The 115568-nt window shown below is 50.1% G+C and overlaps 2 protein-coding genes across 5 annotated transcripts in view; one reads left to right on the top strand and one right to left on the bottom strand.

Moving 5' to 3' along the window:
- AATF (apoptosis antagonizing transcription factor) overlaps window positions 1-10895 on the top strand; it is a 36142-nt gene extending 25247 nt beyond the window's left edge. Inside the window, exons 11-12 of the mRNA XM_041482854.1 lie at window positions 340-411; window positions 9958-10895. Coding sequence (XP_041338788.1) covers window positions 340-411; window positions 9958-10021 — 136 coding nt within the window. The 3' untranslated portion in view covers window positions 10022-10895. The remainder of the gene's footprint in view (window positions 1-339; window positions 412-9957) is intronic.
- Window positions 10896-13267: 2372 nt separating this feature from the next.
- On the bottom strand, window positions 13268-111208 carry ACACA (acetyl-CoA carboxylase alpha). 4 transcript variants are annotated; one of them, XM_041482853.1, is made up of 55 exons: window positions 111154-111208; window positions 110233-110485; window positions 99990-100122; window positions 99319-99457; window positions 98987-99096; window positions 98564-98645; window positions 98106-98204; window positions 97050-97156; window positions 96266-96376; window positions 95934-96143; window positions 95070-95240; window positions 94289-94450; window positions 93875-94038; window positions 92968-93118; window positions 92398-92501; window positions 91807-91888; window positions 90425-90570; window positions 89639-89789; window positions 88277-88411; window positions 87761-87907; window positions 87391-87579; window positions 86775-86875; window positions 86579-86667; window positions 85435-85559; window positions 82270-82383; window positions 80737-80850; window positions 80064-80153; window positions 79529-79647; window positions 72250-72273; window positions 70230-70373; window positions 69634-69730; window positions 68316-68423; window positions 65942-65998; window positions 65588-65632; window positions 62911-62952; window positions 62357-62572; window positions 61737-61892; window positions 59510-59713; window positions 56957-57112; window positions 55890-56036; window positions 47421-47690; window positions 46851-46948; window positions 46278-46398; window positions 45711-45821; window positions 35758-35901; window positions 35533-35653; window positions 33850-33946; window positions 32364-32460; window positions 31590-31725; window positions 26463-26640; window positions 26120-26232; window positions 19469-19623; window positions 18727-18897; window positions 15612-15748; window positions 13268-15404 (listed from the first exon to the last, which is right to left on the bottom strand). In XM_041482853.1, the coding sequence occupies exons 2-55, from the start codon at window positions 110457-110459 to the stop codon at window positions 15278-15280; spliced, it is 7044 nt and encodes a 2347-aa protein (XP_041338787.1). In that variant the 5' UTR covers window positions 110460-110485; window positions 111154-111208; the 3' UTR covers window positions 13268-15277. The 4 variants fall into 4 exon arrangements, with proteins under 4 accessions (XP_041338787.1, XP_041338784.1, XP_041338786.1 ...); XM_041482850.1 differs by lacking the exon at window positions 72250-72273 and having other exon boundaries at window positions 111154-111196; XM_041482852.1 differs by lacking the exons at window positions 110233-110485; window positions 111154-111208 and adding an exon at window positions 106168-106263.
- Window positions 111209-115568: the final 4360 nt, after the last annotated feature.

The raw sequence follows: 115568 nt of genomic DNA, 5'->3' as shown, positions 1-115568 counted from the left end.
CTCAGACCAGCAGCATCTCTGAGCAGTTCCTTGGGAAGTGCTGCTCCTGCTCAGACCAGCAGCATTTCCTCCTGAGCAGTCCTGAAGTGCTGCTCCTGCTCAGACAAACAGCATTTCCTGCTCTGAGCAGTTCCTGGGAGCTGCTCCTGCTCATGCAAGCAGCATTTCCTGCTCTGAGCATTTCCTGGGTGCTGCTCCTTCTCAGACCAGCAGCATTTCCTCCTGAGCAGTTTTTGGGAGCTGCTCCTGCTCAGACCAGCAGCATTTCCTGCTCTGAGCAGTTCTTGGGAGCATTTCCTGCTCTGAGCAGTCCTGAAGTGCTGCTCCTGCTCTCCCCAGGTACCACGTCCACAGCAAGCTGGTGAGCTTCATGGCACCTATTGACCTCTGCACAATGAATGATGATGCCAGGTGAGTAAGAGATTAATTATGTTTCTCAAATGGCTCCATGACAGCGTGGTATTGACCTGTTCTTCAGCCTGTCACCCTCTCCATTCCTTCTTATCAGCTCCCCATTTGTCACTGGCATCACAGCCTGGGTGTCTTGGTCACATCTGTCCTGGCAGCCTGGCTGAGCTTTCACTCTGTAATTACTGTGGTACCAAACCAGAAATTGTCAAAAATCTCAGCACCTAGGGGTTGAGTCCTGCTTTAGAGCTCCTAGTTTGAAATTAGGAGTTCTAATTTCAAAAGTCCTAAATTTTGAAATTTCCCCGTTTTATGGAATTAGTTTGGAAATGCACAGCCAAGCCTTCAGGTGTCTTCAGGTGGAATCAGAGCTTAAAAAGAGCTTCCCTTCTAACAGAAATGGCAACTTCTATATTCTGGTTAATGTGCATTTTCTTAGCTCAGTTAATAACTGGAATAATTCTCTCAAGATTCACTCAGGATTTTTATGTCGCTTGTGTTTATCTCTATTTAAAGAGTAAAGAATTTTATTGGGAGACTGTAATGTTTTAATGTGGTCATTAGTAAAGAAAACACTACAGTGAAATTTTGTGCATAGTTTCCAGACAGCTCCCTCACATATTTCTTAAACCCAGATCTCCAAAAGCTGAGCTGTTTGTGGGAAGGAGGTGGAATAATTTTTCCAGTGAATGGATGGAGAAAGCTTGAGAAACATCTTTCCCCTGGGTTGTGGAACATGTTTGTGCTTTGTGAGGGAGAGATGTCATTTGTCTGTTTGTGAAATGGAAACCAAATACCTGCTGCCTTTTGGGGGATTGCAGGGACTTATGGATGAGAAGTTTTGTGTCCATAGCACCTGTGCTGTTCCATCACTGCATCTCTCTCTGAGCTGCTTTACTCTGGGTTTTTTCTCTCCTTTTTTTTTTTTCTTTTCAAGTGAGAGCAAAGCCCAGCTGCTCTGATTTTTCAGCATTGTTTGGATCCTCTCACCACAAAAAGAAATGTGGGAGGCTCCAAGCTGTTCCTCCATGTAGTCCTAATGTTTAGCTTGAATTTCCCTCTGCTGTGATTTAGGACCAAAATTTCTTATCCTGTTCCAGGTGGGAAGAGATTCTTGCTTCCTCTTTGCAGCAGCCCTTGCATTTCTGAGTGGGAATTCTTGTGAAAAGCTGGGTGTTATTTTTTGTCTTCCCCCCCAGCATCCACACACTGAACACATCCAAAACACTGCAGTGGGATCTGAAAATCAGGCTTTTTGTGGGTGTTTGTTCAGCTCTCCCCAAATGAAGAGACCTGCTGCTCTCAGTCATGTGTTTGAAAATCAGAGCCACTCTCTGGGGGTCAGCTCATTTGTTCAGAATGCCCCTGCCCTTGGCACGAGCCACAAGATCTCTGTCCAGCACACAGCTGGCAAGAAGAATTCAACATCTGCAGGTGAATTAAACAGAGCAGGCCAGGCCTGTGTGCTGCAGAGGGAGGCAGCAGTGATAACAGCTTCCCTTTGTGGCAGAAGCAGGTAATTTTATTGTTGGCAAGTGTGAATTGCTGGATTGAAAATGCACCTGTACACTTCACAGAGGTGTGACTGTGCTCTGAGCCAGTTTCTGGTCAGGCACTTAAAATGCATGACCCCAAAATTAATACACCTCTGCTCAACAGGGCACTGTGTGGTGGGAGAGGTGTGCCAGTGCCAGTATGAAATGGATGCAGGAAGAGCTGGCAGAGCTTTCCCTCTCAGTTCTGCCAGGGCCCACAGGAAAATGGCAGTAAATAAAGAAGTGTCTGCAGGTGTGGGTGGGCTTGGGGCTGGTGCAGAGTGCAGGGGGGGAGTGGTGCTGTGGTTCTGGTTCTTTCTGTGCAAGCAGAAAGAAAAGAAATCCCTGTGAGGGGAAGCAGCTGAGCACTGCCAGGAGAAGGGGATCACTCCAGATTTCACAGCCTGCATGTGAGGAGAGAAACACACAAGTCAGATAACTGCCTTTGTCAACATCCCTGCCACTTCGTGCTCACTCCTGCTGCTGGCTGGGAGAAGAGCACTGCTGGAGGCAATTTATCTTCCCCCTGCCCCTTCTCCAGGCACCCCAAGCTTGGGCAGGGCTCTTTAACCTCCTGCTCACATATTTTATGTTGTAATGTGTGGGGCACTGGTGGCCTCCAGCCCTCCTCCTTTTTAACCCCTCTCTGGTAGTATTTTAAAACATACACTGGGAAGTGATTTTTATGGTTGCCTTGGGTCTGTGTTTATAGACTTTAACACATTTATTGTCCTCTTGGGCCAGGGTTTTTCTGATGGGTCCAAGGTCACTGCTGGGTAAAGGACAAGGGACAAGGGCCCCAAAGGCAGAGCAGGGGCTGGGCTCTGGGGGTTGTCCAGAGGAGACAGGAGCTGTGTGGGGCAGGACAAGGCTGGTTGTGGTTTCTCCTGGGTTTCAGGGTGGCCTCGTGTTGTTCCCCCTTCTTGGACTTCCCTGGAAATAGGATTTTCCCATCACCAGGACGTGGCATCCTTCAGCAGCACCTTGTGCAGCAGAGCTGGGAGCAGGGCAGCCTTTGCTTTGGGAAGTGGGGCACAGGGAGGTGATGGTCCCTGTCTCACAGGGTCTGAGAGCCTCGGGGCAGGGAACTCCTGAAGATGTCACACATCTTGGAGCTGAGGGTGAAGCCAGACCTCGAGAGCAGCATTGCCCTGGAAGCCTCCTCTCCCAGGAGGTGAGACCTGTGCTGTGCAGAGAGCTCCTGTGCCAGGCTCCTGTGTTTATTTATGTGTTATTTATTATTATTCACGGGCAGGCTGGGGCTCAGGGCTGCCCCTGGACACCTGCAGGGCACTGAGCTGTTCCCAGTGCTGGGGTGGCTCCAGTGCCCAGCCCAGGTGAAGTCTGTGCTCCTGGAGGAGCTGTGTGTGCATTTGGGGTTTATCCTGTGTGTGTGTGTGTGTGTGTCAGCTGTGAGACACAAACCCTCAGCTCTGTCCCTGTGTGAGGGAGCAGGGACTGAGCACAGACTGAGCCCAGACTGAGCACAGGCTCTCTAAAGCAAGGGCTGGTGTCAGATTCCTGCAAAGTCTCATCCTTATTCCTCCTCTGGAGGACAGTAACTTGCAGGAACAGACATCCTCTAAGGACACAGATGTTTGGTCCAAACACCTTTATCTCCCCAGACAACTCAGGTTATTCTGACAGGTAAAACAAGATTGTGCAAATATGCAACAGTGATCTAATCAGCTGGAACAACAGCAGTATTTTAACTGGCACTACCTTTTAACAGCATCATTAAGGGCTCTCATTACTCTTTTATTAGAGGCTCACTCTATTTCTTATCAGATTACAGAATGAACATAACTCATGGCACTGATTTGATCTCTTGTTAAAGGGGATTACAGCTCTGCATTAGCTGGGATTGACATGGTTTATAATTTGCTGTGGGTAGCCAGGCTGGCAGTGTCACCCTGTGACCCCTCCCCACCCCAGGGGAGGGCACCCATACATCATCATTAAAGCTGGCACCCAGGGCTCTGCAGGAGCCCCCAGGAGCCTTTCCTGCAGGAGGGGCAGGCAGGACAGAGGGACACACTGCAGTTCCAGCTGGGGGAAGGTGGGGATGGATCCTGTTTGCTGCAGGCTGGGTTCTGCCTCAGCACTTGGGTCTCCTTGGGGAGGAGGGATCTGCATCCCTTATGAGCCACATCACAGGAAGGTGGCTCTGCTGGGACTGTGTCACACCAGGCAGTGTCCCCACAACCTGAGGTGGGAATCCCTTCCTTGAATCCCACGTCCAAGGGCAGGGAATGACCCCCCTGCCCCCAGGGTCCTGCGTGGCACAGGAGCCCCCAGCCCAGTGCTGCTCCTGCAGGAGCAGAGTGGAGCCTGCTGGGAGGCTGAATTAACAGCCAGATGATCCAGCTGCCAGTGAGGTTTGGATTAGAGCCTTTCCCTTGGATCCAGGCAGGCCCTGTGCATTTTCCCAATCAGCATTCTCCCTTTAGTGCAGTTGCTTTGTCACAGAGAGCCTTGCTGCAAGCAGAGGGGGGTACGTAGCAGGAAATCCTGGTATTAAAAGATTAATTTACTTATGTGACATAGGAGTTTAATAAAAAAAAAATTAAAAAAAAAAAGGTTGGTGAGATACCAGCCTTTAACTTGGCTCACTTTGTACTTGGGGTATTAAAACACCATGAGAGCAGATTAATGGAGGAATTTGGGCTCTGCAGTTGTCAATCCAGGGTGTTCAGCACCACAGAATTCCTGGGAGGAAGCAAAGCCCTTCCTGCTGGGAGAACTGAGGCAGCAGCTCAGTGCTGCATGGCACACAGCCCCTGACCCTGGTGGTGTGAGGAAAATGCCTCCAGGTCTGTCCAGAGAGGATCTGCTCTGGGAAGGCAGGGGAGCAGCAGGGCAGGCTGGGACCCCAGGAAAAACCTTATCCTGTGGAACTGAACCTGCTTGGGTGGATCCTGAGGCACCACAGCTTTGGAATCCCAGAATCCCAGACTGCTTTGGTTGGGAGAGAACTTGAAACCCACCCAGTGCCACCCCTGCCAGGACAGGGACACCTTCCTCTGTCCAGGCTGCTCCGAGCCCCAGTGCCCAACCTGACCTTGGAATTTCTTCTCTCTGTGCCTGATTTTATTTCAAATCCCCCCAGGCTGTGCTTGGTGAGCCCCTGGGGTGCAGTGGGGCACCCATGTCCCTGCCCCAGGGCTTTTGGGAGGGCTGGTGCTGCAGCAGGGGCTCTGAGGGCTCAGTGCCAGGCTGAATGTCACCCAGCTGCTGGCACTGGGCTGGGCTCCTCGTCCCCACAGCTGATGTTTGACATCCCTGGTATGGAAATTTCCCTCTTAAAGGGGGAAAAAAAAATAACCTGTTAAGGGCTGTGAGATGATTTGTCGTTTTTCCTTTGTGAGACAATTTGTCTTCTCCTGCCTCAAATCTGTTATAAAACAGGCAAGCTGTGAAAGAGGAAATCGTCCTCGGAATATGAGGAGCACAAGGAATGGTTCCCTCTGCACAGGGCACCTCCCAGAGCCTGCCCTGCTCACATTCCCATCCCAAGGCAGCATTTGATGGATTTCCTGGGGAAATGGGAGCTGCTGGAGCCCAGGCCAGTGGAGCAGCCTGCAGGTCCCTGTGTTATCCTGGTTCTTTGCACCTTCTGTGCTGTGTGCTGCAAAAGCTCCTGTGGAGATGGGACTGGGACCAAAATCAGGGTGGGAGAGGCTCCCCCTGTGCCCCACGAGTGTGTCCTGAGCCCGGGCTGGAGGGGGATGTTGGGGTTCAGGGAGAGCAGGGGTGCAGCAGGGCTGGCTCTGCCTGGGGCAGTGCCCTGAACTCCAGCTCTGCTCAGCCATGCCCACCTCCAGCCCCTGCAGGGGTGCTCTGTGCCTTGCCTGGGGCCAGAACCAGCTCTGAAATGCTGATACAGCCTGGGCCTGCTCTCAGGGGACAGGCCAGGGGTCAGTGTCACCCCCTGGGTTTAAACCCTGGGCTGAAAGCATCTGCAGAGCACAAAGAGCTCCATCCTGCCCTGCCTGGAGGGAGCGAGCCCTGTGGGGGCTGCTCCAAGGCTGGGAGAGCCCTGGGGGCTGCCCAGGGTTTGGGAAGGGGCTCAGTGCCACCTCCTGGGGCTGCAGCAGCCCCACGAGCCCTTGAGCCCATCCCAGTGCTCCCACAGGGAATGCTGGAGCAGGGAATGTGGGCTGGGAGCTGTGGGAGTGCACAGCAGAGCCCTCTTGGCTTTAGGGCTTGACTGGGGCTGGGGCTGGGGCAGCAGGGAATAAATGGAACAAATGCAATAAATGGAATAAATGCAATAAATTAATAAACTGGGAATAAGTGGTTTCAGCCTGTCCTGCCTTCCTGGTGGGAGCAGCAAGAGCTGGGATTTGGAGTGGGGTGAAACCCTCTGGGCACACCAAGCTCACTTGGAATTCCTGCTCCTTTCATTTCATTTTTTTAAGAGAAATACTCATTTTTATTGAGACATTTAAGGCTTCAGATTAGTTTTGTCTTCCTGGTACCTGCTCTGCTTGCTGGGCACTTTAATCTGAATTTCACACCACTGGACAGAACATTTCACAGAAGGGACCACATGGATCATCAAGTGCAGTTCTTCAGTGAATGATCCATGCATGGATTGAACCCCCAAATTTGGTTTTGGCAGCCCCTGCTCTGAGCCAGCCTGGTCAGACAGAAAGTTTCCTTTTCCTTTTCCTTTTCCTTTTCCTTTTCCTTTTCCTTTTCCTTCAGGACACCATCAGCCAACTTCAGTTTCCATCAGGAGTTCTGTTTCTGTTCCATCTTCTTTTCCAGTTTTTGTGAATTAAGAATTCATAGATCCCAGTGGAGGATGGCAGCAGGAATGGGGGATATACTCATTTCAGTGCTGCTTGTGGCATGTTCTAAATTATCTTTTTATTTTTGGGGTTGAAAAAGAGAAGAAGTAAAAGGTGCTTGGGAGGAGGCAGAGGAATTGGTTGGAGGGTGTTCGTACTGAAGAGCACAGCAGTGACTAGAGCACTATTGCTATTTTAATAAAAAAAACACCCCCTAGAAACTGAATTTCCCCCCTTGTTATTGTTCTTCTACTGCTTCACAGAACTATATTTTAAAAAAGACAACAAATGACTTAAATTACTTAAATAAATGACTTTAAAAAGGCAGCAAATCACTTGCAGAGAGCAGCCCAGCCCTGGCTGCTGCCCTGCCCTGTGGGGTGTCCCCTGGGGGCCCAGGACACCCCTGGGGCTCTGCTGGGAGCTTCTGCCATTTCTATTTTGATGCCTCGTGGAGATTTCTGAGATGTGCTGCAGCTGTTAATATCCATGCAGGGCACTCCTTCCTCCCTGTGTAAAATGTCTGTGCTCCTGCACCTGGGGTTTGGAGGGGCAAGAACCCCCCTCAGCCCCTGGACTGCCTGGAGCTGCCAGTTATTTATTTCATTCATCTTGATTTATTTCTTTTAAAACCTCATTTTATTAATGATTTAATTTTTTAAATGGTGTTGTTGACCTGGCAGCAGCAGTGTCCAGGTGGGGAGGTGCCATCCCCTCCTCTGGCAGAGATGCATCAATAATTAAGCCCAGGTACTCACACACACACATGTTTTATGGCAAATGCCTCTGTGGTTCCTGATCATTTTTTATTATTTTTTTTCCAGAAACAGGTTTTATGATAATACAGTAAAAATATTAAATTAGAAAATGCCTCACTAAGGGTGATAAAACCTTACTACAGTGGAAATAGGTAATTATCCCCTGTGCAGCCTAAATGACAGTTTAAAAGAAATAAAAATGTTAGTGCTCATTACTTGCTTTTGTGGGTTGCAATAAAGGGGAAGTTAAATTTGAATTCAGACCCTGGTGGAGCTGCTCTGCTGGGATTGTGTTCAGGTTTCCCAGCTCCAGGTGTCTCAAGGCACTGCCTCCACTCTGGGCTTTCATTCCTGTGGGTGGAGGAGAGAAATTTTCTGGTTTTTTAACCAAAATCCCAAGTTCATTATGCATAGCCTTAAGGGGGCTGAAAGTATTAAAATCTGCACTTAGCCTGGTGAATTGAAACACAGACAAGGTTAAACCTGGAGGATTGATGAGTTTTACTCTCTGCATGGTTCAATCCTGCTCAGGGGAGAGGCTGCAGGAGGAAGGGAGCCTGGCTGATGAGGAGGGGGGAAAGGCTTGGGGTGTTCTGTATTTGATATGCTCTATTCTTTTATATTCTATATTGTATATTTGGTATTTTACTTTATATTTTTATTTTACATTTTATTTTATATTTATATTTTATATTTTATATTTTATTTTCAGGGTGAAATGTTTGCCCTGTTTTGGGGGTGCTGGGTTACCTGACTCTCTCCTCCTGCTGTCACCCTGCCGGGGTGTCTGTCCCTGCTGTGTCCCTGTCCTGAAGGACCCCTGGGATTTTGCTCCATCCCATTCCTTGTGCCATTCCTGGGACCCCCTGCCCCAGCCCTGGAGTTTCCACGTCACAGCCTGTCGGTGCCAGCAAAGACAAATTCTCCCTTGAAACCTCCCCAGGCCCTGCGTGCTGAAAAAAGGCTGTTTATGGAAAATCTGTGGGGTTGGAGCAAATTCTGCATGGAGCCCCAAACTGCTGCTCCCCCAGGGCAGCACCAGACCCACAAAAACCAGGACAAACCCCAGGAATTCCCCCTGGGAGAGGCTCGGAGCAGCACTGGGCTTTGGGTGCTCCTGAGGCAGGCACAGGAGCTTTGCTCTCCTGGGGTCACTCCCTGGGCTTCCCCAAAATGTGCACCTGGGTTTGGAGCTGCCTCCATCCTGGGGCTGGGAAAAGGACGGAATGTGGGAGGGAGAAGGGTCCAGAGAGCCCGGGGAGGGGAGCAGGGGGTCTCTGCAGCACACAAAAACCACGAGGTGAACGTGCTGCTTTCTCAGGGCAGAAAGGGGGAGTGGATTTTTTAATTCCAACATTTATGGATTTCTAAAGGTGGCAGTGGATTGGAGGTGACAGTGCCACCTCTCCAGTGACTCTGGACAAACCAACAGTCCATCAAATTTCTCCTCCTCCATAAAAGAGTGCAGAACAAGAAGTTATTTACAGAAAGCATGTGAGAAAGTTTGCTGCGAGAATGTAAACATCAGAAGGTTTAGGAAATCTTAAAAAATCAGAGCGGCACAAGGATTTCCCCAGGTTCCCTTGGGATGGTTTTTGGGGCAGGTTTGAGGCTGTTCCCTGCAGGACCAAACTCTGTCTGTCCATGCTGCACTGAGGTTTCATCCCTGCACTTGCTCCTGGGGAGGTTTTTCTGCCATGGCTGCTGAACGTGGAATTCCTGTGGAGGCTGCCAGGGAACCCTCCCCTGGAGGTGTCTGCCAGCCCCAAACCCAAAAATTGCTGTGCTTGGAAGGGAAAATCCCCCTGTGCAGCCAGCACTCCCCTCCAAGAGGCTTGAGGAGCTGCAGTTAGAGAAAACCCAGCTCTTCCCAGAAATTCCTGCTTGATGAGAATCCCTCCTTTCTCCCAGCTCACGTTCTCTGCTTCTAAAATTAAAGATAAATAACACCAGCCCGCTTTTCTTTTTTTTTTTAATTTTTTTTTAAGGGAAATTTGCTCCTGTTATCAGAATTGCTGCACATGGGATATTAATTGGAATCTTGTTGCTGGGTCATTTTCATTGTTTTTCAAGTACTGTCCAGGAAAATGTATGAAAACTAAATTACAGCCCCACGTTGGCTGTGTGATTGAATCCTCCTCACGGCCCCTCCATCCTATTAAAATATTCAATCTTGTTTTCTTACTTGAAGAGCCTGTCTGTAAAGGGCAAACCTATAGAAACCCTCATCCTCTGGAGATCCAATATCCAGCCCCACTGGAATATTTCCATATTTCTGCCCTGCCTGGCATTGGGCTCACACCAGTTCCCCCCTCTGCCTGTATTTATTAATAAAGATTCTCAAATGCATTTTTAATTCCACCAGGCCTTTGCTGTTGAAGGAGTGGAGACTTTGTGGCAGCCTTTGGATTCCATTTTGACCTTGGAAATAACTTTTCCCTCTCCCCTTTTTTTCCCCAGGACGGAGCTGTACCGGTCACTGTTTGGAAAAGCCACGAAGGGAGAAGAACCAGAGCAGGATTAGGAGCTGGGATTGAGCTCCTGGGCTTCTCCCAGCTGCTTCTGCCCTCAGGCTGCCCAGGAGCAGAGCCAGCTCTCTCCAGCCTCGGTTTGTCCCTAAAATCCTCCCTGAAGGAGCCCCACACCCTGCTGCATCAGAGGGAAGAGTGAGCCTGAAATGCTTCCTCCCAAAGACAATCCATTTTTAACTATTCCCTTTAAATTCCTGACCTTGATTTTGCAGCCTGGGCACAGTGTGGGGCAGGGACACAATCCAGCTGTGTGAAAACCTTGGAGATTTTGGGGCTGGGGGGGGGTTCAGTGCCCTGTTCTGGTGCTTGGCTGCATATTGACTTCATTTTTCACCAGTCAAGAGGATTAAAATGTCATTTCCATAATTAACATGGCCTTAAAACAGAGGAAAGGTGCTGCTGTGCAGGCAGCAGAGCTGCCAGGTCACATCCTGCCTCTGGAACAGGCACAGGGACGTTGGCTGGCCCTGGCACGGGGTGTGCCAGGAAATGCTGCTGTGGGAGGGTCCTGGGGGCTTCTCCAGCAGGGACACAGGTGGCTCCTCTGGGAGTGTGATGGCACTGTCCCCATCAGCCCCAGGTCCCCAGGCACAGGCAGGGTCCCGTGGGACCCCCGGCCTGCAGGGAGCTGAGCTGCTGCCACCCACAGCACCAAACTGCAGGAGTGGGCACTGGATGGGCCCCTGGGGCTGTGCCAGCCTGGTCCTGCCCTCAGCTGTGCCACCCTCCCTGTGACACCCGTGTGCTCTGTGCCACCCCTCTGTGTGACACCTGTGTCCTCTGTGCCACCCTCCCTGTGACACCCGTGTCCTCTGTGCCACCCTCCCTGTGCCACCTCTGTGCTCTGTGCCACCCCTCCCTGTGACACCCGTGTGCTCTCCCCTCCCTGTGTCCCCTGTGTCTGTGCCACCCCTCTGTGTCCCCGTGTCCTCTGTGCCACCCCTCTGTGTCCCCCGTGTCCTCTGCAGCCGCAGCTCCGGGGCTCTCTGGTGTCCCGGTCCTGCTGTGCTGTTGAAGGGTTAAAGGGGAACACGAGCCTCTCGCAGTGTGAGAACTTCTCTCGGGCATTGTCTGAGCAGATAAGAGCCCGAGCAGCGCTTCTGCATTCCCTTATCAGCGTTCCAGCAGCACCATCCCCGTCCCTGCCACCACCTGGGCTGGGAACAGGGACAGGGACAGGGACAGGGACAGGGACAGGGACAGGGGAAGGAGAAGGGCCCTGCCTGGTGTGGGGGTGCTGCAGGCAAAGGGAACCCCCCAGGAGCAGCCCTGAGAGCCCCGAGGGGCTGTGGCACGGTGGGACAGCAGCAGCAGGGGGGGACAGTGTCCCCGCACCTGTGTCCTCTGTGCCACCCCCTGTGTGTGACTCCTGTGTCTGTGCCACCCCTCCCTGTGTCCCCTGTGTCTGTGCCACCCCTCTGTGTCCCCGTGTCCTCTGTGCCACCCCTCTGTGTCCCCGTGTCCTCTGTGCCACCCCTCTGTGTCCCCCGTGTCCTCTGCAGCCGCAGCTCCGGGGCTCTCTGGTGTCCCGGTCCTGCTGTGCTGTTGAAGGGTTAAAGGGGAACACGAGCCTCTCGCAGTGTGAGAACTTCTCTCGGGCATTGTCTGAGCAGATAAGAGCCCGAGCAGCGCTTCTGCATTCCCTTATCAGCGTTCCAGCAGCACCATCCCCGTCCCTGCCACCACCTGGGCTGGGGACGGGGACAGGGACAGGGACAGGGGAAGGAGAAGGGCCCTGCCTGGTGTGGGGGTGCTGCAGGCAAAGGGAACCCCCCAGGAGCAGCCCTGAGAGCCCCGAGGGGCTGTGGCACGGTGGGACAGCAGCAGCAGGGGGACAGAGTGTCCCCGGTGTCCCCAGGGTCCCCAGGGTCCCCAGGGTGAGGTGCCCAGCTCCCTGAGCCTTCCTGGGCACACAGAAAGAACCAGGCTGATTGCCACCAAGTTTTCCTAACACCAAGTGAGATCTTCCCTTTCCCTTTCCTCCCCCCCCAATGGAATATTAATTCTTTATTAATTCATGATACAGCTGCTAATTAGTACCTGCACAAATGGGCATTACACCTCAGCAAACACTCGGAGGTGTTTTGGGGACGGGGCTGTGCAGAGGGAGGGACAGGGTTGTGTTAATCCTCTCCCCCCAACCCCACCACAGCAAAGAATTTCAACTTTCAGACAAACAACTTCATTTACAAGTGTGTCTCTAATTAGCTGCAGAATTAGTAAAGCAGAGTTTTCCCCCCATAGATCGGCCAGAGCCCCGGGGGAGGCTCCGGGATGGAGAGAATCGCATTTCCAATTATTTTGTTGAATTGCTAATTTAGTTATTGTGCCTGGCGTAATTGTGATGGGTATTGGGTGTGCAATTCAATTTGTTTTAAATATTTGTGGGAAGGCTGATCAGTAATGGAGCTGACCTATTTCATGGCCCAAATTGAGAGAAGAGACTAAAACAAAAAACAGCTACAAAGCCCCAGTTTGTCTCAGTTTTTATTTTGATGTCTCTCATCCCTCTTAAGACTGTTGATGCAACAAAAGGTTTACATTAAAAGATGATGGCACTTTGATCTTGGGCTTTGGAGAGCTTACAGCTTTGCTATGTCTTTTCTTGGCATTTTAATATGGAGATATTTTAGGCTAAAGAGTTTTAAACGTGATGCTGGAGTTCAGTGGGGTCTGTCCCCTCACCACCCCCCAGATTTTAACTATCATAATTCTGGTTTGAAAAATGCAAAAAATCAACTGCTGGAGTTGTGCTGGCTCATGTGGGCAAATTTAAATCTCACCTTTCACGGGGACACCTCCAGAGGGTGTTTGTGGATCAGCTCCCAGGGACATCTTTAGCCAAAGTCCTGCTGGGCCTTTCCCTGCAGGCTCCTGAGGCTGGAAAAGGTCTCCAAGATCGTCCAGTCCAGCCATCCCTGCCCACAAAACAGCCCTGGAAGAGGGTCCTGAAGTTCTCCCACCTCAGCAGCAATCTCTGGGATTTGGGTTTTTTTCCCTGCTTGTCCCATTCCCTGTGATGTTGAAGATGGGAATGGAGGATGGGAATGGGGAGTGGCCACCACCAGGCTTGGGGACACCTGGGGGCAGGGGGGACCTGGGATGGTCAGAGCTGTGGGATGAGCTGGGGAGGGCTGAGCTGACCTGGAGGGTCCCACAGAACCCCCTCTGTGCTGGCCTCCAGCAAAGCTCAGCTCCCCCAGGACAGGGGGGACAGATTCCACTCGCAGCACCAGAGCTGTATTTCATTCTTTTTATTAAAAGAAATTGAGGTAAGTGAAATACTTCAGCACCAGCGAGAACCGTTCGTACCCAGGGGGTTTCCCCCCCTCCCCGGTGACCCCCACCCCTGGGGACATCACAGGTGCTGCTGCCACGGGGCCCCAGCAGGCCCAGAGCCCCCAGGGCCAGTGCCAGACCCCGATGTCACCCAACAGATTTTTTTGGAGCTGCTTTCCCCCCAGATGAAGCGAGGCCTGGTGCTGTAACACTGAAATGGGGGGGCTGCTCTGGCTGAGTGGGCACAGGGACACCTCCCACTGCAGCTGCAGATGTCCTGGAAAGGGGACTCTGGTGACACCACCACGGGGGGATCCTGGTGACAGGGGAGGAGCCCCACCAGTCCCGGTCCTGCCTGGCTGACACATTCTCTGTCTGTGTGTCCCGCTGCAGCCCACCCTGGCGAAAGCAAAAGCATCTCTGGGGCTTGTTCAGGGGGCTCTAGTGGAAAAAAAAAATCTCTTAAATCAAATTAGGGTTCTTAACTATTAAGAAAAAGCAAGTCCTGCGGGTGGCCGAGCTCTGCTGGCCACGGGCAGGGGAGCAGCGACCCCGGGCTGGCACCTCCAGTCACTGGCAGCACAGGAGAAGGGCTGCATTGCACTTCAGGAGGAAACAGGGACAGGTGAGAGGCACTGGCAGCATCATTGATTAATTCTCTCATAAAACAGCCCTTCTGATGTACCGTACTTCTGACCTACAGCCCTTCCTGCTGGAATAAAGGAGGGGCTGTAAAATCTGAAATTCTTCCAGGACCATCACTGGTGAGCCCGGGAGTGCTCACTGTACCCAGAGCTGTGTGTGAGGGGTGGGCTGTGCTTCCCTCCAGCACTGCAGCTTCTCTGAGCTTTTGTTACATAAAAAAACTGTAGAAAGAAGTTGGGGATCTGGGATAGCCTGGGGGGGACCTGGGCAGCTGCCACCCCTTCCTGCACTCACCTGCCACCCAATTCTTGCTGACCATTGCCACCAGATACCAAACCCAACACTTTTTCACGTTCCCAGGTAAGAGTGGCCCCTCTCCAGCCAGGCCCAGGCAGCTCTGGGCAGGGCAGGATGATGGAGAAAAGCTCTCCTCAGATCCTCAAACTGAGATTTCCTTTTGCAGTTCCAGCCCAGTTTTGGCTCTGTCCTTTCTCCTCCCTCACCTCAGCTGCCTGGACCTGCCCACAGGGAAGGGATGAGCACTGCCCACACCTCAGCCCTGAAAAGATCAGGGAAGGGAGAGCAGAAATGCTGAGCAGCTGCACTTTGGTCTCTTGTGCTTCCTCCCAGAAGGGCCTTTCACAAAATTCACAGCCTGCTCTAAAGGAAATGGGCACAAAGGCAAAGCAACAGAGGTTCAGCCCCCAAAATCCTGCCCCCAAAAAACCTTCACAGCCCTGGGGAGCCTGGGAGCCTCCTGGGGGCACGGGGACAGCCCTGGCCACAGCAGCTAAAGGCTGGTTTTCCTCTACCTAGGAGACAAGACAGACGTGGGACACACAAATCAAATCACCACTGACAGAGGGTGACACACAAATCACCACTGGCAGAGCCAGGGGCTGCGGGGTCCCCGGAGAGGGGACAGGGGGACATTGGCACTTGTCAGCACGGAGCTGCCGCTGCCGGCACGGGGAGGAGAGGAGAGGAGAGGAGGGCAGGGTGTCCCTGCAGGGGCAGGGTGTCCCTGGAGGGACAGGGGTGTCCCTGCAGGCCCTGCCACGCCAAGGCCTCGCGGTGCCGGAGCGCCCAGCCCCGCTCTGTTCAATAAATAAGGTACAGGAGGACAGCGGGGACTCAGTTCCGCAGGCGCTCGTGTTTATACATTTTCCTCGTGTCCCTGGCCAAAGGACACGCTTCCTCTGGCCAGCCTGATTTGAAAAAATAAAAACTGTCCCTGCAGCAGCGCTCCCGGAGCCTCCCCCGGGCGGGGCCGAGCGGACAAAGGGCAGCTCCCGGCTCCGGGCTCCGCCGGGCAGCCCAGGCTCTTACGTGGAAGAAGGCGAGTCCATTGTGGAGAGGATCCGCACGACCTCGGCTCGCTGCGTGGGGGAGATGTGCTGGGTCATGTGCACGATGGAATCCATGGCAACCTCGGGATTGGCCTGGACCAGGCTGCGAAGAGCACAGAGGGGAGTGAGTGAGTGAGTGAGGCAGCTCCCAGCAGGGATCCCAGGGGGCTGGAACGTGGGGCTGCGAGCGGGCACGGCCCTGGGTGGGCTGGGAGCAGCTGAGAGCTTCCTCAGGACACTGCTGGGCTGAGGAATCCTGAGTGTGTGCACCCGGGAGCTCTGGAGCCAGCCAGGTCCCCTCCCTGCTCACCTCCGGATCTGCTTGAGCACGTAATCCCTGGAGATGTATTTGATGTTCTCCTCCACCACCGAGCGAACGCCCTCCTCCTCCGTCAGCTGCTTCTCCAGCCACTCCACCAGGTCCTTGTTGCTGTCCCACAGGTAGGCCTGCCAAAATCCACAGCTCAGCCTGTGCCCCAGCCCTGCCCACTGCCAGAGTTGCCCCACAGCTCTGCACTGGCACCTGGGGGTGCCACATCTGGCTGGGCATCCCCACAAACACACCTAACAATCAGCACAAGGTCAAGGATTGTTCATTCCTTTTGCATCCTGCCATAAATGTGATGGAAGGGGACCGAGGAGGTGCTTGGTCAGTGCTGCAGAGAACAAGCTGCAGCTGTCCCAGATAAATCCCTGTTTCCCTGGTTATCAGCTCCCCAAATTCTGGTGGAATACAGCTGACCTGACATGCAGCTGCTCCAGGGACTGTCCCAGTGCTAAATCAGGGGACCTGTGAGTCCCCATCACCTCCAGCCTGGCCCTGCAGTGCTGGTCCCAGCAGTGCTGGGACCCCTGACCCAGCAAGGCAGAGCAGGTCAGAGTGTCTGGACCCTCAGCCACAACCCCCTTTTTGCCTTTCACAAGATCATTTCACCTGATATTTGCCAGGTAGTTGGCTGTGTAATAACTCAGGAGTGTGTGAGCCCCTAACAGCCTTCTCTCCTCTGCTCTCATTTTCTTTACAAATCATTTAAGAATCGTTTTGTTAATGGTTTCCGGAAAAGCAAGTGCTGCCATTAGCACTCATTCATATTTATGTCATTTTATTTGGGTAATTAAACACAAAGCTCCTCATTTAAAGGTGCACTATCCTTCTCTGTTATCACTAACCAAGTCAAAGGCAGAATGACAATGAGCTGGGGGCGGTGACACCGTGGTGGCACCTCCCGAGCACCCCGTGCTGCAGCCAGACCCTGCCACACCTCGGGGACACAACCAGGGAGCCACAGAGGCATCGGGGCTGGAAAAACACCGAGGCCAACATTCCCCAGCACTGCCGAGGCCACCAGTGACCACGTCCCCAAGTGCCACAGCCTTTAAATCCCTCCAGGGATGGGGACTCAGCACTGCCCTGGGCAGCTGGGCCAGGGCTGGGCAGCCCTTCCCAGGAGGAATTTCCTTCCCAGGGAGGATTTTCCTTTCCATGGAGGAATTTCCTTTTCCATGGAGGTATTTCCTTATCCATGGAGGAATTTCCTTTTCCATGGAGGAATTTCCTTTTCCATGGAGGATTTTCCTTCCCATGGAAGAATTTCCTTTCCATGGAGGATTTTCCTTTTCTGTGGAGGAATTTCCCTCCCATGGAGGAATTTCCTTTTCCATGGAGGATTTCCCCTCCCAAGGAGGAGTTTTCCCAGTATCCAGCCCAGACCTCCCCTGGCCCAGCCCGAGGCTGTTCCCTCTCCTGCTGCCCCTGTTCCCTGGCTGTCCCCTCCTGTCAGGAGCTGTGCAGAGGGGACACTTCCCCTGTCCCAGGCTGTTCCCAGCCCTGCCCAGCCTGGCCCTGGACACTCCCTGGAGCTCCAGGAGCTGTGGCTGCCCCTGGGAACCTCTGCCAGGGAGGAATTTTGGTTCCAGAGCCCATCCCAGCCCTGACACACTTCAGAAATCCCAGGATTATTTCATTTCCTTTCACACGATGCCTCCGATTGTCTCAGCCCGGTGATGTCACTTCAAGATTTTGCTTATTTCATTGTTTTTCTCCTTATTATGATTTGAAACTCGGAGTTTTGCTCCCTGCCTGTGCCCCTGGCAGGCAGCAGCAGTCCCTGCATACAAAGGCAGGTTCCAGGGAAGGGGGGAAAGCCCAGCCCCAGACCTGTGCAAAGCTCCATTTACCCAAGAATCCCAAAGCTTTTCGTTTAGGAGAATATTTAATACTCTTATTAATCATTTTTAATCCGTTTGCTTTTAATTAAGAAACAGCATGATGCTTCCCTATCAACATATGCCAGGGAGCAGATTAATTGTGGCTTAAGATAACTCTCCTTGATTGGTGTAATGTATTAGCTAACGAGCTGCCTGCTTTTGGAGAGCTCAGGCTCTACCTTGGAAAGGCTGCTGCCCTCCAGAGAACATTCCCCCCTTCCCTGGAACCCCTGGGTGTTGGGGACTTCAAAATCAGAATGAAAAAAAAAATAGAATTAAAAAATAAATCACCGAAATAAAATAAAATTTTAAAATATAAAGTAAAATAAATAAAATAAAATACAATGAATGAAGTAAAATAAATAAAGTAACAAAGTAAAATAAATAAAATTAAAGAAATAAAAATTTAAAAAATTAAAGTAATATAGTAACAAAGTAAAATGAAATAAATAAATACATAAAATTAAGTAATGTAAATAAAATTTGATTAAATAAAACAGAATAGATAAAATAGAAAAATAGAAAAATAAAATAGAATAAAATGGAAAAAATAGAAAAATGGACTAGAATAAAATAGAAAAAAATATAAAAATAAAATAGAATAAAATAAAATAGAATAAAATAAATAGAATAAAAATTAAAATAAAAATAAAAAAATAAAATAAAATAAAATAAAATAAAATAAAATAAAATAAAATAAAATACAGAGATTGAAGGCTTGTGACAAAACCAACCCAAGAGCAGCTCCAGAGCTTGCCCTTCCTGCAGGCTGAGCACTCTCCCTGCAGGAACACCCCAGTCCCTGCTGTCCATGCCCACCCTGGGCTGGCAGCCCTGGCAGGGGCTCAGGGTGGCAGTGCCCCGAGGCTGGGCAGGACAGGGCTGGCTGCCACCCACACTGCCCTCCACCCTGGACTGACCTTCACCTTGGACTGACCTCCACCCTGGACTGACCTTCACCTTGGACTGACCTTCACCATGCCCTTCACAGGGTGGAGGGTGCCCACCACCCTGCACTGCCCTTCACCCTGGACTGACCTTCACCTTGGACTGCCCTTCCCTGTGAGCTGAACCCACACTGACCTTCAGCGTGCCCACCACTCTGCACTGCCCTTCCCCGTGCCCACCACCCTGCACTGCCCTTCCCCGTGCCCACCCTGCACTGCCCTTCCCCGTGCCCACCCGCACTGACCTTCCCGGTGCCCACCCGCACTGACCTTCACGGTGCCCTCCACCTCGATGAACCAGCGGCGCAGCATGGCCTGGATCTGCCCGTCTGTCAGCTCGGGGTTGGCCTCGTGGATCTTGCTCTTCACGGCCTCCTCCAGCAGCAGCCGCCGCAGCCGCCAGTAGAAAAACGTCCGGGAGGTTTTCCAGTCCAGGACATCCTGCCCGAGGCAGGGGACAGGAGTGAGGGATGGAGAAATGGAGTGAGGGACAGGGGAAGGAGTGAGGGACAGGGGGAAGGAGTGAGGGACAGAAAAAGGAGTGAGGGATGGAGAAAAGGAGTGAGGGACAGGGGGAAAGGAGTGAGGGACAGAAAAAGGAGGGACAGGGGGAAAGGAGTGAGGGATAGGGAAAGGAATGAGGGATGGGACAGGAGTGAGGGATGGAGAAGAGGAGTGAGGGACAGAAAAAGGAGTGAGGGACAGAAAAAGGAGTGAGGGATGGAGAAAAGGAGTGAGGGACAGAAAAAGGGGTGAGGGACAGAAAAAGGAGTGAGGGATGGAGAAAAGGAGTGAAGGACAGAAAAAGGAGTGAGGGACAGGGGGAAGGGAGTGAGGGGCAGGGGAAAGGAGTGAGGGACAGCAGGAACAGACACACCTCGTTCCCATAGGGAAACCCAGGCTGGGATTTGATGGAGACTCCCTGGGGATCCCAGCCGGTCCCCAGGAGCTCCACAGGCTCACGGAGGGTCTGGCTGCAGCCCCGTCCCCAGGGAAGCTGAGGCACACTCACGGTTATGGCGCCTTTCTCCTGCATCCTGCCGGGGGTGTCGTGCAGGTCAGCGAACTGCATGGCCACCTGCTGGTACATGGGCGCCAGGAACTCCTCCCGCTCCTTCAGCTTGGCCTCCAGCTCCTTCCTGTCAGCCGGGCTCAGCTCGGGGGTGCCTGCAACCACACACAGCTCAGACCCGGGGGAAACTTGGGGTACTTGCAACCACACACAGCTCAGACCCGGGGGAAACTTGGGGTACCTGCAACCACACACAGCTCAGATCCTGGGGATGCTCAAACCACACACAGCTCAGATCCTGGGGTACCTGCAACCACACACAGCTCAGACCCTGGGGTACCTGAAAACACACAGCTCAGATCCTGGGGTACCTGCAACCACACACAGCTCAGACCCTGGGGATGCTCAAACCACACACAGCTCAGATCCTGGGGAAACTTGGGGTGCCTGCAACCACACACAGCTCAGACCCTGGGGTGCTCAAACCACACACAGCTCAGACCCTGGGGTACCTGCAACCACACACAGCTCAGACCCTGAGGATGCTCAAACCACACACAGCTCAGACACTGGGGTGCCTGCAACCACACACAGCTCAGAAGCTCAGATCCTGGGGAAACTTGGGGTGCCTGCAACCACACACAGCTCAGACCCTGGGGTGCTCAAACCACACACAGCTCAGACCCTGGGGTGCTCAAACCACACACAGCTCAGACCCTGGGGTGCTCAAACCACACACAGCTCAGATCCTGGGGATGCTCAAACCACACACAGCTCAGATCCCAAGGGAAGCTCAGGGGTGCTGGGAAAGCCAAAGGACAAACCCCAGAGGATCAGCTCCCAGCAGGGCCCAGAAAGTCTCTGGTCCAGCCCAGATTCTGTGCCACAGAGACTCAGGCAAGGGCTCTGTGGGTGTTTTCACCACAGAAACTCTGTTCCATTTAAATGCCAACGATCTGAGCCATCAATTAAGTGACATCTACAGGACTTACTCCTAAAAGAGAATAATGTCCCAGCACTGCTGTTCATTTAGCAGGAAACACAGACCATGGCACAGCACCTTCACCACTGCAAGTTCTCCTTTAGCCCACTCCAGGGGCTCTGCCATGACAGCACGAAGCCAGAGCAGGAACCCCAAGCCAACAAACCCAGATTAAACACTGGGCAGAAGCTTTAGAGAAACCCCAGGAAGGACCAGTGCAGAATCCAAGGCTGGAATTCACTGTCACTGGGCCCAAACAGGCTCACAGAGGGTGATCAGACAAATTCATGCAAGGAGATTCCAGCACAGGCTCCTGAGCATGAAGATCAGCTATTAATCTGTGCTCAGGAAGCCTCTAAACCACAGCTGGAAGCTGAGACAGCATCCTGGGGGCTCCATCCCAGGATGCTGCTGCTCCTTCCACGCCTCATTCCCACAGACACCATAATCCAAGGCTGCGGGTCCGAAGGGAGGAGCTCCCCAGTGGCCTGAGCACCCCAGTTCCTGCTCACACACCCCATATCTGTATTTTTCCAAGGCACAAGCCCTCCAGACAAAGATTCTTCCCAGGGAAGGAATGTTTTTCCTGTGCCTACCAATATAAATGCTACCTAACCCTTCAGATGCGAGTAAGAAGGTTTTAATTAAGAGAAGCTCCCCTTCTAACCTTCAGAATAAAAAATTATCTATATTTATCCACGCTGAACTCCCAGGCTCCCTGGTTTCAACACAAGCACTCGAGGCAGCCCCGCTGGTGAATTCCGGCCCCTGCCAGCGAGTCCACCCAGCCAGGCCCAGTAATGATTTAGGTGAGATTAACAAATATGTCAATGTCTATTTTCTGCTTAATTTAAAAGCAGCGTCTATAAAGATTTTTGACTTCTGAACCCTGTTCTCCTGGAAGAAAGAAGGTAACAATGAGGAGGGGGGATAAAGAGTGATTATCCCATCATCGATCGTTTGTCAGGAGCATTTCTTATTCACTGGACTATTGTAAAAAGCTAAGCTCTCGATCAATCCCGTAAGCCCCCTGTACAATTAAATATCTTGGAATGGTTTTCTTTCTTTCCTAGTCAGATCTCAAGGCCTCAGGGTTTTTCAGAAAGCCTGGGCTTTATTTATTTATTTCTCAGGTTAAAAAAAAAATAATAAAAAGAAAAAAAAAAAAAGAAGTCTCTTTTCACAAATCTTATCCTGGCAAGGAGAGGGGAGTTAAAATATGGGATTCCTTTGCTCTAGAGGTACTTGACAGTTAATGAAACTGTTAAAGTTTAAATCATAGGAGCATTATAGACCTCTAGGTATGGATTGGCTGCTAATCAATAGGGAAACAAAAGGAGCAGTGCTCCCATTCCATGAGGAGAGAGCCTGGCACACGGTGGGGCAGCACCAGGAACGTGAGTGACCTTCCTACAGCAGGGAGCACGGGGCAGGCTCCTGCAGTGCCAGAAATGTCACCTTCCTCTTGGACTGCAGCTTCCCCTGCAGCTCCACATCACCACGGCTCTGAGGGATGGGCAGGGCTGGGAAACAGCTCAGCTCTGCTCCCAACACCCCCAGAGCCCCCCATGGCAGAAAACACCACAGAACCTCCTGCTTCTACAGGCTTTCCTCTCTTCTTTTTCTATCAGCAGCAGAACTGCCTTAACCAAGTTGGAAAAATGCTCTGGGAAAGCTTTGGGGTCCCACCTCCCTTCCACACCTGCAACAACAGCCTCCCACCTGAACCTCACCTTCTCCTCTTCTGCCTTGAGCAAAAGTTGCCAGACATAAATTTATTCTCTCCTGGCAGGGTGGGCAGGGCTGGCACAGGGTGCCCAGAGCAGCTGGGGCTGTCCCTGGATCCCTGGCAGTGCCCAAGGCCAGGCTGGACAGGGCTGGGAGCACCCTGGGATAATGGAAGGTGTCTCCGATGGGCTTTAGGGTTCCTTCTAATCCCCTCCATCCTGGGATTCCATGAAATTCACCAAAAGCAGCAAAAAAATGCCAAAGGTGTCCAAGGCTGCCCAGGCAACTCCCCCAGCCCAGCAGGAGGGAGCAGTTCCAGAGGGGAGAGGGAAGGTCACAGGGAGCCACTCACGTCCCTGGAGAGACAGGCATTTTTGGATTGTCTCTTGTTTCTTTAAATGAGACAGGCTGTAATTGCTTCACTAAATATTCAGCAGGATTTATGTCAGAAAGGTGCAGCATGAACAGCCAGTGAAGGTCACACCAGCTCGTGGCACAGGCTGCAAATATCCCTGTACAGAATCCCTGAGATTCCCACCCCGGCCCTTCCCTCTCTTTGCTCCTGAGGTCTCATTTCCAAACACCTGAAGTGTGGCAGGGACATAATTCCAAAAAAAATCCTACCCCCAGCCCTCCTGGGAGGATATCCCAGTGCCAAGTGCCACGGAGGAGCTGAGAGAAAGCAGGATCTGCTCTGGGAGCCTTGTGATTGTGAATTAGCACCAATTTAAATGCAGCAGCACCTGCACAGGGAAGCAGCTGCTGAAAACCAGCATCACCCACAAAACAAAGTTATAACCTGTGTTTATCCAACACCCCGTGAGAGATGGAATCAGAAAAGCAGTGTCCCTCCCAGGTTTTCCTGAAAAACTGGCAGTGGAAGTCAGTTCTGGTCCTGCACCCCAAAATGTTTCTTTTCAGAGAGGAACTGCTGTGCTGAAGTGGAGCTGAGTGATGAATACTTGAGTGTTCACTCATTATTTGGAAATTTAAAGGCAATTTTGGATGCTCTTTTGCCAAGTAAGGTGTGAACCAAGCCCCAGCAGCACAGACTGGCTGCCCTAGGAAACGAAATAAATGAAATAAATAAAATCAGAGGTGCATCCAGCACACAGGAACACCTCCCAGGACCAGCAAGAAGGACATTCCCACCATCACAATGTGCATCAGGTGATGACTGGATGCTGCCTTTTTCCTGCAGGAAACAAGGAAATGCAATAGCCAGCCTTGCTGGAACTGGAGCCATTCTGCCATTCCTTTCACCCACATTCCACCCCATTTTTGCACCCATTTCCCTGCACCTCTGACACGAGGCACAGAATCTGTATGACAAGGCTTATTTTCACTCCACTGCTAAGTGTTAATTGTAATAAATAAATAAAACTGAGTCTCTGTGTTTTAAACTCTGGCCCAAGGCTTGCAGGCTGCCCCGTTCCCACATCTCTGGTGATCCCTGCTGTCCCTGCACACCTGCTCCAGGTGGGAACGTGCTCTGGGGCAGGAGAAGGGCCACCCTCCCTCACCCTGCCCCTTGCTGGAACAGCCCAACCCTGAGTGACACTTCAATAAACCACGGGGCTAATCAACATTTCAGCAATGGTGCTGCAGAATTGATAATGAACAGATTTATGTCAAATGATTCAATATCTGCCAGCCTCCCCTGCTCTGCCACGTCCAGCCCCGGCGTGGGCTCGTGGGACAGCATCTCCCTGGTGCTGCTCTCCGGGGAGGGATGACAGCCACTCAGGGGTTAAAGAGAGGCAGTGAACCCCCAGCTAATGAGTAAGAATTCAGCAGGCAGTGTAAGATAAATGGAGCTTTCTCTGCTTCTGCTGGAGTCAGCATGAACTGCGGCCCTGCGGCTTGTTTGTGGCAAATGGAGTGCGCGAAATATCAAAGGGCAGTGATCCAGAAGAAGACCGACTTTGACAAATTTTAAATTGGCCAGAAAGAAAACCAGCAAAAAAATAAAAAAAAAAAAAAAAAGGAAAAAAAAAAGGAAAAAAAAATTATGCAATCCAGTGTGTCCTGCAATCTTGGCTCTCCTGCTCTGGTATGGAATTAGTGGCAAAACAACAGCAATGATCAGCGATGCTGGAGCAATTACGATCCATCTCAGGGAGATGCTTATCAGTGACTGAAGCTTTTAGAGCTCTCCCTATGTACAGTTGTAAGTGACTTGCTCTTGTGTTGCAGTCATTTTAATTAAAGTGTATGGAGTTTGCTGGGAGTAATTACCCTGTAGAGGAAGAGGGGGGGAAAAAACCCCTGACCAGGCTCCTGGCTCCTCACATGGCGCTGGGTTTGTGAGGCTGCTGGCAGAGACTCTACCCCATCTTTCCCTCTGTGGGTTTTTTTTGAGCATCCCACAGGATTCAGGGGTGAGCTGCACCCACAGAGGTGAGTGAAGGTGATGCTCTGCTCCCCCTCCCTGCAGGATTGCCACTCTCCAGCCATTGTCTACAGTATTCTCCAGGGGATGGATCCATCCCCAAGCATGGGCTCTGCTGGAGCAGGGCTTGCTGTGCTGCTGGCACTGCCAGGGGGTGTGGGAGGTGAAGGTGAGCACTGCCAACAGCAGCAGGGCTGCCCTGCAGGGCCATCCACCCAGCTGAGTGCTCAGCACACTCCCTTCCCTAAGCACATCTCTGATTTCTCCTTCCAGAGATTCCTGCTCTGTCTGACACACACCCATGGGAGGGGGAGCTGCAGGTCCTGCCTGATGAGGAACTCCACTGAACACCTCCAGAGAGGCTTTTTGGGACTCTGAGCTGGGTCCCCATGATTTGGGGTGGTCACTGGCCCTTTGCTCCTAAAGGAACACTGTCAAGTCTGACAGAGGCCAAAAGTGAGGTTTTCTGAAAATAAAGCCTGCAGCTGCAGCAAGGAGGTTAAAACTGGGATTTAAGTCATGGAATAACAGAATGGTTTGAGTTGAAAAGGACTTTAAAGATCATTTCATTCCACTCCCTGCCATGGGCAGAGACACCTTCCACCATCCCAGGGCACCCCTCACCCTTCACCCATTATTATTCTCTTCCCGAGGCATATCAGGAGGGTTGTTTTGTATATAAATTGTTGCCCTGCCATAAATTAAAAAAAAAAGCCAAATAATAAAATGTAACTGCAGCAATAGCCAGGATTTATCAGTCATTTGCAGAACACTTTTCCTCCTGAAGGATCCCAAAAGGCTTTATAAATTCAAGCCATACCCACATGGCACGCTTCTCCCTCCACTGAAATGTAGTCAATTTTGGAGGTAAAAGGAGGCTCTGTAAGATTATACTCTTATAGTAAGAGCCAGTAAAGGACTATTTAAAAAGCCTATTCCCTCGAGAGAGAACATATCTGATATTAAGTGCATTCTGCTGAACACTCTGTATTTTGGGATGTTGAGTGTACAGCAGGCGCTGGGATCACTCGGAGCGGTAATAACACAACCCTGGCCGTGCCAGCACTGAGCTCTGCACAGCCCCCCTGTCCAGAGACATGGACAACATTCCTCATTCCCTTGGAACTGAAGAGCACAGGGATATCATTACTGCAAACTACCCCAGACACTCAGAGACAGTCCAGCAGCCCAAAATGTCTTTGATCAAACCCTTCGTTACGTGAAACGACGCCTGCTGAAGGCTTGGCCCACAAACCTTTAGTGAGCTGAGCAATTGCTGAGCTGGAAATTAGACCCAGGCATCTGCAGTGAGGGTCTGTTGTGAGATCCAGCCAATAAAATATATTAAAATAGAGAAATCAGCTCAAAAAACCACAATATTCCACACCCTGGGTACGCTGAGCATGCACCAGTGTCATCTCACACGTACACACACGCCGTGGTCTCATCTGGTTTTCTTCCCAAGTCAGACAAGAGTAAATAAAACCAAGAAGGACTGATGAAATGCCCCCCTGGGGGTGCCCAGGTCCCAGCGGGCTGTGCCACGTACCCAGGCGCTCGGCCAGGCGGATGTACACCGGGTCCACCCTGCGCATCGTCTTCACCAGGTCCTTCCTGCGGAACCGGATCTCCACCGTCCCCTCGGGCTCCAGGATCCCTCCTCTGCAAGAGAGATAAGAGAGGCACTTCTTGCACCTGACTTTGCATCATCAGGCACAAAAATGAACGGTTCAACATCTGCTGGAAAGCACATGAAAAGAGAATGGGGAGGGAGACAGAAGGAAGGGAGGATTTTTAGCTCCGGTTTCTCCAGACGCAGGCAAGGCCAAACATGTCCAAGCCCAACTGTCCCCAGCGAGCCCCAGCTGTGGCTGCAGGCAGAGGGTCTGTACCTGCTGTCCCTGTCGGCGTACATCTCCATGTGCCGGGGGTTGATGGTGGGGTCGATGACCACCCAGGAGCCGCCGCGCAGCTCGCCCTGCGGCGGGATGTAGATGAGCACGGGCTGCCGGTACTCGCGCAGGCCGTCCACGATGTAGGCCCCGAACTTCAGCACCTGGTCATACATGTCTGGGGATGGACACAGAGATGGTCAGACATGTCTGGAGTGGACACAGAGATGGTCAGCGTGGCTGGGATGGACACACAGATGATCAGGAATGGCTGGGGATGGACACAGAGATGGTCAGTGTGGCTGGAGTGGACACAGGGATGGTCAGCGTGGCTGGGATGGACACACAGATGGTCAGCATGTCTGGGTTGGACACAGAGATGGTCAGGAATGGCTGGACAGGACACAGAGATGGTCAGACATGTCTGGAGTGGACATAGAGATGGTCAGGATGGCTGGGATGGACACAGGGATGGTCAGGAATGGCTGGACAGGACATAGAGATGGTCAGCGTGGTTGGACAGGACACAGAGATGGTCAGACATGTCTGGGATGGACACAGAGATGGTCAGTGTGGCTGGAGTGGACACAGGGATGGTCAGCGTGGCTGGGATGGACACACAGATGGTCAGCATGTCTGGGTTGGACACAGAGATGGTCAGGAATGGCTGGACAGGACATAGAGATGGTCAGCGTGGTTGGACAGGACACAGTGGACACAGAGATGGTCAGGAATGGACATAGAGATGGTCAGGATGGCTGGGATGGACACACAGATGATCAGGAATGGCTGGGGATGGACACAGAGATGGACAGGCATGTCTGGAGTGGACACAGAGATGGTCAGGGTGGCTGGACAGGACACACAGATGGTCAGCATGGCTAGGATGGACACAGAGATGGTGAGGCATGGCTGGACAAGACACAGAGATGGTCAGTGTGGCTGGGATGGACACAGAGATGGTCAGACATGTCTGGGATGGACACAGAGATGGTCAGCATGGCTGGACAGGACACAGAGATGGTCAGGAATGGCTGGACAGGACACAGAGATGGTCAGGACACAGAGATGGTCAGGCACAGCTGGGACAGGGACACACAGCCTGGAGTCACAGCTCACCACTGCTCCACAGCAGGTGCCCTGGGATGATCCATCCCCCATTCCCAGCCCACAAACATTCCCACAGTTTGGGGAATCAGCCTGGGTATGTCTGCACTGCCCAATTTCAGACTTTCCACCCCAGACCTCTCCCACAACTCATGTAATGTGAATAAAATGCACCTAAGGGCAGCAGAGCTTTTCCAGATCTTCATAAAAATGTGTGTGGAGAGGGATGGAGAACAGCACTCCGCTCTTCCTCCATTAAAATTTGTTTAAGGCACTTTGCTCAAAATTAATAAGAACAACTCCACTGTGTAAAGACAGTACATTGAAAATATCAGCCCCAAAGGTGATTTAAATAAAAGAGAAAAAGGGAAGGCAGAAGAATTTCTATGAGATGATATAGTTTCTAATGGATGCAGTTTGTAATGGAAACGGGCACTCTTGAATATATATATTTTGTTACATATAATTATATCTACAAGTATTAAATCAAAATGCAAGAAATGAAAAATACTTATTAGGCTCATCTAGCCCACCTCTTTGTTCACACACGACTGTTTCTTCCACAGTGCTTTTGAAAGCTCCCATTTAGAAACCCCAAACAATAAATCTGCTTCTTTAGGGGCATTTCCCCAGGCAAACAGATGAGATTTCCCTCAGAGCTCAGCCAAACTTCCCCTCCCTCCCCATGAATTTCATGTCACCACCCCTTGTAGCACCCTACACAATGTCTGCTCTCCTTCAGGCTACGGCAAACAGCAGCAGGATTTCCAGTGGGGTTTGTCCTCAGACACTGCAGGCATCCATCCCTCACCTCTTCCAACCCCCTCCATCACTTGGGTTTTTTGCCTGGATCCTCCCAGTTTGCCTCATTTCTTCTGGCCATTAAAATACCAGTGCAGAGAAAATGAAAGATCTGCATTTATGTACCTCACACCTGCTGCAACAGGAACACTGAGACTCTTTTATTCATCTAAAATCCTTCTATTCCTCAAGAAAAGCTTCATTTCTGGGGAAGAGAGAGACCCCAGCCAAGGGCCCTTTGTCATTTAACCCTCATTTCAGTGTTAAGCACTAACATGAACAAAATTAAGCAATTAACTCTTTGGGAAACACTTTTATATACATATATAAACAAATATATACAAATATATATTAGTATATTTGTATATACTAATATAGATAAATATATATTAGTACCACAGGCACTGATAATAGCTCTCCATTTCATTTCCAAGGTCATTGCCCAAACAGCCAAGAAAAGGAATTTAATATTATTTAAGAGGCATCAAATGCTGACAAAAGGAAGAACAATTTATTCCCTCTAATTGGGAATAAACATAAATCCCAGCAGAGACAGTGAGGAGTGAGAACCAAACAAAACTCCAACCTTTCCCTTTGTCCTGAGCAAAGAAAAAGACTCAAAAGGGGTGACAAATTTATTACTAATTATACAATTATTTTATTATGTAGTGCTAGTAATAAACCACTTGAAGTACTTTCAGCTAATTCTAGTGTTAAGAAAATAATTGCTTGATTCAAATTATTTTAACCAAATTAATTCTTTACTAGACATTTTTTACTAGTGCTACATAATAAAATAATTGTGTAATTAGCAATACATTTTTCACTCCTGCCACGGGTGTGTATTTTACTCAGGTGAAGTGCAGAGAAGAGCAGCACTAATTGTTTGAACAGGGCAGAGGGAGGAGAGGCAGAGAAATTGGGGGAACTGGATGCTTTCTCAGAGCTCCACGTTTCCCAAAAGGAAAGGAATTTATTTCCATTCAGGAAATAAAGGAAAGGATTTTATTTCCTTTCAGGAAATAAAGGAAAGGATTTTATTTCCCAGGTGGTCAGGGGAGCATTTCTGTGCATGTAGATCCTTTGGGATCAGCCTTGCAGGAGTGTGAACCTCTGCTCCCTCTGGGAATGTCCCAGCATCCTGAGCCAAGAAGGGCTTGAGCCCCAACATTTGTCATTAAACAGAGCCAAGGGCTGGCTGCCCTTGCACACCCAGCTCTTCAGCAAGGCTGGGGGAGCTGCTGCTGCTCCTGGGGCTGGGGACACCCGTGGTGCTCCCACATGTGGCTGTGAACTCTGCTGAGGAGCATCCTCCTCCCTGACTGCTGCTGCCAAGGGGTCCCCACGGTGCTCCAGGACAAAATTCCTGTATTCATTTAAACCTCAGCCCAGCCTGAGCAGCCTGGCCTAGTGAGAGGTGTCCCTGTCCTTGGCAGGGGGCTGGAATGAGGTGACCTTTAGGTCCCTCCCAGCCCAAACCAGCCTGGGGCTCCATGAGCAGGGCAGGGATGCTGCAGGATGTCCCAGGAGAGCAGAGCTGGGTCTCTGGCAGTGCCCACAGAGCTCTGTCCCCATCTCTGCTGCCCTGTGCCCACCCCACAGGGACACACAGGTGTGCCCACCTCCCTGTGGGGGTAAATCCTGGCACTCAGAGCCCTCCCTGCCCCTCTGGAGCTGGAGCAGATCCCACCAGCCTGCCTGGAACAGCAGAGGGGACCTGAAGACAGCACTGGCCAAGACACCACATCAACCCATCCAACAACCCAGCATCAAATCAGCCAACCCAGCACCCAACCACCCAAACCAGCACCAAATCACCCAAACCCAGCACCCAGCCACCCCAGCTCCAGCCCGGCCTCTTCACTCACTGGATTATTTTACATTTATTGGATTGTTCTTTACGATCTGTCCCGGGCAGAAGTGAGCAGTAGAACCCGAGCCCCCACGGGCGAGCAGGGTTCCATGTGGGGGGATTTGCATGTGATCAACCCCCCCTTGCTGAGCCCAGGACCCCGGTGCTAATTTCCAGGGAATTTCACGCCTGATGTCTCCCCGCCGTGGGTCACCGCCGCTTCGCCCAAATCAAGCCCTGCCAAATGGCTCCTCCATCGGAATATTCCAGCCAGTTTTTCATCATTTAATTTTGCATTATGCTCAGGAGCCTTCTGGCCACGGAGAGAGCTCGTTGGGGAAAGCAGCACCACCACGAGCTGCCTTTATTTAGGGTGTTATTTATTTATTTTGCAGCAGGAATCAGACCTCCCTGATCAGGCTGACTAGGAAAGAGGGGGTTTAATTTTTTCCCTCTTTTTTTTTTTCCCTTTTTCCTCCCCCTTCACTAATGTCAATTTTCAGCATAGCAAGAGCTGTCTCTAATCTTTTCCTACTCATTACACACAATTTTGGAGTCATTTTACCCACAGTGCAGTCGGCTCCTGGCAGTGTGTTTGTGTGCACTGAGGGGTGGCATAATTGTTTATTTTCCCTCCCTGCATAATCCCCAGCCAGCACTGAAACCAAAACTGCAAACAACTCCCCAAGGGACCCCGAGAGTGTCAGGAGACACCAGCAGCAGGCAGGAGGCTGGAAAATGCAAGGAGCCAACTGCAATGGCTCTGTCCTTCCCTCCTCCTCCTGCCAGCTGCCTGGAATAACTTGGGATATGCAATATAAATATTAACATCCTCATGATGCTGCCTGTTCCACCCAACTCCAAAGCTCAAACTCAGTTTCTGAGGAACCCAGCAAGGCCAGACCTGACACTTTAAGGTAAAACAACATTTAAGGACTAAATAAATAAGGGGAAATTACATCAACAACTTCCCAGTGTGTTGTGTGGCTGGGAAAGCAACTCGTGTAGGGGGTGCAGCAGCAGCACACAGAATCCACCCTCAGAGGCAGTGGGTGTTTTCCAGAGGGAAAAATTTTGCCCTCTTTTTCCACCTCTCACCTCTGCATCTGCAAACTCAAAGGCTCTGCCTTGTGCCCAGCTGAGGAGCCAGCAGAGCCCAGCAGCCTCTGCCACCCTGAGACCTTCAGTGCTCCTGCAGCCTCCCTCACACAGGTAAGAGGCCCTGATCTAATCTTTCACTTCAAATTTTACAGCCTCAATCTCACATCCTTGGCACTTCACAACACTTCAAGCAGCACTCTGTGGTGCCCTGAGCAGCCAAGACAGAGCCAAAAACACCCCCAGGACAGCTCCAAAGTGCTGCTTACCTTTCATTCCCCCAGAGAAGCCTCTCCAGTTGGCAAAGACCATCAGGGGCAGCCCTTCCCTGTTGAAGTCCTTGATTGCCTCGGCTGTTTTGAAGGCAGAGTCAGGGAACCACACCTGCCCAGCCTGCTGGATTATCTGGTGGGAAGAAAAATCCACTGTCAGGCCTTGAAGCATGTTATTGTAAGAGTTAAAACACAGAAAAACCATCAGGAGCTGTGATGTGGGATAAATAATGAGGACTATGACAGGTGAAATATGTGGGATCTGCTTGGCCATGGGAAAATTGGGACAATCCTTTTGCCACCAACTTCCAACAGCAGCATTCCCATCAATTCAGCTAAGAAAAGAGAGTATGGACAGCCTGGCACTGTGATGCTGTAAGGAGGGGAAGGAGAAGAGAAAGAAAAGGACATGGAAAGCCCTGGAGAGATGAAGCAGGGCCAGGGCTGGGAAATCGGGCAGGGGAACAGCAAAATGTCAGAGCAGGAAGGTCGGGGAGCACTCCAGTCACAGCAAGAGAGCAGGGAAGGGATTTTTGCTTGTCACATCTCCTGATCCCTGATCCCTGCCCCTCCCCTGAGTCCTGAGGGAAGCAGGACTGCAGGGAATCTGGGAATTCCTAGAGGTTTCCTGGAGGAATGGTCACCCAGCAGTGCCAGCTCTCCAGGAAGGGCTGCACATGGGTACCACACCTGGGGAAAGAGGGAACCCCACACGGACAGGGCTCCTTGCAGGGGACAGAAGGGACACACAGGAGCACACAGCCCACCCACCTTGGCCTCCGAGTCCAGGTTTGCAGGATCAGCAGGAATGCTGAGCTCCACCGTCCTCGTTTCCACGGCAACCACTCCTACAGGTATTCCTCCCAGCCTGCAAACAGGTGAGACAGTGAAATTCCTGCTCCTGCTTTGCACATCCAAACACCCAGCAGAGACAAAAAACAGGAGCAGCGTTGGGGCCTCTTGCAGAGCTGAAGCTGGAAAGTGCCAGAGAGGTCACAGCTCTCAAAGCAAAATCTATTCCAAAAATGAGCACATTCCTCTCTAGAAATCCAACAGAATAAACCAAACCCAGATTTTGAATGGTAGATCTGTGTATCCACCACCTTTCACCTGCCATCACCCAGATTTTGGTACTGGTGGTCTTGACCATGAAAAATCAGAGAATCCCAGAAGGGGTTGGGAAGGACTTTAAACAATTCCTGTGTTTTCTCCAGATGTGCTGCTGCAGGGTGACAGCCAGGGGGGCAGGGTGCAGGCACAGAGGGATGGGCAGGAGGGTGGGCACCAAGGAGGATGCCCAGCTCTGCCCCCAGGGCACGCAGACCCTGCTGCACACAAAAGCCGTGGAAGCCACGCTGCCAGGACAGTCCCAGCAGAGCCCCCTCTCCCTCCCCAAGCAGCCCAAGCTGATGACACACAAACAGGCAGGGAAGAGACAGGGCCCATGTGCACTGAGGGGCTGAAATATTCCCATTGCCTGTGATGAAGAGGCTGCTGGAACCCCATAATTGCAGAAGCCGTCTTAAATCGGTAACTTATAACTTCTATATTAGGGCCCATGTGACCTAATAAAGAACATCTTTATCCAAGTATTACAGTTATTTATTGAACTTGAAAACAGCTCAAAACAACTTCTGTTTTCCATAATACTTCATATAAATTTTATCAGGCTAGCACATGAAGATGCTACATCTTGTTTTATAGTGTGTCCCTGGACAAGTTGCCATAGAATAATAAAAGACAATTTACAGCCAACAGCACACATATTCCAAACATACATACAAGAGATGAGTTTTGGCAGCACTTACAGTAACAATCCCAGAAGAATACATTCATATTTGTTTTTTTTCAAAGTGCCACTGCTTTTGAAAGGAGTCTGTTTCATTTGTGTTATATATCCCTGCTGTGTGAGAGTCCAAAGCCACTCGGAATTTGTCAGAAGAAAGGAATGGCAAGTGAAGCTGAGCATGGACAGAGAGCTTCTGGCTTTGCCAAACCATTGATTTCCACCCCTGGCATACTGCTTAGCCTGGAAGCCTTTAAATTATAGAATTATAGAGCCATGGAATGGGTTGGAAGGGACCTTAAAGGTCATCTCATCCCTTTCTTTTCAACTCCTTCTATTAAATAGATATATATATATATATACACATAGAGAGAGAACAAAACAATCACAGGAATGTTGTGTTCTAGAGAAATGCAAAGCATAACCCAAATTTGATTTCTACAATTGCCTAAAACACACCTCAGAACTTACCTTGCTCTCCCCACCACCACTGTCTGTGCCCAGGGCTGCATGATCTCCATGAACGAGCCATGGTCGAAGAAGCCACTCAGCCACTGCCCTTTCTGATCTAAAGGGAAGGGAAAAAAGGGAAAAATCAAAGGAGGAAGGAGAGAGGGAAGAAAGAAAACAGAATATCAAAGCAACAAATCAAACTTGCTTTAAAATGCCAGCTGGAGAACATGGCACTGTCTTTTTATTTATTTAATTTTAAATAGATGACAATACAAGGGAACATTAGACAGCTGAGCATTTGTCTGCCTTCAGCCATCATGTCTTATTTCATTTCCTAGTCTGCATAAAGACAGCAATTTATCAGCAAAAGCATCATTTATTGTTAAACGATGGGGTTCGGAGAGCAGAGGGACTTCCCATGCTTTTAAATAAATAACTCTGCTTTTTTCAAGACTACAAACATTTGTCAAAAGGCAGTAAAGTCATTAAAGATGGTTTTCTACACATCTATTTCTATTTTAAAACTTATCTCATATTCTTCTCTTGATCCTGCCTAATCTTTCTTTGAAAGAAGGAATGCTGCAGAAACCTAGGAACTAAATATGAGAATTTCAATGATATTTCAGAGTCAGTTACAGAAATCACAATTCTGTGGGGCAGCTGCTGTGCTGCTGTGGAGTTTTGGGAAGCTCTGCATAAAAATAACCCCCAAAAAAATCCCCCCAAAAGCCCAAATCCCTCCCAGCTTCACCCCTTGGCACAGAGCTCCTGAGGAACTCTTTCCTCTGAACAAGCACCTCTGCTTCTGCAAACCCAAGCCCAAAACCAATTAAAAAGTGGAGATCCAAGCACGCTAACCTCTGCTGACTTAAACAGGATGGAGAGTGTTTTATCAAGCCCAAACTTGTAATTACTGTGTTCTACATTCCTTGCCTCTGTGGCCCCACTGTAAAATGTGACCATCCATTTCAGAATTATCTCTTTATCGCGAGCCCGAAGCTGATCGTTTAGATTCTGGCCTCGTGTCGGGCGTCAGTTTGAAGAATATCACAGCAATATCTCCTCTAATAAATGGCTTTAACTTTTCACCTAGGAGATATCTGCTTTAACTTATCACAGGGAATCATCTGCTTTCCTTAACGCTTCCACTAAATTAAAATCTGAAGTCACTCGATTTGGAAGCCGGCGTTTGCGGCGCCCGGACAGCTGGATGAATTGCTTGAGAGATGATGAAAAAATATTATCCAAAACCAGAAAACTTAGTTTATCACAAATCTCATTTTAGCCCCCCAGACTCATTAATAACAGCAGGAGTAATGGTCACCCAGTTTGCAGCTTGTACCTACACAAGGCTGCACAACCCCAGTGGTGCCAACACAACAACTCCCCAAGATCCACAGGAATATTGTGATTCTTTTAACATACAGCCCTCTGTGGATGGACTTTCCCCTAAATCATAAAAAAAATCCATAAAAGTAACTATTCATAGATCATCTATAAAAGTATGGCGTCCTTGAGTCCTTGCTACTTTTAGATATTGTTTATAAATAATATTATTGATTAATAGTATTATATGTAAATATTTATATATTCTAGCCATATTGCTCAGAACTATTTTACAGAGTCTGAAGTATATTTGGGTAGCAGACATGTGGCAAACAGCCTTGAAACAAGAAGAGCTGCTGCATGTCCTGGCCATACTTGGGTTGGGGCGTCCAGCCAGCATCCAGCGAGGGTCGTAGGGGGTCTTGGTGGGAACAAAGTCAATGGTTCTGTCTATGGGATCCTTGGCTTTCAGGATGGGCACAGGGCTGTGGATATTCTAAGGGAAAAAGGAAAACACAGAAGGAAGTGAGAGCCCCATTCCCACAACCCTGCAAACACAGCAAACAGTGGCACCTCGGACCTGGCAGGCCCAGGAATTACCTTTGGCATGTAGGAAAGCCACTGCAGAATGGTGTAGACCCCTTCAAAGTCATCACACACAGTGTCATGGGTCACCCCGTTGTTGTGCATGATCTGGATCCCTCCCAGCTGGTTGTTGGAGGTGTAAACTTCCCGTCCAAGCACCTGGGGAAAGAAAAACAGGAGAGCCATCAGTGCTGGGATGATGGGCCAAGGAGGCACGCACTAACCCACCCCTGCAGCACCTCAGCATCACCTGGAATGAAAAGGATGGAGCAAACCTCTCTCAAGGGAGCCTCCCAAGCCCTGGGTGCAGGTAAGAGCTGCTGAACAGTGATCCCTAGCGAACAGAGGGCAGGGGTGGGTGGGATATTGGGAAGGAATTGTTTCCTGGGAGGGTGGGGAGGCCCTGGCACAGGGTGCCCAGAGCAGCTGTGGATCCCTGGAATTGTCCAAGGCCAGGCTGGACTGGGCTTGGAGCAGCCTGGGATAATGGAAGGTGTCCCTGCCCATGGCAGGGGGTGGAATTGGATCTCTGAGGTTCCTCCCAGCCCAAACCATTCCGGATTCTATGATCCCCAAGGGGAATGATACCAGTGGGGAAACTGAGGCAGTTTTCCCACTCACCCTCCCCAAGCAGCAGTGTGACCAAACTCTCGAGTGCTGAGCCCAGCTCAGCTCACTAATCGCAAACATCTCTGAGAAAACTGTGGGTGGATGTATTTAAATGTATAACTGAGAGGAAAAAAAAAACCAGACAAAGGCCCAGCATCTCCTTGGAGAGGCTGGCCAAAGCAGGCTGGGGCTCCTCATTCTCTTGCACAGCTCCATCTCTAATCTGAGCCTGGGCAGCACAGCTCTTTTCTCATTCTCCTGCTGTCTCTTCCCATTTGCCCTCTCCCTGACTGATACACTGATCTCTCGGTCACTTGGCTTTCTGCTCCACTGACTCCATATTACTAATAACACCTCTGCCACGGCCAGTTTACCTCATGAAGGCAGGAGCACATCATTACAAAATAAACTCATAACTTTGACATTCCAGCAAATACACGCCGTTTGTTATTTTTATGGGTTGAGTCTTTCTAACAGACAGAGGACATTACACACCTGCTTCATTTGGATCTTAAAAACCCCCTCAAACACACACCACCAGCCTGGCCTCCCCCAAACAGCCAGCACAGCTCGTTCTGGGGACAGAGGAGCTGGCAGATGCCAGTCAAGGTTTATATACAGAAGAAACTGAGGCACAGATGTTACAAACCTAACCCCCAAATATAGAATTCAGTGTTTTAGCACAGGGATGTTCCTGGGTCTCCCTTCTGAGCTCAATCACCTTCCTCCTCCTCCTCTAACAAAATCAGTGCCAAGCAAAGCCATGGTAGAGAAGACAGCAGCACAGATTTAGGTTCAAGGATAAGAAAAGCCCAGGCCTCCAGATGCCAGGCACAAGCCTAGCTAAACGCTTCCCACAGAGGAAAATAAAAATAAAGAGGATTTAAACTCCCCCTCTCTGAACGAATGCAAACGCATGTACATGCAAAATGGGCCTCTGCTCCTGCTTATCTGGAGACACTGCAGACAGCTCAGGTTTAGCACTGCTGACAGGCAATGAAACAGCCTAATATACCACTGCTCTCACCCTTAAATCCTTTTTGGAGATGGAGATAAACACACAGCTCCTTCTCCCGAGTGCTGCAGCCCTTCCAGCAGAGCCTGGGCCGGCTGGGAGATCCCAGGGCAGGAGGGACCAGGGCAGAGGGGGCTCAGCTGCAGGGAAAAGCTGCTCTGAGGAGAGTTTGAGCTGGGATTTGGATGAGCTGGATGTGCACAGGTGAGGAGAGGGAGCAGGTGAGAGGGAACACTGCTCTGAATCACAGAGCCCTCACACAGCCCGAGCTGCTCCACGCCCAGACTGGCACTGGGCACTCAGGGGGCTCAGGAGGGTCGTGGAATCCCAGAATGGTCTGGGTGGGAAGGGACCTTAAACTCTTCCCATGAAGGAATTCTTCCTCATGTCCAACTTGAACCTCCCCTGGCAGAGCCTGAGGCCATTTCCTCTTGTGCTGCCATGTGTTACCTTGGAGAAGACTTCCAAAACATTCCAAAATACCTGGGCAGTGTTGCCAACACTGAGTTCATCTCATCTTCAAAAAACCCACTAGGAAAGCACATTTCTTGTCATTTCAGAGGATCTTTTGGCAAACACAAGCAGAGCCAGGATTCTAACATCCTCTAAAGGATGGTCCTCAACAGGTTCATGGACCCATCATGTTCATATTAATAATTTTCCAGCACTCCAACCCATGCTGAGCAGCTGCTTTCTCCTCTCAGAACCTGAGCTGCTGGAGAGTTGGGACTTTCCCTGCAAAGCTGGGCTGGCTGAGGGCTGGGTTGGCTCATCTGTTTCACCCAGGATGAAAGAGCTGAAAACATGACAGCTTGGAGGGCTTGAATGGGAATCATTATGTAACATAAGTGCTGTTATTATTCCAAGCATATCATGTGTTCATATCAAATATAAGTGCCAGATTTTTATCCAAATAATTTCAATAATTGCAATTCCCATCCCACAATTTATATTGTCTGCCAGAAACACGAAGCAGAAGAGGCATATGCACGTCCTATAAATAGCCTATTTTTCATAAACAGGCAGAAATGATGGGAATGAATGTCTCATCAGAAAAAATGTAGGAACACAACGCAGGAACTTCAAACCTGACTGCTATTATGTGCAGTCAAGCCTCGACAGAGCTCAGTGCTCATTTCCAGCTCTTCCCCCACACGGATCATGCATCAGAGGGGGAAAAGCAGCAAGAGGGAAGAGAGCCCAGCTGAGCAGAGAGCCCTGCCCGAATCACAGCCCTGTGCCTGGCAGTGGGAGCACAGGCAGCTCCTCTCTGCCCTTCCTGCATTGCTAATCCCTGACTCCGTGCAGTTCCTGCACTTGTAATTTACGAGCGTGCGGTGGGGGACCCTTCTGACTTGGGAACAGATTGGCTCGGTCTAATGCTTGGAGATTATTAAAGGCAGAGCTATACTCCACTATCAAGTCTACAGATCTTTTATTTAGAAGATATGGTGCTCTAAATGCACAAAGAGCTCCCTGTCACCTTCACATTAAAGCCCCTAGTGCCTGGTAAATGGAATTATATAGCTGTCATCTCCTTTCCCCAAAGTTTTAAGAGTACAATGGGCTCATTTTTTCCCACTCCATCCCAGCTTCAGAAGTAAGAGACCTACTTTGTATTGATTTAGAGTCTCGGAAATAAATAAACCTGCTTCTCCAATGTGATTCACAAGAAATTCATGATACACTATTGCATGATATATTTCAAGCTGCAGCTCCGGCTCTTTTTTCCCTTTGGTGAGTGATGGGGGAGGTGGGAGCTGGGGGGAGGTGGGGAGCTGACAGCCTGATGGTTATTGGGGATGGCTCCTGACTGCAAATCCACAGGCAGGTCCTGCTGGTGGAGTCTTTCCCTGCTTCCATTTGGTGAGAGCAGAGGGGGAAGGGGCAAAAAAAGCAATTGCACTTCACCTGGCAGGGAGCAGGGCAAGGTGCAGCTCCTGCCTGGAGAGCCCAGCCCTCCTCACAGACACACAGGGAGCAGGGCTCCACAGCTGCCACTCACAACAGCTTCTGTCTGTCTGTCTGTCTGCAGCATCACACGTTTTTGGTGGGAAGGTTTTCCCACCTTGAGGTTACTGAGGAGGATTTGGGAAAATTTCTGGGTTGCAGCAGAAAAATCAGGTTTTGCAGTCTTGAGAGCTGAAGTACAAAACTTGAGATCAGACAGGTTCCAAATGACCTCTAAAATATTTGCTGTACATATTAAAAATAAAAATTAATTTGGGAAGAAAAGTCAGCTGGGAAATAAAAACTGAACTTTTTCATTCGACCCAAAAAATTCCAAAGGAGAAGCTCATCCACACTGATACTTTTTCCTGAAGAGCTCCAGTTTCAGTGAAGTGGCATTTCCACATGAAAAATGTCTTGTCAAAACCCTTGTGCCCCTCTCTCCTCTCCCTGCGTGTGTTTTGCTCAAGGTCACTCCCTCAGCCAGTGGTAAATCAAAAGGACTCAATACACTTGGCAAACTAAAATTACAGCCCCTATTCTACATGGTGCCAGCACCCATAAATCCCACCTGTCTCAGCCAGGGGTTCCCTAATCTAGATATGAACCCCATAAACAATACTCATGGTTGTCTCCAACGTAAAGATCTTGGTCATTTCCTCTGCCACCTCCTGGACCCCAGAGAAGCCTGTTACTCAGAGACCCCCAGGGCACAGGCTGCAGTGCAGGGACACTGAAACTCTGCTCACTCTGCAGTGTGAGCTTGGGTTTAGTCATGAGAAGTGCTGCAATTCTCCAGTGCTGTCCCTGCAGTTCCCATCACGTGTCCAGAATCACAGGGAATTTCTGTGGAAAACACCCCAGGCTGGTCACCCCAACGTCCCCCTGGGGACATGCCAGGAGGGATGATCCCAGTAATTCTGGGATATGTTTGAGAAGTTCAGCTCCTGTGGAACATTAGGGAGCAGAGTTAATGCTCCAGTGAGAACATACCCTGCAGGATCCCCAGGAGCTGGGACACAGCCCTGGGGAAGAGATTTGGACAGGCAGAATATGGGCCACCATGGTAAACTCCTCTTTAGCAGAATTAAACACACACAGAGCCCCCACCCACACAGATAAACTGAGCAAGATCTGTATTAAAAATGATAGAAGGAGGGAGAATAAAAAAAGTCAACAGAAATCTATTAGACTTTCTTCCCTAAGCAAACACCAAGGGACTGATAATGGCATGCCTGGAACGTAAATTGTCTCTAATGGGAACAATACACAAATATCACCACTTAAAGAAAGGCAATTAAAACAAAAATGCAGCCATGGAGGGTGCTGGCTGTTTATCTGCACTGAGGCCAGGCATCCATCCTGCTTGCATCCACTGCTCCACACAGAGCAAGGACCTGTGTGTCACCAGCAGTGCCACCAGCCACAGCCCTGCAGCACCTCGAGCCTCTCATGGCAGGGAAAGGAAGGAATGAGCCTGGCTTGGCTGGGTCTGGGCCATGGTGACCCACAGCAGGGACACCTCCAACAGCACCACAGCCCTGGCAGCTCTGGGAGCTGGAGAACACAACCCTGAGCCCACCCTTGTTCTCAGCACCCCCGGTGCACAAGCACCCAGGGCAGAGCAGAGCCTGTCCTGCTTCCCAGGACTGGGATAACCTTGGGCAGCTCCAGCCTCCACACAAGGAACCAACACTTGATGCTGGTGAGGGCTGATTTCTGGTTGACACTTCCCAGCCCTCCTTGCTTAGCATTCTCCAACACCCTGCACCCATACAGATCTTCCAACAGTCCTGCTGTGCCACTACAGAATGATTCATATCATGCATTAATAATTATAATGCTCCTTTGAATGACAGGGCTGGCACTTGCTGTTCTAACTCACATGATTGCTCTCACATGATTGCTTTGATCTAATCCCAAGACTGGAGTCATCTTGAGCAGATCCTGAGCTATCCCTGCCTTGAATCTCAAAAAAAAAAAAGCTTTCCACAGTACAAACCCCAAGCAGCATCAGGCTCACAGGGCTTTTATTTATTTTTGCAGATTGTGAAATTGAAGGGTAAATATTACTGTTGGCAATCACTCCCCAGCCTGTGTGAGCCTCCTGTTCCTCCCTGAGCTCCTCCAGGGAGCCTGAGAGCTGCCCAGACCTCTCACACATGGGCACAGCCCCCTGAGCAGCCCTGACCTATTGTCTCATCCTGTTCTGTGAATCCCAGAGCATCCAAAAAGTTCTGCAGCACAACTGAGGACTGAATCAAAAATACACAGATATTCTCTTCTGGCCTCGTGCAAAGGAATCCAACACGACCAAACAACACTTTTTTTTTTTGGATCCATTCTGGCCAAAAATGCCACCCCATGACCAGGCAGGGAAATGAAGCCCAAAATGTTGAACTATGCCTTGAATGTTTCATATTTTAGTTTCTGACCCCCCATCTTCCCTGCACACTCCTGGCAGGTGGGATTTGTCCAGCTCACCCTTGGTGCTCTGAGCAAACCATGGGGAGCACAGGGCCTGATGAGTCAGGCAAGTCAAGACCAGAGAGTTTAGGGGAAAATAAAGCTAAAACAGGAGGGAAACAAACCAGTGCTGGTCAGAATTCTGTCACCTCTGACAACTTTGGGGCAGCTCTTCATCACCATCACAAAATGAACTGAGAGCTTGGTTGAACATCTACATAAACTGATGGGAATCCTGCTTGGAGCAGTTCCTGAAAGGCTCACCTGAACCTGGCTTCCCTCAGGAAAAGCCTAGAACACCTATCTGCAGGGAAAATGTGACTGAAAGCCACTATTTGTTTCCATTAACACAACAGTCTCCAAGACGGGATTTCTTTTAAACACAAAAGACAAGGAGGAGCAAACTGATTAAAAATAGGTCAGCAGCAGACTCCGGAACATCCTTGGGAGGGCTGAAATGGAACACAGCCCTGGAAGCCTGAAGCACATAAGCAGTGCAGGAATTGGGAATGCCAGGCTCTTTGGTCTTACTTCCATCAAAAAGAAAACCCCTGGAAATGGAGGTGTTGGTGCAGGGCACAGCACATCACATCTGAAATCACCCCGTGCTCAGGTTATGACGAGGGAAGGGAGGAAGAAGATGGGGGTAGAAAAAGGGGGAGGCAGGGGAAGTTCAAAAAAAAAAATAAAAATCTCTGCCTCAGCAAAAGTTTTCATTAAAATTTTAGACAAATGATCTCTGTGTCCTTCTCCCATGCTGCCTGGGGCTCCATGCTATTTCTATGCAAATAACAACCTCGTGGTTTATATCTTATTATTTCCACCGGAGCTGCGGCGACATGACCCGAGACGTGTGTGAGGTAGAGACAGCGACAGAGAGAGAGGGAGAGAAAGAGAGGGAAGGGAGGGAGGGAGATGGAGTGGCTGCTCGCTGAAGTGTGAAAAAATATTGTCAGGAGTGAGCAGCAAGAACAAAAAAAAAAAAAAAAGAAAAAAAAAAGAGAGGAAAAAAGAAAAAATTGCAGGGATAACGTGTTTATTTCAGCCCCTCTCCCCATGTGAACCAGCATCTTTTAAAATTCATTGGGCATCGGGCGATCATGCACAATCCATCTGCTTTCACTTTATCATTTGCATTTCATGCCTCCTGGCTTTTGATGTGCTGATACTTTGATGCAGTCAGGAGACGCGCATTATCATTATTTCAATTTGCAGGGGGGTCAGCGGGCTCGGCACAGGCGCGGCACACGCTCACCGAGAGAGAGCAGGGAAATGGCATTTCCACCTCTCCACCCCCTGCTGAAATGCACTGGGGAGACAAAAGGGGCCAGCTGAAACACGGCCCCTGTGCCCTGCGCTGGCACCTTCACCTGGGCATGGCAGGCCCCAGGACAAACAAAGACAGCTCCAGCAGGGAAACCCTGCACAGCCCTCGTGTGTTCCCTGCCAGGGAACGGGCTGGAGGATGCTTTAAGCCAGCTGTCTCCCCAGGATGTGCCCCTGTGCCCACCAGCAGCACATGAGGAGCCAAGCCCAGAAGCCACCAGGAGCTGCAGCTCCAAGTGACACTGACCTTGAGCTCATCATGTGAGTTAGAGGTCACCTCTGGCTTTGGCAGCTGGACCTTTCCCTCTACACCTAAACCCTCAGGCTGCTTTTACATAATGATAATGAACAAGACCAGCAACAGCTCTGGCTGCACATAATGTTTGTCGCCATTCCCCTCTGCTCCCTTTGTAAATTAGAAAGAATCCAGCGTTTCATGGGGAAAAAAAATAAAATGAAACAACTTCCCAGAAAGCCCTGCCTGCTCTCGGAAAGCCCAATTGTCTCCACTGCTGCAGAAACAGTTTTGTGCTGCAAGAGGAGACATTTTGAAGATGTGTTTGCAGACACAAGAAGTGTCAGCTTTGTCCTGCACCCTCTAGGAACACACACACGTAAAAGTCAGCAATGGAAAAATTGTCCCAGATCTCTGGCACCTAACTGGGAAAAGCTAAAGGTGGCAGTTTCCATGTATTTATCTTTGTTTCAGCCACCAGCCCCTGCCAGCCCTGACTCCCCACCTCCTCCAAGGGAACAGCAGCACCAAGACTGACTCACTCCACACAGAGCAGCCACAACAGGTTTCCTTTTCTGAAGTCTCAGTCCTGGGGATGAGCAGGAGCACATCACACCCCACACCCAAACAGCCTCTGCTCTCCTGCAAGGGGACACTTTGCACAACTGGCTCCTGGCTGGCACTGACCTCCTCTCTGGCCCCAAAAAATTCCAAGTGGCCCTCTAAATCCCAGGGACAAGTGTTTAACAGGCTTCAGGGAGCACAGGGTGAGCCTGAAGGCACTCCATGGCAGGAGGATGCCAATGGATCAGCACCCACTGCTTGTCTCAGATCCTCCAGAGGATCAGCCAGACTGTGCTGGGACATTCCAGGCTAGCCCTGACACCAGCTCCTTACTTCAAACACACTTCTGGGACACAACTGCAGCTGGATCCCTCCAAGCAGCCCTGAGCAGAACTGCAGGGACTGGAAACTGAGGATCCTATGAAGCAGCAGATAGCACACACAGCCAGGAGTGAGTGGGGACTCCCAGGCTCCCACTGTTCAAGGGCAGGTGAACACTGCTGGGTCTTGCTGGCAAAGCTGGAGAGGATGCAACAGGTTCCTCCCTCCCCTTTAGGCAGCCAGAGGCTCAGAGCTGACACAAGCACACAAACATCCCATCAGAGCAGGGAGGAGGGAAAGGGACACACAGGATTACTGAGCCCACTGAAATTCTCAGGATGGGATGAATCCCCCCCAGAAAGCAGCTCCTTCTGCCTGTGCCTGCTGGCAGACATCAGGTGCTTAACTCAGTCCATACCCTTAATTTTTAAGTGCCTAAAATTTAGTGAGATTAATCCAGTCCTGTGCAAACAGGCACTGACTGCAGGGGCAGGGAGTGCAGATAAACCTGGAAGAGGGGGAGAGCTGAACAGCCTGGCTCTGCCATCTGGGAAACTCTGCAGGGCCCCGAGCCCAGCAAGTGACAGCTGGAACCAGGCAACTCACTGCACTCCAGCAAGCACTAAACTGACTCAATTTCTTTTTAAAGGCTGGATCTTCAAATGCCTCTTTTCCTCCCATTGATGCAGGTGTGTGTGATGTGTGTAAGAGATCTAACTGAGGGTGCTGCAGCCTGGAGTTGATAGGATCAATGCTTCATTTTCTGCAGAGCCCCCTTTATTCAGGAGAATAATTCAACAAGAGCCTGTTTTCCTTTATCTCCCATTGTCAGGCAGGCACTCCTGGAAACACAGCTTGCCATGGAGCACAGGCACCCCAGGTGCTGAGAGTGCCTGAGAACAAAGCTGCTCGATGGGGAAGGGCACTCACAGCACACAGCCCCAAGTGCAGGGAAACAAAGCCCTCGGGGACAGGCATGGCAGCAGAGAGGGCTGGGAGCCCTGTCTGCACCAGGCAAGGAGCTGCAGCCTGGGGGATTAATGGGCTTGGGGCAGCAAGGGAGAAAATCTGCCTCTGGAGTGAGGGGAAAAAAGAGCCACTTTAGTAGTGAAGCTGTAAGTTTTTTCTGTAGCAGCCCCAGCTCTTCCTCCTGTCCCCACAGCTGAGATTTCCAGCAGGAAATCTCGCTCCCAGCCTGGAAAATCAGCATCCAAGCTCCTCAGGTTCAGTGCTCCCCAGAAGTAACACGATGCTGATGACTGGAAGTTCAGGGGACTCTGGGCCACGTATTTTGGAGCAGGAACTTGCAGACACACCAGGAGCAGCCCTGGTTCCCCTCACAGCCCTCAGAGGGTGGGAGCAGGCACTGCCTGGGGTTCAATCCGTGCTCTGTGGAAAGCTGCTTCTCCTCCTTCAAGCCACACCATTCCAGGATTCCAGCTCCACCCCGAGGGCTCTGAGGACTCAAATGCAGGGACTGACCTTGTTGAGGGCCCCGCAGCCCGTGAGGATGATGTGGGAGTTCTCCACCTGGATGGTTCTCTGGCCCAGCCGGACGATGTAGGCCCCAATCCCAATTGCCCGACACGTGACCTGGGAAAAAAGGAAAAAAGGGGAAAAAAAAAAAAAAAAAGCAACAGCATTGATTTCTGTCTCTCCACACAGCCCCAACCTATTGATTCAAACATTGAGATAGAACTAGGTGTGTTTGTAGTACAAGGCCATAAAATCTACTCTCGCTGGAAAATTCCAGAATCTGTTACTTTATAAAACACAGGATCTGAACATAAATGTATTTTATTAAAAAAAAAAAAAAGAGAAGCAGCAATTTTCAGACTGAGCAAATACGAGGCCAAATGCCTGAAGTGTTTTAAATTGTGTGGAGGAGACCCAGCCCTGCAATGGTCCCAGGAGCATTGCTCAAAGCCTACAGGAGCCCATTTCCATCAGCCAGAAGGCTGATCCCAGATGGATGTTTGGGATATCATCACAGGATTTTTAGCTGAAACAGACAATACATTTGAAGAATAGAAAGCAGTGGGGGATTACCAAGCTGATGGTGATAACACTATCATAGGCTAAAGATGATTCTCCAGCAATCATGCCAGATGCTCTGAGGTTCTCTACTCCAAGCCCGTCCTCCTTCCCGATAATATCCGTTATCTTGTACCTGAGGGAGACACAGACAGCCCCTGAGTCACAAGGTCCAGTGATTTGCTGAATCAGTTTGCTACAAAGAAAATGAAAAGTGACTAAATATCATTAAGGATCCAAGGAGAAATGTGCATGAAGCCCGGGCAGGGGCTGTGCAGGGCCCATCCTGCAGCACCACGGAGCCTTCCCACAGGGGCAGCACTGCAAGGGGAAGGAAGGCCTGGGAAAAGTGTCCTGTCATTCCCACAGGACCCGAGGAGCAGGCTGATTAACAGGGAAAAAGGGCAAGAAAGGAAGGGAATGCAGACAAAGGGAAAGAGGAAAAGAACAAGGATTACAACGAGGCTCTCACCTTTTCTTCACTTCCTTCTTCCATGCCTCCATCCCCTGTCCCTAGGGAATGCCCAGCTGAGCACAAGGACATGCCATGCATCCCCCAAGGATGAACAGAAAGCTTTCCATTCCTACCTGGACTCTCCATTTTCCTCCACGTGTTCACAGTGAACAGAGTTCAGGGCACTGACTTTCTTATAGTCTTGAGGAGTCAAGTACAGGTATTTGTAACCCTGCAGGGAAAAACAGTTCATTCATCCCAGTCCCACCTGTAGCCCCTTCCTCATCCCCTGTAACCCCTTCCAGAAACAAACTTTCACAGGGGCAGAACTACATTCCACAGTGTGATAAGAATAATAAGAATTTTCTCTCAACATTGGAGATGCAGCTGAGGCCACCGAAAGCTGAGAATGGTGCAATATTTAGCACTAACTCCTTCTAGATGCCAAACTGCTGCCTGGGAGATGGTAAAATCTTTTCATGGAATGGTTTGGGTTAGAAAGGACCAGGTTACTCCCAGCTCCATCCAGCTTAGCACTGGACATTTCCAGTGCTCCACATCCAATACCGAGGAGAACCTTGGACGTGACACTCTGAAATGTTAGACTCTGCTAGAAGTTAGACTCTGCTAGAAGAGATGCTGTCAAAATAAGACTCCCGTGGGCCGCTGCAGAGTTTCCCCCTCTGGTTCCTGCACCCCCTCACCTTGTAGGGGTTGTCGGGGTCCTCCCAAGCCACGTGGAACATGTGGCGGATCTCCTCGGCCAGCCCGATCCGGGCCCCGCTGTTGGCAGCCACGTAGATGCGGGGGATGCCCTGAGCCCGGGCCAGCTCCGAGGCCCTGAGGAACAGCACGTCCTCCTGGGGCCCAAAGGAGCCGATTTTGTAGGTGATGTCATTGCCAATGACAATGATATCCCGGCCCTCTGGATACTCGGGTGTCTTCAGGGTCATCTTCCAGGCCACCATGCCAATCTGCAGCCCAAGAGCAGAGAACAGCACAAAATAAATGTTGTGTCTTCAAGGTGTGAGAGAAAGGAGTCACCCAGGGATGATTTCTCTTATTTGAAGAACTCTCTTGGACTTGGCATATTTTCCTGGGGAGCTTGGATGGCAGCAGCTCTGATGGGCTCTGCCAGTGCACAGCACAGCTGGGAGCACTTCATCCTTCCCACATTCCTTGGAGCACGTTCTGCACTTCTCTCCCCACCAGGACACTCAGACTGGTTCTCCCTCTCCCTGTCCAGGGGTTTGTCACAGGTCCAACCCCCTCTCACAGGGAGCTGTGCATTCCCTGTGCTCCCAGGGTGAGATGGGATGTGCTGCTGCACAGCATTCCTGACCACCTGCTCAGCCTTCCCAGGTACCACCCCACACCCTCATCCCGTTTTAACCCAACCCTCGTTTTAACAACCTTTTTATTTCATTGCTATCTCAAATTTCCCCCCCATCCTTCCTTTCATTTCTTCCTCTCTTCCCTTTTCCCTTCCCCAGTTTCACAGCAGCTCCATCCCAAACCTGCCTGGCTAAGCAGCGCTTTTTGCTGCACATTTTTCTTTCCCAGAAACCAGGGGCTGATCTCCTGGCCCATCTCCTGGAGGATCAGCAGCTCCATCCCCTGCCTGCCCCATCCCTCAGGGGCTGATCTCTGCTGGCCCATCTCCTGGAGGATCAGCAGCATCCCTGCCATGCCTGCCCCATCCCTCAACGGCTGATCTCCTGGTCCATCTCCTGGAGGATCAGCAGCTCCATCCTGCCTGCCCCATCCCTCAGGCAGCGCTCGGGGCTCGGAATGCCATTAACAGATGGGAACAGCAGCGTCCCTTGAAAGCCACATGCATCACCCAGTCCCCGCTTGCCCAAGGATCATAAGCTCTGAGTACACATTCCTCAAGCCGATTGCACATCCTCTGCAATCAGCAGGGCTGAGACTCTCATTGTGGAGCCTCGGAATTCTGAGCATGATGAACTAAAGCGGGAGGGGGAGAGGCAGCAGATAGATCTGTGCCATTTAATCCACATCCAAATGGCACAATACACAGCCCAGATCCAATCAGCATCTGCAATAAGATATGCCATAATAGGCTCATTAAAAAAAATAAAGAGGCAGAGGAATTAATCAAAGGGTCATTGGAAGTAAAGCAGGCAGCAATCCAAAAATATTACAGCCAGCTACTGGCAGATCCTTCCTTACACCTCCCCTTCCAAGAGCTGAGACTGCAAGTTAACAGAGTGTTTCAGTTCACCTTCTCCTTGGATTCCTCCACTCCTACTCTGACAAGTCGAAACAGAATAATCTTTTTGCCTCTGAATATTTGCAGACTTACAATTCCACCTCAGCATCCAGCTGCAGGGTTTGGAACAGAGAGGTGCTGCAGCAGCTTCAAAGGAGGGAGCAAAAATCCCTAGAAGTTGTTTCCTCACAGCCACACTGACCCCATCAGCCAGGGCTGAGGGACCAGTGGTGGACCAGGGAGTCCCCAGGGCTGGTCCCACAGTCCATCCCATCCACCAGGATGTAAGAGATTTTCCTCACTTTCAGCAGCTTGATGATTTTTGACAGCAGAGGAGACAGGCCAATTTAAGGCATTTCTTATTTAGAAAATTCAGATTGTAACAGAAGTGTTGAAATAGTTTCCTGTTTCAACACTATTCCTATTTCCACCCAAGGTCGTGGGTCCTCTACACCAGTAAAGTCCCTTTTGCCAGTGCTCACCAGTAGAACAGAAAACAATCTAGCCAGGGCACAAACTCCTGAAAACAGTTTAGAGTTGAGAAATATGGAGCAACTCTTAACAGTTTAGGAAAAGAAAAATTAAAAGTGCACCACTATTAACTTGGGTGTCTTTTACCTCCCCAGTTCATCACATGTTTTGTGCCATTTATCCAGTAATAAAAGCCACGGGGATCTGCACAACTAAGGATTTTTTTTGCTATGAATTTGCTAGATTCAGTTGAGATTTATGGGCAGTGGAGAATGACTTTCTATTCCAGAAAAAAAAAAAAAAAAAGGAATAATGAGATTTTTAAGTTAACGGCAGCACTCCAAAAACTGGAGAGTTCCCAGGTTAATTAGCTAGGCTGAGCTAATCACCTAAGAGCACTGGCAGGCAATAGTAGGTGATGGTGAGCAGCCTGGCTTTGGAACTGGCTCTTTTGAAGAGGCAGCACAGTTTGGAAGTGCTGCTCCTGCCATGGCTCCACTCCCAGCACACCCAGGAGTGAAGAAGAGGCGGAGAAAAAATAAAAGCAGGAACCGTCTTATTTAACTGTTTTTATGTTGGCAAAATGATTTGTGCCCTGGTATTTCCATAAGAAGTGGGACCATTATTCTCCTGTAGGAACACATTTGGTTTGAAAAGTATCAGTGGGCAGCACGTGAAAATCAAAGGGGATGAATTATTCACAAGCCCCGATCAGAAGTGATCATTATTTCTGATGCTCCAAACTGTGATTAGGATTCAGTGCTCAGCTGTCATTTGCTCCCTGAACGGCCCCAGCCCCGCAGACACACGGAGATGACACCCAAGTTTCAGATGTATAATTTTACACACACCTTCTCCCACTCCATCTTGGCCTTAATGGAAGCATTAAGAGCCAGTAAAGCGGGCGCGCTAACGAACGGCGCTTCCCCGGCGCTCGTAAACGCCGCTCGTTTGACACCCAGTGTCAACACTAATCATGGCCTAAAATTAACACCAAAATTGACTTCAACATTAATTGCACTATCGATGGGAACAGTAATACACACACTGATGCAGTTCCAAATTGACTGCCGGTGGCAGGCAGAGCTGCTGACAGCAGGCACCGAGGGGAACGGGGATGGAGCCGATCCCAGGCTCCCTCCGGGAAGCACGGCAGGCTCCGAGCAGAGGGGAGCCAATGCCACTGGCAGCTGCTGCTGGGGAGAGGGAGCTTTTCAGCCTCTTTCTGGCAGGTTCTGTAATTCCTGGAGAAGCACAGCCAACAGAATCACAGAATATCCTGAGCTGGAAGGGATCACCCAGTCCAACTCACAGCCCTGCACAGACACCCTGGCAATCCCACCCTGTGCATCCCTGAGAGAATTGTCCAAACACTCCTGGAGTTCTGGCAGCCTTGACCGTTCCCTGGGGAGCTTGTTCAGTGCTCCACCAGCCTCTGGGGGAAGAACCTTTTCCTGATATCCAACCTAAACCTTCCCTGGCACAGCTCCAGCTGCTCCCTCAGGTCCTGTCACTGGGCACCAGAGAGAAGAGATCAGTGCTGGTTTATTCTACTTCCCTCACTTCAGGATGGTGCTGAGCCTGGGGACTGAAGGCCAGACTTCAAATTTGGAAAGCTGAATGTGGGTATTTACTTGGTGCAGATGCAGCAATTTTATAATTTTACACACACCTTCTCCCACTCCATCTTGGCCTTAATGGAAGCATTAAGAGCCAGTAAAGCGGGCGCGCTAACGAACGGCGCTTCCCCGGCGCTCGTAAACGCCGCTCGTTTGACACCCAGTGTCAACACTAATCATGGCCTAAAATTAACACCAAAATTGACTTCAACATTAATTGCACTATCGATGGGAACAGTAATACACACACTGATGCAGTTCCAAATTGACTGCCGGTGGCAGGCAGAGCTGCTGACAGCAGGCACCGAGGGGAACGGGGATGGAGCCGATCCCAGGCTCCCTCCGGGAAGCACGGCAGGCTCCGAGCAGAGGGGAGCCAATGCCACTGGCAGCTGCTGCTGGGGAGAGGGAGCTTTTCAGCCTCTTTCTGGCAGGTTCTGTAATTCCTGGAGAAGCACAGCCAACAGAATCACAGAATATCCTGAGCTGGAAGGGATCACCCAGTCCAACTCACAGCCCTGCACAGACACCCTGGCAATCCCACCCTGTGCATCCCTGAGAGAATTGTCCAAACACTCCTGGAGCTCTGGCAGCCTTGACCATTCCCTGGGGAGCTTGTTCAGTGCTCCACCAGCCTCTGGGGGAAGAACCTTTTCCTGATATCCAACCTAAACCTTCCCTGGCACAGCTCCAGCTGCTCCCTTAGATCCTGTCACTGGGCACCAGAGAGAAGAGATCAGTGCTGGTTTATTCTACTTCCCTCACTTCAGGATGGTGCTGAGCCTGGGGACTGAAGGCCAGACTTCAAATTTGGAAAGCTGAATGTGGGTATTTACTTGGTGCAGATGCAGCAATTTTGACATTTCATCATTTGCATCTGTTGCCTGGAACTTCAGGCCTAGAAGAGTGACTCTCTGCACTTACACTGTGCAGAGCTTTTAAAGTTTTACCTGGAGCATGAGCCAGCTCCCAGGAAAAGGGCAGAGTGCACATGGTTTGCCAGAGGCATTCCAGCTCTGTGCCTTGACACAGGTGGAGTGCCAAAACCCAGGATTCCTTCTTGGCTCTGGAAAAGGTGTCCCTCAGCAATCCAAGCGTGGTGGTGGCAGCCCAGCCAAGCACGCTGGCACGATCTGAGCAATGGGAGGGAACAGCTCCAGCATGACACCAAGAGCCCAGGGAAAGGTGTCACAGAATCCCAGAGCCACCCAGGGCTGGAAAAGCCCTCCAAGATCATCAAAAGTCCAACCTGTGACCCATCCCCACCTTGTCACCCAGAGCAGAGTGCCACATCCAGTCATTCCTTGGGCACCTCCAGGGATGGGGACTCCAAACCTCCCTGGGCAGCCCCTTCCAGTGCCTGAGCACCTTTTCCATGGAGAAATTCCTCCTGAAGTTACAGATGGGTAAAGATACATTACAGAGAGCAACACACAACCTTCATCAGGAGCTTTCCTGTGGGCAAGAACATTCCTGCCCTCAGTATCCATGTGACCCACATACACCTGATCAAACATCTGTATGAGCGTGGAAAATAAAACTGTGCCACCTCTTCCATCCCTGTCCCTGGAAGGCTTGGATTTGGGGATTTGAAAACCCTCCAAGAAATCTTCAGCTCTCGCTGCTGTTTTAATTCCCTGTGCTTGCCATAAAATGCAGGAACAGGGGGTGACAAAGCAGAACATGCAGCTCAACGATTAAGCTGTGCTTGTATAAAATGCATTAGCTACACCTTTCCGCCTCTGGCAATCCGGAAAGCCACCAGAGCAGCACTCCAGGAGCCTCTGCCACCCTGAATTTCCCCTGGCCAAACCTTCCCAGCTACCCAGGAAAGGTGCTGCAGCCAAAGCTCCGGCAAGCAGCGGTGATTGTGGATTAATTCTGATCCTCGTGTTACTGAGGAGGAAAAACTGTGACATCTAGTGCCAGTGGGGAAAATGACACATTCTCCATGGCACTGGGAGAGGGATGAAGGGGGATGTGGGGTGTTTCTGCAGGCCCTCCTTACATCACTTTCTCCTTGTCCTTGAAGATTAGTTGGGTCTTATCAGCAGCTGGTGCTTTCCTGGTGCCAGAGGATCAGGGGAAATTGTAGTCAAAATACATAAAGTGCTATAGAAAAGCATCCCAATGCCTGGCTCAGGACTGACAAGGAATATATTGAGTTCTGCAAGGGGCTGAGGGAATTACCTTTTCACACTGAGATTTGTGCTAATATGCTAATCTGGGGAACAAAGCCCTGGGTTTTGAAGGGGGTGTCACTGTGCTCCAGGTCTTGTCTCAGCACAGTGATTTACACAGTGGTGGATACACTCCTGAACTGCTCTGTGCTCACCCAGTTCCCAGCTCTTCCAGAGATTTCCCCATTTTAGCACAGCCCCACGGCAGGGATGGAACAGCATGAGGTCTAAGGTCCTTCCAACCCATTCTGTGACAAAGTGGAAAAAGAGGTGTCCTCTAGAAGGTCAGGGGCTGGGAAAAGGCCCTGTTAGTGATGGTGCTGTGCCCCAAGGGCAGGGCCAGCAGCACAAGGACTGGGACCCTCTGCTCTGGAGCAGCCAGAGTAGTCTAGGAATAAAGAGCAACTTGTATTTTCACAGTCCATTAATTCCTTGGCTTCTTTGTTGAGACCACAGCAAAGAGCTAATTACTGCAAGGTGTGGTGGGCAAGGGGAGTGGTCCTGAGCTACCAGAAAAACCTCTGGGGTTGGGAGAAGCCTTGAGATCTCAAGATTATCCTGAAAACACAGATTTTTGCCCAAAATGCTGCTTGCAAACTCTGTGAGGACAGGGAGAACCCCAGGCTGGAGCTCCTGTCAGAGCAGGGACTGCAGCTCTGGCTGAACACTCTGCCCACAAATCTCCTGGATTTTATGCTGGTTTCTCAATTCCTCCCATCAGACACTCAGGGCACTCAGCTCAGCTGAATGCTGTAACATCAAGAGTGTCTTGACCCCTTTTCACACGGAGGAAATGCAGCTGTGAGGAAGGCCAAGCCCTGATCCCCAGTGCCAGGCTCCCACTGGAGTGTGGGAATGGCTCTGAGCCTCTGATCCAAAACAAGGAGAGCAGGAACCTGAATGTACCCAACAACAACAACAACCTTTACCACAGGCAGCAGTTCCCAGCAGATATCTCCTCTTTTCTAGAAAACACAATGGGCAATCTCTCCAACGACTGTGAATTCAGAGAATCATCACCTTTTGCTGGCAAGAAAGAAAAATAATAATAAAAATCTCACATTTCCCTGAGGAGTTCCTAGTTCACTGTCAGTCAGCTCACTGGGACCAGCTCTGGATCTCTGGGGCAGAGTCCATGTGGAGCTGGAGGGAGCTCAGAGCCCACCCAGTGCCACCCTGCCATGGCAGGGACATGTCCCATTGTCCCAGGCTGCTCCAAGCCCATCCAGCCTGGCCAGGGACACTGCCAGGGATAGGGAGCCCACAACCTCTACAACCCCTCTGGGCAAGGAGACATTTGACAAATCACATCAGATCAGACTAATTTAAACACCAACACTCCACACACCACAACAGCCACGTCATTTCTTTACAGACCGAGCACAACGAAGTCTACCAAGGGTTAAAAAAAATCTCCTAAATTTTTTTTTTTTTTGGTGGTCTTTGGGTACAGAATCTCTTATAATAAGACTATTTGTATTCATACTGGCAGAGTAAACACTACATGTTCATGCCCAGGCAGCTCTGTGCTTGTAATTTCAGCAAGAACAGAGCGACGTCCCTGAGGGACTTTGCTGTTTCCCCAGCCACCATCCACTCAAACGCTGAATGAGAGCAGGGAAAGAGAGAAAGATGATGGCACAAGGCTCCCCAGCAGCCTCAGCGTGCACTGGGAGCTCAGGGAATAGCTCATTCCAGCTTTAATTAGACCAGTTCAAACATTGCTCCTCAAGTCCAGCAGAAGACAAGGCCGCAGCGACCCCACAGACACCATCAGGGGTAATTGGCAAAAATCCTATTCCAAACCTTCCCCTGACAAGATCCATGCAGGAAATGGTGAGGAAAACCTCTGTTTCCTTGCATCCCTGCCCTGATGGGTTTAACAGAGCCTTTGCAAACCTTAAGCTGTGATTTTAGGAAAATACAGTTCAACGACACCAAGAAAAAATAAATTATACCATCACTTAGAACTGCTCAAATTTAAATTACTTTAGAACATTCACTTACTAATTCCCACAAAAATAACCACCACATCTTCCAGTGGTTCTCTTTACTCTGCAGTCATTCCAAAGCTGCAATTTTTGCCTTCCTAATGGGAAGGCATCCAGCAAAACCCCACCATGACAGCAAAGTCTCCTCCTGCTTGAGCTCCAGGAGTGACTCTGCCATCCCCAGCATCAGCTCGTTGTAACTCTGGAGTAAATCCTGCTCCAGAGTGGGAGGTTCCACACACCTTGATACAAACGGTGTGGGGAGGATGGAAATGGAAGCATAAAATAAGATTTTTCTGTGGTTTGGGTTTTTCTGAGCAAATGAAAGTATTTCTATTTAGTCTTGTAAAACACATTTTGCTCAAATACAAACCCCAGTTACCTGGAACAGCTGAATGAGCATTTTTTAATTATGAAGGAAGCCCAGCATAGGCACAGGTTTGAAATGGAATCATCATTTACTACGGAAGTTAAAATACCCATTGTAGGGAAGGTATTAATTTTTAATGAAACAAAAATCTCATTTTCAAGAGTGAGATTTCATCTGTGAAAGGCTGAACGGATAGATTTTGTGCCTGGCTGGTAAATTTTCATTACAATCATCAAACCCAGCCCAAAGCACAACATCCTGTGGGGAAGGGAAGGGAAGGGAAGGGAAGGGAAGGGAAGGGGCACTTGCCTCATTTCCTCCTGGCAGCCTGTTCATGTGCACCAGCTGGCCCTGGTCATCCAGCACCAGCTCTGTGTAGGTCAGGATGTCTGAGGGCAGTGGTGCTGGTGGCAGGAAGGCGTGCTCATTCATGGAGTTCCACAGCTTGATCAGAGACTGGGGGTGCCAAGAGAAATCCTCATTAAGAACACCACCCACACATCACATTCTTTTTTTCTGAAAAATATCTTTGCCCAGGATTTTTCTCCTGCGAGGCTGAGAAGCCTCAGAGAAAAAGGAAAACAATAATTATCTCATTGCTTCTCCTTTTTGTTTCTCCTTGTGTTTTGCTCCCTTGGAATGTGGTTGGAGATTGTTTACCAACAGGTGATTGTTTCATTGGTTTTTGCTGTGAATTGTTTTGACTTCTTGGCCAACGGGGGCCAAGCTGTGTCAGACTCTGGAGAGAGAGTCATGAGTTTCATTATTATCTTTTTAGCCTTCTGTAAGTATCCCTTCTGCATTCTTTAGTATAGTTATTTTAGTATTCTTTAATATAATATAGTATCATAAATAATAAATTAACCTTCTGAGAACATGGAGTCAGATTCATCATTCCTTCCTGCCACGAGGGCACCCTGCAAATACAATACCCACAAATATTTATACTCAATCCACAGCTGTGTGGTATTCCCAGCAGTATTTGGGGTCATCCCCAACTCAGGACACCCTGAAATAACCCTCCTGCCAGCGTGACTGACAGTATTCCAGGGATATCACCTGCTCTGGGATTTGAATCATACAACAGTTTCCCCCAAAGTGAAATTTGAATGAGGTGGTTCAGGACAGAACCAGCAAATCAGAAACATCACCTAGGAAGGGCAGATGGCAAGGTGGGAAAACAAAGAAACAGCAACAAGAGAGGGGAAATTGTTTATGTTTCACCCTCTAACTCCAGCAGCAGTTATCCCTAATTTCATTCAAAGCAGACTCAATCCATAGCTGATACTCCCTGGGGACAACTCCAGGCCCCTGGCTCCCCTGACTATCAGCATGGCAAAGAGAAGAGCAACAAGAAGAGCCCAGAGAACACTCACCTGCCTGAACATCTCAGGAATGTCATAGACATAGGATGTCCCTAGAGTCTGTGCCTGGAACCTCTTGGACTGCAGCAGGTCTTTGGTCACGTAGGGAGTGTTGATCAGCATCCCGTGGAGTGGTCCCTGCTTGTCTCCATAGGCCTGGAACATGATCTGCAGGACAAACCACGGCTTCTGTACACTCAGCCCTTACCAAAAACCCCCAGGCTACTCCAGCCTGCTTGTCCCTGCCCTCTGCAAGGCTGCTCATGCTGGCACAGCCAGGCTCCACCACCCATTGCTGCCCTTTGGGGACACCTCAGGACCGTCACTGCACCATCCCAAAACTCACTGCCCCATCCCAGAGGAGCCCAGAGCACACAGAGCCACATCCCCAGCACAAACTGGGGCCTGAGAGGAGCTCCCAGTCCCCAGCAGCTCCCCTGACCCCCTGTCTGTGCCCATGGATGCTGGGAGCAGCCAGGAGAGCTCTGTTATTTATGGAGCGGGATCCGCCAGCCGGGTCAAGACTTGCATATGTCATCGGGCTTGAAGTTTTGATATTGTAAGTTTAAAAGATTTTCCCAGAGTAGCAACATGAATTATCAACTGCCGTGCTTCACAGCACTATATATTCTGGGCAGGCAGGACTTGGAAGGAAAGCTTTCCAATGGAGAAAAAGGAGGAGATAAAAATGGGATAAAAACACCTTAAATGTCCCTGCTTGACAGGGACACACCTGGCAGGAGGGATGTGATTAGGATGTGTTTAACAGAATTTTGCTAATTGAAGAGGAATTTATTAAAGAATTACACAAAATTCAGTAAAGCCTATTTTTATTTTTAGATAAAACCAGCAGTTTGTGCTCTCTTCAGACTGCACAAACATTGATTTGGGAGGCAGCTTCTTTAATGGGAGAAGCATTTGTTCAGGGTAATGAGTGTTTGTGGCAATGCCTGTCTTGGGATCTGTCAGGATCTGCACTTGGAAATTCTCCTTAAATCTCTGGAAAGCTCCACAGCAGCTCTGAAGGGAACTGGAGAAGTCTGTGCTGAGCATCACCACTTATCACTACTGAGAAACAAGAGATCAGGGTCATTCTGTCACCATGAAGCCATCTTCCCATTCTTCAGAAGTCATGAAAGTACCCAGCACATCAGTAATCTCTGATTTTTTTTTTTTGAAAGATTTCTCTAAACTTAAAAGAACTCTCTGAAAACACAGGAAAAAATCCACATATCTGAACTGGCCCTATAAACCTCCATTATGATGGGGAAGCTTCCTAAAAATATCAGTATATTTTTTTACTAAAATGTGGTTTAATTTTGTGGAAAACAAATCAAATTTAATACTGGAAAAGTTGCTAAAGCCTCACACACCACATGAGCCCATTCCCCAAGCTTTAAATAACAAAGCTCATCAGTTCAGAGTTCACTTGTGACCTTCACAAGTGACTGACCCAACTCAAGGGTTAAGCTGAGCTGCTGGAGATTATTAAAATGTTCTTTTCTTTCCTCATCTCCCCTCAAAGGCAGGAATGAGGTAAAACACACTGACACTATCTGCTCTGGGATCTCAGAGCTGGATGGACTCCACGGCCAGCGGCTCGCTGGAAAAATTAAATGGAAAATGGGGAGAAAGGTGACTCAGCACTTTGTGTCCTACATTCACAGTGCCCAAGTGATTTATTCTGCTGCTTCTCCTGCCTGGCAGAGAGATGATTACAGAGGGAGATGTAAACATTTCTCTGTTTAAATATTTTCCATGCATCCCATGCTCCATGGATTTTAGCATATGTAGGTATTTCAGTTAACCACACTGTTCCCACACCATGGAAAACAGAAATACAACAGCCACAACCATTACAAAAGAGCCCACTATGCTTCAGAAAAATTATATAAAAGCACCTTCCATAATTTTACATCTTCCGACCCAGATCATCCCTTATATCTTTAGAATTTAAAGGACACATTCACAGATTTTCTTCTATCTACTCAGAAAAATGTATAATTAATAATATTTTTATTAGAACCTACAGGATGAGCATCAGCAGTGATTCCTTTTCTAGTACTTTTTTGAGCACTCTGAGGAGAACTGTTTGGGAAAGCAGCTGCCCAAATGACTGAGGGCATGTACAAAACAACCAGAAAACCTGACTGATTTAATTGCTCACATTTTCACATCTGCTGCTGCATGTTTATCTTTACATTCTCCTTCCTTTGGCTAAGCTGAAAGGCAGTTTTGTGTTAAATTAAAACGTGTTAAGGGGCTTGAAGCAACCTGGTCTGGTGGAAGGTGCCCATGTGAGGATGTGCCACTTCATCACTGCATTGCCTTCATTTTCCTGCAGCTCTGTGCCCTTCAGCACGGAAAGTTTAAAACTCCCAGCACCCCGGATTCCAACATCCATACCCACAGCAGGGGGGTGGAATAGGATGAGCTCTGAGGTGCCTCCCACCCCAAACCATTCTGTGATTTCCTGGAAACACCACAAGCTCCAGAGGAGCTCCACAGGTGGAACACGTCCCCGTCCCGCCGGTCCCGCCCAGCCCCGCGTCCCCAGGGACGTACCTGTCCCGTCCTGGAGTCTGTCACCTCCTTGTAGAGGCTGATGTCCAGGTAGTAGCCCGACTCGTTGGTGAGGAAGAGGCGGATGGGGATGGCCTTGCCCGTGGGCGTCAGGCGGATGTTGATCTTCAGCTCGGCCTGCAGCACGCGCAGCTTCCAGAGGCGGCTGCCATAGCGCATCACCATGGAGCGCACCGACTCCTCGATCTGCATGGGGGAAAAGCCTTCCTCAGCAGGGCTGGGAGCTGGCCCTGCCTGTGCCAGGGCTGCAGTGAGATGGGCCCTAGGGTCCCTTGTAACCCAAACCATTCTGGGATTGTTCCTGGAGGTGGATCCCATAGGGCAGCACCGTGGAGCACACTGACTCCTCGATCTGCACACAGGGAAAAGCCTTCCTCAGCAGGCACCAGGCTACCTGGGCTCTGGGAGGTGACCCTGCTGTGCCAGGGCTGCAGTGAGATGGCCCTAAGGTCCCCTCCAACCCAAACCATTCTGGGGTTCTTCCTGGAGGTGGATCCCATAGCGCATCACCATGGAGCGCACCGACTCCTCGATCTGCACCGACTCCTCGATCTGCACACAGGGAAAAGCCTTCCTCAGCAGGGCTCTGAGCTGCCTGGGCTCTGGGAGGTGACCCTGCTGTGCCAGGGCTGCAGTGAGATGGCTCTACAGCCCCTTCCAACCCAAAGCATTGTGGGATTCTTCCTGGATCCATCAGTGGTCTGCATCCCCCCCATCCCACTGCTCCAAGGTGGTGAAGAAGCACCACACATCAGCACAGCGTGCCCAGTGCAGTTATAGGACTTTGGTGACCTGTCCCTCCTCATCCTAAGCCTTGAGACAGGCAGGAACTGCACCTGGGGACTGATGCAGAGGGACAGTGCTGGATTCTCATCCCTGTTTCCTCATGGCACACGGAACCACAGAATCATTAGGATGGAAAAGACCTTGGTGATCATCAAGCCCAACCAGCACACCCCACCCCAGCACAGGGACTCCTGCCTCCCCTGCACAGCACCGCTCACACTGGGAACTACAGAATCCAGGGAAGCCAAATCCTTGGCAAGCAGTTTTGTAGCCCTTGTATGCACAATAATCACATTTCACTGCCTGCACGGAGCTTTAAATCAACAAAGCAATTACCACTTGGAGCTGGGCCTCCTGCTCTTCTATTAAACTTTATAAAATACCACTGTGGGCAAAGTGCATATTAAGAGAAGGCAATTTATAGGCTGGGTTAAACATTTTTCCCAAAAAAAGTCTCTTTTGCACAGCAGCTCAAGGAAAAGTCATGGTTTGTATCTGAGGGCAGCCCAACTTCCAGGGATGAATATCCCAGCCTCTTCTGAACTTCCTGGGAACCAACGGCTCTGGACACACCAGGAAAGGTTCATTCAAAAGGGATTTAAGCCACCAATTTTTAATCATGATTTAAAAGTCAGCAAGCAAGAGAGAGTTCTTTTGATACCCAATTCATCTTTATAACTTTCTGCTGTTCTCCTCAGGAAAGGTCAGCTCTCATCTTTGGGTACTCATGAACTGAATGCTGATTTCCAGCTAAATTCAGCCTGGGCTTGGGACTTGCTTTGTGGTGATTCTGCTAGCCACAAACATCCTTCATGCCTGAACACTTTCATTTGTGCATCTACAAAGCTTAATGTTCATTTATTTAATGTGCTTGTACCAGAGACTGAAAACAAGGCACTTTTGTAGCTGAATTTACAGATTCTTTTTAAGCTCCTAATTTATCTCATGCTCTATTTGGATGGAATCTGAACTTTTGCAACAAACAGAAGATCTGCTTCCTTATTAAAACTGTTTACCTCAAACACACAATGAAAAAATAGGTTTAGTTTCAAACACAAAACATATTTCTAATAATTGTCCCTCAGTTTACACAGAGGAGCTGAGCTGCACAACAAAACAGTTTTAAAGTGCCAGAGGGCAGGGTTGGGTGGGATATTGGGAAGAAATTCCTGACTGTGAGGGTGGGGAGGCCCTGGCAAAGGCTGCCCTTCTCTGGAAGTGTCCAAGGCCAGGCTGGATGGGGCTTGGAGCAACCTTGGAGCAACACCTTGGAAGGTGTCAGGGCTGGAACGGGATGAGCTTCAAGGTCCCTTCCACCCCACACCATTCCATCCTTCTGTGATTCCATGAACAAAAGGCCTTTTAGCTCTGACAACGAAGCCCTGGTGAGACAAGCAGCCCCGAGCTGGGCAGGAGCTCCCACCTTGGAGGGGTCCATGATGACGGTGGGCACGAAGTTGAGGAAGATGTGGTTGCAGTCCGTGCGCACGTTGGTGTTGTTGAAGGCCACCTCCAGCTCATCCATGGCCTCCAGCAGCAGACGCTCGCCCTCGTTCTGCAGGTACTCAAAGGAGGCTTCCTGCCAGAAATGCCAACAAAGCCTTGAGCTGTGGCTCACACATCACTGCCCCAGAAAGCAAGGAAAACTGCAGGAGGGTGTGATGGAGAGGACAGAGCCCACATGCAGCCCTGGAGCAGATCCATCCCCAGCACAGAGCCAGTGCTCCCAGTGCCTGGATCCCTGGCTGCCTTGTGCCCTGCTTCAGCTCAGAGTAAATCTGAAACCACACAGGGCAAGCCACTGTTGGGATCTGACATGGGGATCAACATCTAAGGATTTCTGACACTCATCTTGGGCCCCTGAAAAATCTCCCTGGAGCACAGGAATACCAGGACTCCAAAGGGATGGTTCTGCAGAGCAGCACCAGCAAGGAGAGGACACAACCCCCAGCCCTCCACGCAGGGAATGGTCAGTTTTGGATCCTGCAGCTCCCTAGGACCATCCCAGCTTTCCCTCACCACCCTGGACAGGGACAAACCCACCTTGGTCACCAGGTCCGAGTGCCTTATGATGGCCCTGACGAAGAACCTGTAGTCTGTGACCTCTGTGCCCACCTCCACCTTGGCAGCCCCCAGGTAGAGGTGCATTTTGTGGTTGGCACAGGGGATGGCCGTGAGGTCGAAGTTCCTCATGCGGTTCAGCTCCAGCTGGAAGGCCAGGGCGGGCTCCAGGTGCCGGTAAATCCGATCCTCCTCGAACTGCAGGGCCAGGACAGGGGGGGAAAGAGGGCATTGGAAAAGGGAAACACTCAGGGGAAGAACTCCACAATGCCCCTGATGAATTTCATATTTAATTCAAATGCTAAAAATTCAAACAAATCCAGCCCAGGCGCTTCTATCTCGCGCAGCGCTGGGAGCTGTGAAATTGTTGAATAATACAAATTGCAGGACAGCAAGTTCTCAAGTTCACCCCCCTCAAAAAACACTCTTTTCCACAGAAATCAAGAAGTTTTGTCCTGATTCTGAGTAGTGAATCACTGCATGAAAGAAGGATAAAGCCAACACTTGGAGAAATGTATTAAGAATATCCAACTCACCTTATCCCGGGCACGGAAGGTGAAGAACTTTGGGAATTCCCTCTGTTTGAAAACAAAAACAACAGTGTTAGTGCTCCCAAAGCAAGCACTGATGTCCCCAAAGGGCTCTGAGGCCACTGCTGGGGCAGCACCACAACACAAGAGGTGACACAAGTTGTTCCCAGCTACTTTTTCAACATCACAAAGGTGGTGGAAAATCAAGTCACCTTCAAGACAGCAGAGGCAGCTTAAACCTGCCCTCACTAATGCAAAAGAGGCTGCTTGATTGGCTTTAGATAATTATTGTCAGTTATTAACAGATAACAAAGAAGTGTGCAGACAGTAGAGGGAGACTTTTTCTAGATCTGTTATGATTAAAATTCCAGTGGAAATGTCTGGAGTGATATAAACACTCTGTTATGGATGTAGATATACGCAGAACAATGATCTTATTCTACAGCTCTCTCCATACCATTACTGCCAGAAATACTCTCTTCCCAAGGAAAACTGGGAGCTGCAATCAAATAACTTTATCCTCCTGTATGGAGCAGCAAAAACATGACAAAAATCCCCCATCCACCACTGAGTTTCTCTGGTTTTCTGTTGCACAGATAAAACCCTGGCAGAGCCTTGAGAGTTTTTTGAAATATTGTACAAATCTTAGATGAAGAGAGGAGGCCTAGGGAGCATCCTGCCCCTCCAGTTCCACCCTCTCCTCTGGAATTCCACTTTCACTGGGCAGGGCTTTGGGCAGTGCTTTGCACCACGTGAGAACACTGCTGCCTGTGCTGAAGGTGACCTGAAGGGACACACACAACTCACCAGAACTGGCTCACTAGGCAAAAAACAGGGAATCTGACCTGGAGCCACTGAATTTCTGGCTCCCATTCCATTATCCATGAGAGATGAACAACCCCAGCTGGAGGGAGTGTGACAACCAGTGACACTGCACGAGCCACCACTGAGCAACACAGATTTTAAGGCTAAAAGGACTATTCTGGTCAGTCATCTTCCTTCTCTCCGAGGTGAAACAGCCCCCAAACCTCACCTGATGACTCTCAGTTGAGCAAAACAACTTGTGTTTGCCTGGAAACTCTTCCAAAATAAAGAAATGCTGCCTAAAACTTCAGGCTCACTCAGTATATCCATTATCTGTGAGCCTCATCTAAGAAAAAACCTCTTCCATGTTTCCTCACTTCTCCCAGTCCCTCCTGCCTGTCCTCCTCCAGCTTCTCCCACCATCTCCAGGCTCATTCCACCACTAATGGAATTGCTTCCAGGGCACCTCACTGGTGTGGTGGGCAAATATCATAATTAGATGTGCACACACACAAAAATCCTCAGTGCCCTGCTACCAAAATCCAAAAGAGTGCTCCATTTCCTAGGCAGAAGAATTATACCCCTGCTGTGTTCTAATCAACCAACCATCATCAAGACAATCAAAATAATTTGCCTAAATTAGCCAATCAAGACACCCTGCAAACCGCAGAATGCGAAAAGCTGCACCAGAAATCATCAGAGTTGATTATTATACTAATAATCACGTTAAAAACCTAATGAGATGAGGAAATTGGAAGCTTGCTGGAGCAACTCTCTATTACCTCAACATGCTGGGAACTAATTATATAGACTGTAATTAAAACAAAAACAAACCCGAGCCCAGGCCCTGGCTAAGTTAATAGTTGGTCCAGTAATGAGGGGCTGGGACAGCAGGCAGTGCCAAAGGGTGACAGAGCAGCTCCCAGAGGAGCTCCACAAACTCTGCAGCCAGGGGACCACACTGAGGGTCCAGGGAGAGCTCAGGGATGGTTCCTTCTGTGCTGTGCCTCCTTTCTGACCTCTGACACGTCCCACAGCAACTCTCATTCTTCAACACCCATTCTGTTCTCCAAAACTTCCTTTTTCAAACCTAAAGCCTGGATTTTCTTGCTAAATGTCCCAAAAGACTCTCCACAAAATCCATTTTCTAAGCTGCTGACTGACACCTCTGTACCTGTACAGTAAGCAACAATTCCCACGTGGTGACAGCTTCAAACACTATTTCTGCTGATTTGTAAACCAGTTTTCCCTTCATAAACCTTCCTAGACCAGCTGTGTTGAGCACAGGGTGAATTTCTTGCACTTCAAAGGCTCCTGACAACTTCCAGAATTGAAAAGTAGATACCCAAGAGATAAAAATCTGCTTTATGCCTTACACTGCCACCTAAACCAGACCTCACTGATGCCCAGGGCCTGGGGAAAGAAGTAATTCTCAGCAGTAAGAGCATCAAACATTTCCCACATCACTCTGCAAAATTTAACAAGTCCCTTCAGTGACTGCAGTTATTTTAAAATCAGTAAGAAGCCAAAAGAAATCACCACACTACAGAGGAAATACAAAGGTTTCACTGATAATTGCACTTCAGAACAGAAAGCAAACACAAGGAAACACTGAAGCACAAGGAAATCTTTATCAGGGAGGCTTCCTGAGCTCAGCCAGGTGACATGGGACACTCAGAGCCCCTGTGGCCCCTCTGAATGCCACGGGCCCAGCCTGGGTTTGCAGTCAGATTTTCAAATAAATACTTCAGCTCTTCACTTTGACAGAGTGTGGGCATTAAATGCCTGCCTGGGATCCAAATGAGAAGCCCAGAGCCCCCTGGGTGTCTCCTGGCCTCACAGCAGGAATGGCACCGTGTTCCAGGCCCTTTTTACTTACATGGAATCTCTGATCCACCTCATAGTTGACCTGTTTCCTGAAGTCCTTACAAACGAAACACACACACATAGGAAGAAAAAAAAAAAAGCAGAAGACAGCTAGCAATTAGGATTACAATCAAAAATTAATTAATTAAAGAATACAAGAGGTGTCAAGATTGCTTACAATTGTAAATTAATTTTCTTAAGCGAATTCATGATAACCATCTCAAGTTTTAGAGGACAAAAACAGTGAAGAGAGAAGTAAACACAGTAAAATACAGCATTTAATTTTGGGGGAAAACATGTCAGATGCCAATGGTGTAATGAGCTAGAAACCAAGGAGGTCTGAGCATCAGGAGAGATATGGAAATACCTTTTGTGCTACAAGGAAAGTCAGCCTCCGAATGCCATGCTCAATCAGGACTGATTTCTGCAAAAACAAGGGTGGAAACAGGTGACTGGACTGCAGAACAAGAGCAAATTAAAACAGGCTGGAGCCCTCTGTGAAGTGAAAAAGCTCTGCAGATCCTTCTACCCCCGAGTCCCTGCTCCCCTTCAGCCTCCCTGGAGCGAGGATTCCCCACCTGCTGCTCCTTTAGCAGCATAAACACCCAAATCCCTTCCCCCTCAGGAGGTAAATAACTAAATCACACAACAGTGAGCTCAGGCTGAGCCTGGCTAAGCAGGAATGCAGGAGAGTCACCCCCAAATCCTGCAGGAAATATCCTTGGTCATTTGCCAGGATTGCTTTTTGAAGGGAGCAGGGTGCAGGTGGGGTAAGGTCATGGGAAATGATGGGAAATGACTTTTAAAGGAGCTAACCCATGGAAGATGTGGCTCATGATTGCCTTTGGCACAGTGAGCTCATGGATAACCCAGTCCACATCCAGAATCTCAGCCTGGAGAAGGCTTTGGGGGGGCTCATTGTGACCTCTTAGTCCTTTAAGGGCATTAAAATAGAAGGGAGAGGGATTTTTAGTGTGGGCAGAGAGGAACATGACAAGAATTAGAGGGACAAGGGTTAGCTGGGATGTCAGGCAGGGCCCTGAGGTCCCTTCCACCCCAAACCATCCTGAGATTCCAAGATTCCACACTGCAAAGGTGCTACAAGTCAGATGTCAGTGATTTTTTTCAAACAGATCACAGAATATCCATGCTGGTTGCCTCTCCCTCATACTCCCCTCTCAGAGTGCTGCCATCAGTATTCCCCACAGCACTGATCCTTTGAAGGGCTAAGATCTCATAATTCTCCTCTTTTTCAAACTTTTCTCCTTCCTCCTCCCTCTTCCAATTTAAAAGCAAGGAACACAAGAAGGAACAACAGCTCAGCTCAAGCAGGAGCAAAGCAGCCCCTCTCTGCACAGACTGTGATGTTTTACTAAGGTTAAGCCCTTTGAAAATGAGCAGCAGTGACTGTATTCATGGCAAGAGGAAGAAAATAACTTTAATAATGCCATGATTTAAAAAGCAAAAATTGTTATTGCTTTTAAAATTCCACAAGTGGCAGACAATAACAGCAGAGCAACAGGATTCTGATTACATGGTAATAATGTGGGTCTCCCAGCAAGGCCACAGCTATTACAGAGCGATTAGCCATCAGCACCTGGAGAAACTCCATTTCCACTGACTGCCTCAATCTCCTCCACAAGTCATTTACAAGTATATGATCCTAATTTCTATTAAAAAAACCACACGCAACATGCTGGGACTGGAAGATTATTTGGACAATTTGGATCAACCTATTTGATAGTTTAATGTGGTTTTGGATTTTTTTTTTAATATATATTTTATTTCTTTCCTGTTATCCCCTCCCATAAAACGCCTGGAGCATGATCAAGCAGATGAAAAGCAGAACTAGTTTTAATTCTTAGATTTGATTGTTTTCCTTGTTTAAAGAGACAGGAGGCTGCTGAAGCCATGTGGATGCCAGTCCCATTTTGGAACCCCTGATTTCTGCAGGGCATGTCCCCACATCCCCCCCTGAGAAGCTGGGGGTGCTGTTCCAGTGCTCCCAGAACCAGAGCAGTGCAGGAATCCCAGCTCCTGATGGGATTCTCAGCCCCACAAACCAGTGGAGTTCTTCACACCACAGAAAAGCAGGTGCAGGCAGAGCCCAGCGTGGACACAAGGAGGCTGCTCCCAACCCAGGCTGTCCCACAGCTGACCCAGCACTCACATTTGGGACTCTAAAGTGAATCCCACACTAAGAAAGGAGCAACAGAACTTGCCAAATAATTAAATAATTCCTCCTCATGCCAGGAATATCGTATAAGGTGGATGCTCCAGCACACTAACAAGGGCAGTAAACTTTAATTGCATTAAGACTATGGTGATACACAAATACAGGACATTTCAATGTCATTTTACATGGTTCTGTTGCTCACCCAACAACTTTATCACCAGGGAAAGGGACAGAACACATTTTTCAGAGCATGTGGAGACAGTTACTGAAGACTGATTTGATGTGTTTAAAACTTTCCAAGTCTTTTATCCCATCAAAAATTAAAGGGAAGAAGTCCTGACCTGACAGATTAGAAGGAGAAACAATGACCTGGTGCCTTCAGGAAGGTGCAGCTACACCCAGACAAAGACATGGGAAGGCTTCAGAGGGGATTAATTAAATTAAGGATGTAGTGTGTTTGCTTTGAAACCCAACCCAACCACCCCAAACCTAGGGGACACAGAGATAGCTGTCCCCAAGCTGTCCTGCAGATGCCCAGAGAGGCAGAGGGGTGCAGGGAGCTCACCTTGCTCTGGGTGAACTCCCTGAACATGGCAGCCAGGCCGTCGTCGTCCACGTCGCTGTCGGTTTTGATGGCCACGTTGAGGATGTGGATGGGCTCCTCCCGGGCACTCTGCAAGCACAGGGAACATTCCCCACGGGTCAGTAATTAACAGCTGAGCACCTCAAAACAGGCTCCCTAAATCCAGCTTTAGGGATGCTCTGGGGGAAAGGACCTCGAGCAGCAGCAGGGAAAACTCTGGGGGAAATCCTTGACCAAACGGCCTCACAAATCTGCAGTTTCACAGAAGTCAATGTCCACAAACATCAAACAGGAGCCTCCTTGGGAGAATTCAAGTCTGAGGATGACACAGGGTCAGGGCCTCCCTTTACCAGAAGCAGCACAAGGACAGTAGAGGACTTTAGCATCAAGAAAAGTAATTAAATTAATCATAGTGTAGGGGCAAAACAATGTGAGTGTTCATATCTACAACAACATGAAATAATGTGGAAACATCAATTCCATCTGAGCTCCAAGGAATTACAAATTCAGCCTCCAGGAGCCTGTGATTAACTGGGAAAAACTGAGACTGGACAGGAAATTACCTTGGTGAGGTGAGGGGGATGTAGGGAGAGGGATCTAAGGACATTGAGGTTGACAGTAATATTCTGGAAAAGGCTCCAGTGCTTCCACACATCAGGATCAATGGATCAGTGGAAAACAAAGCCCTGTTCTGGACACAGGCTATATTCCAGCAGAGCTTTTCACTCTTGTGGAGCAGCTACCTGTGTCTCTAAAGGAAACTGGACTTGTATCCCTATGGATTAGGGACCACCTGCTTCCTCTGCACCTGTTCTCCACATCTCTGCAGAAAATCAGCAGCTCCACTCAGCTTTTCCTCCCAAAAACAGTTCCAAGAGGTAGAAGAGAGGGAAGAGTCAGGATTTAAGGGGACTGGGAAGGGTGCAAGACAGGAAACACAGCAAGTCAGACACAGGACAAAGACAGCTGAAGATGCAGTTCAACATCCTGCTGCAGAGAGAGGGTCTGGAGACTTAATGGTGGGTTTAAACTCTGTTATGGTGCTGTGGATCCAGGAATTCTGCTGATGCTAGAAGCCATAAACTAAATTTACATGGAGAGCAAGAGCTGAGCCACAGCTTTAGAACAGAGCTGGAAGCGGCCGCCCACGCCGAGTCACCTGCTGTGGAACAAGCAAGCAAATCACAGCCATAAATACACAAAGCTCCCAGCTCCTGCTCCCAGCACTCAGCTAGGGAGGATCATCCAGCCTCAGAGAACCTTCCAGAAGAAAAAAAAACAAAACAAAACCAACCCCTACCTTGTCTTCATCATAGAGGGAAGCGTGCCCGGCCTCGGGGAACGTCGGGCTCTGCGGGGGAGAGTCGCAGAAGCATCCCATGACTTCATCAAAGATCCTGGAACACAGCAGGGAAGGAGCAGTCAGCAGCACACCACTGCCAGCACACAGAGCACCCAGCACTGACCCTCCAGTCCTGGCAGGACAGGGCTCCTTCCCTTGCTGGGCTCAAAGATCAGGAGGCAATTCCTCAAACCAGGGTCTGCACTGTCCAGCATTGGTCTGAGACCTCCTGGGTGCAGGCTGAGGGCTCTGCTGAGGGTTTGCCTGTCCCAAAAGCTTGGAAGCACAAAGAACTGTCCCCCCACACATCCACAGAGCATTAGGAGACATCAGCACGTTCCCAACCAGCAGAACCCGGGATGCTGAGCCCTCTGTCTGCAAACTGCTCCTCCAGCACCCTGAGACTGCACAGGGCCACACACAGGGATCCAAGCAGGGAAACACCCTCAGGACCAGCCTAAACCTGACTCTAGACCTGGCAAAGCCTTCCCCCTGCTCTGTCGGGGCCCAGGTGGGGAGGTGGCCACAGAAGCAGGGCCCAGGCTGGCACACACCTGACGAAGTCCTCGAAGGTGCGGAAGGAAACCATCCCGCCCATGCGCTGGCACGGCGGCGTGAAGGAGTTGTCCAGCAGCACGTCACTGACACTGGCCACGTGAGCCATCCCATAGTGATTGAGGTTGGAGGAGAAGGACATCCTAAACAGCAAAGGCAGCAAGAGCACAGTCAGCACAGCTCTGGGAGCAGGTTTGGATTGCTCAGCCTGTCCACAGCCCCGGCCGTGCCTCTGGTGCCACCCCACCTGGGGGCTGTGCCAGGGACAGGAACACCCAGAGTTAGCAAATAGTGCTATAAACCCCTTAAAACAGGTATTTCTTGAGATGGCAGGAGAATTCTGGCTATGCAAAGCTGAACTTATTTTTCCTCCTGTCTTTATGTTTTGCTTTACAAGTGGAACATGATTCAAGCAGCAACAATTCTAAGATTTGACACTTGAAGGATTCAGTACATTTTTACAAATGCTGTATTAACTTATTGATTCCATGATTTTTCTGATCCTACTATAATTTTCACTCCTCAAATGCAGCATGGTACAGTGACTTCTCCAAAATTCTTTACTGAGTCTCACACTCTCATTCCTGCCCTTTCTGTTCAGGAAACAGCTGGATGTGGCACTCAGTGCTCTGGGCTGGGTGACAAGGTGGGGATCAGTCACAGGCTGGACTCCATGGTCTTCAAGGTCTTTTCCAACCTTATTCTGTGATTTTTATGCTTTTTTAAAGACACAATGCCATGGTCAAGACTGGCAGAGGAAGCTTCTCCCACAGTGAGGAAAAAGCAGACAATTAGATTGGACTTTTCTCTGGGGACACAGCTGGGGTCTGCCTTCTCTGCAATAATTATCACCAATTTCTGAGCTGTACTACAGACTCATCTTAACTCAGACTTCCTTCAAGAGCTGCCTGCAAGGTGACACTTCTGAAGAGACCCAAGCTGGCCCAGGGACCACAATCACTCTCCTTGTGCTTGGGGACACATTCATTTTACTGCCAAAATTGGAGGAGATGGGGGAAAAAAGTCAGGGAATGGATTCCCCAGCAGAGCTGCAGCCTCAGAGCTGTGAAGTGCAAGCTGTGTGGGAGAGGCAGGACCTGGCTGAGCCCTCCTGCCACAGCCACCTCCCAGCTGTGCTGGGATCTCCTCCCTTCCCCACACCAAACCCACTGTGATCCAGCCCTGAGTACAGTGCTAACGAGTCCAGAGTATCATCAGGGTGATTAATAGCTCTCCATGCCTAAAGTCACTCTCTGTTTCTGCAATTTATCTCTGATTAAGAGCCGTGAGACTTCCAAGCCCATTTTTACTATTTTTCCCTAAATAGGCTTGTAAGCAGTAATAAATAATAGGTATTCACGTTTTGAAAGAGGGGAATTTTTCAGGACATGCCTTGGTGTACATTCTTACAACTAATACAAAAACTATCACAGAACAGGAACTGAACAGAAAGACAGCAGACATTTTTCATGTATTATTTAAAACAAGAAATACTTTTCAACTGAGACACAGGAGGAAAAATTAGTGTCCAAACCACAACAAAACATGCTGTCAGCTGTTTGAGATGCAGATTCATCTATGGTGTGAGGGAGGTGAAACAGCCCTGACAAATTCTAAGCTCTGCACAAAAACCAGGGTAGCACCAGGCTGGGCTGGGAGGAGCTGCCTGGGGTCACTGCCAGAGGGTCAGTCCTCTGGGATTCAAACCTGGGAATCCAGTGCCAAAAAAAGACCCTAGGACAGCACTCTGCTGTGTAACACACTGCAGATGAGCTGAGTCACCCAGCAAATTTAATTCCAGAGATTGCTGCATGCAAATATATATATATTTTTTTTTTAAGAAAAGCTGAAAACATGTTTTAGACAAAGGGAGAGGAAAAGGGGAGGTAAAAGAAGAGTTATGGTTGAGTTTTCCAAGTAAAGAGAAGGGCACTACAACAAAACATGTTAAAACATTCAGGATTAGGCTCCTTCTTTCTAGTGTGGTTTTGAAATTTGAGAAGGTGATGAGTACTGTACCTGTTTAGCGTGGGGATGTTCCCTCTGAAATCAAACAAGCACAATTAGTCACAGACTGGTTAGTGACAGCCATCACAAAGAACCATCATCAAACTGCTGCACACAACCAGCAACACCTGCACAAGTGACTGTCCCAAATCTGCCAGGGAGAGCTGCCTGCCACCACCCTGAGCCAGCAGGGGCACAGCCAGGCCATGCAGGGAGCATGCAAATAATGCAACAGGAAAACACCAGGCAGGCACCCCACCGTCCTGGTCACCTTCCATCAGCCCCTTCAAGCCCTCTGCAAGTGCAGAGCAAGAGCCTGCACTCCCTGACAGAGCAGCAAGAGATGCAAAAAGGAAAAATAAATGACCATCTCACACAGGAAAGTTGCAACAGGTTGAGGAAAAGAAGCCAAATGCTCAGTGCCAAACGTGCAGGCTGAGCAGCAGCCCACGCACAGGCTCCCACAATGCAGGGACAGAGCAAACACAGCCCGTGGAACACCTGGCATTTTCAGCACTCAGGACTGAAAGGAACAGCCTGTGGGCTAAAAAGAACAGCCGGAAGGCTAAAAAGAACAATCTATGGGCTAAAAAGAACAGCCTGAAGGCTAAAAAGAACAATCTACGGGGTAGAAACAACAACCTGAAGGCTAAAAAGAACAATCTGTGGACTAAAAAGAACAACCTGAGGGCTAAAAAGAACAGCCTGAAGGCTAAAAAGAACAATCTGTGGGCTAGAAACAACAACCTGAGGGCTAAAAAGAACAGCCTGAAGGCTAAAAAGAACAATCTGTGGGCTAGAAACAACAACCTGGGGGCTAAAAAGAACAACCTGAAGGCTAAAAAGAACAACCTCAAAGCTAAAAAGAACAAGCTGAGGGCTAATTTGAGGAAACCTTTCCCAATTCTTTTCTGACAGCAGCCCAGCTCTCCCTGTGTGTGTGCAGCCCAGGGCTCAGGGATGCACTCCAGGCACAGTGAGGGGCACATTTTCACACCAGCAGCACAGCCCAGCCCACAGCAGGAACAGCCAGGAGAGTGCCCCATGCAAGATGGAAAAATGGCTGGGATCTGACATGCAAAGCAGCCCAGATTAAATTTTAAAAAGTCCTTGCACACAGGAGGTTTGTGCACAGGGATTAGCAAGAATTAAAAGATGGAAAGGAGAGCTTTGAGGAACACGTGAGTGAACATTCACCCCCTTCCCTTCAGGAGCTCAAACCACAAACTTTTGTGACCCCCTAGCCCAGGGGCAAGACCCCAAGCTGAGCACAAAGTCCCAGTTCTTGATGAGCAGTGCACCCCATGGTCACTGCTCAGCCTGCCCTGCTCTGTCCCAGACTGGTTTGGTCACAGCAGAGTCACCTTCACTGCAAGGTGATGTGTTGGGGGCATTACTGAGGCACAAAAAATTCCCATAGTCTCCTTAAATCATATGGGAAAAAAAATACCTAAAAACCTATCTGTTGTGAGTACCACAAGTATTTCATTTTTGGGGGGATGGCTCTGTGCTGCAGAGCCTGTGGTCAGGACAGAACGGGCCTCCAGCCCTCAGGGGGTTGGGACTATTTTTTGAGCTTGGCAAAGAGTGGGAAAGCTGCATGTGATCTACTTCAGTTGGAAAAAATAGTCTGGAGAGGACTGGCAGTTCCTACCCCCAGCAGGAACCCTCCTGTAGCCGTCCCTGGAAGGCTTTCAGGAAAGAGAGGGACAAAAAAAACCCAGCAGAACAAATGTTCAGTTCAGCCTCAAGAAGGGCACCCTGGTGCTGTGCTCTGGGAGCTTCTCCTGCCACTCCACACGGAGCTGGAGAGGCTCAGGAGTGGCAAGGAGGGAAACAAGACAGGGAGGAGTGGACTGAAACTGAGAGAGAGCAGGTTCAAAGGGATGCCAGGGAGAAATTCCTCCCTGGAGGGAGGTGAGGCCCTGGCACAGGTGCCCAGAGAAGCTGTGGCTACCCCTGGATCCCTGGAATTGTCCAGGTTGGATGGGCTTGGAGCAGCCTGGGACAGTGGAAGGTGTCCCTGCCCAAGGCAGGGGTGGAATAAAAGATCTTCAAGGTCCTTCCCAGCCCAAACCATGCCCTGGTTCTGTGCCAGGGCCACATCAGAGCCCCTGCAGCACCAGGGCCAGGCTCACAGACCAGCCCCAGCCCTTCTCTGATCCCTCCTCAGCTGCCAGGATGGCCTGGAGATGTTCCTGCCCTGGACTGATCTCCAGCCCCTGCACCCCTGGGTGCTGAACTCAGCTCCCGTACCCCCTCCTCCTTTTCTCTCCCTTTTTCTGTGAGGAACAGGACTCTCCCAGGCCATGGCCATGCAGAGCTCAGCTGTGGGCGAGGGCCAGAGCAGGGCAGAGCTCTGGAAATGAGGCAGCAAAGCAGAATGAGCACAGGCTGCCTCAGTACCCCACTTGTAGTTATTAACAGCACTGCCACAGGAGAAAGAGCAATTCCACTGGCTCTGACCAGTGCCATTCCTCTTATGTTTCCTCATTTCTGCAGAAGAATCTAACCAGAAGGCAGTGAAACATGCCTCAAACCATACATTTTGATTGGGTTTTTCCTCTCCCTCTTTCTTCCCTTATTCTTCTGCTCCCTCTGTGATTCAGCCGAGCTGAATCTGCTACAGAAGTCCAATTTGCATAAAATTATCCTCGTTCCATTCAGTTTGCTGCCCCTTCCCCAGCCCCTTCTTTGCTCTGCTGGAAGATTTTGCCCTTTCTGAGGCAGGCAAGCCAAGGGAACAGCAGCACATTACTGCTCCTGCTGCCTAATTAACATCAAACCTCAGCACGGGGCTGCAGGGATTTACAGGTGTCCTGGAATCATCCTCCCCTCCTCCCTCCCCTACAAACCACTCTCACAACCAGGAGGGGACCTCAGGCTGCCTGACACCCCCTGAGTGATCCCTTTGGGGCTCCAGGTAGGGTCAGAGCCCACAGCAGCATGGCTGGGTCACTCCTGGCATCCAAAGATTGATGCCAGAGGCTGTTCCAGCAACCAGTCCACAGAAAATGCTGTCACTTTGTCAGAAATTCACATTTTATGAGTAAGATCATTGTAAAATGACAGCAGGAAAAAACCTCTGCACACTGCTCTAAATGTGAGTGTGGGGTTCTTAAAAAAGCCCTGTTTGGGACCAGGGATATTTAACCTGGCTTTCAGCCTAACAAATGGCTTCTACCTGTAAGCTGAGGAAGAGGATGACAAAAAGGAACAACCAAAATCCCCCACAGATGAGAAAACATCAGGAGACAGCAAAGGACAGACCATGCACCACTCTCAGGCCTTGAAATCAGCAACAGCAGAGTCCAAGGAGGGGCAGGGACACACATCCACAAGCACAGAGGGAGGAGATTCCAGGGAGATTCCAGGCCAAACCAAGCACAGGATAGCTGAGACATTTGGACTGATGGAAATACCCTTGGATGGGGCTCTGAGCAACCTGGTCTGGTGGAAGTTCCCTGTCCACTGCAGGATGGACATGAGATGAGCTTTAAGGTCCTTCCACCCCAGAACATTCTGTGGTGTGATGATGCTGATGAAATTCAGAGCAACTCCTGTCTAGACTTGACTCCCAGCCTTGGAAGCAGCATGGAAAACAGGCTGCAGCCCCAGGAAGGAATTCCATTTCTGCCTCTGCATCCCTGTTTTGGAGTGTGCATTCCTGGCTCCAGGGGCAGCCAGGCTGTGCTGCTGGCACCTCCTTTGTGGAGCCCCAGAGTCACACTGGCCTCACAGCCAAGCAGGCTCATTACCCACATTTCATCTGCAGTGCTAAACCTTCCCTACTTCCTCCTTCCAGTGCTGCATCCTGACCCAAATCCCTCGGGACACCCCAGGCCAAGTGTGGTGCTCTGGGTGCTCCGTGGGGCTCAGTGCCCAGAGGGGCTGGGGAGGCACGGCTGAGGCAGCAGGGACCAAAACCAGGCTGGGCTGTATTTCAGTTTCCTCTGGGGCTCACAAAGCAGAAGGTAGAGCCCTGGGCTATCCCAAAATCCACACCCCAAAATCAGGATATATCCAGCAGCTCTAAGTCTCCTTGTCAGCACCTGCCCCAGCATCTGACACAGGGGACACATCCAGCTCTGAGAAAAGCAGGGATCTGTTTGGTGGGAGCAATTTATCTCTGAGCTCTTCCCTCCTGACCCTCCACCACATCTGTTCCAGGGGAAGGGGGATGAAGCAAGCAGCTGAGCAGCCTGGCTGGGGAGCTGCAGAGAAGGGGATGCTCTGGGAGGAGCAGAGCAGCAGCAGGCTCCAAGAGCTGGCTACAGCAGACAATGTCCCAGTTTAATTTAAACCTTACAGCTTCAGCCACAAGAAAGGCTGCTGGGAAGCAGGAGAGGGGAGGGGATTAGAAAGGAACACTTTTGTTGAAAAAGCACTATAATTCCCTCTCCTCGACACACAATGTTTCTTTGAGCAGCAGATTTGAAGCTAAGATTAGGCAAGGCCTGTTCCATGAACACCTCAGAAAGGCCTTTCAGGCTCTGTCACCTGGGCTGCCGTGCTCACAAAGGCAGCTGAACCTCTGAGCAGCCCCCTCTGCCCCCTCTGCCCACGCCAGCAGGGCTGGCACAGCACACTCAGCACAGCACGGCCCCAGCAGGGCTCCTTCCCTCCTGCCACCTTGTCCCCTGTCCCCAGGAGCCTGCAGGGCTCATCCCCAGGCAAGGAGGGCACCCTGCAGCCCCTCTGCAGCCTGTGCCCATGGAGATGCCCTGGATCCACCTCCAGACTGGATTTCTGCACGGAGAGGGCTCCCACAGCCCCTCTGCTGCCAGAGGAGCCCCTCTGCTGCCAGATGGTGACACTGCACTCCTGCCCTGGGCACAGGGATGCTGATGGTGACACTGCACCCCTCATCTGCCCTACCCTGGGATGCTGATGGTGACACTGCACTGCTCACCTGCCCTGGGCACAGGGATGCTGATGGTGACACTGCACCCCTCATCTGCCCTGCCCTGGGCACAGGGATGCTGATGGTGACACTGCACCCCTCATCTGTCCTGCCCTGGGATGCTGATGGTGACACTGCACCCCTCATCTGCCCTGCCCTGGGCACAGGGATGCTGATGGACCCATCAAGCCCTCTGTGGCTCCCATTAAATGTTATTTTTCTCCCTATGACTTTCCCTTGCTGTTCAGTGGGGATTCTTGCAAGAGGACATTTGCTGTTAATTTAAACAAATAATCCCCCAAACAGTTTCTGCCCACAAAACCCACCAGGAGCAGGTTGCACTTCTGTGACTTTGTCAGCAGATTTAACAGCTTTTGTGTCCTCTCTGCTTCCCTGTGGGCAGCTGATGGCAATCCTTCCATGGCCAAAAGCACAAAGTCTGAGCTGTGATCAGGCAGCTCAGAGGGAGTGACTGGGATTGCTTCTGCCACAATTAAGTAAAGGCATAGCAGGGTTAAATACCAATAACGAAGAATTTAAATACAAATTTCAAAATCTAATTAGAATTTAAACCATTATCAGTTTGCTGTTTTCTCAGCATGAATGTTTGCCTCAGTAAAATTTGGGCTCTCAAAGGTTCACAGACATCTGACACAAAAGGACCAGGGTTTAAAAATATCTGAGGCAGTGGTGAAAAATGTGTGGCATCATATAACAGCAGCTCCCCAAGGGAATGCTCTCCTAAGGGCTCCTGGCACCTGCTCCTGGGTCCCCAGCCCTGCAGAGCCTCCAGGGACATTCTGGGATATTTTGGCTTTGGGCTTTGCCCTTGGAATGCACTTTTAGCTTTTCAGCCTAAGAATTTGTGCTACAAAAGGTACAGAAAAAGCACATGAGGAGCATAGACCATGGTCAAGAACAACAAAGAAGACTTAAGCAGCACAATGCCAGAGTTTTGAGATTTCCACATCCTGGGTTTAACACCAGGTGTGGCTTCAGAGCTCCTTAAACCCTGTGCCACCATCAGCCCCTGGGCATCTCCAGCCACCCCAGAGGGAGAGCCACCCCAGGAGCCAAATTCATCTCTGGCAGCTGGAGACACCTCCAGGGAGCTGAAGCTGCCCCTGAGCCTGCTTCCCCCTGCACAGGAACACGGGGCAGCAGCCTGAGGAGCAGAGCTGAGCTCAGGACACTGTCCCAGCCACCTCTGGGTAAGGGCAGAGGAGATTCCAGGCCACAGAGCTGCTCCTGCAGGAGGGAACATCTCTCCTCTCCCAGATGACCCTGTGTGATTAAGTCTGTGCCCAGAGCAGAGCACTGGCAGGCCAAAACTCCCTGAGCAGCAAAAGCAACCGAGGCCAGCAGAGAAGAAATGGAGGAAGAAGGAAGGGGAGAGAGAGCATGATAAAGGGGCACTAAAAATAGCATGCAATTATGTACAAATATTCTAGAAATGAGGGACCAGATGAGCCCAGACACATGTCCCATTTGCAGCAGGAGTGGTTTGGGGCTGGCTGGGGACAGCCATTCATTTCCAGCAAAGCAGATCCTGAAAACCACCTCATAAAAGGTCCTGATGGATTCCCAACCAAGCGAGACCGGACCCCACCAAAACCGAGAGCAGGGCAGAGATGCTGGGGAACAAAGGAGGCAGCAAGGGCCCGGCACGGACCAACAGTGGCACCCGGTGGCTGCGGGGACTCACTGCGACCTCAGAGCCAGCAGGGACCAGCCCGGAGACAGCTCCACACCCTCCTGGGGAAAGCACGGGACGGGCTGACCCCACAGACCCCAGAAACAACCTGCTCCAGTGCCAGCTCCCCTCGGCAGGAGATGAGCTCTAAGGTCTTTCCACTCTGATTCAAGTTCTGATAATCAGGTTTTCTTTTTTTGAAATGAGCTCGAGATGCCACCCTCCTCTCCAGGAGGAGGCAGCAAGAGTTGATGCTTTTGGTGGTAGTCACAAGGAATGCAGAACTGAAAATCAAACTGTGCCAACCCCAGCATTTTGTATAAAACTCTCATCTTGGTCTGCTCCGTCAAAAAATCCTGTGCTACAGAAGATGTCACCCTATACAGCCAAGGCAGGAAGGAGCAGAGGCACACAAGAGTCAGAAAGGGCTGGCAGCAGGGCACAGAGACTGTTTGACTGCTCTGTATTAAAATTCTGATTAATTGATTATTCTGTCTGGAACTGCATCTTTTGGAAGGCTCAGGATTCAGCCAGAACTGACATTCTAGAGATCATTTCCAACCCAAGCTGAAGCTAAAAACCAGAATATACATGAAAACTACCACACTCAAATGAAGCCAGCAGCTCTGGTGCAAGTTCCCTTTGCCAGGGCAGGATGAGCCCCTCCCAAAGCTGCAGTGCAGAGGCAATCTGACCTGTTGGGGTGGGAGGTGGGCAGCATGAACTGGAACTCCACCACGCAGGTGTTGTCCTTCAGCTGGCGGTGCTGGACGCTGTTGAGCTCGTAGGCAATGTAGGCTCTCCTCACGTACACCTGGGGACACAGAGCCCATCAGCTGCCCTGCCTCAGGGCAGCCAGCACCCACAGACCTCTGAAGTGCTAAAGACAAACAGATCCCTGCAAATGAGCAGCTGGATGAACTCTAATTCAACCAGAATTTATTATTTGAGGAAGGCCAGAACCATCAGGGTTATGCTCTGACAGCAGCTTCACTTTCTGCCTTCAACCACCTCAGTCTTCACATAAACACAACTTGAGTTTGAAATTTCACTCAATTATCAGTGTTAATGCTGTTAAATACCAGATTCTAAGCATGCCAAACCCCACACAACCTACAGCTCTCTTGGATCTTGCAGGGTTGCTCAAAACAGTTGCAGACAATGCTCAAAACAAACCAAATCCACAGAAAAATTAAAAATACTAATTTTTTTCAATGGGAATAAACTCACCTCCAAAGCTGCCATTCTTACCACCTGGTTACTGTGGTAGAAGAAGTTGGGAAGCACATCAAAGATGGATGTCTCAGACAAAATGAGTTTCTAGGAGAGATCACATTAAGCAGAGGTTTAAAAGAGTGTCTTGCAACCAGGATCAGGTAGAAAAGGAAAAACCCCAAATGAAGCCTGGCTAGCTCTGATTTCTAAGCTTTTCCTGTTACTCATCAAGGACTATGACTTTTTGATATTAAACCACAGAAACCTAAAGTTGGAAGGGATCACTGAGTCCAACTGCCTGCTCCTCACAGGACTAAAACTAAAACCATACAGGAGGAGCTCATCCAGGTGCCCCTGGGGCTGTGCCCATTCCCTGGGGAGCCTGGGCAGTGCCCCACCACCCTCTGCTCTGAGAAGAACCTTTTCCTAATGCCCAATCTGACCTTCCCCTGGCACAGCTCCACTCCATCTCCTCGTGCTGCTGCCCAGAGGAGGAACCAGTCCCTCTGCTCTGCTCTCCCCTGGGAGGAAGGTGCAGAACTGGCACGAGGCCATCCCCGCATTGGCACAGGGACAAAAACAAAAATCAGAGGCCAAGCTGCACACCAGACCAACACAGCTGAAAGCCACAAGGATGTGAAGGTCAGTGAGAAGGAAGAAGGAGCCAAGGAGAGGGGCTGGTGGGTACCTGCAGGTTCTCAATGCAGAACTGGTGGCCGTACATGTCGATGGCTGACAGGAAGATGGACTCCACCTGGTTGTGGCGCAGCTCGTAGGAGGGCAGGTGGGAAGCAATGAGAACCTGGGGAAACACAGGCAGTGTCAAAGAAAGGAGCCAGGCAGGGCCATCAGCAGGGGGCTGTCACCCCCAGGCAGCAGCAGCCTGCTCCATCCCTGGAGAGGCAGCCAGACCCTCCCGTGCTCTCCCCTCCCCAGCCTCATTTGTGTGTTTGCTCCGTTTGTGTTATTGGCAATTCCCCATGGAGCGAGGGAACAGCTTCAATCAAGTTCCATCAGTGCATGTGATTTAGCAGTGCAGAGCTGCCAGTCCTGGGGATTGCCTGCCCAGCTGGTAATTGGGAAGCAGAGCTGGCAGGGAGCAGCTGTGGGGAGGTCCACGCTGGAGCCACGCTCTGCTCCTGGGCAGGGGAGGGAACAGCCACCAGTGCCAGGTATTAAATGCCCAATGTGAAGGATGCAGAGGTAGGAAATGGAAGCAGCTTGCAGGGAGAATGAAGCGGAAGAGCAGCACAAGGACTGCAGCACCATCCCCAGTTGCTGTGGGGAGGTTCAATAGCGGAACGGTTCAAGGACACAAACACAATCCTGGAGGAAACAGAAGGTCACTGAGCAGCTTCAAACACCGTGTTCCTCTTCAACAGCCAAGCTTTGAAACAAAAGGAGAGACCCCTGAAGTGTGAGCTTCCCTGCTTCAGGCTGGAGATGGGGAGTGTGCAGTGAGAGCAGTGATCACACTCTGGGGTCAGCGTTATCAGGAAACCTCTCACCCCTTCCTGGCAACAGAGGGAGGGTTCAATGAACTGCTGAAGGGGAAGCTCACAACAATATCTGGGTGCCTATGTGACATTCAAATCAGCTCTGTAGCAGACTCTTAGAATTTGCAGTATCCAGAGTTTTTCCAATTATTTCCAGGTTAGAACAAAATTGACAAAGCGCAACTCAAAGATGGAAGGAGCCCTGCAAAAGGGCAGCATAATTCTTTGTGATAATTCCTTAGCAGCTGCAAAGAACAGCTGGTTCTCGTGCAAATGGCTCTCCCTGTTCTCTGCACACATGGATCCACAACTGTAAGGCAGCTGAGGAACAAGGAGAGCCCATCCACGTTGTTCCTGCACAATCCAGGCAGCCTGTGCTGGTCAGGTTTGCAGATGACAAAACCACCAAAAAACACAGTGGCCACACATCTCCACTTCCTCCATCACATAAACCATGGGCTACTCGCAGCTCACTCCTGTATGAGCCAAACAAAACTTTTTGGAGGAGCAGGGACAAAGGAATGCACGTTAAATTTAAATATTACAGTGACTGGGAATGCACCGAAGTCACCCACAGTTAATCACTGTTAATTAGCTTCACTGTCAAAGTGCTGCTCACAGGAACCTCCTCTCCCAATGTGCACAGTGATCAAAACAAACATCAGGAGCTGTGGGTTTCCCAGGGGCTGAGCTGCAGGCAGGAGCAGCCTGGCAGGGACCCTCACCTGCCGCGCTCGCAGGGCCACCTTGGCGTTGGTCGTCTTGCTGAGCTGGGTCAGCTCTGTCAGGATATTGATCAGCTCATCTGTCAGGGTGGGGTCACGGCCACACAGCTGGTCCTGGCAACAGAGACAACAAGAAATGCTTGGGACAGAGGGAAAACATCATCTGTGCTCCCCCAAAGGAGATTGAACTTGGAATGCAAACACACACCCAGGGCTGGACCACACCGTCCCCAGCAGTCCTGACCTGAATTATCCTGCAATTCTGTGCTGACAAGGACACAAATACTCACCAATCAACAATTTTACACACATAAATAAAAGGTGAAAGAAGGGACAGACGCCATCTTCCATTCTCCTATTTGTAGCACATGTTTTGGCACCCAAACACATGAGAAATGCTGACTTCCCAGAGAGACTCAGAAAACCTCCTCCCATTACCCATTTCAGGTTTATACCAGTGCAAAATTCAAAGAGCTTAAATTGCAGCCAGACACCTTGTGGAACATGTAAAGGTCAGCACACCCTCCCCATGCAGGGTGACCAGAGTGACACTGCCAGAGAACCTCCTGACACTTACCTACAAAAACACCTCAAACCTCAGAAGTCCCCACAACTCCACAAGCACAAACCAGCCAAGCTTTGTGCAGCTTCAGCCTACACCAGAAACAGGATCTGTCATTGCTCTGACAAGGCTAAGCAAAGCTAACTAAAGCCATGAATAATGTTCTGTATTTCCTGCCATGGTACTGGACTGACTCCATAATATTTCTCCTAACCAGAGAATCCTGGATCTGAGGAAATGCACAAGCTCACCTTACTGCCTGAATTGGCTGGATAAAACAACAAAGCTGAAGAGCATAAACCTCCAGTGTTAATGCTGTTCCAAAACTCTTCTGAATTCATCCATTCAAAAAAATGCCAACAGTAAAGACTTTCTTCCAAAAATAGTTTCAATTCCCATGAATAATCCCACAGTCTTCAGCACTTCTTGTGAGATTCTTCCCTCCCACCCCAAAGCTGCAAACCCTCTAGGAGCCTCTAACGTGACTCTTCCACACAGCACTTAACAGCTTGTCTTGATAAATTAATCATAGGAGGGAAATGTGAGATGAAACAGGGATTTGCCACGAGAAAGAGATGGTGCCTAAAAGTTTAAAGAGATCTTAAACACCCACAGACCAGAACAGGCCATCTGAAGATCCAAGAAATAGAAAAGGATAAGGGAAAACCTCTGTGCAGCAGGTGAGATTGACAAACCTGCCAGGGAAAATAAATTAAAAACCAAAGCCAAATAATACAGAAGTCCCATAGAGTGAATAACTGCACAACAGCTCATACTCCATGAGATTCCAGGGCTCAGCAGCTTCTCCCTCACACTGCTCTTGATCCCCTTCTCTCCAGCCCCACTCAGGCACAAGGCACCTCTAGGAATGATGACACAGCTCTCCCAGGGAGACACACCATACCCAAACCACTGAGAAAACATCTGAGAAAACATCTGAGCTCCTAACTCTGATCATGCTGTCCCCTCCTGGCAGGTCCTGGGCCACCAAACACGAGTGTGATTGCTCCCAGAGAAAGTTCAGTGCATTTATCCACCCCAGGACACTGTGGGGACAGTGAGTAACTCAGGAACTGCTGGGTTTGAGACACAAACTCCTGGGTGTTGCTGTGCTGCTGCTCCAGGGAACAGAAATCCCACAGGACAGGGGACCCTGCCATGCCACCAGCCACTCCATGCTGCTCAGGCCAGGATGTGCATAAGTTAAGCACAGAAAATGAACACACACCAACAAATCACACCATATTTCAACAGATGTATGAAGGATGAAGCAGCTCCCACCCTGCCTTCAGTGCCTGCTGGCTAAAAAAGGTGAGTGATGGCAGCACAACACCATTACTAAATGCATCCTCGGAGCCCCTGGTTAATAATGGATTCCTGGATCCATCAATAACAGCCTCACAGGCAGAGAGGCTGCCCTGACCCCATCCCACACAAACAGCTTGGACCCCACAAAACACCACAGCTGTCACCAGGGTCACACCAAACACACCACAGCACGTGAAGAGCCACCAGCTGGGACAGGAGTGATGGTCCTTTGGCTCATGGAGAGCCTGGAAGCTCAGGGACACCCAGCTGTGCCCAGGGTGTCCCTGGAAGCTCAGAGACACCCAGTTGTGCCCAGGGTGACCATGGTGTCCCTCCTGAGCTCCTGCTCCCACTGCAGAGCAGACATCCCTGTGCCCCTTGTGAGGTGCACCGTGGCCTTTGGATAACCAGGAGTGGCTCTTCCACCAAGGTCTCCCTGGTGTTTCAGGCTCTGGCATCCTGGGATGTTGGCCTTTACTTGAGCAGAACTAACAGGCAGTGATGGTGGGAAGAATGACCCAAGAGCAAGGGACAAGGGGGGCTCTCTGAGGCTCTCTGAGGCCTCCCCACTTGCCCCTCACACAGCCAACACCAAGAGCCAGCACGAGGTGACAAGCCAGAGCAAAAGTTCCAGTCCTGTTTTAGCAAGGAATGATCAGGATGACAACAACAACCTAAAGGCAGGGCTGGCTCTGCCTGCACTGATTGGCAAAGGCAGCAGCAAAGCCTCAGCCCAGCTCCCTGACAAGGGCTAACGCCTCGCCGGCACCCCCGTGTAATTACACACTTGAGTGACTGGACTCTGAAGAAAATTGAAGGCCTGAGCTGTGAACAGCTGCCATTTTCTCTCTCCATCACGCCAGCGTGATTACTTGAGAAATGAACAGCCCCGGCTCAAAGCTACTCCAGAATTCTCAGAGGAAATATGGCTCCGTGTTCAAATAATGAGATTCTTAAGGCAAGCGTTACTTACAATCACACCACACACCAAAAAGGGAAAGGGGGAAAAAGGGGGAAAAGAAAGAACACCAGGATCCTTACATCTTACAAATGAGAATTTAAGAAACCCAGCTTCGGTCTAGGAAAATTATGACACTTCTTTTGCTTTGGAGAGTTATTTCGTGGATGGCTACTTTGGATGTGTTTTTGGCAGTAACAGACCACATTGTGGTTGTGAAATAAAATACGAGAGAGGAAGAGAGAAAAAAAAGAGAGAAAGAGATCAAAAGGGAAAGAGAGAAAGAGAGAGTGAAAAAGAAAATAAAGAAAGACAGAAAGAAGCAGCAGACACTCACAATGAGCATTGTCACCAGCAGGTTCTTCTTGGTGACCTGGGCGTGGGAGAAGATGTAGTTCAGCACGGCGTTCATGTCACTCTTGTTCTCCTCACGAAGGGTGAAGACACACTTGTCATAGTGACCTGCAGGCAGAAATGCACATTTTCTTTTCCAGTCTTCACACCTCTGTGGCAAGGATTGCAAGTTACTAGATGTGTCTTTATTTTTTCTATGAGTATTTTTTGAGGATCTCCTTGGCTTGAAGGGAGCTGACAACGGAGATGGAGAGAGACTATTTACAAGGGATGGAGTGACAGGACAAGGGGAATGGCTTCACACTGACAGGCAGCAGGGTTAGGTTGGGTATTTGAAAAAAATTCCTGCCTGTGAGGGTGGGCAGGCCCTGGCACAGGGTGTCCAGAGCAGCTGGGGCTGCCCCTGGATCCCTGGAAGTGTCCAAGGCCAGGCTGGAAAGGGTTGGGAGCACCCTGGGATTGTGGAAGTTGTCCCTGCTGATGGCAGGGGTGGAATGAGATGTGCTTTAAAGTCCCTTCCAACCCAGACCATTCTGTGTTTCTCTATGGTCCACACAATCAATTTGGGAAGGAATCATTCTCACCATCACCTACTGCAAACTTTAATTCTAACATCCCACTCTTAATAAACAGCTCCAACACCAAATGCCTCCTTTGTGAGCAATTCTGAGAGAGGAATAGGGAGCTCAGACTTTCATTCAAATGACAACCAAAATGAAATAACAGCAAAAAGCCTTGCACCATCCTCTGCTGCCAGCAAATTGAAGTGGAAATGAATCTGCAGTACCATTAGGCCGGGGCAGGTAATGGAGCAGGACAAAAGAAGAGTGGAATCTGAACTACCTGTAAGAGCCAGAGCCTTGGAATCAGCCAGGGCTCCATTGCCATCTTGTGCCTGGATCCAGCAATGCAAGGCATTGATTTCACCTCTCAGCTTCAGCTGAGCTTTGGGGACAGCATCTCCTCTACAAAACCCAGGATCCCACTGCAGACCCTTAAACACAAGCCTGTGCACCTCACCTCAGCACAAAGTGAGAGCAAACCTTCTCCAAAGGGCCCACGTGGACTTTCCAGGACCAAACAGGACTCTTTAAGAAATTAAATCCTTGATGTGCCCAGGAACTCACCGTGCTGGAACTGAGTCTCCACCTTCAGGTACTGCCGGAGCAGATCCATCACCACGGCCTTCATGTGGCCCCGAATGCCACTGCGGTACCTGCAGAGGCACCAGAGCAGCCCTGAGCGAGGCTGAAGGCACACACAGCGCCTGCCATGCCTGCTGGGGTGGCTCCTGCTCTGCAGGACAGCCCTGGGAAGGCTCACCTCTGCACGAGCTGCACGATGCTCTGGGTGTTCATGAAGAAAACCTCGCGCTCCGACTTGCGGTTCAGGGTGGCCGCGTGGCTGTCCAGGATGTTGGCAATCTGAGAGGGAAAAGAACGTGGAAAATAGCACAGGGGAAAGCCCTGGATGGGCTGGACAACCAGCAGAGACACACCAGACTCTAGAAAAGCAAGTTCAAGACCTGTCAGTGATACAAAAATCAATGCACTGTATCCTACAGTGGAGAAATCAGTTTCCAGCATCTCCTCACCCCACCAGGCTCCCCTGGCTGCAGTCATTCTATTTTGAGGTTTTACTGGCACTACAAACTGCACTGCAGCACAGGTACCATGCAAAAAGCAAATAAATGCCCACAGGGCCACTGATAAGATTAAAGTGCTCCCAGCAGTGTGCCTGGTTAAAGCCATACTGAGCAGGGAGCACAGACCCTTCAGCACAGGTAAAGAGACAAGCCTTGCAGTGACACAGGTAACATCCCTGTTCAAACACACCTTTCAGGTTCAGTTAACCTCCATCTCATTTAAGGAGCTTCCTCTCTCTCTCTCTGCCCCAACACAAACCAATTTTTATCCCTCCATGAAGGGTGGTTGGTCACCTGTTGGCTGGGAAACTGGCAGAGGACCGAGGTGATGTTGCTGGCATACTGGGCCATCTCCTTCTTGATGGACTTCTCTACGTTGGGTGGTATCCTCCCAGAAACACTGGTCATGATGTCCTGAAGCTCCAGCAGGGGCAAAGATGGATCCCTCAGGGTCTTCATCAATCGCTCAACCCAGCCCTTCACCTAGAGAGAGACAAGGCAGTGAAGGCAAGAAAGAAGAGAAAAAACAAGAAGAGGAAAAAGGAGAGGGGCGATGTCCAACATCCCATCTCATGGGTGCTGCCCTGTGGCAGAAAAACTGCCTAACCCTTCCCTGAGCTGCAAGAATGCTGTGTTTTGGCTCTGGAAGAGAGGCCCCCAGTACCTTGCTGCTGAAGAAGGGCTCTGGCAGGCAGTAGCCATTCATCACGTTGACCAGGTTGTCCAGCACGTAGTGGAAGATGCGGTGGAGCTTCTCGCCCCGCAGCGCCGTGCTCTGGATCTGGGGCAGGGTACCTGTGTGCAGCTCAGCCTGCAACAAGGAACAGCCTCACTGAGCCTCCTGTGGGCCACCAGCCTTGGCAACAGCCAGCCACCCTCAGCAGCAGCCAAGGGTTAACTGCAAGGTTCCCAGAGTGGGAAATGCACTGGGTTGAGAGGCACATCCCCACAACTGCACTGAGGTAAGCAGAGAGCAGGAATGGTAGATAAATTTGGCTTGAATCAGAGAGGGAGGGAAAAATCTCAGTCCCAGTCCTCATCTGAGACAAATAAATGGTGAAGTGACAATTCCAGTACAATGCACAAATGGGAAACTGGTTCACTGGAACATCCTGTACCACTCTCAATGTTACTCCCTCATTAAAACCCCACAAAATCTGTGCCTTCTGCAACTCCTCACCTGCTGAACCCTGCTGGGATCATCCAGCTGCAGCTTGGCAATCACACAGCCTGGATCCAGGACTGCCCCTGGGCGTTTGACATAGTGGATGCAGCCTGATTCTCCTGCTGTTATCGTCATCACCATTTTCATCACCTGTAGCAAGGAAAGCAGGTTACACACTCAGCTCCCTGTGCCCCAAAATGGCTCTAGTTTTGGGAGCCAGCAGGCAGTGTCCCAACCCAGACAGACCTGCATGAGCACCTCTGGCATTCAGGTGTTCTCAAAACTTATAAGCACAGATGTTGGGAACAAAACCCAGACACCGAAGTGAATGGGAGAACAAAATAACTGCTCACAAAACAGTGCAGCAGGAACTTCAGGAATGTCACTGCTCACACTGCCTGGACCAACAGGGGACTCAGGAAGGTCCCACACTCAGCACAATGAACAAAGCAGACAATTTTCTGCTGCATTCCAAAGGCTCCTCTCAAAGGCTACAGCCACATCTTCAGCTCAAGCAGAGGGAACCAGGATCACTTTCTAGAGCTCTCAGACAGCTCTTCCCAGACAGAAACGCTTCCTTAGATCAAGAGCTGCTGCCTTTGGAGCAGAAGGGTTGGTATGGGGGAGCCAGCTTGGTTTTACCCTTGCTCTGCTCTGCACCACTGGGAGCCACAGGGATTGTGTGGGTGGTGCCTTCTTAGCCATGACCTGTTGCAGTGCAAAAGCACTTACATAAAATAGCTGGATCTCTGTCTTGATATTTTTCTCCTACACATTGTCCCCAACTGGTTTAATTGCCCCTCTGTCATCACACACCTTCCCCTCCCTCAAATCTGTTTTGAGCCACACACTCCTACACAACCCCCTGTGCTTTCCTCATCATGATGCAGAAATTGCTCATCCTCCTCCTCCTCCTCAGTAAGAGTTAAGTAACTTCCTAGGGAGAAGGGAGGAGTGACACCTCTTAACTTCTGGGATCAACCTGATAGATGATCAGCTAACCAGGATGAAGTTTGTTACTTCATCCTGGCATATAACTCTGAGTCTGTGTCAGTAGTACAAGGAGAAGGCCTTCTTCACCACAGCTAGGAATGGATCCCACCTTCCCTTGGAATCTCAGGAAGGTGATAATCTCAGGATTTTTGAGAAATTTTGCTCATCACTTGGTGTACAGTCATTAACACTCAAATTTCTGCTGTTAAATTTCTACCCCACACCATCACTCTCACTGATGACTCCCGCTGTACTTCAGGTTAAAATTTCTAAATTAAACACTGTGAATGATCCCTCATGCTCAACTCCCAGTCCCAAAACATCCAACATCCCTCCCCCTGAGCTTTGTCCTGGGCAGCCAAACCAGTTCTCTGAGAGTTTTACCTCAATTTCTGCAAAGCACTGGCCTGCAAACACGTGTCCCCCATCCTCCACCACATACTGGATCAGCTTCCCAGCGGAAGGAGAGCGCAGGATGGAGGGGTCATTCTCCTTCTCAAACACACAGGTCTTGTTCCCAATGGTGATGCGGTACCTGGGGAACAACAGGACAGATCAGCACAGCAGAATTCCTTGGGGAAAGCATGGGAAAGGGAAAATCCAGCTTGCCTTTCCCTTTTCTACCTTAGAAACAAAACTATGGGAAAACAGCTCACCCAACGGAGAGGGGAGATTCCAACCCAGGAAGTTACCCAAATTCTCTGTCCTCCTGAGCAGATCCATTACTTTTCCCAGAGATAACACAGCAGAGGGGCAGAGTTCACATTCCAGACCTGGGGATGCCCTTTACAGCCCTTACTGCTTTGATCCAAGCAGGGAATTTTGAGGGGATGCAGTGAAACAGCACAATTTGTCTTTATTTCTAAAGCAGCCATGGAATTTCAATAATTTTAAAGATTTTCAGGTTCTGGTTTTTTTTGTTTTTATAATCCCAAAAGTCTCTTTTAAGGACCAAGCAGAGGAATATGAACTCCACATGGTGCACAGCCAGATCCTTCTTCAAACAGTAGCCAAGATCTGTTCTGTCTCAAAACTCACCCACAGCACCCCTAGTAAACTCCTTCTAGGAGAGAATTCCACTCCCAGCTGACCTTTTGGGAAGCATGAAGTTACAAATACACCTCGTTCTGGCTGTGTAAATGCTAAACATGGAGCTGCACAGGTTGCTACCTGTCCACTTCTTCTTTCATGTAGGTGGTGTAGCTGCTGCCATCGTAGGAGAGGAGCAGCCCCCCGTCGCTCAGGCGGTGCACGTCGACCTCCACACAGGAGCTGTTCATGATCACCACGTAGCAGTTGGGAGACTGCCTGGTCACCTGCCAAGCCACAAGAATGGGAATTACCCAGTGAATTGAGCACAGCACTGAGTGTCTTGGCTGCCACAACACGGAGTTTTCCAAGGGATGCAATAGTGGGAATGAATGGAGAGGAACAGAGGTGTTTGATGTCATGTCAAAAAATTGGGGTCACAAAGGCAAGCAAGAAAGCTGGCCAGAGGGATGGAGCACCTCTCCTGTGAGGAAAGGCTGAGAGAATTGGGATTGTTCAGCCTGGAGAAGAGAAATTCTGGGGAGGTTTAAATGTGGCCTAAAGGGAGCCCACAAGAAAAACGGAGAGAGGCTTTTTACAAGGGCCAATCCAAACCAGTCTGGGATTCTGTGACAGCAGTCAAGAAATGCCAGAATTAGTGCTGCCCATGAATGTTGATTTAATCCTCTCACACTTCTGCACTGATGGCTGAGGTTTGATCGTGCAATCACAGACCATTTGCTCACCCTCATCTACTTACAAGGCACAGTTGTGCACTTACACTGCATAATGGAGGAGATAATTTGGGGGGGAAAATGAGAGATTGTCCCACAGGGAAAGCAACAAGTGCTCTCCATGAAAAAGGGATCCTATCCCAGTCTCTGCCCCAGAGCTGCTATTTGAAGCTGGGTAAATCCTTTAAAGAACACTTCAGCTGCTGCTCAATGCCTCTATTCCTCATCAAAGATAAACCCTGGGATGTGCAGAATTCTCCCTGCTGCAAAAACCAGTCTATGGTCTTGCCTTCAAAAACTTCACCATCACAAATTTGCCCCAGGAAGCTAATGAAGATTGCACAGGCAACCTTAAGTCTAATATTTCCTAACTTTCATAGGTTTGGTTTTGCAACATGGGGCTTTTGCATGCAGCAAAAAAGCAACACCACGGGGAAAAATTGCTGCAAATTCTGTCACATTGGTGTGTCAAAACCCCAGCAGAGTAGATCGACCTATTCAGAAAAATCAGCTGGAAATTTTGGTCAACTTGTAGTAGTCTTTGCCTGTAACAAAGCAAATTTGAGCCTGCTCAGAGCAAAAGGCTGAAATGTTTACAGGGACATTGCAATGGAGCGATGCGAGGGGTGTTACCGCAAAGGAGGTCCTGCTGATTTCCTCACCCACTAAAGCAGAGAAAATCTACCCTGCTCAGACAGAACTCCCTGCACAGATCTGTGCAAAGAGGAGGCCAGAGCAGCACACGTGGCCATGTCCAGCCCAGGGGCAGGGCTGGGTCCCACTCTGTACCTTCAGCACGTATTTCCGTCCCTCGTAGATGAGCTCCACGTCCACTGTGTTGAGCAGAGTGTGAGCAGGGAGGACTTGGCCCCTGCAAAGGGAAGGACAAAACAAAACTGATCTTCCACAAGCCACCAAATGACTACCAGGGGTCCAAAGAGCTTCAGAGATGCATGCAAGGCTTTAGGAAACACCAGCAGAGAGATGGGAGTAGGTTTTTATAGAGTCTCTTCTTAGGAGAGACACGAATCAGTTTGACCAAATCAAACAAAGTCCTTCCAGCCACACAGGCCAGCTTTGCTCTCCTTTCCATTCACTCCTGGGTGATTGAAGACTCCCTAATGCTGCCCTAGCAGCACACAGAGCAAGAACTCCGTGATTCTGAGCCATTTCCTGGAGCTCCTGCTAGAAACCAAAGCAATCTGTGCAGCCAGCAGGGGATGTTTGGAGATGCAGATACCTGCCAGTTTTCTCAGTAGATAAAGAGCTCCCTGGGGCCAAGGAACAGTCAGCAGATAACAGCCCCTGAGCATTCCTGGACTGCACTGAACAGAACTTGTACACCAGAAGTAATTACTAGAGAGCAGCTTGCCCTTTTACCTTTCCAGGGAGTGCAGGAAGTTGGAGACGCTGTTTCGGAAGCTCACGTCAGCCACGTGCAGGGCCCCACACACCACCCCCAGCATGGTGTCAGGCCTCTCAGCCTAAAAAAGGGACAGACACAGTCACACCTCCTCCAGCCTCAGCCCAATCTGAACACCCAGCTAGAAGAATCAGCAGTCTCAGCCCTATTTTTGGTTCATGGCCAACACTCTTTAAAATCAAGTCGGTGTAGCAGCCATGTGAACTCTACACAGAAGAAATTATTTCTGTAACCCCTTAAAACTACATTTTCTTCTGCCTGGATCAAATCTCAAGCTTCCAACAACATTTCCACTGTCATCTGTCCCAGATTCCAAACATAACAATGGTCTCAGTGCTTTTCTGGACAACTTTAAGACCAACTCTCCCCAAGAGGGACGACCTAGGATTTCGATATATGTAAGAAGCAATGCCACTGAAAATGTTTATTCATTAAGTGGGCACTGACCACTCCCACACCCTTCAGCAGCAGCAGGCACCACCCCTGCCCTGTGCCATGTGTGTCCCTGCAAGGGGAAGCAGCTGCACCTGCACTTTCTCGGCGATGAGCCGGTCCAGCCAGCCCGTGTCGATGCGGTTCTGCTGGAAGCTCTCTGTCTCCAGCAGCTTGATCAAGTATTCCACAGTGGTCCTGAAGTCCCCTCGGATGGAGAGCTCCTTCAGAGCCACCACCATGTTTCTGAAAGGGGAAAGAAGCCCTGTTATCTATCCCATCCTAATGGCAGCATAGCAGCTGCAGGCAGAAAAGCACCTGAAGGTCAGGGCAGAAGAGCACTGGATGGAGCAGGATCTAAAGGAATGGTTGGGAATGGGAGAATATTGATTTCCCTGCTGCTGGTGTGAAGAGCAGCTCAGTGGGATCAGGAGCTCCCCCTGCTATCATCACCCAGGGCCCTACCACGTGTCAGAGTGTACAACTGACAGACAGACAGATGTGGTGTCCACCCCACCCAGAGTGGAACTGGGAAAGGCTCTGGATGAAAGACGTGGATGACAGGTCAGACAGGTCTGCCTTAGGACCAGGTGCTTTAAAACCCCACACCACAGAGGACACTCCATGGTTCACAAACCATCCTGAAGCATTGGTCAGTCAGGTTAGCAATGATTTTCCTGTTAGAAGCCTTCACCTGGATGCTTTAAAGAGAGACTTTCACCCTGTGGTAGCTGAGTCACAGCCCAGCAGCAGGTATACAAGGCAGGGATGAAACAGAAAGGAAGAAAAAGAAAGAAAATTAAGCAAAAAGTGTAGAAATGTAGGTTCAACATAGTGGAATTGCAAAGCAAGACAGGATGGGAAGCCTGACCACAAAATGGAAAACAAGATAAAGACAGGGAAATTGCTCTTGAAACTCCTAGAAGTAAGGAGCCTTGTTTTCTCTGGATCAAAGAGGACAAAGCCAAGCAATTCCCAAGCCCTCCCACACCCCTGACTTACGAGATGGCTTCCTCACGGTTCTCCCCCCAGGAGAAGCAGTGCCCAAACTGGGAATCAGCAAACTCATGGAGCCCTCCTGCAGCAGCCACACTGAAATAGCCCCAGACGTTCTTATTGCTGCGGAAATTCAGCTCCTGAACGGTGCCAGAGCTGGGCTTAAACCCCTGCAAAGACAGACAGACACTGCTCTAGGCCCTAAAGAAAAGGTGAATAATCCAGAATTAGGGTTCTGAGGGCTCTGAGAACAGCTCTTTGTGCTGCAACATGGTACAACAAGTTCAGGCTGTGTCTAACCAGGGTCTAAGTGAGGTAAGCGAAGAATCTCTTAAATTTGCTGCCAAAACTTTCAGCAGCAGCAGGGACTGGCCCTGGAAAGCCCAGAGTGAGCAGCAGGCACAGAAATGGAAGGCTCACCTCATCAGGATTCTCACTGGTGATGCGGGCAGCGATGACGTGGCCACGGGGGCTGGGGACGTGGGCTGAGTTCTCAAAATCAATGGTTGTGTCCCCCCAGGGAGAAACTCCATACATCACCCTGATGTCCTTGATCCTGTGCAGGGGGATCCCCATGGCAATCTAAGGAGGAAAAAAAAGAAATTAATAAAACAAAAAAACACCACTAAGATTCTCTCCTCACAGAGCCAAACACTGACACTTCCCAGGACACCTCAGCTCAGTATAATATCCACCTTAAGCCCTCCAGCCAGTATTTTCCACTGACTGATTAAAAGGCTCCAGGGAAAGCTGGCAGTGCCAGGTCAGCTGAGCATGGGCATGCATTAGGCCTGTTAAAAATATACTGAGGTCCCAGTGAGGCAGAAGGGCCCTAATTAGTTATAGGAAACTGTGGAATTTTGCAATTATAAACTGTGGGGAGAGTAACCTGCAGAACCAGCTGCTGGCTGCACCCTTATGGAGCAAAATCCCATTTTCCCTGTTCATTAGTTGGGTTTTTTTAACAGATACAGTTCAAAAAAGAAGTAGAAAATCATACAGAGCCTCACTGAGGTGTGAGGGGACTGTGGCATCCACGCACTCCTGGAAAGTTGGGGTTCAGGAGTTTGGGGGGACACACAAGGGACTGACAAGCCACAGCACACCAAAAAGATCACTGAGGGAACCCCTGGTACCTTTGGGGAGCTTTAAACAATCACTGGACTTGCTGAAAGACGAGGAATTGCATTTCTGAGCTCACCTGGAGCTGCGCTGCTGGCAGGTTGACATCTGCCACCATCTCAGTGCAGGGATGCTCCACCTGCAGGCGTGGGTTCAGCTCCAGGAAGTAGAAGCTGCCATCCTGGCTGTACAGGTACTCCACAGTGCCTGCACTCACGTACCCCACCATCTTGGCCAGCTTCACTGCACACTGGGACACAGAAAACAAGAATATTGCACTGCCAGTCACCCGTGCTCGCTCTGCTCACCCACCACAGCCACTTCAGATTTCTGCTGGCATTCTGAAACCCCCCAAAACTTGTACCAGGCCCAAGACCTGCCCAGAGAAAAGCCAGTGGCACAGGAGTTTTGATTTCCAACTTATTTCATTGACAATTCACAGAAGGCAAACTGAGTTTGATGCAAATATTTGCACTGCTCAACATTAGGCAATTCCTGCAATTCCTGAAACTTGCTTTTAATATGGTAACACACATTCAAAACACACTTCCCTCCCCTTTTTTGGGGGGCATTTATCTTTGAAAGGAGCTGCTGGTGAGATTTAGTGTGGAAATGTGAGTGGCTGCCCACACCAAGCAGGTGGAGACACACAACCCTCGACTGCTCCTTTGAAACACTCAACAATGCACAACTGCAGGTGATGTAAAACAAAAACACAAAGGCCTGGCTGATTCTGGAGGGTGGCCAGGGCAGGGGAAGCTGCAGAGCCACTCTCACCTGCTCCATGTGCTCAAACACTATTGAGGCGGAGACACACAACCCTCGATTGCTCCTTTGAAACACTCAACAATGCCCAACTCCGGCTGATGTAAAACAAAAACACAAAGCCCTGGCTGATTCTGGAGGCTGGCCAGGGCAGGGGAAGCTGCAGAGCCACTCTCACCTGCTCCATGTGCTCAAACACTGTTGAGGTTGCAATGGAGGCTGGAGCCTCCTCGATGATCTTCTGGTGGCGGCGCTGCACGGAGCAGTCGCGGCCGAAGAGGGAGATGGCATTGCCATACTGGTCTGCCAGGATCTGCACCTCCAGGTGCCTGGACTGCTTGGCCAGCCTCATCACAAAGATGGGAGAGCCTGGCACTTCGGTTTGAACCTGCAGCAGGGACAGAGTGAGGCAGAGCATCTTGTGTGAGAGGCACCTTCAGCACTGAGGTCTCACAGAGACCCAGCCTGAACATTTAGAGAAAAGCAGCACAGGAGAGAGGGAGCAGTCACCTGTCTGAACAGATTGGGGAAGTCATCTGCATTGTTCACTTTCCTGATTCCTTTTCCTCCTCCTCCTTCAGAAGCCTTGATCATGACAGGGTAGCCAACCTCCTCAGCAGCCTGGCAAGAGGGGCAGAACAGCAGGGTAAGTACAAAAAGGCAGCAGAAGCCAGTGAAAAGATCATTATTTCCCAGCTGATTCACATCCGTATCTGACTATTTAGCAACCAATGGCATAGAAACCAAATATCCCATTGGCAAGAGTGCCTGTAGCTGGAAAAATCAGCAGGGATTTTGTGATTATAGAGAACTCTGACCTCTGCAAGTGACCACAAAATATTTTGTCAGTGCTTCAATGTCATTAAATCTACGAATTCACAGATAAGCTTTCATATAATAAAGAAAATTATTAAAAATCCTGGGCAGCATGAAAAAATCACACCGGCCATCCCCACTCTCCACAAAGGAAAACTCCAAATCCTGTATTGTGCCAGGAATACTTCTTATTCTAAAACTCCTCCTCAAGCAGAAACTCCAAAGATGAAGTGTGTGCTTGTGGGTTTTTACCAAAAACAAAAACTAGATGACAGCTTTTAAGGCAACACAACCTTGCTCCCACATTTTACCTCTCCCTGCTGACCCTCACCCAGCTGTCCAGGCTGGGGCCAAAGTTTGTGAATGATCAAAGTCTCCAGGAGGCAGCTCTGGGGCTGCAGCCTGCTCCCAGTGTGTGCTGCCACGAGGAGGAAGCTGCAGGGCAGCTGTGTGAGCCCCCGAGAGCCCCCAGACCCACCCGCAGGCCGTCGTCGGCGTCCTTGACGTAGCCCTTCTCGTAGAGCTCCTGGGGAACGCTCAGGATGCGCTTCTGCAGGTCGTTCTCCTGCCAGTCCACACGAAGGCCTGGAGCACAAACTGACTTAAAACCAGCCAACAAACTGACAAAGGCAGACTTACACTACAGCACCAGCTGAAGTCGGATGAAGCCCCTCTAAATGAACTCGTTTGTCTCCTCTGTCTATGCAATAATTCACAGGATTCACAAATCCCAGGGATCGAGTCCAAACCACTGGGGCAGAGGAACCCCCTGAGCTCGTCTAGCCACAGTTAAAATGTGCACAATCTACACAAATCACCACCTTTAAAGACAATAAATGTCCTCAGCACCCTCTGAGCTCCTCGTGCTGCCAGGCTGTGAGAAGCCACTGTAGGACACAAGTCACAGCCACACTGCCTGACCAAGGGCTGGGAGCCCTCACAAAAGGAGTGTGCACAACGCAAACAAACATTCCTGATCTCTGGGGAGCAAGCATTTTTATCCAATCCATTATATCCTCCTCCATTTATCTGTGAGAAGCAGGCTGTTATTTACAGTGGTTTGGAAGTGCAGAGGAACTTCCATGGCAGCAGAGTATGGGCTCCAAAACTACACAGAATCATAGGGTGGTTTGGGTTGGAAGGGACTTTAAAGATCTTGTTCCAACCCCCTGCCAGGCAGGGACACCTTCCATCAGACCAGGTGTCTCCAAGCCCTGGGTGTACCAGGTGAGCCTGTGAGCATCAGCTGCACTCCAGGAAACAACCTCTTCCATGTTTCCTCACTTCTCCTCTCCATCCCTCCTCTGCATGCTGCCAGCTTCTCCCACCATTCCAGGCTCATTCCACCCCTCATGGAATTGCTTCCAAGGCACCTCACTGGTGTGGTGGGCAAACAGCACAAATGGGAAATCCTGAGCAGATGGAACATCTCCTGGAACACACTTGTGAGCACAGAGCTTCTTAAAAATTGGACATGCTGAAGGAAAAGAAGATCAGGATGATCTCGATAAACACAGGACAATTTCCTCCTTACCACTGCCACTCCAAGGAAGAGTTGGAATGCCAGCAGTCTGAGCCACAATGGAAGAAGCAATTTTATCTCCTAAGGCCCACATGGCTTGGCTGGGAGGACCTGCAAGAGCAAAGACAATGCATGAGAGAGACACAGGGATATCAGGCATTAGGGCAAGGTCCGGAAGTCTGATTTAGGAAAAACTCCACTCTTCCCATAAAACTGAACCCTCTTTAAAATGAGAACAGGGACAATCTGGTTTATCAGGAATCTCTCCTGATTTTTTATCTCATCATTAAAGGCTGTTTTGGAAAACTTCCCCCTTCTTCCATAAAAGAACTGCTGTAAAGAGCAGATCATCCATCTTGCACTGCAGACCATTCCTCATGGCTCTCTCTTGTTCTCAGGGTTCTCTATCTCCCTAAACCTCCCACCTCCAAACAAGGACTAGACATCAGAAGAGCAGTCCATCTCCTCACCCATGAAAGCAATCCCGTTTTTGTGGAGAAGTTCTGGCAGTTTGGGGTTCTCTGATGCATGGCCCCAGCCAGCCCACACAGCCTGCAGGAGAAAAGAAACAATTTGCTCTTTGTTTGAATAAAACAAGCAAGTGAGCAGAAACAGACACATGCAAACACTCCAAGTCTTTCTTTTCCTCATGGAAAACAGCCTCAGAACAGCCAGGAGCCTCTGAGCTACAGGGTGTGCTGAATTTGAAGGATGGCTTGCACCTTGCAGGTCCTCTCCTGCAGATGTTCCTACTGGACAGCCACTGCACTGTCATATGGGCTGCCTTTGGGTGCTTTGGTTTGGAATTCCAGTTTCTTTGTCCTGCCTTGCTCCCCAGGCACAGCTCCTTCCTGAAGGAGAGAAGACTGCTCGGTGTCTGTGACACTTCTCACCTGCACTGGGATCCTCTTGGCAATGTCCAGGATGAGCTCCACGTTTGCATAGTTGTTGTTGTTGGGTCCTCCTGGGACTGGCACGTAGTGATCTGCCATTTTAATGTACTCTGCAAACACAGAGGTTCCATTCAGGCTCCAAATCTAACAGCAGGACTGCTCTAAAACCCTACAGTTTGATTTTCCCCAGGCTGAGCCCTCCCAGCTCCCTCAGCTGCTCCTGACAGGGCTGGCTCTGGGAAGCACTGACCTGCTGACAGATCAGGAGGACATTCCCGTCCCTGCATGCCCAGGGCTGTGCAAGGAGAAGGCTGTGACCCTCCCCAGCTCACCTGCATTGGCTTTCAGGTCCTCAGGGGTGACCATGACCACGAACCTGATGGCCCTCTCGTTCCTGAACATCTCGTAGGACCAGCGCCGGATGGACCTCATGCACTTCACTGCTGCAATGCCATTATTTGCTATCAGGACCTGGGTGCATTAGAAGCTGGGATGAAATAGAGTCTAAAGAGCACAAAACAATTAACAATCATGAAAGGTTTTTTTCCCTCCCACAGATTCTTTGCCCAGTTTTGGGCTGTGTAGTTTTTTAGCCAGCATCCAGCTCATGCTCATCTGTCAGTTCAGAGAGCAGCTCTTGTTTCAACATAAAATTTTAATGTGTTATGCCTTGGTTGGATTAAAGAGCAGAAGGACCCAAATCAAATTATTAAGCATTTTTAAATACATTTCTTAATGTTTTTCCAGTCTACTTTTGTTTTCTCTGTCTATAAAGCCTTCTGTATCAGCAGAAGTGCTCTGGCTCACTCACATCTTTCTTCTTATTACTTTAAGCTAAAATAATCAGATGTTTGTTTATCACATAGAAAAAGGAAACACAATGATTCCAGACAGAAGCTCAGAAATATCAGTAACTTGATACCTGCAACATACAGCCTTAGAGAGAGACAAGTGAGAGCTGCAGAGAGGAGCTGTAATATGCTAAAACAGGTCAGGGAGTTACCTTCTCAATAACTTTATTGCCTCCAAAGCGAGTAACAAACTCTGCTGGGGAAGCCACGGTGAAATCTCGCTGCACATCCACCTTCTTCCTGTCCCGGCCCTGCTTGACAAGGTGCAAACCAGACATGCTGGGCCTGAGGAGAGGGAGAGACAAAACAACCTGTCAGGGCAGCTGGGCACCAGCAAAAGAAAGTGTGAGAATAATGGGAAAGTTCTCTTTGACCACATCCCCCAGTCAGACAAGCAGAATCTCTCCTTGACTCCAGACCCTCATGGCCTGGTGCTCAGTTTTACAGGGATGACTTTTTTAAAGTACTTTTCAGCTATTTCCAAAAGTTTCAGGTTATCTGCAAAAATCCCAGCTATGCCAAAATATAAATAGGTAAAATTACATTTGCTGTGTGTTGCTGCCCAACAGAGAACTACAGTGCTCCACCAGACTGCTTTCAATCCATCCAGAGGAGCTGGAAACAACAGTGATTTCTGGCTTTGGCAAAACAAGCTGCAAAGATCAGGTTCTGTAAGGAAATCCTCTTGGAAGGCACAGCAAATTTATCTCCAGGTCCAAATGAGAGACTCAGACTGGCTATGGAAATCATTTTCCAAGAGTTCTCCACTACCCAGTCTTTAATATCTTCCTCAAAAGCTCTGGGAGCCAGAGGACAAATTAATCACATTACTCCTACTACAAACACAGAAAGCCAATTTTGTGCCTGCCAAGAGCAGCCCCGTGCCCTGCCACAGCTCCTCTGTGTGGGAATGGCAGAGCCACTTCCCCTCCTTCTGCCTCAGCTTCCACAGCAACAACACAGGGACAGATCACCCTTTGCCTTTGATTTGCCAGAGTTTACAAAGCTGAGTTTGTGAGAGGAAATTCCAGGGGAAAGCACAGAGCAGCTCCTCGCACCGAGTGTCTGCCATGGTGCAGCAGGACTGGGAATTAATCAGGGAATTAATGAGACACTTTTTATGCCACAGGCACTGGAGCTTCACCTCTCTGCTCAGCCCACAGCTCACTTGTTTTTACTGCACTTACTCTGCTTTCCCTAAGAGTTTCCCTCCCCAGGAGCACAGGGAAGCCCTTCCCCTGCCAGTGGCAGCACCACTCTGTAGGAAGGAGGATTGGGAAGCTCAGCTCAGAGCTTTGGGAAGCCCCAGCAGCACCTGGGTCAGTGCTGGCCACTGGCAGAGCTGTGCCCAGCAACCTCTGCCTGGAACCTCTGCCCTAATCAGCTGCTAAGGGCTGCTCCATTGAGCAATTCCACTGGGAATGGCACGGGGTGCAGAGAGAGCTGCTGGGGGAGGGCACAAAGGGAAAAGCAGCACCAGCAGAAGCCAAGGCACAGGTTTCCTTTTGCCATCACAGCCACCAGGGCCAGGGAGCCCCAGAGCTGCCCCTGGGCAGGGCTGGAGCATCCCTGCTGGAACGAGCTGCTGTTCATCCTGCCTGACAGGGAGCACAGGGATTCCCCCACATTCCCTCAGAAACACCTCATGGCCATGAAGACTTCTCCACGTGGCACACAGACCCTCCTGAGCACTTCAGCAGGAGCACAGGGACACCACAGACCAACGCTGTCCCTCCCAGTGACACTCTGGGACACAGAATGGCTCTGCTAGGTCAGAACAACTCCATCCAGTGGAGTAGCTTATCTCAGAGAAAGCTGAGAGCCAGAGAAAGGCAAGGAACAAGCTCTGTGTGCACAGGTTCAGCCCCTGGTACTTTCCCTTCTTCCACTCAGCTGCACTTCCAGACATTGTCACCAAACTTAGAGCTGTCCCCAAAAGTTCTCACACTCCTGTGAACTCACTGGGAATACAAGCACAGGAGCCAACAGGCAAGAAAGAGAGCAAAGGTGTAGTTAAGGTTGAATTTCTACTAAATTTGTGCATTTAGGGGGTCAGAGTCTTCCTGGCAAGGAAGGACCACAGTCCAAAGAGTCAGAGAGGTTTATGCACTACAGGTTTATTGAGAGCAGTCTCAACAAAAACAAGATAAAAACCCCAAGCTGAGAATTTGTGAACATGTTTAAATATGAACTGTCCCACTAAGAAATTACTACACACAAAGATACTGCTACAGGCAATATGTCAATAGAGCCTGAGGCTCATCATCCAGGATGCAACAAACATTTGGACATAAACAACTACAGTTTGATTTGTGAGCATGCCAAGAACACCAAGTTTATTTATGAATAATCACAGGCTGCACACTGTAATCAAAACAGAAGAGTTGGGGTTTTTTTTCAGGATAAGATGAAGTAGAAGCTGGGCAGGAAGGAAGAAAGCACAGAGCTCTAAACAAAACAGAAAAAATGCTGAGTTCGTAACTGTCATCTATATTTATCACCTGCTCACAACTGCCATGTTTTGTGACGAAGGAAGTCCTTCAGAGCTCACAGGGGGTAGAAGTTGTGCAGAACCTCCAAGCTGACCAGCCCTGGTCCCCCAGCTGAGCTGCACAGGCATCTCCGTCACAGGCTGCATGCACCGAGAGCCCAGGGGCTCTGCCGCGGACCAGGGGACAAAACGAACACCAAGAGCTCAGAGAGCATCTCCAGCACAGAGCCCAGGCAGGGGCAGGCAGGCACATCTGGGATCCTTACCTCTGCAGCATGTGGTACCTCATCTCCTGACTCTGCTCTGCAGCATCCTCCATGCTGAGTGAGGGCAGCAATCACTGATTCCAGCAAAGCAATCGCTGATTTCAGCAATCGCTGATTTCAGCAATCGCTGATTTCGGGCTCGCTCTCAGCAGCTCTCAGTCCTGCCAGCCCCGCAGCTCAAGCAGACGCTGCAAAGAGCCTCACACGGCTTCTCCTCCGAGCAGGGCACATCCCGAGTGCTCCAAATCCCATCACCTTTGTCCCCGGCTCCCCCCGCGGCCGTGCCACCCTGGCGGTGACGCAGCAGAGGGGACCGGCCTCCCTGCCTGAGGGGACCGGCCTCCCTGACAGAAGGGATCGGCCTCCCTGACAGAAGGGACCGGCCTCCCTGCCTGAGGGGACCGGCCTCCCTGCCTGAGGGGACCGGCCTCCCTGGCAGAAGGGACCGGCCTCCCTGACAGAAGGGACCGGCCTCCCTGCCTGAGGGGACCGGCCTCCCTGCCTGAGGGGACCGGCCTCCCTGCCTGAGGGGACCGGCCTCCCTGGCATCACCGGAGCAGCTGATCAAAAGGAGGGACCGGCCTCCCTGCCTGAGGGGACCGGCCTCCCTGCCTGCCTGAGGGGACCGGCCTCCCTGTCGTCACCGGAGCAGCTGATCAAAGGGACAGCACAGCCGCGGTTACGTAAGGAGTAATGCAATGAGAAATGCAATGAGTAATGCAATGAGTAATGAGCCCCAACGCGGCTGCTCCGAGCCCCGGGAGAGCTCCCACACCGGGGGCACACCGGGAACGGCAGCACAGCCCCACACGGCTCCGGCAGCAGCCACGGGGATGCAGCAGCCGGGGAAGGGATGCAGACCCCACAGAGAGGGGGATGCAGCACCCACAGGGAGAGGGGGATGCAGAATCCACAAGGAGAGGGGGGAATGCAGCACCCAAAGAGAGGGAGATGCACCCAGAAGGATGCAGCGCCCACGGAGGGGAGGTTGCAGCAGCCACGGGGAGGGGGATGCAGCAGCCACGGAGGAAGGGATGCTGCCCAGGTGAGCATGTCCTCAGCTGCTGCAGGCTCTGTGACCCCAGGGGTTCAAGTGCACTTGTAGGATTGTCAGGAGGGGTGGGGAGGTGACAGGGACAGCGTCTCCAGGGCTGCAGAGAGGAATGCCAGAGGCAGCTCGTGCAGGCACACAGTGTGACACAGCTGGCAGATCAAACTGGACACCAGCCTGGGAGCTGGAAGACCCTGGACACGTCGCTTCAGTTTTCTGTGCCCATTTCCCACCTAGAGGATGGAGGTGAGATCACTCCATGTGCTGGTAGAATAAATATTCTCACAAACAAAGTGCTACAGCGTGGCAGGCTCCAGTAACACCACTGGAGGAAGGAAGAAGGTTTGCTCCAGAATCATGGAACATCCTGAGATGGAAGGGACCCACAAGGATCATCAAAACCCAACTCCTGGCCCTGCACACACAGACACATCAATTGCAAATCTGGGGTATAGGCAGGATAAGGAAGGGCAGTGACTGCAGCAGTGCCCTGATGGTAAAACCTGAATTGCAACTAGGCACAGCAACTGGAAATTTTAAAATCTGGGGATATCTGGGTCTGTCCTGACGGAGGGCCATAGCCAGGCAGCACAGCTTTGATTTGGGGCACAGAATCCCAAAATGCAGCCAGCCAGGAGGGGATCAGTCAGAAAAGGAACAAGTACCCAGGGGAGAAGTGCCACGTTAACCAGGTGACAGCAGGTAACCTCCCTGCAGGGCCAGGGGGCTGAGGCCAGCACAGGTGACACGGTGACAGGGTGAGGGGCAGCAGCAGTGCCACGTGCTGCCAGCCCCAGGTACACCCAGGCACCAGCAGGGAACAGGGACAGTGACACCCTGTGGGGTGAGGGCAGCCTCACTCTGCACACAAACCTCACCAGAGCCAAGAGACACCAGAGTTCAACCAACAGGGACACCCCAACATGGTGTGTCTACCCCAGAACTCAATGCCTTTCACTTGCCAGCCTTTATTCCTCTTGGAAAAGCATCTCACACTGCCCAATCATCAGGTACCCCCCAAATTCCCCAATTAATTCATTCCCAAAAACCCCACCCGCAGCCCCCAATCCAAACAGGCTCTGCCTATTGTGGCTGCAAGGAAACAAACACAGCTTAATGTGGCACTGTCAGAACATTCCCTGTGCCTTCCACCAGCTGAATCCACTGCTGGCAGAGGAATGGCCACGATTTGCTGCTGGAGGAGCACACCCCGAGGAGCAGCTTCAGCATTGGTTAAAAATATTCTGCCAGCTGAATTCGCTGCTGGGAAATCAATGGCCACGGTTCGCTGCAGCATCCCTACAAAGAGAAGCTGCACACGGATGTGTCAGGGCTGCAGGGCTGCCCACCCAGCACACAGCCACCCCACAGAGCTCATTTCCTGCAGGCAGGGCTCCCCAAACCCCTCCACCCCACGGAACCCAGCCCTGCTCAGGCCTGGCACACACAGGGACAGGCTGAGCCTGCTCCTCTCCTGCTTTTCCATTCCTGAGGGACACCTACCTGAGGCACATCCCAGGCAGGAGATGATCCCAGCACTGCCACATGCCAGGGCTGCAGCGAGTTCTGCGTGCTCCAGAGGCATGGGCTGGCCTGGGGAAGGCAGCCTGGAGCAGCCTGCAGCACACACACACACACAGAGGGTTCCCAGGGAAAGGATGGGCACTGCTTCCCTCTGGATCTGCCCTGAGAAGCTGTGGAGAGAGCAGCTCTCCCCATCCATTTGGGCTCTGTGCTTTGTAAATATGATGAGAATACAATTCCACCCGGGTGATAATGCTCAGGCAGCTGAAGCCTCCCTGAGGTCTGCTCCCCTTTTAGCTCTGCCCTTGCATCTGAGCTCACAGGAAGGCAGAGGGAAGGAACAAGCAGAAATGCTGTCCAGCAAGGATACAGAGTTCCACAGCTGGGATAAATGGTTCCCCACTCCTCAGGCACAGGCTCTGCAGGCAGCAATCTGTACCCTGTCAAAGACAGTTTTGCCCATGTTTTAAAGAGCCAGAATTGCCTTGAACACAGACACTGTCAAAACCAGGGCTTCACCTACAGGTCAAAACAAATGAAACTTGACTCAGCTCTGACACGAATTGAGCCTGAGGATTTCAGGGAATTAAATCAAGGATGCAGAACAGAAGCAGCCCTCTGTGCACTGCCTGGCAAATAACTTCCCTTCCATGCTAACACAGAATGCCAGCATCACTCCAGGCAGGTCCTTAGCCTACAGCTGGAATTTTTACAGAGCCCAAATGGGTACAAGCTGCCAGGATTCCTCCCAGTTAACCAAGTGCCAAAAGTTTGCCAGGAGTTCCTTTCCTAGCCACACACCTGGCTGCTCACCTGCCATGCCAGGTGCATTTGGAACAGGACCATTCCCAGGACACACAGCACAAGTCTCTGAGCTCCCCTGCAAGTCCAAAAGCAACACCCTGACACTGGAAACATCCACTGAATCCAAATATCAATCCAGATAAACAGCCAACTTTTAATCAAATTAATATCCATACTCCAGTTCCTAAACTTACAGAGTACCAAAAGAGCTTCACTTTTCCATCCTCATGAAGTATAAAATTCCACACGTTCCCAGAGCAGCAAACAGCTCAAAGCTCTCCAGGACAAGCCCTGGCACCAAGATAAAAGTGAACAACCACAACAGCAGCAGCACAGGACAGTTGTGCAGCAGAGTGGAAGGAATTGGAGTCCCTGGCAGGGAGCCCTCCCCGTGCTCCTTGGCAAAGTTCAGGTGTTGGACAGATCTGATCTGCAGGAACACGAGAATGGACCTTTTACACCAGGCAGGGGCAGGTGGGGGAGTCTCATTAAATTCACCAGAGTAAGAGATTGGTTATCTCTCCGTTAGAAGGATCAGATAAGCGAGCACGTGGCTGTCACGCTGGGGTGTCACAGCCAGGGAATCTCTGCAGAACCTCCCAACAAATTACTGAATTTACAGAGGACATTTCTGTTAACTGAGGCTAAAGGGAGTAAAATAACACCAAAATAAGAATACAACTGCTGAGAGGCAAGCAGAGCTACACAATGTGTTTGCTCAGGCAGCAGAGCAGCTGTCAGGGAAGGAAGGAGCTGCAATTCCCGCATGTAATTCCCACCTTATCAGTACAAGCAGGCACAGCCACGAGGCCAAACCACCTCCTTTTCTTTCAACAGAGAGAGGAGGAAGTCAACTTTTCACTCCAGGTGGATGAAGTTCATGGCCTTAAACTGAAGGAGGGCAGGTTCAGATTAGAAATTAAGCACAAATTCCTCCCTGTGAGGGTGGGGAGGGCTCGGCACAGGCTGCTCAGAGAAGCTGGGGCTGCCCCATCCCTGGGAGCATCCACAGCCAGGTTGGGATAGAGGAAGGTGTTCCTTCCTCTCAAATCACCCCACGCAGAACCTCCAGCACCACCTGACAGCACAGGCAGAGCCAGAGGGGGATCAGGAGCCTGCAGACAGCCTGGAACAGCAAGGATTTTCCCCACAGCACATTTGTGCCTCCCTGCCCACAGCCTGGCCAAAACCACAGCAGCACCAACAGCTCCACAGCATCAATGCTCCTCAGTGCAGCCTTCCAGCCACAACCTGCTGGGCTGCAAAGGAATTTTTTTAGATTCAGAAGAGGCTCAAAAGGATCTTTCATTACGTTCAGGGCTCTGTGCAGTCACTCTAAGCAGGCACCTTGTCCCAGTGCCAGGCTGGGAACGCTCAACCACTGCTGCCCAGGCTAAAATTGAGGCATTTGTCCAAATTTCCTTTAGCAGATGATTGATTAGTTCTGCTTAAGCATCTCCATAATTTATTGAGACACTGAGAAGTCCAACCAGTGTTAGGAGCAAGGAGCTAAACTCTGTGGGCTTCATACGAGGTAAAGCTGAACGCCATCCAAAAATTTGGCTTTCAGCTGATACAAGTGGACTGTCAGGTGACCCTGTGCACCCATGTCACTGCTTATGAAACCAGAGCCCTGATGTACAAATACCAGAAGACATCCAGGTTTTGTTCTATTTTAAACAAGAATTTGATACAAGATACCATCTCAGAAGCTAGACATTAAATTTAGCAATAATCAACAACAATTTACTAAACAAAACAGATGGGCCCAAAGTACTTTCCAAGTGGCATTTATGGAGGAATGTACTTAATTTGCCACTAAAACTTCAGAAAGGAGCACAGCAACTCTGCAACAGGTCACTCCAAGGAAAACTGTATCCCAGCAGGACTGGTTGGAAGTGCTGATGGAAACTTCTGAGCTCAGAGACAACACAGGCAGAAAAAAAGGAAAAACAAATGGCAGGCTTGGATTTATTATTGAAAGGTTCAAAAAGCAACAGAGACCCTCTGAAGACTCAGTCTGGGTGGTTACTGTCCCCACACACCAATTTTTGGGCACTGATGATCCACACAGCAATTTAAAGTTCATTTTTAACCCTCGAGAGCAGCAGCCAGCTGGCACACCTGAAGGTCTCCATGATCTCCAGGGGCAGGAGAGCCCAAAATGCACAACCTGTCCCAGCAGGAGTGCCTTTAGCAACAGCATAAACACTCCACAAGATCAATAAGGTCACACAAACCTGCCCTCACAGACCCTTTGGCAGCTGAGTAAATCCTGCGTTTAAATCATCATTGTTCCCTGAGGGCTGCTCTGCAGCAAAGCCCCTCACCCCAACAGAGATCTCTGTTTTAATCCTGTGGGAAAATCACCAGTGAATGGAAAGGTTTTTGGCAACTTCTTCCAAAAGATATGCTCCCTTGGACCTGACCTCGTGTCAAGCTGCCTGTGAATTTTCCTTTATCACCTTACAAAGTGTGGTACCTTTGTGAGCACCAAAAGGAAGCTGGAAGCAAGAGCACCTCTGTTCCATTAACTGACTGCCACACAGTGACTCCAGGCAAGTTGTTGAACTTGTCTTTGCTGTTGTCTTTGTCTCAGTTTCTCCATCTGTAAACATGATTTAGAAATCTCCTGATGAAAGGGATGACCATCCTGAAAGGTATTTCAACTCACCTGAGTTTATCTTAGAAAAACAGCCCATAACGCTGTAACTTTTTTATTTGAATTGGCATTTCTCTCCAATTTAACTCAAAAGTCAAGTGTTCCCCAAAGGGACTGCCAAAGTAAGCAGGTTACAACAGAGGTGCCCAAGGTTGCACACCTATTGCACTCTGGGGCCAGACACTGTCCTACAAGTTTCTTGCTCTGTTATTTCCATTTACACACTTGTGGTTAGGTGCTCATCCAATTTCTTCTGTTCCTAAGCTGTATATAGTTACAGTTTCCTGCTCCAAAATTACCTTTTGTGCTGCCAAACCACTGCAACTGGCAGGCTCTGGAAAGGCAACCCTCTGTAAATTTGCTTTAAGGTTTTGCATCAGTTGTGCAAGTGCCAGCTGGCTGAACGTGCCCAGCAGCCTGACCAGGACAGCTCTGTCAGGCACAGAGCAATGTCCCCCCTCTGCCCCAGCCTGGGGGTTTGGGACTGTGTGTTCCCAGAGGCTTCTCCCTGAACTGGAAAGGGAAACTCAAAAAAAAAAAGGAGAGATTACAACTCCTTAGCCTGCACAAGCAAAGAAACCAGTAAAACACAAGAGCAAGGATTAGCTGCTTGTGTAAACATCTAGCACTGGTCAGGAAGCCTTGCTGGAATCAAGCATTCCTTCAAAAGCAGCAAAGCAAAAGCAGTGAGGGATTGTCCAGTAAAAATGGAGTGGGATCCACACAGTCCTGGGTGCTCCTGGAATGGGAAGGAAAAGGCAGAAAGAGCAGACCTCCTGCAATATGGCAAATAAATGAAGGATAGATGGGAGAGTGAAGCCAGACTGCCCAGGCACTGAGAAACTGATCTGTGCACGAGAAGTGCCCAGAGAACAACAGGGAAAATCCCACAGGCACAATCCTCTACTGGAATGCAAATCAACAACACCTGAAATAAAGGGGCCTTTGGATGGAAACACCATCACCATGATCCCAAAAGCCCAGCTCATGGCTCACTCACAGAGAATCAGGAGTGGGATCAGCAGCCCCGAGACCAACCCTGAGCTCAGGCAGTAGCAACCAATCTTTGTTAAATCCTGCAGTGTGGTGATAAACCAAATTAAATATTGGTTTATCACCACACTGCAAGACTCCAATCTTTACTACAACCAGCACAATTTTCCCTATCCTAACCAAAAAAATTCCAGTATGGAGCCACTGATCCTACCCACTGCCAATTCTTTGGCTACACTGAAAGCAGCAAATCCCATGCAAAGACAAAACAGGCAAATATTGTTCTTGCTTTCAACAAAGAGGGCCCAGAAAAACCACACACAAGTGAAAACTTGAAATATCTCAGTGAAGACACTTCTGTTTTCTGAAAACCAGGACAAGACAGGCAAGGTGCTTAAGGAATTTAGGCACTAAAAGCAAAGGAAAACCAAAGGGTTTGATACAGATAAACATACAAGAGGTCATTCAGAAACAGAATGCCAAACACGGGTATAAAGCTGAACCTTTGGAATATCTTTGGAACTGACAGGGTAAAAAGACTGGAGAACTTTCACTAACTATTTTATTAATAATGAAGAACTGTGATTTAACTACTGATCCATACCTCATATGGCTGGCTGGGCCATCCTGAGCATTGGGAAGCCCCAGGTCCGACAGGGAGTCAGAGCAGACAGAGGCAGGGGACAGAGACCTCTCCTTCTCCTCCAGCAGGTCCAGCTTCACCAAGGAGCTGGTCTCATCCTCCGAGTTGTCCTCGGACACGGAGCCGATGATGAAGCGCGAGTGAGCGCTCGCGTCCGCGCCTTTGCTGGCTTCAGAAGGCTCCTCCATGGCTCCCCCAAACTGGCCTCTCAGCACTGCCAGGGGCAAAAGAAAGGACAAAACCAAGCCTGAGGTGAATACCCAGCCCTGGAGGGCAAAGCAAGGTCCACTGATGGGAAATGCAGTGTGAAAAGGGCAGAGCTGAACCCCCGCTCTGCTCTAAGCACTGACTTCCCTGCTTGCACAAGGACTCTGAGATTCACAAGCTGCAGAACCTCCCACCTGAGACAAAGCTGCAGGAGTCACCTAAAGGAAAAAAAATAACCCCACCAAAATAACCCCTCACAGCAGACCCAGAACCTATAGACAAAGGCAGGGGACTCCGAGTATCAAAATTCACAGGATTAAAGAATCCCTGACTGGTTTAGGTTGGAAGGGACCTTGAATCTCATCTCATCTCATCTCATCTCATCTCACACCCTGCTATGGGCAGGGACACCTTCCACCAGCCCAGGCTGCTCCTGGCCTCAGACACTTCCAGGGATGGGTCTGTTCCAGTATTCCAGCAGGGAATCAAAGCATTTTCTTAAAAGTCAAAAGAATAATTTCAACTGAGAAAGGAAAACAAAGGAACACCCCACAGCACAAAGGTGGGATGGGGAATAAACATTTGATAGCCCCTGCTCTGCCTGACTTTGCTGCACTTATATGACAACTACACCCAGCTGCAAACACATCATTAGGAAATGAGGAGTGCACTAACCTCTTGATATCCGTGCAATCTGAGCAGTGAGCCACTTCCAAAACGAACTGGAAAATAAAAGAATTAGGAAGTAAACATTAGGGCTACGATGAAGCATATCCCATGTGTGTTTTCCTGTTTACACCATCAAAACCATCCCAAAAAAAACCCCACAGGCATGCCACGGGCTGGCTGGCTTGATGCAGGCACAGATTAACCCAGGAGCTAAACCTGCAGTGCCCAAGTCCAGCCGTGGCACCTCCTGCTGGTCCATCCTTCTGGAATCTTCCGAGAGACCTGACCGTCCCACCCGCCAGAACAACGGGCTGTGCCAGCACTACCTACTTGTACCAAACCTTTTCTGTCACCTTCTGCACCTGCTGGCTCATTCCAGCTGAATCCCAAGGAGGGAAAGCCTCATCAGCCCTGCTAATTACAGCCCCGCTATGCCCAAGGATGCAGCAGGAAAACCTGGCCCGTGGTGTCACAGCAATGGGACATGATGGGCCCTTAACGAGGGCCCAGACAAGCATTTATAGCCAGAGCAATCCCTGAACACCACAGTCCTGCTTTCCATCAGGGACTGAGAGCTAAGAACTCATCCAACTGGCTCATGCACTTTTGCCATGAATGTACTTGAGTGAATTATTTAGATGAAATCCTGTGTTGACATCACTCCTCCCACAAACTCCACTTGCCCTGTGGCCACGGGCACTTCATTTAGCAGAGGCATCATTAACCATTTTATAACTGAAAAGCCACAAATATCTGCCTGACATGGACATTAAAAGCATTTTAAAAAATCTTTTTTGAGGGTAGAGATGAGAAGAAGGGGAAGCATGACCAGAAAGTTTCCCTGTCCACCTGTGATGCCCAAACTAAACCATGCAGGAAGACTCCTTTAGCTGAGGTGCTCAGACAGCACAAATCCAATTTTGTTTGTGCCTACAAAGATGCAGACAGTATTTATGTGGATATTTATCCTGGCACCAGATCTCTCCTAAGTTTTTTATCCAGGCAGATTTACTGTTGGCACAACCACCAGCGCCAAAGAGGCTGGGATGCAGCCAAACTAACTTCAACCCCACTTCATTGAAGAAAACCTTTTCTAATTTCAGTAACTAATACATTAATACGCAAGTTTCAAGGATTTTGGGTTTTTTAGAAGCAGAGGGACAGGAAGGGAGGCGTTTCACTCAAATATTCCATGAGAAACCATCCACCCAAGGCCATGCATCGCCACGCTCACACAACTTCACTCCAACTGCTTGTTTGTCCCGTTCAGCTCCCAAAAACCCAGTTGTTATCCAAGAAACCCACCCAGGTCCATTTCCCAAGGCACTTCCAAGCCCTGGGAGCCAGTCCCACAGCCAGCAGTTCCGCTGGGGTTGTGCAATCAGCCTTGTGCTGCAGTGATAAGCTTGGCTTGTTCTCAGCACACCGAGAGTCCTCGTTCATATTTAAATTAATTTCAGCATTGTCTGAGGCTAAATTACACAGGGACTTTCCCAGAGATCTCCTCAGCCTCTGGATTTCAGTGCTGTGAGCGAAATGCACAAGGCTGTGCACTGTACATTGTATATTTCATATACAGAAATATAAAGGCAAACCTTAGATATACACAAGTCTAGAGGTGAATTACATATAAATATAGAGGTGTATGACATACACAAAAATACACTTACATTAGCTATGCAAATATAGAGGTATACTTTACAAATATACTCATCTATACACATATAGAGGTACATATACAAACACAGAGGTATGTTACATATATACAAATAAAGGGGTATGCTATATCTATAAATAAAGGGGTATATTTATGCACTTCTGCCCATTGTATTGGCTCTCTGATACACAACTGTCACAATTCCATTTTTACACAAGCACCTGGAATTCAGCTGAGCACCAAGACAAATCTGTGTGCCACAGACCACTGCACATGTAGTGTTTGTCTCAATAATGCTGAACTAGACCCTAAACCCAAAATTATCCAGATCCTCAGCTGTGCACAGCCCCTACACTCCTCTCCAGCAGCCTGCCCAACAGGTAACTTCTGCAGACACTGAGAAAAAGCTGCAGTTTGTGGAAGGATGAAGACTGAGAGCTCAGTCCTGCGGGGATGTAAGGCCAGGTGACAGTGCTGAGCCTGAACACACCCGGGCACAGCTGGATGTGCACAGACCCAGCCTGGCTGTGCTCCCTGCTCCCAGGGAAATCAGCTCCCAGCAGGTGTCCAGGCATTTAACAGCCGAATCCGTGCTACCAGCAGTGAAAACTCTGCAACCCACAGCCAGAATGTGCCGTGTCTGGTTTTGCCTGAGGCAAAACAAGCCCCGCTTCATCCTCCACAGCTCTGCTGCCATTAGTCACATCCTTGGCTTGACCCTGAAATGCACTTGTAAGGATACCAGGCTTTAGAAGTTTTATAACTGCTTCACTTTAAAATCACTTCTAATATTGTAAAAATATACCCAGGCATGAAACTTGGGCAACGACAGGTGGAAATTAAAGTTTCCTGTTTTTCTTTAAACCATCCCATTGTGAAGACAAATCCACAGCTGAAGAGAACATTAGAATTTCAGTGGGCTCTTTCAAATAATCAGAGTAACACTTCTACCATATTGGTATGGCAATATGAAAAGGAAATTACTAAAACTGGTTGTGTTCAAATGTCTCCTGATTAGAGCTGTGGCATCACTGATCAACGTGAACCACTTTAAAAGTGACAAAATGGATTTGTGCTCTCACCTGGAGAAACACAGAAAACGACAGAAAGGTAAAACCAAAAGGAAAGGTAAACCCAAATTAAAAGAGAGTAAAAAGCAGCAGCGTGCTCACCTGTACCAGGGCTGGGGGGGCAGTTCCAGCTCGGGAGAGAAGGAGGCTCCTGCAGCAGAGGGTCCCCAGCTCTGAAGAGCCTCGGGGCTCCCTGGCCACGCTGTTTTAACGCCAGCCCCACCTGAGCCTGCCCCACCTGAGCCTGCCTCCTGGTTAATCATTGGGCATTGCCTCATCCCCAAACACAACCAAAGAGCCCAGAGCTGCTGCAGAAAGGCTCCTCACAGCCTCCATATCCACTGCCCGCTGCCGGGGGCTCCGCAGCTGATGGAGAGTGCCCAAAGGAGGGACACGAGCAGGGGAAGGGGCTGGAGGGGCCTCAGAGGAGAGCTGAGGGTTTGTGCAGCTGGAGGACACTGAGGGGACACTCACCAGGAGCTGCAGCTCCCATTTCTGCTCCCTGTGACACGAAGGGACAGCTGGAGCTGGGCCAGGGCAGGGTTAGGCTGGATATTAGGAGAAAAACAACTACCTAGAACTTTCCACCTGTGGATGTAGAATGACAGAATCGTGGAACATCCTGAGTTGGAAGGGACCCACAGGGATCATCCAGCCCTGCACAACACCCCAAAATCCCACCCTGAGCATCCCTGGAGCTCTGGCAGCCTCAGGCCGTGCCCTGGGGAGCCTGGGCAGTGCCAGCACCCTCCAGGGAAGAACTGTTTCCCATTATCCAGCCTAAACCTCTAGAGACCAAAACAAGAGCCTGTATTTACAGCTATCCCGGTTTGCTGAAACACTCGGGACTGTCTGAATCCCACTGTCTTGGAGAGATTTTGGCATCACTTAAACACTTTGCTGAATATTTCCTGCCTGCTAAACTGGAACAGACTCCACTCACGCTTCAGATACTTTCCAACACAGTACTTCTCATTTTAAACTTCTTCAAGAATATGTAGGAGAATGGAAGGGCAAGCACAACAGTTTGGTTTGGTTAGCCAATCTGCGTTTAAAACTTCGCTGGTTCTGAGCATCTCAGGGCTGCTCTCAGCCCCTCGGCAGGACCAGACCCAAACTGCTCCCCAGGACCCCGAAACTCTCCGGGGACAGCAGCGGGATGGATGGAGCAGGGATGCCCCCCGGCAGGTCCCCAGGATCCCCAAACTCCCCGGGGACAGCAGCGGGATGGATGGAGCAGGGATGCCCCCCGGCAGGTCCCCAGGATCCCCAAACTCCCCGGGGACAGCAGCGGGATGGATGGAGCAGGGATGCCCGGGCCCAGCCCGGGGCGCTCGGTGCCGGACGCTCCGCCGCCCACGTGCTGTTCGTTTCAGGGTACGGGGGACCGGCCAGGCCACGCGAGCGACGGGACCGGCTCACGGCCGCCCGGAATGGCCCGGGCGGAGCGCGTGGGACCGGGGAGAACCGGGCGGCGGCTCCTGCGGCGGGCAGGGGCGGCTCCGGCCCGGGAGACCCCCGCGCGTCCCGGCTCAGCTCGGCCCAGCGCCGCTCGGCTCGGCATGCCGCCATCTCTCGCCGGCACGGCAAGGCACGGCACGGCATGGCATGGCCCGGCCGCCTCCCGCCGGCGCGGCGCCCGGCCAGGTCCCGCCCGCCCGGCACGGCATGGCCCGGCCATCTCCCGCGGCACG

This window comes from Pyrgilauda ruficollis, unplaced genomic scaffold (genome assembly GCF_017590135.1).
Source record: "Pyrgilauda ruficollis isolate IOZ18807 unplaced genomic scaffold, ASM1759013v1 scaffold59, whole genome shotgun sequence".
Taxonomy (NCBI): domain Eukaryota; kingdom Metazoa; phylum Chordata; class Aves; order Passeriformes; family Passeridae; genus Pyrgilauda; species Pyrgilauda ruficollis.
This window is presented reverse-complemented; position numbering and strand designations above follow the sequence as displayed.

Bases quoted from the DNA above. Each gene is read 5' to 3' on its own strand.
- ACACA (XM_041482853.1), bottom strand. From the start codon at position 110,459: ATGGAGGAGCCTTCTGAAGCCAGCAAAGGCGCGGACGCGAGCGCTCAC. The intron at 82,384-85,434 runs GTGAGTGTCTGC...CTCTGTTGCCAG, and splicing joins TGCTGGTGACAATGCTCATT to GACCAGCTGTGTGGCCGTGA. The intron at 35,902-45,710 runs GTCAGTCCCTGC...TTCTTTCCCCAG, and splicing joins GCTGCGGGGCCCTCAACAAG to GTGCTTGGACGGGAAGTTTA.